Consider the following 144,179-nt stretch of genomic DNA (forward strand, 5'->3'; position numbering starts at 1 on the left):
TTTTTCTGGAATAGCTTCATTTTAACCTCAGATATTTTTCCTCACGGGTTGAATTCCATAGTCTGAAAACAAATTTTCTTATTATATTTCATATGAAAAAAGAGAGCATGAAGAGTTATTTCAACACAATGAGGCACTACACCTCAGGCACCTATATAAGTTAAGGATGATGTTGCTAATTAAGTATTTAGGAAGCAAAGCCCAAGTATGAAGCACCATAAGGAGCTGTTTTACAATGCTGAAACCATTATGCAATATGGTCAGTCTAGCATTGCTCGTAGTTCTTTGCAAGAGAAGGGGGTTGTTTTCTAAATATAGACACAAATGGGCCATACTCAAACAATATTTCATTACAGAGAGGTAGCATATGCTATCATAATACGGTGGGAGTTGCATGACACAAAGGGAAGCTGAGCAATACCACCTCCTTGAGTTACAGCACCTTATTGCCATTATAAAACATCTTTATAGTAAGGGAAAATGTAATATTTTTGTAGAGGTAGGAGATGAAGTACTGGGGGCAGTGGAGATTGTTCACTGAGAATGTACAAATTTACAGCAGAGCAATACATTTTTATATGATTCCTGTAATGCTCACACTTCATCAGAAGGCTGTCTGAGTGCACACAGCTTGATATACAAAACAGTGAAGTGGCAACATTTTAAACCTCAAAAAAATAAAATCAAGCAATTATTTTAAATAAGGGAATACTCATTGCACAAGAAACACTCAGATCCTATTTCTTTGCAAAGAATTCATAATAATTCCATTTTTACAAGTATTTACTCAGGTAGGTTAATTTTGCTGTGTTTTGTCAAGTTTCATTTAAAACTATATAAGTGGCTAAAAGGGTATATAGGGGCAGACCTCTCTTTGACTTTAAAGGGAGAGTGGGATTAGGCCCAAGTAGTTATTCTTTTGTTCTGTTGAGCAGGAGCTAAGAATTCATGCCTTAGCAGGAAGCTAAGAAATCATGCCTAGCAATGTTCTTTTGAAATAACGTATGCTTTCATTTTTAAGCTCTTTGGTTATTATCTGACTCAAGACAACTGTACTCTTGCTCCCAACTCTACTAAAGCCCATGATAAAAATCTGTTTTATAATGTGAACCTGACTACAGCACATGAATTCATTGGTATTCAGTATCAGCCTCGGGGTACGGTAGTGAAGCATGCTGACTTTTCACTTTTAACTAGCACACCTGAAAGAATGCTGGTTGGAACATTTTCAACCTTGCCAATGGGTGGTGGTATATTTTGGTCAGTGATACCCTTTTTTCTATTTATAGAGCACTGCAGAACTCAAAATGATGTTTCTGCTGGACAATGGGGGGGGGTTATTCTTTTCATTTAGTCCTGAAACAAGTTTAAATGATAAAACATATGGTAGATGTCTAAACTGCTAGCATAGCAAGGCAATTCCTTGCCTCAAGGAAGATAGCTTTACATAAGACAGAATTTTTTCATCTTATCTATGCACCCTTGCTCCTCTTCATACTTCTCCTTCAGCAGCTCTCAAGATTGCTGTTAAGAAACAATTTCTCATTATTGCTGACTAACACAAACTTTCAGCACTCCTATTAGTTTCTCTCTAGACATCTTGCAAGCAAACTGCAGTCCCTCGTCCTCCCTATATGTCTGCAAGGTATCCTGAAGTGTTTGCTTATGGCCTGATTTTCAAATGTGCTCAGAATTGATGAATCCAGGTGAAATCAACAGAAACTTCTGATCAGCATCTCTGAAATTTGAGCCCTTTCAGCACAGGGGGATCTGTTCAGTGGCAGAAGAAGTTTGGTTTTTCTTCAGATCAAAGCCCAAGAGTAAAAGAACAATGAATCCCTGTCTTGGACTAGTAGTTACCCTGATTAGAGAAGGATGTATGGATATTGGAGCAGGGATAAGAAGAAAAGGAAGTGTGACACCATTCAGATCAAATACCTAAATGTTAGTACTGTATCTATAACAGCTGGTTATATAAAAACCATTGATTGCTATGCACCTTCTTTCCAACAAAAACACTCTTAAGGTTAGTTTAATAATTGTGGGAAAGAGTCTTCCATTCTTGTTAAAAGGTACAACTCTACTGACAATCTGTGGATGGTTATAAAAGTCAAGGATTAGACCCTGATATGGATAGTTCTACTGGTTTCCATGAAATACCAATTTAGAAAGATTTTTGTTAAATGCTATAAAACCTCACTAGATATGCAATTCTTATCAATTCAGTACAAAGCTTTGTAACAGAGATTTTAAAAACAAATTTCAAACCTGTAATGCATCTTTGTTTAGACACAGTATCACGTTTTCAACAACTCCAGGATATAACTTCTTAACTTCCTTGTTCCAATTGCTGCAAGAGCCCTTTTATTTAATAATTTTTGTAATAAACAACTGCCATAATTTTTGTTTTAGATATAAGTAGAGTCCTTTTAAGCCACCCAGTATGGAAATGTTCTCAGTACCAATTCACAGAAGTGGATCTCAAAAACTACAAGATCATACAAACACATATCCTTCTTCCATCAAGATTTTGAAATGAAGAGTTTGGTTGAGAAACCATCTTTATTGACTAAGGCACAAACACCTGCAGACTGATGCAGATCATTCAAAGCAACATGTGAAGATTATGTAGGTCATCACTGGTTTTGTAGCTGCATGTAGGAGGTATTGGCCCTGATACAAATGATAAGCATATGTCTAGCACTTGTATGTAAAATGTTGGTCAGCCAGCCAGTAGTGTCAGAAAAAGAAGAAAAGTATGTAGCAGCACAGTTTAAAAAGCCTGAGAAAACTTGCAAAAAAACCAGGTGTTACATATTTAGGTTAGCATACTATATATTTAGGTTTCTATGATCTCTGTAAGCATGGGTGAGCTGTAGGTGTGTGTAGGCTGCTGTATGCGTAAATCATGGGTACAACTCAAACCTCCTCACAGGCTTGGTGTCACCTACCATTTTGTATTTTGAGATGCATAATCTTGGCAAGCAAGTTATATATTTTCTGCACAAATCTTCTTACCACATACAAACAGTGGGATAAATGCAGGTTGTACCGCAGATATGAGATAATGTTTATGGTGTGCCACCATGTTAATACATATAGCAAGCAACACGGGACAAAAGAAAATTTCCTTTAGGGTTTTTTTTTATTTCAATGCAACATTCAAGATAGTGTGGTATGCCAGCTCACTGTTACCACTAAACAAACTCATATAACACCTTGTATCACTTCTTCCTTTTGCAAAGAGACAGCTAGAATGTGCTGAAACATTTATTCTAAAAACTATAATAAATTATCTATTAAAAGTAAGCATTTTGTCCCCACAAATTGGGCCAGATCCTCACCTTGTATAAATCAACGTCTATTAAGTTGTTTGGGAGGCAAGGATTATTCAAGGTGTTATCTTTTATTGGACTAATTACGTAGTTGGTCTAGAGTTAGACAAGCTTTTGAGTGCAAGACATTCTTCCTCAGATGACCTGAGGAAGAATGTCTTGTATTCAAAAGCTTGTCTAACTCCATCCCAACTACATAGATCAGGGGTGGCCAACCTTCAGCTCCGGAGCCACATGCGGCTCTTCAGAAGTTAATATGCGTCTCCTTGACCCAAATGGAAGCTGGTCATCGTGTGCTTGTGCAGATTCAAGGAGACGCATATTAACTTATGAGGAGCTACATGTGGCTCCAGAGCTACAGGTTGGCCACCCTGACATAGGTGGTCCAATAAAAGATACCACATTAAGAAATTCTTGCCACTCGTGTAAGTTGTAGATCATCACAGCTATAGCACATCACTCTTAGACTGCTATTAAAGTTATGCTCATTTATACCAGCTAAAGATCTGGCCTATTCTTTTACTTCACCAAAGTGTCTGCATGAAATAACTTAAAATTTGCCTCATTGTGGGAGTTCAGCCTCCCAATTACTTCACTGGGAACCCCATATATATATATATATATATATATATATGCAAACTCCCATATATATGGGGTACCCCACTGAGATCATTGGGAGGCTGAACTCCCACAGTGAGGTACATTTTAAGTTATTTCATATATATGAGCTGTAGGTGTGTGTAGGCTGCTGTATGCGTAAATCATGGGTACAACTCCAAACTGCCTCACAGGCTTGGTGTCACCTACCATTTTACATTTTGAGATGCATAGTTTTGGCAAGCAAGTTATACATTTTCTGCACAAATCTTCTTACCACATACAAACAGTGGGATAAATGCAGGTTGTACCGCAGATATGAGATAATGTTTATGGTGTGCCACCATGTTAATACATATAGTAAGCAAGTGTGTGTGTGTGTGTGTGTGTGTGTGTGTGTGTGAAGACAAAAACACAGTAGAAGTAGATGAGCATAAAAGGTAATTCTAGAATAAGTAAGTCAAATTTTGATTTTGCTTTCTTAACAATTATGAATAAAAATAATGAGCTACAACCAGAAGTATTTACTCAGTTGTCATTCATTTTTACTTTAAAAAAAATAGATTTATTGATGGATATTGCTTTCAATTTGTATTGACAGTAAAGTAATTGGAAAGCAAGCTATATGAGGAAAAATTGAGAGAACTAGCTGTGTCTGTCTTCGGGGAAAGTATGTTAAGGGAGGGACAGAGGCCTGCAGGTCACCATTTGGAAATACTTTTCCTAAAACATTAAAAAAATACATGGTGAAATTAAAAAAAAAATAACATAGAACTTAAAGGGGTTTCCCTGGGCCATTGAGGTTAGTTACCTATGTTTGCAGGCAATCATTAACTGATGAAATCCCCAAAATTGCCACTTTAAACTTTTACCCACCCAAAGAGAGAAGGAATGGGGGGAAGGGGGGCAATGCATCTGTGGCCAACCAAGGTCATTTTAATAGAAAATATAAAAATAAACAACAAACCTTAAGAGTTCAGGGTCAGTGGGAATAGACAAAATGGTAATGACTGCAGTGGGGACAGAATTCTTTATTTGCAACGTTCACCACAGCAACAAAGTTGTCAACTGAAAATGCCATATACAATAATGGATCTTTATAAAGCAGGTCATGCATAAATACAGATATCAATCAGTGTGACACTCAAGGGCTAGATCTTAAATGCAACAAAACTATCATTATTAATGCTTTTTAAAATAATTATGTGATTTCAGAGTCAATTTTCTTGTTTCTAGACATATAACATTAAAAATGTTGGGTGGCTGTAAAAACAGAAGAGCTTAAACAAATCAGCAAATATGCTTTAGCACTCTGTTCAACAAAACCAAGCTAAAAGACTTAGAACAGAGAGCATTACAACAACTAAGCCTTGTTGTGAAGAGATGCATTAATCTTGCAAGGTCATCCTGGGGTAAATAAAGGTGTAAACAGTTAAATACAACACTTCTATGCCATAAGACTTACGGCTTTCCATGGAGAGAATACAATACAGGTTGATTCCACACTTCAAATTAATCCCTTTAAAATGTTAAACAGGGTTGCTCGAATGTAATTGAAAGCACAAACCATGGGTTTCAAATGACTGCCTAAATTCTCTCAAGATGTTTCTAAAATGAACCATCAGTTTAGGCTTCTTAGCGTTTCATTATTTTTAATATTGTTAATATAATATTAAAGATTAACATTTTTGGCCAAAATTTTCAAGCTTGAGCACAATCAAAGGAATGATAGGTCCAAATTCAAGCCTCTTTATTCCAGTATCTCAATATAGATTAGGGTAGCTAATTTGGGTATTAAAGTCTGAAATGTTTCTACTACAATTATGTTACAAGAAAAGCACAGTGTTTGAAAATTGATTCAGAAACTCTTAATTCATTTAGCATTATACTTACACTCAAATTTTGCTTGAGTTACTTGGATATTTGCATTGTTATTCAGGTAACAATGACTGAAGTCAATAAGAGATGTGTGAATATTTTTGAGTAGAGTTTGATGCTTATGTGGAACAGTAGTTGTCTGAGGACTAGAAGACTCAGGGAAAAAGTGAGGAATGTGCTAGCTGTCATAACCCAAGGGTATGATTTTGTGTGTGCTTCAGCACTGCAGAATTATTTCCCGCCACGAGGAGCTTTCTTTGCACGGTTCAATTCTCAGTTGCAAAGAGAAAACCCCGGTGCAACGGAGTTCCCGCCACCTGCATGTAAATTTGTTCCCCACTATTGGCTGTTTCTAAATTATTCCCACGTGGCGGCTAGCGATTGGCTTGCTAACCGTATAAGAGGCTTGAGCGGTTTCCGCCCAAGTTGGAGAACTCCAAGGAGAAGCCCGCAAGGGAGGACTCCACAACCATCTGGAGGAGGAGAAGGAGGACTTCACATCTTGTGAAGAACTCTAAGCGCTGCGGAGCCTAACAAACCCAGCGTGTGCCTAAAGAAGGATATAGGGGCCTGATCAACCTCTAACCTCTCCCCGTTGCTGCCTAATCCCTCGACGTACCCTTCCCTGCACACTTTCGTTCCACGGAACCTAGCAAACTTCGCGTGTGTGTGTATCCAGAGCTCTTTCCGAGTTATTTTAAGAGACTCTATTTTAAGAGTTTTCTACGGGTCTTGTTCAAGCGAGTTTTGTAACTGCAACTTAAGCGAAGTTTTCTCCTGCCTGCACCGCGACCATCTACGGTGTAAGTAAAATAATCTTTAGTCAACTGCTATGCGTCCGTGCCTAATTCTAGTCCACCGGCCTGCATTCCCCAACCCATGTGTCAGGGCTGCTGGCCACAGCCCGCCGCACGCCCCCAAAAGCCTCAGACCGCTCCCGGCCCGCACACTAGCCTTTCAAACTAAGACCATAAGTTCATATCCAGTCATCCTTGTGATGCAAAATATTATTTTTTGTTGATTTTTTTTGGCTCAGTCTAACTCCAATTATATATATAAAACCAACATACCCCTTCACAAATAGATTCTAAAAGGTGACTTTGTTGGCATTCACAACTGTAGAGCTAACAAAGGACTGAGCATGAAAAGTGAACTTTCTCCAAAAAATGAAGCCTCCAAAGTTGAGGTTAAAGGTGCAATGGAGTGTACGAAAGCTTCACATCTGGTATTTCTGTTGTTTCAGTTCTGTGGCTAAATTAAGATTTTTCAGGACTGTTATTTAGCATTTCTCACAAGCATTGAGTTCAAGCAACTTTTTAAAATAAACATCCATCTCAAACTCCCATCTATGCTGTTCAAATTATAGCTAAACAGCTGAAGATGGCAACCTTTCTTACAACCATTCTTCTGAGTGTGTTCATCCCATAAGAAATATCTTTGGGAAAAATATTATAATATTGAAAATTAAAGAGGGACCTTTAAGGATTTGGCATAGAGGAAAACACCAGAGTTCTAGGGGAAAACTTTTGGTCATTTGACTAGGTCAGGTGTCCTGAAGTAAGTATGTACCCTTCACCCCCCATCAAGCGCTCAGAATGCTCTGACCAATGTTCATTTCTGTCTTCTTAAAAGATAATATATTTTCTGACATTAGCCATTCTGGGCTCAATGGAATAGACTACAAAAACTGTAAAAGAATATTAATATTAGATGTAGAAAAAATATTGCCTGCTTTTAGAAAAATAAGCAATGTTGCCAAGAAGCTGAAGGATGCCAACAATAATAATACATTGCACTTCTGTAGTACTTACAATCCAAAGCACTTTTCAGGCATTAATAAATTAGGCATTACAACACCCAGGAGAGATAAGGAAATAGCATCATGTCCATTTTACAGGGGAGGACTGGACCCTTATAAAAAGATGGAGTATTAGTCCAAAACACTATGACTAAACAATGTGATATTGCAGTGCTAGGCTCTGCTACTATACAATACAGCGGTATTTCTGCTGTTGTTATGGAAAGACCAGATAACTTAGATAACCCACCTAAAGCAACAGCTGAAGTCTTTGGTAAGACCAAAAACAGATTCAAGACTTCCACCTCCCAGTCTTTTTAGCCATTCAAGTTTCCTTTCTATCTTACAAACATTTTGGCCAAATGCTTCTCACACATGCACATTCCTAACTTTATTTGCCATCAATGAGGGTCCTGCACGTGGTTCTTACAGCAGAAGTTAGTCCTGTATTTTCAAATAAAACCTTCAATTCACACATTGGAAAAAAAAAAGTCTTCTCTTTTTAGTTTCTCAGAAAAAAATGCTGTGGTTCTCTTTTGACATATAATTAGGCGTGCCAAGTTTTGTGTGTATATAGAGGGAAAAGCTCATCTTCCGTGTCTGGTATATGCAATTCTATTTGAGGGCAAGCTGTAACTGACGACCTAGAAACATATTTTTGTTTGCTTTCAGCTGCAGGTGTTTAAATTAGAGATAAAGAATTTTTAGGTGCTTGCTTACTTGCTTGTTGCAGAGAAGCAAGTGGTAAGTGATCAGTGACACCAGGCAAAATGAACATTTTAAAATTCTTTACATCTAGATTTTCTGATAGAGTAAAAGGGACAGTTTCAAAAACACTAATTAGTAACACACGTTAGTATTCTTATTGTTGAAAGTCCTATTGCTACTGTGTTTGTTTGTTTTGGGTTTTTTGCATAAGTTTCATTTAATGAGAATAAATGCTAAACACGCAGCTCTTCCATTTCTAAATCAGAAATGTACAGAGGGACCAACTGAAATAGATAAGATGATCCTTTTAACTAGAGGCTAATTTGGTAGGAAACTTCATAATGAAACAGTTAAATACAAGATGAGAGGGTCAACTGCTTGCAAGATTAAGCATTAACTGATTTTTTTTTTCTGGCCTACACAACAGAAATTTAAAACAATGCTTTAGAGCTGGTGCCTGGAAAACCTGGGACCAAATGCATTTCACATGTAACGCCCCCTGACTTGAATGGAGCTATATCATGAAAAAAACTTGGCCCCAAGAGTTTTTAGTATGACCTGAACAACATAATGCAAACAGAGTGCCACTTAGTGGCAAGGAAAAAAACGTCAGTATATGTCAGAAAGACATTCAAGCACACAGATGATTTTCTAGTTTTGCATTTGAAATTCTGACACTACTACTTCTGAAGCTTCCAGTTACATTAAGCTCATTACTGCCACAACGTTATATGCACCTTTCCATAAAAAATACCAAGAATGTCTCCAAAAAGGGAATAAAAGAGAGCCCTTCTCTGTAATTAATGTAGCATTAAGAACACTCCCTTCACATTTATCTTCAAATTATAGCCATTTTCTAAAAAGGTTAGAATGCCTCAATATACTGTAAAAGGCATAAACATCTTTCAGCTCTTTATACTTTATATATTTTAGCTATGTATGTATCCCCCTTTTGTAAATTCTCCCCCAAAAAGACTATAGCATTGTTTTATTAAAGCACCCATAAACTTGCAATTGTAAGGATAGCCACTCACTTAGCAACCTTTTTAAGAACCCGTGTAGAACTACTAGCCTATTTTAACGAGACAAAAACTTGACAAATGAGACAAAAGCTTCTGTTCACAGATGTGATCCTCAGCACAATGAGATCCAGTAGAAAAAAAGGTTATATATATTGGCTATGCACCTGCAGTTCAGTACATTTTCTATTAAATGCCAATGGCAAAATTTCCACCCTTTTCAAGGAGAGGGCGATCAGGGCCCCGGTCCTCAGCCTTCAGAAAATGACAAGAAGTTGCACGTGCATTTTTATGCCTACTAAATGCTTGTTTATAAACACTTTTTTGTTTCACCATGGCTCATTATCTCTGCTTAGGTTCAACAATCCTTTGACAATCATTTAGCTGCCATTCATCCTTTAATCCCTTCTCTTATAACATCAGTTCAACTTTTTAAGGAGACTTTGGTAGAAATTTCACAGTTTTGCTGGTTTTGAAAATTTTACTTAAAGTGCAGGAAACCTAAGAAAAGCAGCAATGGTGGCCATCACCTTTAAAATAGAAAATCCATGTTTTCCTGCAGCAAATGGAAAACCCGTATCTCTGGTAATAACACCCAGCAAAATCTTTATTAAACATTGCAAATGAAACATATCAAAATCATCCTTTCTTGAGATGATGCCTTTCCCCATATCACATTTCTTTGAATTCTTTTAGTCCTCACTAACACCAGATTCTCTCTCTCACTTTCCTTCATACACTGCACATTAGGCATATGTCACTTTTTAACTATTAAAAGTAACTGACTGAAGAGTCAGTCTCTCCATTAGGAGACCTTTATTTTTGCCAGCATTAATCAGTGAAATTGCTCAGATCTGCCTGCCATGTCCATTTTGCCTTCTTGCCTTCTTGGTTCAAATGTTGCACTTTGAAAATATCCCCCTTTCCCCAGCCCTCCCTGTCCATGCCACTTTCAGTCTAGACCAGTGGTGCTCAACTTATAGCTCATGGGCTGGATGTGGCCTCAGAGTGACTGATTCTGGCCCATAATAGGGTGGATCAGGAGCAAGCAGCTTGGCCCAGCATGTTCCCTTCTCTGCCCTGCACTGTACTGCTGATTCGCCACTTCAGCCCTCCCTGTTTTCTCCCTCTCCCCTGTATCAAGCTTCTTACTCTCCCTCCCTCCTTTTCTCCCTCCACCTAGGCATGTACCACTTATCATTCTTCTGCTCTCCTCCCTCCCACCCTCCCCTGATAGAAGGGAGTAGTGGCCTGATGTGCAACCAGGCTGTAAGTACCCAGTCCATCTGTCTAAAAGGTTGAGCACCACTGCTTTAGACTGCCCCAGTCTCCTTACCCCTTATCTTCAGATCCCCTGCTGAAGTATGCAGCAGCTCACAGGGGAGAAAGAGCTGGGTGAGTAGAGGGTCATGGAGGAGTAGGATTGTATGGGGAGAACATAGGAAAAAACCAAGGTTTAAACTAAGAAACTGGGAAATGAGTAATGAAGGGACAAGGAAGTATAATCTGATGATGCACATGGTTGTCAGCCTTTTATAGGTAGTCTGCGCTCATATTTTTCACCAGAAAAATTAATTGTGAGTACATATCCAAATACTTGGTCCACTTGGTCCCTTGTTGCAACTTTGTTGTTATGCTTGTTGTTCCTATGTTTATTTTTCAGATGAGTTAACTGAAAACAAGACAGAGAAAAGTTAAGTAATTTTTCTTGGGACAGCAGGTTTGTGGTCTACCAAATGGCCTATGAGCCTTACAGACGAGAGCACAGGGTAATCATTCTCTTCATAATTATTTCCTGTGAGAACTTGGGCAGGTAACTTAAGCTCATTTGTTTTAGTGAGTGCTAAGTCAGGAAGAAATTTATAGTAGGTAGACCTCACAGGATGAAACCACCAGATAGTGCGAATCATTATAGTTCCATCACTTTCATTCCCTACAGTTATAACTTACATGAATTTGACCCAATGTAATTACTATCACTTTGTCTGGCAAGATCCAAATATACAGGTCGAATGGTAATTCTAACTGAATTAGTATCATAATCATTTTAATATAAATTATGTTTAGGGTTAATGTCAGTCTTTTTGTGCCTACTTTAATACTGAAATTTCAGGCAAACAAAAATGACGATTTTCTCGCATTTGCTTCCGGTGAAAGTTAATCATTTTTATATTCATTGTAAAACAAAAGCATTTAATGGAAAGAAGCGCCTCCCCTTCTCATTTTGTGGTGAAAAGCTGTAACAAATCTGAAGTAAAAGCCTCCAAGGATTTTGCAAATAAATGTTTTATTTTACTTTGCTGATTCTCTTGGTGAAGATACCATATTCAGCTCTACTGGAGATTCTTGTTTTTCAATAAATGACCAGAGCTGTGCAAAACTTTTGTAGCAGAACCTCAAACTCCACCAAACTAAGTCTAGTTTTAATAATTCCTGGAAAGAAAAAAAAATATTTCCATACTCAGACATCATATCCAAATTCCCATAGCTGACCTCCTTACCCACCTACCCCACTTCCGTTGGCTCTGCTTCTTACCTGTTTTAATATTTTTCAGGAGTCTAGTATTCCCTTTCAGGCACATCTACACATGCTTTTATGCACGCTTAAACTTAATGCGGATTTGCCTAAAGTTAGTCCCAAGTCAGTCAACATATACAGCATTAATGAGCCTTAGCTTATCTACACATGCATTAAAGCTCTTTAGCTATTTGTTCCTAAATATGATACCTGCTTTTGCAGGTATCAAATTTAGGCAAGAATAGCCTAAAATGCCATTTTTAAGGGCACATGTAGACCCATGCCCTTAATGCACCTTAAAAATGGCTAATGCACCTTAAATCACCATGTGCAGACATACCCTTCCTGTATCAGTGCCTTTATAAGATTCCAGATTTCATGAAATCCTAAGTCAAGAATCTTGAATCTTCCTTCTATTAACAAAGTATCTGAAATCACAACTCAGCATATTTTTTGTCCTTGAATAGTAGCTAGAAATGTCAGGAGTTTGGAAGAAAATGTGTCATAAGATGTGAAGCTTTGTTATTTTCTGAACATGATTACTGAGGAGGTCTTATAGTCCAGTAGTTCTCAACCTTTTCTGTACCAGGACCTATTTGTAAACATCAATGGCCAGTCCTGACCCAGTAAATAGTTTAAGTAGAAAACAGCCCCCCCCCCCGCCCTGCTGGCGGCTCCCACTCCCAACCCACAGCCCCCCACCCCTCCCCCAGTCCTGCTGATATTTCTCACTCTCATTCGCACTCCCACTTCCAACCCACAGCCCCCCACCTCACCCCCAGCCTGCTGTCCCCTGCCCCCAGACCCAAGCCCCCACTGTGTGGGGCAGTGGATGGGTGTGTAGGGCAGAGGAGTGTTTGGAGCATGGGGGGGCTGTGCCCCCCCAGATTTGTGCACCTACAGCAGGCATGGGGCTGCAGCCTAGATGAACTGGCATAGGCAGGTTCCATCTCCATGGCCCAGTAGGCAGGATTTGGTGTAGAAGAAAAGAGCAGGATAGCAAGACTGCCACCAGAACCCCTGTGCCAGCCATGCCACTACCAGCATGAGGAGTAACAGACAGGGGAGGAGAGGCAGATGCACTGCCCTCACCTTCTCCCACCACCAGCTGCTTGTGTGCTGTGCCGCGCCACTACGGCCCAGCCACTGCTCCTCTCAGCCCACATCTCTACCTCAGAGAGGAAATGGGGTGGTGGGAAATGTCACCTATGCCCCCCCTGCCAAGTCATCTATGCCTCCCTCCCCCACTCTTTGTCCCATAGACTTACCTGTGGGGAGCTGTGGGAGCTGCTCTCCATGCTACCTAGCTTCCACATGCACATGGCATCCTCTGCCTTATTGCCATCCTCCTTCCCCCCCCAGGCCCAAACAGCCCTTTGCCAGTGGGAACTCTGCCAGCCTGCAAGGGGAAACCTGCCCTTTCCCATGCATCTCTCCTTTAAAGGAAAATCAATTTTTAAATTTTGTTGATCCATTTTCTAAAGTAGGTTTGTGGGAAAAAATCATCAAAGAGCACATTTGTGAAGGCCCAGCAGGGGAAACGATGCTGAATGGAAACCAGCATGGGTTCATCGCAGGTAGATTCTGCCTGACAAACCTTATAGCCTTTTATGACCAGGTCACACACTGCCTTGACACAGGAGCTGAGGCTGATGTCATCTACCAGGACTTTAAGAAGCCCTTTGACACAGTTTTGCATCCTATTCTCATAGGGAAGCTAGCAGGCTGCATGGTGGATGCTTACACAGTCAGGTGGGTGGCCAACTGGCTTAGGGACCGCAACCAGAGAGTGGTGGTGGATGGGTCGTTTTCAGCCCAGAAGGAGGTGGGTAGTGGGGTCCTGCAGGGTTTGGTCCTTGGACTGGTGTTATTTAATATCTTCATCAGCGATTTGGATGAGGGTGTGGAGAGTACCCTCTCCAAGTTTTCAGATGATACCAAGTTATGGGGCAAAGTTAACACACCGGAGGGCAGGGAGCAGATACAGGCCAACCTGGACAGGTTGGATCAATGGGCAAAATGAAATAGGATGCAGTTCAACAAAGATAAATGCAAGGTACTCCACCTTGGGAGGAGGAATCCCCAACACACCTATAGGCTGGGGGATGACCTCCTCAGCAGCTCAGTGGCTGAGGGATCTTGGAGTCACAGTTGACGATGCCATCAACAAAGCCAATTGCACCTTATCATGCATTAGCAGATGCATGACCAACAGATCAAGGGACATGATGCTCCCCCTCTATGCAGCATTGGTCAGGCCGCAGTCGGAGTACTGTGTCCAGCTTTGGGCGCTGCACTTCAAGAGGGACACAGAGGATCTGGAAAGGGTTTAGAGGAGGGCCACTCGCATGATTAGTGGCCTACGTGAAAGACCCTATGAGGGGAGGTTGAGGGATCTGGATCTCTTCAGCCTTCACAAGAGATGGCTGAGGGGAGACCTTGTAGCTGCCTATAAGTTTATCAAGGGAGGACAACAGGGAATTGGAGATGCGCTATTTACCAGAGCACCCCTAGGAGTAACTAGGAATAATGGGTGCAAACTAGTGGAGAGTTGATTCAGGTTAGACATTAGGAAGACATTTTTTACAGTAAGGGTGGCCACAATCTGGAATGGGCTTCCAAGAATAGTGGTGGGCTTCCACCTAACTTGGGTGTCTTCAAGAGGAGGCTACATAGTCACCTGGCTGGGGTCATCTGACCTCGGTCCTCTTTCTTGCCAGGGGCAGGGGGTCGGACACGATGATCCTTTGTGGTCCCTTCCAGCTCTACAATCTATGAATCTATGAGCCCTTTCATGCATTCTTGTGACCCACTTCTGGGTTGTGACCCAGGGGTTGAGAAATGCTGTTATAGTCTATGTCTTATAAAGTGCCATGTAAACTTTAAGCTTTAGGACTTAACATGGGAGCCTTGCATTTAAACCTGAACTTCATCATTTAACTGATTTAAAACTAATGAAAATTCAGTGCAACTTTTTTATTTCAATTGAAATATAGCTACTATATTTACAGACATCTAAGATGGCCCTGACTTTAAGACAACCACCTATTAATTAGATCCTATATATGGAAAAATTATAAATTGGTTATAATTTTTCAGGTATAGAATCTAATGATCAGAGATTTGTCTTGAATTCGTCCCCCTCCAACTGCTACAGCAGGGATTTCCTATTTAGTGGCTGGGGGATCAGGTAGCCCCCTTGCATTCTACATCCTCCAGCTTCTTCCTTGCATATCCCCTTCCCCTATTAACTGTCAGACCCTGCTTGGACTCTGTTCCCTGAGCATGTGGAAGTGAGGGGCAAATTTGAAACACAAGGGACCAAAAACACTGACTTTGAAATAAATGTACCTATAGTAATGTGTGTATAGGAAAATAACTGGGGGTACCTATAAACTTAAGTTCATCCAGAACTGCTACATTTTACCTTGTTTGCAAACTGGTGCAAGTTGCAGCACAAGTGTTTCATAAACACACTTTCGAGCAGTACTTTTGTACATAAACATAGCACAAACTATGCATGATATTAGTCCGAAACCAAAAGGTTCATGATTTATTATATAGTTCATTGGGCTGGGCCCCAGCAGAGTAAACATCATTTCAAGCATGCTGACCCCACAGCATAGCACTTCTTGGTATGTCTGTGTATTCCAGATACCCTGCCACAAAGGATCCATGTGCTAATTATCCCCACAAATCATGACTAGAAGTGGGTGTTCTTATCAGGAGTCCTGGGACCTCTCCAAAAAATTACATGCAGATGAGGGATGGGGCTGCCTAGTCCAGCACCACCCCATGGAGAGTGGGGTCAAACCAATCACATACGACACGCAGAGAGATCGGGTGATGGAGTCTCTCATCTACACAGACATTTGAATATGTTTGTCAGGCAGTTAAGACTGGTGAAGAAACAGGAATAACTGGAAATGGGAAAGAAAGGTGCTGCTCCACTGTGGGAGTAAGAAGGAATTTGAAATGTATTCAATGTAGCATCTTGTAGTATCTTATGTTAATTTGCTTGAATTAACATAGATTAAAAGTACAGAGGGTTGTACTGTTTAACTAAAACTAAACTAGTGGAAGTAAAATAAGTTAGAACAGTCTAACTTTTGTCAGTAGATAAGTCATGAGAGGCATGCTGGCTGTAATGGAAAAGGAAGGATTTTCTTCTCTTGATGTTTTGCATGTATGTATATTATTATGGCCTTCTTCCTCGCATCCTTGATTTCCAGAGGTTCTTTGGATTGCAGAGAGCAGTGGCTCTATCTGGATGCTGCTCAAAGAAGAGTACAGGAGGCATCTAAAGATGGTAGGAGTAAATAGGTAATCTAAGGACTCAGTTGAGGGTACCTACATAGAGTAAATGGCATTAGGATGCTGCCTCGGAGAATGGAATTCACACCTCTGTGAACACAAAGGCTGTACCCCTTTCAATCCTATCTGCAGATCAAATTGTAGGGTTTCATTTAAAGCACAATTGTGAACAGAGTTTCAGAAGTTTAAACATCTCTAAGCACTATGTATTATTTTATAAACCTTTCTAAAGAGTCTTTAGGCAACTGTTGTAGAACATGATCTGCAATTTACTTTTTAAGACTCTCCCTATACCTGAAGAAGGGTGTTTGTGCCCAAAAGCTTGCAAATAACAATTTTCCCAACTATTCAGTTGGTCTAAGAAAAGATATTACATCTATCCAAAGAACCTTGTCTGCCTTTGTCAAAAAAAGTACCAACCAGCTCTGAAAAGACTATAGGACTCACTGGGCACATTTATATGTTTATTAGTGTACAATGGTTACTGTAATCAGAACTGTTTGGGAGATGATACCTTTTATTAGACCAACTACTTAGCTCCAAAAAACATTTTTATTTGCAAGCTTTCAGGCACATGTGCCCTTCTTCAGGCATAGGAGAGTGAAAAGAATGTAAAATTTCTCCCAGGTGGAAATGAAAATTCATATTTCACTGGAGAGCTGAAAGGTGGTATAATATCTCCTGGTTGGGAAAGTTTGTTTTATGCAAAAGGCTACTGCACATATAATTTAGTACTTGTATAATCAAGTACTCTATAAATGCACAGTAACCAGAGCTACTGCGTAGTAGTACCAACAAATGCCTTTTAGTGACGCTCTTGCACAGTAGTCTAACAATACTGTGCAGTAGCATATTAGCACTGTCCGTGCTATGACACGCTACTGCACAGTGTTATTAGGCTACTGCACAGTTAGCATCAGATGTAGACGTGCTCACTGAATCTCTACAAGCTATTTGGTATGTAATCCTACAATACATATACAGCCAAATGCAATATACAAAAAAATGCCAGCTATAACTACAGGAATGGAGACTCCAACTCAGAGAAGGGTGTAAGAGTCTTCATTAGTAATTGCTTCAGTATGAATCATTAGTTCAAAATTATGCCAAAAAGGATTGATGCAATGCTGAAATGTATCAAAGGGAATACTATCAACCTGAAGTAGAAAAGTGATCTTCTGTACACAGTGTTGATGTAACTGGGAACACAGCTAGACCAGTACTGAGTGCTTTTGAAAATCCTGACCAACATTATTTTGCCAAAATTGAAAATGTTGAGATGATACATATATGATATCAATTTAAGAAGGAAATTCTGCTATACCATAAATAGACGTGTCCTTCTCATGTATAATTTCTAATTTTAAGGGACTCTTCTTTGTATGGAAACATTAGTAAAATAAACAGAAAGCATATCATATTTAGATCTTGTATCAGTAAACAGAACATGCAGTTTAAGCAATGTAATTATATAGTGGTTAAGAAGGTGTCATGGTACCAGGCCAGGTCAGCCAAAATGTCTTTAAATACAAACCGAAGCAAAGCACAGAGAAGATCAAGGCTTAGCTTTCAAGTTACAATTATAAATACAAAACAAGTTCTTCTTAATTTTGTAGATACCAGGTTTGCATACAGCATTAGCCATTTTCCAGTACATTTCCATTAGTAATGTCTTTGCTGATTAGTTTTTTTCTAAATTAGCATGTTTATCCATTAGCATATCAATATTGCTGCCAACCATCCTCTTAATTTTTAGTTTTTTTGCTGCAACAAAAAATTGCCAATAAAAGAAAGCTTTTCTTGAAGCCTTAATTAACTCCAGTACAATTCTTTTTTAGTTTTTTTTCCTTTTTTAATAATAGTGTGTAATATTTACTTAGATTATAGATTTGTCTCACTCAAAAACACCACTCCACTCACTTGACTAATCAAAAATTTCTCATTTTTGGGTTGGCATCAACACAGTCTAGAATTTCACATAGTTTAGAGATGATTTGGAAAAAGTTTTACAGAAAAAGGGATAAACTATCATTGCATCACAACCCATATTGTTTTTAAAAATGATTTCTTTGGATGATCTCAAGAAGGGGTAAAATAGTGAGGGGAAGGTTGTTACATCCAAATACAATGTACTTTATTCTGATCTGCCCTACATTACTTTTACTCCAAGGTAGATCCACTGATATCCCTTGGATTTCCTCCTAATTTACCCCTTAATATGTGAGAGAAGACCTAGGCCTAATGCTTCTAAATGTTTCTGTTCCTGCATATATCCTTCTTTCTCTACCGCACATAATTCTCTTCACTGCTTTGATGTGTTCAATTACATTAATTTAAAGTCAGTCACAGCAGAATAGCTAACACTATGTTTAACAGAAGTATACAGGGAGTAAGCTAGAATATACAGCAATGCCAATTTCTACTGTCTACACTGTTATTCAGGACAGATACTCTTGTCTGACATAATTAAATCTTGATGGTAATTATTTCTGCTGATTCCTGGTAGACTGCTGTTAAAGATATGCTTATCCACTTTCAAACACACTATCTTATTAAACTAAATGCATGCTAGTAATTACAAAGCTGCACATTTTAAATTTGGGGTTTTCTAAAAGTTTTTTAAAAATAAGGAGAAGATAAAGCTTCCCTAAAATGATCCCTTGTGGATCCAAGAAAGGAGAGTATAGACAGTGTCTGAATTTGCAACACCTGCAGAGAATAAGGAGAAAAAGAGTTGTGGGGGAAGCACGGTCAGGGAGAAGGGTGTTTTAAATTCAAAAAGTTGAGCTGGTGTCAAATAGAAGTTGATCCTCTCATGCTTTACCTTGCAGGAGATGAAACAGGTGCCATATAAACAGGCTGATTCTTATTATTCAGTGCTGGCTTATTAAAGTAACTAGTTCCCCTGAGACAATCTTGTTAATTTATTTCACATGAAATAGGTATTTTCCCAGTTTTCTTTCTTTCTTTGGTGGGAAACTTCAGATAATGGTTATAGTAAAATTAGTAATATTTAATTTCCACCACCTAAAGGGCACATAAGGCTACCAAATCATGATTGCAAGTAAACACGCAATGTAATTTGAAATAAACATTGAATTCAAATATTCTTTCATTTATTTCAAGATTGTTTTTTCAAAGATGAATAAAACAATAAAATCCTGTACACTCTGTTTAAAAATTCTGAAGAATATGACTAAAGCTATTCTTTAAACTTTTCCAGTCCTCATATCTAAGAACATAAAATATTTTCACAATACAAGTACATTTACCATGAGCAAATGTTTAAACAAAAGAACTAGGGATCTTAATGAAACACCCTCAGGAAAATGTTTAAACTTTGCCCTTAAGTTTACTTTGTTCACTAATAGGCTTCTATTTCTAGTAGTGAGTAGGAAGGGTAGGTTCAATGTGTTAATAAGAAAAAAGTAATAATATTTAATTAATTCTGGCTGAACACACATGGTTTAATATACTTGGCAATATCATTCCATCACATGATATGATAATTTAATGGAACTTTTTTATTTAAATTGCTGGCAAGTTTATGAAATTATAAAGCAAATAGGCCATGCACTTGGGTGTAATTGACTGTATAAATGTGTTTTATACTATACTGTTGGCAAATTAGCCAATCCCTGTCATGGAATCAATTATTATCTAGCTGTATTCCAGAAAACACAATAGCAGATATATAGCATTTATAGGAGGGGAAAAACCCAATACAACTCTTAATCTTACATTGTGCATCTTAAAGTCAGGCAATAAACATTCATACCCTTGTAATCATCTTAATGCCATAACCAAATGAGGGTACATTTAAAGATTCTTTGTTGCTGAAAGAATTCCTTAACTGGAGATGGTGATTTTGTTTTCATTCATCTTTTCCTCTTCGGATCAGTGAAGTAAATAATAAATATTTCAGTGACTCAAAGGTTAGATAAGGCTGCAATACAAGGCAGAAATTTCCAAGCCACTTAAGGTGTTTAGACACCCTATTTGTATTGACAGTCTATTGTATTCTAGAATACAAATGGGGCACATTAGACATCTCTTTGCTTTGTGAAACGCTTGGGGACGTCAGCGAAGGCTTCTGAATGTACAAAATGTATAAAATAGCATTGTATGGAAGCTGTCTGTTGTAAAGTTAATCTTTTACACATCTCTGTATATATAGCTATATATTACCCTATGCACTGAACCAAAAACCCATGAATCTCTTGGTACTGGAAAAATACAAAGGAATAATGCCCTTGCGTTCAAAACTTAAATCAGTCCCTCTATCTCTGCTGGACAGTAATTCACAGACATGGTGGATCCATGAATGTAGGAGTGCAGGATTTTGCTCTCTCACCTCTATAACATCAATTTCTGCCTCTCCCTCTCCTTGTAATGGCAAAAGTAAATGGCTTTATAAGGCTTTAGATCAGTAGGTCACCACACAAACTGAATATACGTGAGAAGTTCTACAAAGTGGAGCTACTGCTACTCTACCCCATGAAATATTAAGAATGAAACTCAGTGCAAACTTTGTAGAAAATTATATAGGTTTATTGATTAGTAGTTAGATTTACCCCATTTGCACATTTTCAAAAACAATAAGTAGGCTTTTTACCCTGTGATTTATACTGAAGTCAACAGTAGTCAGAAGGCTGGGGGGAAGGGGGAGTCATCTACACTGCAATCTGGAGATGTGATTGTAGCTTTTGTAACATACCTGAGCTAGCTTTAAATTAGCTAGCTTACCATGGGCAATCAGCATAGGCTGTATAAGCCTGCCTGGGGCCTTGGGGTAGTAACTAGCAGTTGAAGGCCAGGCTGACATGCTTCTCTGCTACTGGTACCTGGGGTAGCAAGCTTGAAGCAAGTTAAATATTTCTACACAGGCTATAATCACACCTTTGGACTCCAGTATAAATATAGTTTAGCATCTTTAGTAGCACATTGAACATGAGCTGTTTGGAGCTATGGAATTCACTAGGATATTTGAATAGCACTTGTGTTAGAAAATACCACCATCTTGCTGAGGAGTAATAAATAATTTACTGTAGGTCCAGGGCCCCGATGTCTTTATTTTCCTTCTCAACTTCATTATTTACCTACTTGTCATTCTTCTCTATGAATTATGGGTGGAATTCTGTTTCCCTTCATGCATCTGATTGGCAGCTTCTAAGCTGCAAAAGTTCCAAAAATGCAACTTACACACAGGTAGCATTTCTATTACCCCTGCAGTGTAGATGTGTTAGTGACAGCATGTATGCGCACACAGACTAAACAGATTCAGAAGGCATACAAGCCACTGCTTATGTGGCTAATATACAAAAGTAATTCTGGACACATATGTATGTGCACTCATTCTGAATGCTTACCTGCATCTGAGTCTGGAAAACACAGGTAGCCAGATACCCATAACTAGCAGGTTAGACTCAGGTCTCTGACTTCTTGAGCAAGTGCCCTAACCACTCTGCTACTGGAGCTAAAATATGGGAGAGCTTCCTCCAGCCCTGTCATTTTCCCCAAGACTTACACATTGCTGTACACGCTCAATCTATGTACATAGGCTTACACAGCTGAACCATAAAGCGAGGGCCAAAAGTGACCAGGTAGATAGCTAGAAAGCTGCCATTTAGAAATACAAAGGGGAACAAAACTCCATGCCATGTTACTTCATACCTAATTAGAAACAAATCCTAAGGCTAGAGGACGTCAGTCCTGTGCTTCTATTTCTCTCCCAGTCCCACAGAGGAAACACAAGACAGCATGAACAGCACATGCCCCCAGCAGCTGGGGCGGCACGGCTGCACTGGTGGCAGTGGGAGCATAGTAGCAGCGGCAGGAGCTAGGTGGTGGTAAGCTGCAAGCTCCCGCAGATGCTGCTAGCACTGTTGGCAGCGGGGGGTGTCGGCAACCACCCGCAGGTGCTGCCGGCAGCACCAGCAGCCAGCAGCAATCGTGAACCACCTCCCTTTTTGCAGGGGGGTGCACTGCCACACTCAGGGGGTGCACGTGCACCTGTGTGCACCCACTGTGCATCGCCCCTGCAAGAGAGAGATGTGCATAAGTTCCATAACTTAAGAAAATTGATGGGATCCAACCCTGACTGAATCTCTTGGGCAGCATCCCATTGGAAAATTGAGAGTTAAAAGTTTTTCTGTAGTTGTGAACTAAAACCAGATCTGTCCCCAAAGCCTGAATAGGCCCTAGTTTAAGGACTCAATGTCAGAACTTCCCCAGGTTTGTATAACATTTGCACTTACTTTTCATACTCAACCATGAGCACAGTTCTGAACTGTGGACTCTGACCTAAATCCAGATCTGGAATCTGGATCCACAGTTTTCATCTGGGCCCTTCTCTCCTGAGAACATTTTAAGGTTGCAAAGCCTGAGGTGAAAATCTATAATGAGCATTTGAAACAGCTGCAGCTGAAAAACAAAGGTCTTGTTTTACAACAAAAACCGTTAGCAATAAAACACAAAACAAGCAAAGCAGAAAGTTCTCATAACAGAGAAAGAGAAGATTTTTGTTTAAATAGATTTTTTTGAAGCTATACTCTCAGTTTTGTTCAACTGAATATTATCTCTCCTCCCTAGGTATTATCACATTTCCCTGATTTTCCTCATTGCCATTTTTAATTCATATTTTATTTACATTTAGATTTCTTACCTGTAGATGAGGCAATTCAACATCCTCGTTACTACTTTAATATCCTGATGAGAATCATTCTTCAGGTGACTGCACTTCCTGTGAGTGACCTATCATATACTGATTCTAGCTAAATGTATTTTTGTTCTCTCCCCATCAGCTTTTTTAGCTCTGCAAATATAAAAACAAAAATGTCAAACTTTTGGCCCAGAGCCTGTTGTACATCTGAGTTGTACCCAATGTACGTTCCATGTCCCTGAATATTCAGGGGCCAGTTCAGACTGTTCTTACATCAGGCTGTCCATAGCCACAACAGACCATTTGAAAGCCAGGCTCTTTTCCATGCTTCTGCTCCCTCTCAGGGTCATGTTTGTGACTGCCGGGCCCCACATCCACTGGCATTTCTACTCTTAACAGATGTGAAGCTTACCAAAAAAATTCCCTGGCTTCTGCTTTTGCAACCAGTCCCAAAGAAACCCCTCAAATGGATATTGCTTAGCCTTGGTCAGACTTTATTATGCAGGACTCTGTCTTTTGGGCAGTAACCTCTGTTGTTTCCAGCTCCCACTATATAAAAGCTTATTGAATTGCTCTTTCCATTTAACTTGAAAGAATGATGCTTGGAAAAGCCATCAAATATAGCCAGGTTTACGACAGGAAATGGATCCCAGATACACTTGATAGCAGCCATTTCCACCACCTTTTGTAACAAAGACACGGGGGCTTCCAGGCCTCACAAGCTTAGGGTCTAAAGGTGCTTGTCCACATGACACCTTTCCTGTTTCCACTTTACACTTTTTCTGTGTCTACATGACAAAAATCATCATTAAGCTAGCTAAATTGCGTCAGCAGATCCATGATATCAGTTTCATAGATTCATAGACTGTAGGGTCGGAAGGAACCCAAAGGATCATCGTGTCCAACCCCCTGCCCCAGGCAGGAAAAGGACTGAGGTCAGACGACGCCAGTCAGGTGCCTATCTAGCCTCCTCTTGAAGACCTCCAGGTTAGGTGATAGTACTACCTCTCTTGGCAGCCCGTTCCAGATTCTGGCCACCCTTACTGTGAAAAATTTCTTCCTAATGTCTAACCTGAATCTACTCTCCACTAGTTTGTACCCATTATTCCTAGTTACTCCTAGGGGTGCCCTGGTAAATAGTGCATCTCCAACTCTCTGTCATCCTCCCTTGATAAATTTATAGGCTGCTACAAGGTCCCCCCTCAGATGTCTCTTGTGAAGGGTGAAGAGATCCAGATCTCTCGACCTCCCCTTGTAGGGTTTTGTATGGAGGCCACTAATCATATGAGTGGCGCTCCCCTGGACCCTCTCCAGATTCTCTGAATCCCTCTTGAAGTGGCGTGCCCAGAACTGGACAAAGTACTCCAAGTGTGGCCTGACTAGTGCCACGTAGAGGGGAAGCATCACCTCCCTCAATCTGTTGGTCATGCACCTGCTAATGCATGATAAAGTGCAATTGGCTTTGTTGATGGCTTCATTACACTGTCAGCTCATGTTCACCTTGGAGTCAACTATGACTCCAAGATCCCTCCAAGTTTATTTTATCGTTTTAGGTTGGGGTTAGTTTGTATTTTTTTTTTTTTTTGGGGGGGGGGGTTCATGGTAATTTAAAACACTTCCAACGTGTTTTATTTTTAGCTCCTGAATTTCTCCCATGAGAGCTTTTTTTATTGTTTTAAATTTTGAATGTGTATCTGACTTACACCCAAAAACAGGATTTTCCCTATTTGCAACTATTACACCACCAGCTGCCACTTGGGTTCACTCATAAATCCATGGAAATCCATGGAAATCCATAGAATTTCTCTTCCAATGGTTCAACTGGATGCCAGGTGCTAATCTTGCATATGTTTACTGATTATTATTTTACTGGGTATTTCAGATTAATGAAAAATGTAATTAAAAAAATAAAACCTTTTCCACCTTTTTGCATACACTTCGCTTCTGGCTGTCCTTTTACCCACTGCTGCTTATCAGAATGCCTCTGCCATTCCATCCGGCCCCCCAACTTTTCATCCTGCTCCTGCCCAGAGTTGCGGGAATCCACCCACTCCCCTCCCCCCACCACTTTGCTGAGATGGCTGGCAGTGCCGCCCCCCGCTGCCACTTATCAGAGCCGGCTGGCCTCAGCCTCATTCCACCCAGCCCCCCAACTTTTCATCCTGCTCCTGCCCAGAGTTATGGAGACCCTCACCTCCATTTTCCTGAGATGGGCAGCAGTGCCACTACCCCCCCCCCGCACTGTGCTCCCACCTATCAGAGCCAGCTAGCCACCATTAGCCACTGCCATTCAACACTACTCCCCACATTTTTATCCTGCTCCTCTTCCACTTCTCTTCGCATTTTCTTCAGTTCCAGCAACCAGACAGAAGGGCACATTATATCCAAAATATTTTAATAATGTTATTTAACTTAAATTTTAACAAACTAATACTTTAATTTAATCACATACTTTAACTTTTACAAATGAATAAATAACAAAGGAAGGAAAGACAGAAAGAAGAAACAAACAAACAGCATTTTCTTCATCCTTCTTCATCATGCTCCTCTGCCATGTTTCACTCCTGCCAAATAAATAATTAAATTTGAAATTTGTACAATGTGTAGTGTCTCTGGTTGCTAAAAATGAGAATCCAACTACTTGGACTTTCTTCTCATGTGACATAACTGTATTTTAACATGTCTTTCCATTACATACATACCTAAGTAATGAATCTATCCCCATTGATACCAATCCTCCTCTGCCTGTGTTGCTGCATCTCTGCTGTCAGGTTTTTGAACAGCTGTCAGGGGATATGACATTGAGCATTTAGCCCATTCAAAAAATTCAACTCAAAATCACTGTCTTTTTGCAAACTACCCCACCATCTGCCAATTTACCACTGTCCTGGACTTTCCTTTGTCCCTGAAGCACAGGTGTCCGTAGCATTCCCACTGGTCCTGTCCTGAGAAGGTAGTTATGCTGCAGCATGTACACAGTAGTGTGTACCACAATTTGGAGGGGGTGGGGGGCTTATCCATATTACCCGTGGAGTGGATAGGGAAGAACCCCAAGTGGGTGTCCATGCCAGATGAGAACATTGGCATATTGGGCAGTGCAAAGGCATCTTGCAACTGTCTTCCTGCTGTGCCCCATATGTAATTTATGCTACACTATGTAGGGTATTTTCCCTAATGCCTTCGTAAAGGGCTAATGGCTGGTGATCTACTTGATAAGTGCCCTCAACCACAAGACACTACCCTTGAACATGCTGGCCCCCAGCTGGCTGTCACCAGCTTTGGGATTAATACTATGGGGTGCCTCCCTGTATCGCCCCACCCAGCATCACAAAAGATTTTCACCCAGCTTCTTGTATAGAAAATAAAAATACAGGACACTTTCTAAAATCCTTTTGTGATACTTTATTTCTAGCAGAGATTTCTAAAAAATTCCTAGAGTAAATAGAAGAGAGAGCTAGATTGTCAACCTAACCCAGTTCACACAGCCCCCACCCAACCCCTGGTAGATTGAAGTGCAATCAGCTTTGAGAATACTGGGGTGGCAGTACATGAGGGAGAAGCACACCAATCTAGGGGGTCAAAGAGCATCCCATCACCCTTCTTCTATACACTCTTGCTTTAGTTATCAGAACCTGCTTGCCCGCAAGATGCCCCCATCTTGCACCCTCCCTTGGTCACATTGGCATCCTCCTCCTCCTCCTCCTCATCTTCATCACCCCTGAAGCACCTTGGAGCTCCCCCTCTTGTGGCTAGAGGAGTCATGGCTCTCCTTTGGAAGACATTGGAGAGTTTTTTTGGGTGGGCTACTCTCAATGCTGCTCCCAGTACCTCGGCAATCATGAAACTCTGTTAGAAATCCTGTCTGAACCTTTTATCCACCCGCAAAATCAGATCAACCTTCTTATTTAATTCCTTAAAACATTGTACCATATCATTACTAGTGCTTTTCATAACCTCCAAATTGGCTTGCTAACTCCGCTTTACCACATTGACCACATCTTTAAATTAGGATGTCATGTCTGCACTGGACATAGCTATGTTTTCACACACTTCTGTCAGTAGATGAAGAATATTTTCCTTGGCTTCTCGTTGATTTTTTTTTTTGATAATTATGTTGATGAGCATTAGCAGCTGCCCTTGAAGATAAAGATGAAGGAGCGCCTGTCCAGAGATAAAAAGAATGATCTCATCAGGTCTTTGACTACTATTAAATATTTCTTTCTAAAGAACAGTGAGTCCTCCTTAAACTATTTTAACAGGACAGCCACTGCAAGAATTACCAGTGACAGCCCACTATCTATCACCCAACCATCTTATTAAGGCTGTATCCCAAAAATATTTGGCTCAGCTCCCCATCCCACAGCCCACTTCCCAGGGTCCACGTTGAAGATAGAGCTGCCCCCCACCCCCACCGCACACCCACCCCGCACCACAAATCGGGTCCCTCCACAGCTGGCTTTGGCAGCCCCTGTTGCAGCCACCCACTGGGGGTGAGCCTGGAGCTCTCCCAGTCTGAGTTCACCAGCCATGTGTGTAAGAATTAGTATTGTAAAATGCAGTCACTCCACCCTGAAATGGGGATACCCCTCCTGTACATGAGCGGGGGAGTGGGGCACGGGGAGGTGGAGAAAGGCAGCTCAGGGGCAAGAAAGAGTGGGGAGGAGAATTTCATGCTATTGGATACCCAGCAACTTCATTCATGGCAATTAAACTCCATTTACATGAAACTTTAAGTAAACAATGCAAGCCACCCTCCCTCAGGGCACAGCCATGTGTCTCACTTGCCTATGCTTAAATGTCCCAGTTGGTTATGGAACAGGTTGGGGTGTCCTCTTTCAAGTGTCTCAAAAGCAGCCTTATCCTGTACTGGAACACAATACTGTACCCAACTTCAGCAGCAACAGCAGGAACCAGTTCTGTGCTACCCAGGGGCAAGCGTCCTGCAGGGCTGAGTCCTTGTGCCTCTGGTGTGTTGCCATCTCTCATGCACCTCAAAAGTCTACAGTGTACGCACCCCACTCTCACTGCTCCATGAATTTATAGGCACTCAGGGGGCAGCCCCCCTCCCCACTAGCCTCATTCTAGTGTAAAAAAAAAAATGCAGACAGTCTGGCACTGGCCTGGTAAATGCATGAAAACCCCCATGGGCTGGAAAAAAATGTGAAAAGCCCAGCCCAAAAAAGCAGCAAAACAGAACTCTTCTCTATGCAAAAAATAGGGGCGGGGGGAATTACTTGGGGCAGTTTTGCAAAGTGGATGGGTGGGAGATGCAATGTTTGTGTACACTTGGGGAGCCCTGTGGAGCTTTGCTTGGCAAGATTTCACACCAAAGCAACCTGAGCACCCCATGCAACTTGCACTCAGGAAAAGCATGCAACTTGCAACTTGCACCCAGGAAAAGTGAGGGGCACCAGGCTAGGACAGGGGGTGATGCTTGGGTGTGATGCCTGGGTAGCCCAAAGGGCACCTAGCACCAGGTGGAAACAGTGTGCAGCCCTAAGGGTACCTTCCCAGACCCAGCCTTGGTTATGTGCGATGCTTGTGTACACTTTTGGGGAGCCCTGTGGGGCTTTGCATGGAAATATTTTGCACCCCAAACACCCTGAGTGCCCCATGCAACTTGCACCCAAGAAAAATGAGTGGCAGAAATGCTGTGGCAGGGTGTTTCTTGTCCTAAAGAGCCGCCTGGCAGTAAGGTAGTACTGAAAGGGTAAGAAGGTAAAATTGTTCTGACGTGCCCCCTAGTGCACTTTACTAGTTATAGCATAATAAGCCCTTACGCGGTAAATCATGTCCATATTACTTATTTAGCCATCAAACTAAGAAAGGAAAATTAAACCAGAAACATTTTTAGTGGGTAAATGCCGATTACAAGGACAAGCACGCTAAAAGGGCACAGAGATTCTTATTAAACGGCTTAGAACAAGAGTCAGCAACCTACAGCCCACAGGCTAGCTGCAACAGAGGGTAGGGCGACCATCACAGAGGGCAGTCCAGTTATCCTCTGTCCTCTATTGATATAAAACTGCACGCCTTTATAGCCTCTATTTTTTTCTTAAAGAGAAAAATAGAGGGCATAAAGGTGCTGGGTTTCATATCAATAAAGGACAGAGAACAGAGTAGCAGAAAACCAGAATGTCCTCTATGATGGCCACCCTAACAGAGGGGGAGCTGTCCCTGCATGACACTGCAGTCAACTGCCTGAACTCTGGCAGAGGAGGATTTGCCCATGATGAGTCACAGTCAGGTGGCATGGGGGCTTTCACCCTCCTGCACTTCAGCTAAGCCACAGGAAGTAGTGGTGGCAGAGCCTGGGTCCTAATTGCTTGCTTGCTTCTGACTGTAGCTAGGTCATTCCAGCCCACCCACTGGAAAATGGTGCTGACCCTTGCCTTAGCAGCTAACGGCTGGTTGGGAGAAAATAATCTTCTGCCTTGATTAAGAGAAACAAACACACAACACAAGTCCTACAAGCATTGTGCCACCCTAAGAGTGACACATTTACCCATGTATGAATGGAGCTGAATCTGTCCCATTTTTGAGTGCCTCCCTTTCAGGGAAGAGCCTGCTTGTTTCTCATGCTGTAGATTACCCATTTGTGCACAGCTGCCATGGCACAACTTGGGCCAGATACATGCTTTGAGTTTCACCTCTCCATTTACACAACTGCAGGCACAGTGAGATAATTCCTGCCTTGCAAAGCTAACTGGATAAAGAAAGGACAGCAGAAAAGAAGTATTATGATCTCAATTTACAGAAAGAACTAGGACACCAGAGAGACTAAATGCAAGTCCTTGGCAGAGCCAGGAAATGAATCCAGATTTCCGGAGTCCAAGTCAAGTTCCATAGCCACAAAACCATCTTTCTCCTCCAACTTGTAAGCTTGGACTTACTGCAAAACCCATTACACAGTTAATTATATGAGACTGTAAAGAACTAGACAATAAAACTATAGATACAAAACATTTTTGTGATTTGTCGTCTCCTTTTCTTATTCATAGTGAAGCAATCACGTATACCAATGCAAGTCTCATAATGGATATTAGGGCATTCTTGTAAGGGGCATTCACAATATTCACATGTACATTAAAATATAGTGACAAGATTTTGAAATGACATGGGCTCAAAGGACAAGCAAGTCAGGGCTATGCACATTTTTCAGATTGTGCAGGATTAACCTTCTGACAAATTTAAGCATCCCAAACTGAATCCCAAAGTAAAGATTTTCCATATCCCAAAGATGTGGGCTGTAGGCAGTACACAGAAATATTTCCTCTGATAAATTACCATGCATAAGGCGCTGTGTGGTGATGACTTATGCGTGCACACTTACCTTTTGGCTCATGAAAGCTAACCCACAGCAGCTTAGTCCTCAGTGAAAGAGGTACAAGAGTAAACTGCCCTGAAACATTTCATATATCATGGGGCAGAAAAGTGCACATAGGCAGCTGCTGTGGCGCAACTGATGCATTGTAAATCACTTGCCCTCCTGTACCTCATGGTAACATGTTCTGCCCTACGTGTAAAAGCAGAGACAATCAGAAATATATACAAATGAGATCTGTTTTTCTCAGATATAGAGACCCTTGAAATGACCTTCCTTCAAAAATGGGAAGAGGAAAAATACAAAATGCAATGGAGACACAGTGTGCATATGAATGTTCAGGTTCAAATAGTTCATATGGTGTTTGTGTTTCTATGATGAAGCAATCATCTATGAAATTCTTCCTTACTTTATCTTGTCTTTGAAAGAGTAGGAGAGTTATAAATAAAATGTTGTTCAAGGAGGTGTATAAATAAATTGGCATAATTAGGTGTCATAATTAGGTGCCCATTGCTGTTCCAGACACATTTACATAATTGTCAGTGCTAAAATGAAAATAATTGTTTGCCAGGATTGCTTCTGTTAAGGCTGATAGTTCCTTACTTAGTATAGTTTACCCTAAGTGTTTGTTTAGAAAATAGTCTAAACTGAGCATAGATTGACTGTAACATGGGCCTAAATTTTCAAAAGTAAATGAAGGAGCAAAAATCACCCAGTTTGAGCTTGAGTTTACATTTTACACAAATGTATTTTGTCCTATACCTTTTGCCTCCACATAGCTGCCTAGCATTGCGCCCTTTCGAAGTGTTATAAGAAAGGGCGTGTTTGCTGTATTAGGCATTGAAATAACTATTCCGTACACAGGAACAGGCTGTCACTTTTTGCTTACAAGAAATGGGCAGGGTTTTTTTAAATAAAAAAAAAAGACTCAGACTGATTCTCTTCTCACTTACCCTAATCTTAATGTGGAATTAGTCCTTATTTATAGAAACAAAGGAGTTCATTAAACTAATAGAAGTGAGTGGAAAATCAGACCCACCAGTTCCAAGGGCACTGTGCACTGAGTAAGGTTCACCATAACAAGAATAAAGGTATTGAAACCCAGGCCTCTGTGAGGAATTCAAAATTTGGCCCTCTGGGGGACATTATAGCAAATATCATAAAAGTTCACTTTTTCATTTTATAGAATAATGGGACAGCGAAATACAATAAACAGGTGTCATATTCTAAAGACATTTTTGAACACTATTTTTTGAAGCAAAGTGATTTCATGATGTTACAAATATGAAGCAATATGCATGGACTCTTACAAGAATTGATGGTATAAAACATTTGTAGTGGATTTTAGCTGATTAAAAAAATCTTAGACAATTTCATTCAGGGACGATCACATTATATAGTAGCTAAACAGTGTGGCAATACATTATCTTTATTACACCTTTCCTCCAACTACTTTCTTTCATTCATGAACATTTTTTGTATCTTGTTTCAAATTAAGATATTAAGCTCTTCTAAGCAGAGACAATGTCATATTGTGAACTTGTACTGTACCTAGAATGAAGAGATCCCAATCCTGACCCATTGATCTCTACAAATACCCAAAGCTACTACCAAAACATACTGATACAGTAACAATTTGGTTTACTTTCAGGTAACTTATAGGAGCAGGATAGGAGTAATTAAATGAACTGTGTTATACTTAAATTTAGCATAAAAGAGTTGTTTTGTTTCTGAGAAAACACGGTGACAAAATCCTCCTGTAATTATCCTGTCTCATTGGGAGTGGACAACATTCACATACTCACATACACATAAATCATTGATAAGGTTTGGGAAATCCCTTGTCACATATGAGTAAAATGTCCAATAGCCTAATCTAATCTTCTTAAAGGGCCCTTTTCGTCCTAGGACTGAGAGAAAAATTCTAAAGCATAAAGTCAAAATTTAATTTGAGTTTAAGTGTTTAGTCAAAAATTCATTGACTTTTCTAATTTTTGTCAGCTTTTTACAACCAGCTCTGCTTATGAATATTTAGGTGTTATTAGGGTGGGGAAAGACATCAAGCCCCTGATCCTGCAAAACTCTTAAGATCCTGCTTCTCTAAGTAGGCCCATTAAATTCAATAGTATTACATTTCTTGATTGGGAGATTTGTAGAATCCCAGATACCTTGACCAATCTAACACTGTACAGGTGCTCTAGATTAATTAGGGTCTCACTGTGCATGTCTACACATGTACTTTAATGCACAATAGCCTATTTTACTGTGCACTAAAGTATCAAGTAAAAAAAAAGTGCTATTATGCTACTGCACATTAAGCGTCACCTAAAAAGCATATGTTTGCGCTACTGTGCATTAGGGCAGCCTACTGTACATTAATGTAGTACCTCACATTGCAGGATATTTATAGACATGCTCCAGGACATGGAGGGGGCACTTTAATTACTAAGCCGCACTAATTAAAAGTGCCTGGGTGTCATGTGTATCAGTATCCCCATGCTGAAAAATGGCAGTGGGGCACTTTGAACTAAAGCTCTTAGAACAAGCTTTAGTTTAAAGTGCCCCACCACCAGTTTTCATCATGGGGATGTTGATACACAATTAATCGAGTCTGCTGTGACACACTGGATTTACAGCATGTCAGAGCAGCCTTGCTGCATGTCTACAGGAGCTCGGAGGTACTAAATTTAATGTGCATTAGGAAAAGCACATTAATGCACATGTACACATGCCCACTGATAAGGATTTGATTTAAGGGGAAAATAGTCTCTTAATTAACAGGCCTGAGAAATGTTTTCCAGATAAAGTAGTTAGTGATAACTTTCCTGAAAGAAATCTTAGGAGTTTTGTATCCCTGTAAGCAGGAAATAAGACACACCAACATAGACAACTACATAGAAAACAATAGAAAATGCATAACTTTAAAACAATTCCCTGTGCTTAGAGTTTAAGCATATAATTCAAGGGGGACTAATTTTCTGAGTATGCACAGCTACCACTTCTTCTTCCTCAGCCTCTTGTCTCTACACCATATTTGACCATTTTGTTACACATGCTTGTGCTCATTTGTTGTACTTTGCAAGGTCTTTCAGTGTACATGTGCCTTTAAGCAGTGGGTATTGCAGCAGGTGTTGCATTGTCTGAAGCTCTGTGCCACATTCAGAGGTGGTTAAACCAGTGGTATAGCCCTATTTCTTTATTAGTTCCTTGGAGTATCTGACTCCAGTACGTAGGCAGTTGAGACATCAGCCTCTCAGCCCCGGATGGTAAGGACTCAGATGCTAGACTGTCCATTTTTCTTCTGTCAGGCATTTCTTCAGCCTTTTGTTCCACATCTGTAGTCATGTCTCCTTGAGTGTGACATTGAAAGACATTCTCACCTGAGTGCTGGTGAGAAAGCTCCTGTGTGACTTCAGTTGTTTGCATGCTGTGGGATGGTCATATATACTAGGTGTCCCACATCTTCAGTTTGTCTTGATCATTCTATCTTGACCACCACTGCTACCACTGACATCAAGGGAAGAAGGAACCTCCATGGTACCTCTGCTAGGGCTACAAATATAGGTTGAGACATTCAGTTCCTAAAATTAAGTTACTGTGCTTCCATTGCTTTCCCTACACAAAGTGGTTCTGATCATCAACACTGACCATCACATTAGGACTAATGATTTGCCTCATGTTGTGAGTTGCCACTATTGTTGCAATATGGCAGCATTCTGTGGACTGTTCCTTCTCGTCTGATAAAGAAGGCTGGCTTAGTCTGATTATTGAGAGTGTCAGAACACGTAAAAAGCATTGATTTTACATGCTACTGTAACAATGTCCAATTTCATTTTCTGTGGATACATCCATATGTGCAATTACTTAGAAGCAACAATCTCAGGCACTTACTGAGCTGGAGTTTATTGCTCCCAGGCACCACATTTGAACATGTGGCCAGGACCACAGCACATTGAGCTAAATCAGAGCAGCCCCAGCTGGCAGGGTATCTGGGGAGTCAGCCTGCCAGCCCATTGCTGCTCCAACCCAGCTAACTGTGCTGCAGAGGGGTTGGCTGGGGCATGAGGGTGCTCCGTGTGGGTCTAGCCAGCAGGCAGCCCCCACACTGAAGCACCCTCATGCGCCAGCCATCCAGGTCAGCATTGTTGGGACCCCAAGACACTTCTGGGCCTAGCTCTGTAACACTGGTGCTTGAAACAACACATTATATATATATATATATATATATATATTGCTTCAGGCTTGATCTTAGCTGCAACCAACTGCAACCTAGCAAAGAGATCTGATATATTGGTCACCCTGACCATAACCTGTCCTTGGTGAAGGAAAAGAAGAAGTCTGAAAATACCCTGTTTGGATAACCAAAGTCAAAACAAGAAGTGGGCCAACCAAAACATGGAATTTGGCTTGGGAGAAATGAAAACTATCAATAGTAAAACAAACTCCCATCTAAGAGTACAATAAGGTACCAGCATCTGAAAAATTCCAGGCACAAATAATCATATATGGCAAGTGGAAATAGGCTTATTAACATGCATTGTAGGGAATTGTTTATGCTAATTTACTAATGATAATGAAGTAAGGATGAGATATACAAGAAAAGAATTGGAACCTCTCCCCAGAATGCTCCTGAGGAAAGCCTGAAGAGATCCTGTCATTGATCCAAAATCCTGTCTCAACATCAGATGTGGAAGCCAGGAGCCCTGGACAAGACTTCATGGCCTGAGCAACCAGTGAAGTTGTGTTCATATTACAGGGTGGTGAACATCTGCTTTGACTAGCTAGAGACCTACATTTTTTACTAATACTGCTTCAATTCTAATTAGAGTTGTATCTGTTATAGCTCAATAAACTTGCTTTTAGTTTAGGACAACCGTGTCTTAGTCTACATGTGCATCTACATGTGCACTGCTGTGCATGAAAAATTCTATAGCAGGGTAGTACTTGTATTTACATGTACTACTCTGCTGTGGAGTTAATTAGTTTCCTGAGGACTCACAGAGCCACATGCATAGAAACCAAGACATTTACTGCAGAGCTAATTAGGCAACTCTGCAGTAAACGTCTCATGTAGACTCATCCAGTGAACATCAATTTTCCTAGAATGTCCACTACTTTCACCCTCTCTACCCCATGGGCAGATCTAGGAGTTTGATGGGGCAGATGGTGTGCTTCTCATCCCATAACACAATTTATATTTTTCTCTAATTGAAAAGGAACTAGAACCTGTACTAATACGCTAGTCCCCATGATTCCCATAGACACTACATCATGCTGGAATGCCCCTCACTACCCTTTATGCATTGCCCATGCTACCTCAAATGCCCCCTGGCTCCACTCTGTCCCATTTTCCCACATGTCCCAAATCCATCAGACCCCACCATCCCCATCACACCCCATTGAGTCCCATCCTACCCCCATGAATCTACTACACTTGACAGTTTCATTCGCATCACACCCTAACCCCCCTGGCCACTCACCATCCCCTTCACACCCCACTGAGACTACCCCTGGACCTCTGAGCATTCAAACTCCCAGAGCTCATTTCATCCACTGTCATGCCTCTTGCTCCTAATACCCTCACATCCTATTTCACCCCTACAGACTTCAAACCCCATCTTGTCACTCATACCTTCCCATTGCAATAATGCCCCAACTCCTCCTCACTCCAAATCCCTTTACACCACTGGCTCCCCTCTCTTGTCTCTATGTACATCTAGTTGTTTCTGGGTTTATACCTGGGCAGAATAAGCCCTTTCATGCCCATGAGCCTCCACCCCCCCCATATCAAGCTGCTCATAGCCTCCAGATGCCCCTTGCCTGAAAACCCCTCCAAAACAGTTTCCCCTGTCTCTCACAGCCCCCAACCATGAGGCAGGTGGGGGGAAGGGCTATAACTACCTCACAGGTACACACTGGTCCCCCTATCCCCACAGTATGATTATAGCTGGCTCCGCTGCCCTCCATCTTCAACAAGAAAACAAGAAGTTGCTGTCAGAAGAAGAGCCACTTCAGCTGCTGGCAGTACCTCTACCCAGGGCTTATCCACCCATGCCAGGCTTTATGTCACCCTGGTTGTGTCACTGGTTCAGCCTCTGACAGCCTCCATCACCTGCTGCAATGAACAATATAGGACAGAGTCACTGCAATAACTTACCTCTACACCTCATCTTTGCAACTTCCTCCTGCTTCTGATTGGCACACCACTACAGTGCAATCACAGAGAGGATGGAGGATGGTCATAGAGGACAAGACTAGAAGCAAGTCTCAAGCTGCAGCAGGGAAAATTTAGGTTGGAGATTAGGAGGAACTTTCTGATTATGAAGGTGACCAAGTACTGGAACTGGCTATCTAGAAAAGTTGTGGAGTTTCCATTCATTCAATTTTTCATGAGCAGGTTAAATAGCTTTTTGGCTGGGATGATCCTGCCTTGAACAGGGTGCTAGACTAAATTACCTTCTGAGGTTCCTTCCAGCCCTCCTTTCCTGTGATCCTATGCACAGCTCACTCTGCATTTATCCCTGTCCCTAATTTGTTGTAGGTTTGAATCCCCTAGGGACAAAGCCAATAAGTACAGGTTCCTTGGGAGAAGATCACCTTTAATGGATGTGCTTGGGGTGAAACATTACCAGGAATAGATAGCAGGATAATTGCAGAACATGAAAACATGATTAGAGGAAGATCAAGGATTTTCACACCTCAGAGTGAAGAGATTAGCAGAAATCAAGCAGATAATGAGCCAGGAAGTCAGCTCCACTTGAATAGAAATGTGACTCTCCCTGCTGTGTAGTTTGTTTCAACTATCAAGGGAAGTGTTTTGCCAACCCAACCTCCCCTATCTGCTCCTGCTTCACTCCCCAAAAAGTACCTTCTTATTATTTTTTGTTGTATAAAAGGATCAGCATAATACATCTTTATGAAATCATGTTAAACACTGCTTTCCCTGCTTCTCTTTGGAGTTGCCTAACTACGCTAGTTATATTTCTGGAAATATCATGCCCATGGGCATTTTAAAAGTGTTTAGAAGTAGTAGTAGTGTTACTGTAGAGCTTATTTCAGTAATACCTAGAAGCACACAAGTGAAACCCACACTACCATCACACTACCCACATCACCATTCCAAAAGAAGGGTGAACCTCCACACTTCTGTTTCTTCTTCCTCTTGCTTATATATACTTGGATCCATAAAATCTAATACTGATATATCCCATTATAACTGTTGCACAGCTAAGTTATTAGCAGAACCAGGATGCCTAAGGAACAGGAAAGCCATGCAATGCTATAGGCAGTCTAATTATCACTGATGAGCAACAGTGGCAGTTAGCCGACTGTCATGCATGTTATCCCACTTAAAGTAGTTTATTACGACTGTGGCGTTAGTTAACCAAAGACTGTGGCACTGGTGTCATTGGGAAGGCTTTGGCTTCCATGACCACAGTCCACTCTTTGGTGAGAGAGGCAGTGATCTTCTGGAAAGGGACGGCCTCCACCTCTCCCTGCTGGGGAGGAGGCTCTTCTTAGCCAGACTGGCTGACCTGCTCCACCAGGCTTTAAACTAAGCCAGCTGGGGAATGGAGGGACTACTGCCACTTCTGGCCCACTGAGCAAACCTTGCAAAGCCAGCAGGCCAAGGCATTTAAAGGAACCCACCCCTGCCCCAGCCCTGGAACAAATTGTAGGCAAGGCAAGGGCCCCCAAGGGGACACTTGCACCTATACACAAATGCCAGGAGCTTGGGGAATAAACAGGAGAAACTTGTCCTCCTGCTAAATGCAAATAACTATGATGTCATAGGGATAACAGAGACCTGGTGGGACTCCACTCATGACTGGGCCACAGGTATAGACGGCTATACCCTGTACAGCAGGGATCAAGTGGACAAAAGGGGCGGGGGTGTAGCTCTCTATGTCAAGGAAAGCTACATGTCCCTGCAAGTCGACAATGGCACCCACGGTGGATGACTTGAGACCCTCTGGGTTAAAATACATGGGGAACACGGCACAGGGGAAACTATGGTGGGAGTCTACTACAGACCCCCTACCCAGGGTCAAGACCTTGACCAGGAGTTTGCCAGGGAATTGGCTAAGGCCGCATGCTCCTGGTGTATGGTTGACATGGGAGACTTTAACTACCCAGACATCTCATGGGAGGAGCGCTCAGCCAAATCTGAGCAGTCGCAAAGCTTTCTCTCGTGCATGGATGACCTCTATCTGACGCAGGAAGTCTATGGGCTGACGAGAGGTAAAGCGCTACTCGAACACATACTGGCAACCAGGGATGACCTAATCAGTGACCTAACAATTGAAGGGAAGCTGGATGACAGTGACCATGAGCTGATCACCTTCACCATCTGACATAAAGCTGGCAAGTCAGTCAGTAATACAGAAGTCCTCAACTTCAGGAAAGCTGACTTTGACAAGCTCAGGAGGCTTGTCGGTAAGGCCTACAGGGCCACAGCCCAAAGGGGAGGGAAGTTCAGGACAAGTGGTTGCTCCTCAAGGGACCAATCCTGGATGGACAAGCAAAGTCTATCCTGTCTCAGAAGAAAGGCAGTAAAAGGGCTCAGAAGCCCCCTTGGCTCTTCAGGGAACTGGCGGACCTCTTGCATTTTAAAAGGAAGACTTACAAAGGATGGAGGACTGGAACCACCACCAAGGAGGAATACTCTGCTCTGGTCTGGACCTGTAGAGAGCAAACCAGGAAAGCCAAGGCATGGATGGAACTCCAGCTAGCTACAAATATCAAGGACAACAAAAAGTGCTTTTTTAGATATGTGGGGAGCCGGAGGAAAAGCAAGGGCAACATTGGACCCCTGCTAAATCAGGTGGGACAACTGACAACCGATGCCTATGAAAAAGCAAGCTTGCTAAATGGGTACTTTGCATCAGTTTTTCACCAGTCCCATGGGACGCCCCTGCCCACTGTGGGCCAGGGAGGCCCGGGTGAGGGAGATTCCTCGCCCTCCATTGAAGCTGACCTCATGAAGTAACACCTTGATAGGCTGGATACTTTCAAGTCAGCCAGCCCTGACAGTTTACACCCAAGGGTACTCAAGAAGCTGTCAAGCATAATAGCTCAGCCCCTGGCACAGATCTTTGAGAACTCTTGGTAAAGTGCATGAAGATTGGAAGAAGGTCAATATCGTACCTATCTTCAAAAAAGGAAGGAAAGTAGATCCAGCAAACTACAGGCCCATCAGCCTGACCTCTATCCTGGGGAAGGTCTTGGAAAAGATTATCAAAGAGGCCATCTTTAACAGACTAGCTGACAGCAATAGCCTGAGGGATACCCAGCACGGGTTTGTTGCAGGTAGGTCTTGCTTGACCAATCTCATTTCCTTTTACAACTAGGTGACCTATCACCTGGACAAGGGGGAAGAGATTGATGTTGTATATCTTGACTTTAAAAAAGCCTTCGATCTAGTATCCCATGATCACCTCTTGGCAAAACTGGCTAACTGTGGCCTTGACCTCACCATGATCCGCTGGCTGGGAAATTGGCTCCGCGGTCAGAACCAAAGAGTGGTGGTTGATGGAAGCCAATCGTCTTGGTGCACGGTCACCAGTGGGGTCCCTCAAGGCTCTGTCCTAAGGCCTATACTGTTTAACATCTTCATCAATGATGTGGACATTGGTGTCAGAAGCGGACTGGCCAAGTTTGCCGATGACACCAAACTCTGAGGTAAAGCATTCACACCTGAGGACAGGAGGGTGATCCAGACAGATCTTGACAGGCTCTTGAAATGGACGGATGAGAACCTGATGGTGTTTAACACCAAAAAATGCAAGGATCTCCACCTTGGGAGGAAAAACCTGCAGCATGCTTATAGGCTCGGCAGTGCTACGCTAGTTAGCACTACAGATGAAAGGGTCTTGGGGATCATGATTGACCACAGGATGAACATGAGCCTCCCATGTGATGCTGCGGCTAACAAAGTGAGCAAAACGCTGGCTTACATCCATAGATGCTTCTCAAGCAAATCCCAGGACATAATTTTCCCATTGTACTCGGCCTTGGTGAGGCTGCAGCTGGAGTACTGCACGCAGTTTGGGGCTCAACAATTCAAAAAGGGGGTGGAGAAGCTTGAGAGAGTGCAGAGGAGAGCCACACACATGATCCAGCCTGTCAAGGTGTTTGTTCATGAGGTCAGCTTCGATGGAGGGCGAGGAATCTCCCTCACCCGGGCCTCCTTGACCCACAGTGGGCAGGGGCGTCCCATGGGACTGGTGAAAAACTGATCAGAAGTCAACAGACCTTATGATGAGAGGCTGAGAGCCATGGGACTCTTCAGCCTGGAAAAGTGCAGGCTCAGGGGTGATCTGGTGGCCACCTATAAATTTACCAGGGGTGCTCATCAGGATCTGGGGAAACGTCTGTTCACCAGAGCGCCCCAAGGGATGACAAGATCGAACGGTCACAAACTCTGCCATGACCAATTCAGGCTGAATATGAGGAAGAAATGCTTTACTGTCTGAGCCCCCAAGGTTTGGAATAGACTGCCACCAGAGGCGGTTCAAGCACGCACTTTGAACACCTTCAAGACACATTTGAATGCTTAGCTTGCTAGGATCCTATGATCCCTGCTGACTTCCTGCCCTGGGGCAGGGGGCTGGACTCGATGATCCTCCAGGGTCCCTTCCAGCCTGAACGTCTATGAAATCTATTACATTAAATTAATGTCTATGCAGCAACTTCAGTTTAAGAAGCAAATACTCAGAAGTACATTGTGGTTAACACAACAGAGACAAACATGGTGGGGGACCTCCAGATTGGTAGCCATCTGGGGGACAGTGATCACCTAATAATAGAATTTACCATAAGACGTCGAGTGAGTAAGGTAACTAGTAGGGTGAAAGTGCTAGACTTTAGGAAAGCTGATCTCAATGAACTCAGGTGATTAGTCAAGGACGCACTGCAGAGTAGGAGTTTTGAAGGGATGGGAGCCCAAGAAGGGTGGCTGTGCCTTAAGGAAATGATCCTTCGGGCACAAAGCAAGATGATCCCTGAGTGAGGCAAAAGAGGGAAAGGGGCCAGGAGGCTTCCCTGGCTGACCACAGAAATCCAGGGCAGCTTAAGGGCCAAAAGGGGAGCGCACAAAAAGTGGAAACAGGAAGAGATCACCAAAGACGAATATACCTCCTCTGCTCGTGCTTGTAGGGAGGCAGTTAGATGGGCCAAAACTACCATGGAGCTGAGGATGGCAACCCAAGTAAAAGACAACAAGAAATTGTTTTTTAGATATATAGGGAGTAAAAGGAAGACCCAGGGAGGAATAGGACCCCTGCTAAATGGGCAGAAACAATTGGTGATGGACAGGGGGCACAAGGCTGAACTCCTCAACGAGTTATTTGCCTCAGTGTTCCTAAGCGAGGGACACGACAAGTCTCTCACTGGGGTTGTAGAGAGGCAGCAGCAAGGCGCCAGACTTCCATACGTAGATCCTGAGATGGTGCAGAGTCACTTGGAAGAACTGGATGCCTTTAAGTCGGCAGGCCCGGATGAGCTCCAGCCGAGGGTGCTGAAGGCATTGGCCGACGTTGCAGAGCCACTGGCGGGAATATTCGAACGCTCGTGGCGCACGGGCCAAGTCCCGGAGGACTGGAAAAGGGCTAACGTGGTCCCCATTTTCAAAAAGGGGAGGAAGGAGGACCCGAGCAACCATAGGCCAGTCAGTCTCACCTCCATCCTTGGTAAAGTCTTTGAAAAAATTATCAAGGCTCACATTTGTGAGAGCCCAGCAGGACAAATTATGCTGAGGGGAAACCAGCATGGGTTCGTGGCAGGCAGATTGTGCCTGACCAATCTAGTCTCTTTTTATGACCAGGTTACGAAACGCCTGGACACAGGAGGAGGGGTGGATGTCGTATACTTAGACTTCAGGAAGGCCTTCGATACGGTATCCCACCCCATACTGGTGAACAAGTTAAGAGGCTGTGACTTGGATAACTACACTGTCCGGTGGGTGGCGAATTGGCTAGAGGGTTGCACCCAGAGAGTCGTGGTAGATGGGTCGGTTTCGACCTGGAAGGGTGTGGGCAGTGGGGTCCCGCAGGGCTCGGTCCTTGGACTGATACTCTTCAATGTCTTCATCAGTGACTTGGACGAGGGAGTCAAATGTTCTCTGTCCAAGTTTGCAGATGACACAAAGCTATGGGGAGATGTGGACACGCCAGAGGGCAGGGAACAGCTGCAGGCAGACCTGGATAGGTTGGACAAGTGGGCAGAAAACAACAGGATGCAGTTCAACAAGGAGAAATGCAAAGTGCTGCACCTAGGGAGGAAAAATGTCCAGCACACCTACAGCCTAGGAAATGACCTGCTGGGTGGCAAAGAGGTGGAAAGGGATCTTGGAGTCCTAGTGGACTCCAAGATGAACATGAGTCAGCAGTGTGACGAAGCCATCAAAAAAGCTAATGGCACTTTATCGTGCATCAGCAGATGCATGACGAATAGGTCCAAGGAGGTGATACTTCCCCTCTATCGGGCGCTGGTCAGACCGCAGTTGGAGTACTGCGTGCAATTCTGGGTGCCGCACTTCAAGAGGGATGCGGATAACCTGGAGAGGGTCCAGAGAAGGGCCATTCGTATGGTTAAGGGCCTGAAGACCAAGCCCTACGAGGAGAGACTAGAGAAACTGGACCTTTTCAGCCTCCGCAAGAGAAGGTTGAGAGGCGACCTTGTGGCTGCCTATAAGTTCATCACGGGGGCACAGAAGGGAATTGGTGAGTATTTATTCACCAAGGCGCCCCCAGGGGTTACAAGAAACAATGGCCACAAGCTAGCAGAGAGCAGATTTAGACTGGACATTAGGAAGAACTTCTTCACAGTTAGAGTGCCCAAGGTCTGGAACGGGCTCCCAAGGGAGGTGGTGCTCTCCCCTACCCTGGGGGTCTTCAAGAGGAGGTTAGATGAGTATCTAGCTGGGGTCATCTAGACCCAGCATTCTTTCCTGCTTATGCAGGGTGTCAGACTCGATGATCTATTGAGGTCCCTTCCGACCCTAACATCTATGAATCTATCAAACTCTGGAACTTATTTAGATATACCCTAAATTGTGCCAATTCCACAACAGTTTATTTGCCTACAACAGGGGTGATCAACTGCCAACCTGCAGGCCAAATCCAGGCCACGGAGCCATGATATCCAGCACATGGTGATCTCCACATGATGGAAAAAATTGGCAGCAGGGGAGCAAGGAAGCTCCACATGCCAGCGACCAGCCCTGCCCAAGCCATTACCGTGCAGTGGGATAAAGGCCAGGCCCAACCCCACATGTCTGGATTGGGTCAGGCTGCTCTCCACTCCCTCCACGCACCTGGACAGGGGTCACTCCATCCACCCCCGGCATCTAAATCAGGGCTGGGCTGCTCCCCACCCCTGCATCAGGACTAGGGTCACTCCTACTCACCCTCTCCCCCACTACCTTACACATCAAGATAGGGACCAGGCTGCTCCCCCCCACCTCCCATCAAGGTTGGGCTGTGCACTCCTCTGTGGAAGGATGGGGCTCCTCTGCCACCCCACATGCTGGCTGGATCAAGCCCACTGGCCAGACCTGACTTTGTCCATCTTGTCCACAAGGGAAAAAGGTTTGGCACCATTGGATTATACGGTTGATTTGAAGCTGTACATTGGCTCATAGACTTCTTCGGTGGCAGTAAACTCTACTATTAAGTACTGTCACTCTGCAGAGAAGACTGCTAAAAACTTCCAGGAGCCATAGTGTTCCACAACCCATTTATGATTCTGAAAGTATGGGAAAGAACTTTCAACTTTATTGAATCTTGACAGGTGACCAATTCAGAGCACAGAATGACAGAAAGTGAACCATGTTATCTAAACTATATGAGAAGTAGATTTATAGCAGATGATGTCAGTATGATAGTAGCACTACTACTAATACCATCAGACATTTTTTTCCTCTTATTTTCCTCTTGTATTTTAGGGCAGTAGTTCTCAGCCTAATTAGAATCAAGACATAAGACACTCCATACAAAGTGACAGTGCTTTGTTTTCACTAGTTTTTTTTACTTTAGAAAAAAACAGAACAATTATTCTCTTGCAAAGAACTCAGAAAGATCAGTTCAGAATGTTTTTAATGTTATGGATTCCTATATGAAGTTTATTGGTTTATCTTGTGAATCATATTTGCACACCTAACAGTACATGCTATCCTATAGCACCCTTGAAAGCATCTCAAGGCACCCTAGGGTGCCACAGTACCCTGAGTATAACTTCTTTAGAGGATGCACAAAAAAGATGCTAAGAGTGAGACTCATAAAACCCTAAAAAGTAAGTAATCTTGATGTGGAGTCAGTGACAGTTACTACTGTAAGTTTTTGCAATCCATCTGATGGGAAGGATTGAAGCTACCATAAAGTAAACCATTCAATTCAGCTGTCCTACGTGACTGAATATCCTGAAGGCTGCCAACAAGTCCAAAAGTAATAGTATGGCTTTCTACCAAAGAGGCAAAACCAAAAATCACATTAAAATCACAAACCTGCTTGTTAAATATTATAACGAGCAGACAATAAATTGCTCCTGGCAGAAGTGTAGTAGGGCAGCTCTGTGCCTGGGGTAGCCACAATACATGGGGTAGTGTTGGCTGCCAGGGTGCCAATGGCATCAGCATGGTCAGCTGCCACTATAGCACTGGCTATGTTGTGCCCCGTCACTTCTGCCACAAAGGAAGTGCCTGTGTCCATTGTCCCATGGAAAGTTTAAAACAAAGTGCACAACTGGGATGATTACATTTCTATTCAGGTGGAGCTGAGGGAGTTAACTGATTTCATGGCTCATTATTTTCTACTAGATTTCTGCTAATCTCTTCACTCTGAAGGTGCTAACAACCCTTGATCTTCAAAGGGTACTGTGATATCTGAAAGAATGTCTATGTCTATACCAACCATAGAGTTGGTCCAGTAAAAGATTACCCACAAGAATTTTTGCCTTTCACATTTCTCCTGGATCATCACAGCAACATCACCTCAATGCTACTTTTTGAACTAGAAACATTTATTAAAGAGAATAACACCACCAAATAGAAACAAAAAAACCTTCCACCAAGTTTGTTTACCAAGAACCACCCTGTCTAGAAAGCTAAAGCTAGATGTGTACATCTAGGGGCTGTGCAATATTTAGAGCATAAACTCTTTGAGGTAGGGACAATCTCGCATTCTAGTTTTGTTTAGCATGTAGCACAAAGGGAACCTGTTCTTGTTTGATCCCTAGGCACTTCTGTCATAAGCATAATAATAAATAATAATACAGCAAAAGTACAGTGCACTTGGAAAAGACGTTTTATTACCTTGCCCAGAACAGTATAACTGTTACAAGTATGAACAAGCTTTACTTTGCACAAAGAAATGGCATAATCAATATTCAGTATTAGTTAAGTAGCACAACTTTACTAAAAGTTAGTGGATTTGTATCCACTGCCATGGTATTAGCATTGTACTTGGCCTATTGTGTTTATGTACATGTAACATTAAATTAATTTAGTAGATGTAATAGTTGTCAGAAATGGCTGAACATAACATCGAAAAGATATTTGTATAACTGGTAAGTGTACCAACCAAAATTCTCTTAAATACTTACCTTCTCCTTTAGAAGAAAATAGCATTTTGGAAAAATACTTCCATTTAGAAATACAGTAGCAATCTCCAAGTTATAACAATTTTATTTAATCATGTTTAAGAAAGAGGTAACTAGGAAAAAAAAGTAGTTTGCAATACTAAGTAGTCTATCTTGGTCAATTTTTCCCTTGTGAGTAATAAATTGTCCCTATCTGCCAACTCAGCCAACTGATATGCTTGATTGAGTCAGGAGAATTGATAGCCTCTTTGTAAAAATCTATTACAGAGTGAATCAGCACGTCTATAATCTTAGGGTTCTAAACAAACTCTTTTTACCCCCTCAGAATGACCTCATTGCTAAATGAATGTGGTATCTTTTACGTCTGATAACCAGAAGTTACATTTATATTTGTCTGGTGGTTTTCCACAAATTATAGAGTAATAGCTTTTTTTTAAAAAAGACCAACTTGTGATGATTTTTAAATTAGCATCAATCTCCTTTATGAAAGTACTAAATACTAGTAATTCATAACAAGCCTGTCCAGAACAGAAATATATCATCAGCACAACCCATATAGTAAGCAATGTGTTGTTTAAAAGAATCAACAGTATAATAAATTAAAGCCATATACATTTCCAAAAAGAAAAAGTAGAGTCTAGGTAGGGTCTTCTGATTGGACTCTTCTCTTTCCTTATCTCCCCAATTCTGTTTTATTCACTGGAAAACTTGTTTCTCAGAAGTAGTCTTTGGGTGCTTGAAATTCTTAAAAAGGTGACCCAAATCACTGAAAGAACAATAATGAAAAGAAATATAATTATTAGTGTCCAATATTGACAATATCCCTTAATTAGGAAAGCATAAAGTCCTACGCTCTCTTGAAAGGGTAACCTCTGATGACAGGAAGTTATTGGCATTTTCAGCTGCGTTGGCTTTATCACATCCACTCTACTTAGTAAGTGTGACGGACACTCCATGTCAGGGAATTTGATGTCATTCAGGCCGACAGGGTTTCGGAGATGATATATCTTTCTTGCTTCACTTGGGAACAAAGCGTACAAAGATATTGCATGGTCACACCATTCAAAGTTAAATGCAAAATGAAAAAAAAAATTAATGTGCCTGACTGCAGTATTTGCTCTTAGCATGTAGTTGCAAGCTTTGAAAGTCCCGTTTAAGTATCTCTTTTTTAAGATAAATACCTATTAAGTAATGTATATGCACAAGCTGAAGTGTTAAATGGTTTGTTGAAACCTATTAGAGTACACAAGATGATAAACATAAATTATAGCTAATATACTGCACCAGTGATTTTTAAACATAAAAATTACTGACACTGTAAAAACACACTTGAGTCATCGTAGCAGCATAATAGCACTAATCCATGTTTATCCAACCGTGCACTTTTCAAAAACAACACAAACCTCTAATAAATGCTTTGGCTTCACCTTGACAACTTATATGGGTTATTGCCTCGTTCATGCCTGGATAACCATGTGTTATGACTTAAATGTTCTTTAATATCAATTTATGCCTTGAAGAAAAAAGATTGAATAACATAGTGTACATATGGTTCAATTTATTACAGCAAAACAATCATTTTAGTTTGAAGATATTTTCTCATGGTGCATATCATAGAAATCTTATTCAATAGAGCTCTCAATAAACCAGATTTTTTATGTCACAATAAATGAAACTAAGGCAGCTAATTGTTGCTAAGATTCTAAATAGATGAGTCTATTTGGCTTTCTTGTCAATCAAGAAATAAATTCCTTAACACTTGTATTTCTGGTTTCTAATGTCTCTAATTGGATTTTACACTATCTGATTAACGATGTAGTTTATAGACTACTGAAAAAAATTTGATACTTAAAAAATGGAAGAGGAAATTGTAGGCTGTCAGCATTTATGGAAGAGACCAAGACAACATTGAGTAATTTAGTGTTTTCACAAAACGGCGGCGAAAAATATAAAACCTGGTCAATGATGCCTCATTTGTGGTACTCTCACTGTGTATCTGTGAAACAAAAATAGACCCAGGAGTGTTGTTCAGAAGAATATTAAAATATGTAATAGTCTATACAGAAAATGGATTGCACTTTTAGGAAATTAAACAACAACAAAAAATTTAAATTTAAATTTAAAAGCAAAAGCAATCTGTGGACTTAAAATTCAAGTCCAACAGACAGACAAGGTGATAAATAAGACTTCCATAAAAACATGTACAAGCAAGTAGCAGGAGGAATGCAGCAAAATAGCTTGGTAACGTCTTGAACATTCATTTTTTACTGCTAGATTGGCAGTCTCATTTTCATGAACTTTGCACTTTTGCAAAAGGTGATTATGAAAACCTTTCAGACAAAAAGTTCGGTCATACATGACAAGAATGCAGTACTCAACAAAATACTGGCTTTAAGTATGTCTGTTATGATGTAACCTCTATTATATGGGTGAACCAGACTGGATACAAAACCACTATTATAGTGGAAAAAGCAGCAGCAGTGAACACTATAGTTAAGGCTATGATAGAAACCATTTTGCACAGTCCTGTTTTCATACCATCAGAATTTTGTGAAACAGTCTTCTTATGGGTAGAAATTGTTCTTGCCTGTTGCCTGCATACAGGTGAACTTGGAAAGTTTGAGTAAAAACAGTTCAGCCACCTTTCCCATTTTAGCAAAAAAAACTTTCATGATGATATTTGAACAGGTTGATTACCAAAATGGATGAGATTAGGAAGCTGCAATTTAGCATGGGAAAAATGCTCAGTGAGAAGCAATGCATCAGTTTGTTCTGGAAAGAACTGATTTTGATTTCTTTAAGTTATGAGCATTTGAAAATCATACAGGAAAGAAGTTAATGGATCTAATCCAGCTCTTCATGCAGTTGATAAAAGAACTCCCGCTTACTGTAGTAGGAGTTGGATCAGACCCAATATGCCACATGCATACCTACTACTATAAATATTAGGATATTATTGTTCTATGTGAAAAAGTATGTTTTTAAGTAATTAGTAATAATGATGCTTAATGGTATGCTTAAAGACTTTGTCACATATTAGGTCCATATGGGGCGGAGTTAGAATGGCATGCTCAATAATTTTGGCCTCTCCCAATTTCTGAGTGCCTAATAAAGCAAAAAACTGCCCATTATTGACCAACTCACATTTAATAAATACTCTGCTATCCTTAAAATTAGAAATTAAGTCTTCTTGGGCTCTTAGCTTAAATCAGCTGTGGTTCCCCTTATCTCATGTAACTTTGGTTAGGGTCTTCCCCTGCAAAAAGAATGCATTTCTAATTACTTTGATTCTCACTCATCTGCACTTCAGGGTCACTGGATGACTACACTCATGCCAACCTATGGCATGTTCAGCATGCTGCCATTCCAAGAAATGTTACTTCTATAAGGTGATACACGCAAAAGCATGAATTCATTATGAGTATCAAAGTGTGGATGATGGGAAAAAAAAGGAAAAAGAGGATATAAGGCAGAATAATAAAATCATGGAAAAGTAGAGATTAAAGGAACCTCAAAGGATTCTTTAGTCCAATCCCCTTCTCCGGGTCAGAATCAAGTATCTAAATATTACCAGGAAAATGGAAAGCAAGACAGCACAGTTCCCACCAGGTTCTCACTACACAGATCTATAACTGAAAATACCTGCTACATTATTTCTTCTGGTTTCAATTTAGAAAAAGATATTTTAAATAAGCTGCAGGCTGAATTTTCATTAATAATGATGCAGTCACCTTTATATTTCTATTTGTGGTGGTGTAGTTTTTCATTCACATTAGCCACACATGAATTTCAGAAGGACTCAGATTCATGAGTATCTGAGGAGGAGGTCAGTTTCCCTCATGATCTCCTATATAAAAAAAGAAACTGCAGGTTTTCTCTAACCTCCTTTTAAATCTCCCAATGAGTTTCCACTGAGTACTTTTTTAGAACCATTCCACAAATCTTATTTATTCACAGAAACATTTTAAAAATAGCAAAACAGAGTACTGATCTGAGGGGAAATAGATAATTTACTGTAAATTAAACCATTTATACATACATACATACATATAAACACACACACACACTCACACACATATATATATATACAAACATACATACATACATACATATAAACTTTCTATTGTAAGTCTTGTTTTATTTTTATTTATATATATATATATATATATATATATATGGTGGCCACAGTTCTTAGCCAAGTGGAACAATTCTAGCAAAGGGAATTCTTGAGTGCTTTAATTTAAATGAATTAGCTCACTGAATAATATTTCTACTAAACATTTACTATTTCAGTTCCTAGATCTTACTATTCTTTACTTAATATTACAGGAGTTGCAGCTGATGACTCTGTAGCGAGTCCCTTTCCCTGTATGCCAGTACTGAACCAACGCTTCAGTGTAGTATTGGAAAAGCTAACTACCAGAAATCTAGTTTTTGGAAGAAACATGAAGTTGCAGTCTTGCTATATTCATCTGTGCAAGATCTTCTTACCTTTTTCATAACATTCATTAATGTATTAATTTCTATGATTTTTATTTATTTTAGAGTATGTTAATCAACAGTCTTATCACACATGCATACATATACACGTGAATACATTAAAGAAGAATAAATATTCACGAAATGCCAATAATATACTCCCCCAGCAATAGATAAAATTACTTATAAACATCTGATTTCAGCGCTCAAAAAAGCCTGAGAAAGTAATTAATCATTGCTCCTTAGAGTTAGAAGATCTTATTTCCAAAGACCAACAGGGAGGCATGAGTCCCAAAAGTAAAAAGCCCCATAGCAGCTAGCATTCATCAGAATTTTTTTGGCAAAACTGAATTAAATTTATGAGAAAATATCAAATGGCATTTGAAATTCTTCATGAGAATGTACCAGTTTCAACAAAAATTTCATTGGAAAAGGTGTTTCAGGTCCCAAACTGGAAATTCTGGTCAACTCCAGAAAAGAGAGACAAAAGAGACACACCCCACAGTAGCCAACAGACATTCACATGGAAGAACTTGACTCAGAAGTCCCTGTTGGCTTATCCTCTACATCCCAACAGAGAGCCCAAACCACTAACCAATTAGATATATAGTACTATGTCTACCTTGCTGAGGCTTGCTGTTCTTCATAAAAACAAGTGCTCACTAGAACCAGAACTTGAATCACGATCTCTTTCTGGCAGAAGAGTGCCCTACCAATCAAGATAATAGCTATTCTAGGAATAGTTCTCTCTTGCTCTGTTTCTGCCTCCCCTCCCCCACCATCCCACCCCCCGGAAAAGTTTTTAAAATCTTTGTTTCATCCTGATGTTGAAATGGAAAAGTTTAAATCTTTCAAAAAGGTTTGGTAGACCTACATATTGAATAGGTGGGTTGCTAGAATTAATCTCAGTTGCACATTCAAAAAAAGCTCGCACATAGTACAAGCAGTACTATGAATTCAAACAAGCAGTTTGAATACTGTTGCCCAGACCAGTATTATGCTATTGTAAATGAAGATAATACAATAGTTAGCTTAGTCCTGTGTTGGACTGCTACATAGCATTGCTGAGCTCAATTAAACAACTGTTGCTTTCACTCCAGGGTATTTCGGTGGTGAGTGAGGTGTTCACAGTATATGCCTTAACTTACCTTCTGAGCTGCTGAGAGACTTAAATAGCATTTTAAAGCACTCAAAAGGGGATTGTGGTTGAGCTAATGCCTACGGCTCAACATCTCATTGCTTATGCCACTAGAGAGCTCTTTAACTTCCTTGGGCACTTTCCTGCCATGACTTGATGATAGATCTGGGCAGAATTCTGCACAGGGAAAGGGGTGTGCTCGGTCAATGGGGTTGGCCCCTCCTGGAACTATGTAATCCAATATGCCATATGGCAAGGCCCTTATGGGGTCAGAACAGGGGGCACCTCCACCCCTACACCCTCACCATACACCTCCATAACTAACTCCAGTTCCAGAAGTTAAGTCTTCACAGCTGGGGACTATGAACAGTACCTCCCCAAGTTCATAGTTCCATAGTTGGTAGGGTCAGAAGGGACCTGAGCAAATCATCAAGTCCAACCCCCTGCCATGGCAAGAAAAAGTACTGGGGTCAAACGACCCCAGCAAGGTGTTCATCTAACCTCCTCTTAAAGACCCCCAGCAAAACTGCCACCTCATTCCCCCTACATTAAAGGTGAGTCACCTGGGGTGAACTGGGGCCAACGATTTTCTCCTCTTGAATCTCAGGCTGCCTTGGATGCACCCTGGCCATACTGGACAGGGCCTCTTTCTCCAGGGGTGCCTGTTTCCCAGTGGGACCTTCCAGGCTGTGGCACTGAGGCTGTGCCACTCACTACCCTGTGTGAAGCGCTCTTGTCACCTGCCCTAGTGCTGCTGGGACTCTTCACCCTCTGATCAATGAGGGGAGGTGAGTGGGGGATTCTCCTCCCCCATTCCTTTCACTGTGCCACGGGGACCCTTTCACATATGGTGCTGAAGCTGCACTGCTTGCTGTGTTGCACTGGACATACCCACTGCTTGTCCTGGTGCCACCAAGGCAGCACACACTTCAGCAGGTAAGGGGATGGAAGTGAGCAGGGACCCCCCCCCCACCTTCCCTGCTCTGCTACAGGGATACAAAAATGCAATCCATTAATATAAGCTGCTTGCAGATGTTAAAAAAAAAAAAAAAAAAAAGCTGGAAGCAGCAGCACATTACTTTGACCTAGCTCTGCACTGTCTGTATAGATTGGGAGCTCCAGCAGGGCTTCTTGGAGCTTTTATCTAAAGCCGAGTCAATCAGCTATTAGATAAAAGCACAAAAAAGCCTTACTAAAGCACCCATTCTATACAGATGTTGGGCAAGCTGGGCCAACTAATGCACCATCTCTTCTAGTCACGTGCTAGGCTCAGCGCAGGAGCGCGAGTAGTTTAAAACACCTTTTTGGGTTTTTTTTAGCATCTGCAAGCAGCCATAATTATCTTTCCTTGGAATGTTAGCTCTTATAATTCTGTAGGGGTTCTATATAGGTGACACGTGGGGACCCAAATTGTTTTGCCAACAGTGGGAAGGTCTACATATGCATTAACAGACTTTAGTTAATGCACATTAAATCTAGTACCACTGGGCATTTATACACATGCACTTTTGTGCAGGGACACACTGGAGATCTGGCACATCAGAACAAACTTAATTAATCAAATCTGCTCTGCACATGAGCTAACGCGCACTGTGCTGTGGTGCAGGCAGTTGTATAATCAGTGAAATGAGTGTCAGCACATAGAAAATGGTGGTGGTGCACTTTTGAACTAGAGCACCTCTGATGTATTTTAGTTCAAAAGCGCACCACCGCCATCTTCTCAGCACTGATGTGTATTTCGCCCCTTATACGACTGCATGCGCTGCAGTGCCAGGCACTTTTCAAAGCACACAGTGCTGAGGTGCATGCATGTGTACAAATGCCCTCTATGCATTTTTGCACTTGCTCAGGGATGCGGCACCGGGTGCTTTAATTAGCAAGCCATGCTAATTACAAGTGCCCATGTGTCATATGTATCAGCATCACTGTACTGAAAAAATAGTGGTGGGGCATTTTGAACTAAAGCTCATTGAACATGTTTTATTTCAAAGCACCCCACTGCCATTTTTTCAGTATGGAAATGCATGGGAGCACTGATGCACATGACACAGAAAGGTGCCATCAATTCTCGTTCTCACGTCTGTGCCAATATGCTGGATTTCCAGTGCATCAGAGTAGGTGCACAAGGTTCCTTGGGTGAATTTGATATCTTTTATTAGACCAACCCAAATAGTTGAAGAATAGTTATTAAGCAAGCTTTCGGGTTCAAAAACCCTCCGTCAGGCTAAGGAAGTTTCAGCAGTTGGTGTGTGCTCTTCCTGGATGGAATGAAAAGTAAAGAAGCCAGAATAGGTGTCACGCACATCTGTAGGAGCCCTCCATTGTGAGATACTAGGAAAATGCACATAAGCTTGTGTTAATGTGCATTAAGTAAAGAACATGACTTTTAAGTGACACAATGCAGAATAACCTATTTTAACTAAATAGCACGCTTTTAGTGACACTTTAATGTGAATTAAAATAAGCTAATGTGCATTGAAGCGCACATGTATACATGCCTTGTGGTCATGTATTTAAAGTTGGCAGAAAGGAAGTCCATTGTGCAGATAAAGTCCCTCATCCAGGGTGCTAAACACACTTCTGAAAGATGCAGTGTGGGCCTGCAGAGTGCAGATACCCAAATGAATTAGGAAGTAACTGACAGACGTAAAAGGAGTTGGAAATAAATTTATGATGGGCAAACTTCAAATGGCAGTGTGTTAGTCACCAGGTTGTGTACTTTCACAGGTGTTATTGAGAATATAAAAAACCACTCTAGTCTGCAAAACTGTCTGGGAAGTCCTTCCAGCCAAAACTTTCTGACTATATTTCCAGTGTTTTGATTTCTACTTAAAAAATGTCTCGGAAGCTCCTTCTACATGTTACATCTATTGTGCAATACCTTATTAATTGCACAATAAATTTAGACTGGCTGCATGCGCAAATTAGCTATCACACCTTAAAAAGGCTCAACCAGCTATAAAGTTATGGCTTGAAAATATGTAATAACTTTATAGATTGTTTCTATCCAGCTTTAATTGTTATATATAGGCAGTCCTCAAATGGGGATACTACAGCTTCTGCAATCTCCCAGCCACTGGGAAACACAATATGCAGTACAGCCAGGACTAACAGCTTCTTTGGATGTGGGACTCTCAGTCCCGGCTGCGCGTGGTCCCTGTGGCTGGGAGCCCCAACAGCAAATGGGGCTCCCAGTAGGGCTGTGCAAAATGGCACTGTTCCATTTCAACTTGAGTTTCAAGGTTTTGAGGGAACAGCGTTTCGTTTTGAATTTCATTTCAAAACTACTGTTCCATTTTGCTTTGTTGAAACAGTGATGCTGTTTTGATGCTGTTTCGACGTTTCACCCATATGCTATAATAGGGAAGCTCGAAACAGCCTCTCTCATCTGGCAGGCGGATGGGGGCCCGCAACCCCAGGAGGGCTATAGGGGCTGTGCCAGTCCTCCCAGGGCTGCGGGCCCCCATCTGCCTACCAGATGAGGGAGGGAAGTGGGTGCTGCTGCCTGGGACAGGGAGCTGGGGAACAGAACTGAGCCTGATCTCTCAGTTCCCTCCCCAGTGCTACAATCAAATCAGGCTGGGGAAAGAAACTCCACTGAGCTGGGCTGAGCTCCCATCTCCAGCATTAGATTGAGCTCAGCCTGATCATAGCACTGGGGATGGGAGCTCAGCTCAGCTGGGCTGAGTTCCTTGCCCCAGCCTGATCTGGTGCTGGTGATGGGAACTCAGTCCAGCTGGGTTGAGTTCCTTTCCCCAGCCTGATCATAGTGCTGGGGATAGCAACTCAGCCCACCTGGGCTGAGTTCCTTTCCCCTAGACAGTGATCGTCTTCCTGCAGCCTGGCAGTGAGAGGTGGGGAGAGCCAGGGCTGCACTGCCGGCTGAGCCACATGGAACCACTGGGAGTGCAGCCCTGGTTCTCCCCCGTCTCCCGCCACCTGGCTGCTTCAAAACACTAAATGTTTCAAAACTTTCTAAATGTTTCGACTAGCCTCATTTTGTTTTGAGGCTGTTTTGAAGCCCTTTGTTTCAATTCAATTTCAGTGTTTCAAGCTTGAAATGAGTCAAAACAGTGTCAAATTGAAACAACCGGCAAAATTTTGCACAGCCCTAGCTCCCAGACATGGGACCCTGCTCCTTGCTGATGTAGGGGGAGCCCAGTATCAGGCTCCCCTTACATTGGCAATAAGGTGTGATTGAATCTAATGCACCATCTCCCAACCATGCCTCTTGCCATGCACGTGTGGCATGGCAGGAGGTGCGATTATGTGGATTGAACATTAGATCTAATTGAGCCTTTACCTGCATATGCAGAAGGTGCTGAAGAGAGATGGTACTTGTGAAAAGTTCTTCTCTCTCAGGTACTTATTTGGCTCCAACTACCATTGTATCTGGGCATTTGACAGACTTTAATATTTTAATCTTCACAATTGAAAGCATATAGAGAAACTAAGCAACTTTTCCAAAAGTCACAAGAAGTGGAGGTAGTGAAGGAAGAAATTGACTCAGCTCTTGAGTGCAAGGCAGCACTCTAAACAATTGACTATCCTTCCCTCTGCCTCCTATTCCTTCTGTACTTGGCACTAGAAAGGGCAAGGTAAGGAAATAGAAGCTTAACCAGAAGGCCTGATAGGAAGAGAAGAAAAGGGGAAACAAGAAGCTTGAAAAGAACAGGAGTTATATAAAGAAACTGTCAGGTGCAATGCAAGTTAGTATATGGGGTGGAAAGGAAACCAGTAGCTATAATATTCAGATGCATTTCATTGGGGTTTGGCAATGAAGTGGAGTACAATGGACAGCTTGTTTGGGGAGAGGCAGAGGTAGCTGTGAGTTTGTGCACCTACCATAAAATGACCCTTACAATCCCTAATATTGGGCTGTAAAAGCACCACATTTCCCTGATATTGGGCTTCTAAGGGCACTGATACAATACTGATACTGAAACTTCTGCAATAGCTGTTGCTTCATACTTCTGCCATAAGTGCATGCATCTTGCTGAAAGACATTACTTATGGAAAGTTTGCCAGTTACTTTTCTGCCTTCATTGTAGCTCATGATGTACATTCTATCAGTTCACAATTTGCTGAGATTACAAAGTTTTCTGTCCTTGCAGAAGAGCATTTCCTAGCTAGTCATTCTGAACTTTACAATACCCAGAAATGTGGGTGCTTTTACAGTATAGAGAAGATTTTAAAAAATACCTAGGAAGTCATACTGAAAAACAGCTTTTTTATTAAAAAAAAAAAATCCCACTACAGTACAATGTTATAGTTATAATTTCTGCTTTGTCACAATCCCCTCCAAAACATTATACTCCTAGATGCAGTTACTCTGATCCTTTTTTTTGGTATGAAAAGCAATTCTGCAAAACATGTTTGAAATTTTATTTTGAAAAAAGGGTTATCATATTATTGCCAGAAAGATTAAACTTTTTTTGTAAAATAGATTATTTTAGCAGATTTGGCAATCATGTGTATCATTAACAATTGTATATTTATCTACAAAAATGGCTATATTTATTAGTAATTTTCTGAACAATCATTTCTCCTGCTGGTCCCTGCCTTTCTCCGGTCCTTCCTTCCCACTCCCCGAACAACTGTACTATTGATCATGTGTTTTACAAACACAAATATATTATATATACATTTTTGTTCAAGGTAATGATGTTATTTATTGCAAATAAAAACTAGATGAGAAAAATATTCTGGGCTGAGAAGCAGTTATCAATTACAAATCAGCAATCCTTTTAGAATTTAGGAAGTACTGAAAAAATGATGGCAAATACCAAACTTCATAAAGTATCAATACATATGGAAATGTTATCATATATATACATGAAGCATGTATATATATGAATATACATATATACATACATACACACAGTTTTATGTATACAGACACACATGCACGCATATATATATATGAAGTGTGAAGTGTGTTACTTCATATTAGAAGAAATGTCTATATCTATTGATATGTTATGAAGTTCGGTACTTGCCATCAATTTTTCAGCACTTCCTAAATTCTAATAGGATTGCTAATTTGTAATTGATAATTACTTTTCAGCCCAGAATATTTTACTCCTGGTTTTTATTTGTAATACGTAATATACCTTGAACAAAAGTGGATGAAACAGAAGTAGCAACAACATTTGCAAATGTAACCTTATTTCAGAGGTTCAGTAAAACACTGCTTTGCCTTCAAAGTTTTCAAACAAAAACTCCCTCCAACTCTTGGCTCCATGGCTCAACCAAAATCTCACAACAGCTGGCCCACACAGGTGTCAATCAAAAGGAGCCAAAACTTAGGGGGCACAGGAGGTGCATTACTTTCTGCTGCCCTACAGCTTCTTTTCATGGCAAAACAAAAACAACTTTTAGAATTTAATGACCATCCCTGCTATGCAGAAGACATTAAATCAGTTCCTTGTTCCCTTGTTCTGGTAATGCAAAGGGGTCTATAGCTGGATTATGCCCCAAAGAATTCCTTCTGGGGGCTAGAAATTAATTTTAGCTATCCCTACACCTACTACCACTTCCAGGTGGTGGGAGGTATGGTGACCTGATGGAAGGACCCCCAAAGCTGTCTACTGGGTACAGCTTTTGCTCTCTTGACTGACTGAATTGTTCTGGAATCCAAACGTGGGTCCAAACCTTTAAAATATTGGCCGTAAGCAGTCTGTCCAATAGAACTGCAGTAGCTTTTCAAACTTCTCATGGAGGTATTGGGAAAGTTCTTATTTCCAGAGATTAACCATTTAGGTGGCATGTACAAGAGTGACCTACCATATCGCACTTGATTATTTTTATTATTTTTTGTGTAGAAGCCATACACACAAAAAGATATTGAACAGCAAAGCGGCCCAGGCAGAGAATAAGGAGCCTGAATGCACAGGAACATTATAATTCCACACCTCCTTGTGGTAAGTGTGGGTTACTGCAACATTGTAAAGCTATAATGCTTCTCTTTAATATTCTCCATGCTTTGAAGCTTCCCATCCTAAGAACATGTTCTTATTACCCCTAAATACTGAGAATTTTTCAATGTAAAAACCAACATGTTTTCACAGTTTCGGCCATAGAAAAATGTGAAGCAGCAAGCAGGAACAAAATCAACTAAAAGGGACAGTAAACACTTATCTGGTACAAAAAAAAAAAAAAAATTGTTTTACCTCCTAGCTAGTGCTGAACATTTAATATACTGGGAAGAGTAATGTGTCAGTTGCACTAGATAAATATAGTATAATATTACAGGCTGCAAATCCCCTAAGACCAAACTTCCTTGATGGATTTTACTTCCCATTTATGATTAGACTAGAAATACAGAAGGACTGTCTCATAGTAACTTCACATTTCCTCTAAATTCTGTAGAATCTGTGATTCTGTGTTACAATGTCTAACACAGAATCACAACATCCTTACTCAAAAATACAATGTTTAACAACAGGAAGTGACTCATTAACCCATAGAGAAGAGGTGGCAGAGGATGGGGAATTTAAAATACATGCAGCATCACAAATAGGTTGCGTCTCTTTCCCTGCTAAAGAGGAAAGTTATGGGAAGGGGACAAATTGAGCAGTGTGCATTAGAACGCCTGCAAGTTCAAAGTAGAACTGTGGACTAAACTCATCAGAAAGCTCTGAACACTAGGCACAAAGATTAACTGTCCATTTTAATATCTGTTAGCATTTGTTTCTGCTAGAAATAATTTTGTTTCACATTCAGAAAAAAGAGAGGCTATATTAAAAACATTTACTTTGTCATCTAATGGAGTGAATTTTAATAGTTAAGCACTAAGCTACTGAAAAAAGAGTGACAATACAAAGACAGATACACTTTAATTACATTTCAGGGGTATAAAAGAAAATATTCTACCATACTATATAAAAAGCAAAGGCTTCACATTCCTTGTATAGCTGCAAATGTAGACTATAACTGCAAATGTAGAGTGATAGATGGAAGATTTCACACTTCTTGCTTGCTTTTTTTCCTGAATTATTTACAATATATCCTACTGAGTTGGTGAACTGGGGAAAATATTTGTAAGACAATAGTGACCTCAGAGTCCAAAAGACACAGATTTACAAAGCAGAATAAAACCAAGATATCACAAACAGGAAAACCAATAAAAAAGGTCCCCAAACCAACTGAAGAAGTGATTGTTTCTCATATTTTCTAGTGATGGTAGAAAGGTATATTTTATGGCTCTTCAAGAACTAGCCCTGGTTATAGGAGAACAAGGCACTTCCTGCATAGTCAAATCTATTCACTCCTTATGTTTGTTTTGTTCAAAAGAACCCAGAAGATGTTTCCTACATTCTACACACACACACACGCACACAAAGATATACCTGCCCTGAAGTGTATAAAATCTAAGGCTAAGTACAGGGGTTCAAAAAGCCAGAAGCAAATTTGCATTAACTTTTGTGGCTTTTTCTAAACACCCTAGATTAGTTCAGGAGCAAACAGAACTCATTTTCACCCTTGCAAGTGCAGGCTACAAAGGCAACCTGCATTGGCCAAGGCCAGCAGGCTGGGGGCGGTCTCACATACCTCCCACCAGGGTGCCAGAAAATCTGAGCCCAAATAAGCAGCCAAGCAGTTGGCCACCCCTGACTGGCTGTGTGGCCCAGCCCCGCTGCCCCACCCCCCCACCAGCTATTAGCAGCTGCTGAGCTACTGGGAGGGGGAGGAACAGAGCCCCCTGCCATGTGGGCACGCATAGCTGTTCTGGCTCAGTTCTGGTGGGGTCAGAGCCAGGGTTGTGCAGCTGTCTGCAGCACTAGGAACTGGGGGTGGAGAATGAATGAAGAACACAGCTCCCAGTTGCGAGCCCTGCTCTCTCCCTCCCCCCCCCCCAACTTGCTGGCTCAGAGCTGGGGGGCAGAGGGGGGCATGTCTGCATGGTAGAGGTTCTGCTCCCCTCCCTTGTTTTCCAGCACCACAGACAGTGTGTGGCTCCCAGCTGGGTACACATGGCTGCAGTGAGATGGCACCACTCTGAATGTTCATCAGCACTTAGCTGGCCACAGCAGTTGCCACCAGTAAACTGCATAGCACTGCTGCTATTCCGGGCAGTGAGTCTACTCAGCGATTACAGCACAGGGGTATGCAAGTTCCCTGGACTCTCACCACAGTGAGTGGCTCTGAGCTGTGGCTCCTGGCTGTCTGTCAGGAGGATTGGGCAAGGTGGAGGGGTAAAGGAATGGAGCCCCCTGCCACATGGGCCAGCCCAAAGCCAGTACAGCTCGGGGGTGTTGTGCGGAAGTGGGCTCTGTTCCGCCACTCCCCTACCCCCAGTTCCTGGCTCAGCAGACAGCTGCAGCCAGAGCTATGGCTCAGAGCCACTCACTGTAGTGAGAGCCCAGGGAACTTACACAGCCCTGTGCTGGAATTGCTGAGTGGACTCATTGCCTAGAATGGCAGCAATGCCCTGCAGTTCACCTGAAGCACCTGCTGCTGCCAGCCAGAGGTACTGATTAACATGCAGTGTAGTGATTAACATACAGTGTGGTGCCTTCTCACTGCAGCCATGGGCACTTGGCTCAGATCTACATGCTGTCTGCAGTACCAGGGACTGGGGGGAGGGGAGGAATGGCACCCCCAGCCCTGAGCCAGCAAGCTGGGTGGGGTGGGGAGGGTGCAGTGTGAGGCTTCGCTCCCTACTTCCCTGTCCCCAGTTCCCAATGCTGCAGACAGTGTGTGGCTCCAATCCACAGCTTCTAACTGCAGCTCTTAGGAAGGTGGAGGAACAGAGCCCCCTGCCACACAGGCCTGCTGCCCCCTACCACTGTGCTGGTTCAGGGCCAGAGCCATGCAAAAGGGGAGCTCCATTCCGCCCCCCATCCATGCATCCGTGGCTGCACAGGCAGGTGACAGAGACTTTTCTGGTTTCTTCCTGTGACAGCTTAGGGCTAGCCCAGTGCCACCTGGAGCAGACAAACAACAGCCGAGGCTAGAAAACCGCTGTACAAGGATGAGCAAAATAAGGTGATTTGCTACAAAATCTGGGGCAGGAGTTCAATATACCACTCTAAATTAAACCAGTTAAGTCTAATACTATATCTATCCGGGTCTGGGTTCTACAATTTTGAGACTAGTCTACATGTGCTGAACTTCTGTTCTGTTACAGGCTTAGACTGGTTTCCAATCACTTATATCAGTTTATGTGCAGCATCTGTACCCGACCTAAAAAACTAGGGTAACAGTATCATTCAATACAGAAAAGTGTGTTTCATTTTAATAAATAATAATTATAGCTGGTTGAAAGTTACAAAAGTAGTAAAGAAATAGTCCATTTAAAAAGTCTTTTCTTATAAAATACTGCTTTTGAAGATGATAAACAAACTGTTTTCTGACTTCTTACAGTTCTCTAAGAAGTTCTTGAAATAATTATCAACACTCGTCTACCAAAAATTATGTAAGTTGCAATGAAAAACCCAATATAAAAGCAACATAAATGTTGAGGGCAATGTAATTTTCATGAAAACATTCATTTTCAACAAAAGGCCATTTTGTTGGAAAGACAATTTATATGAAAAATGGCAGCTAGCTGAAATAATATTATTAAGGGAAATTTGTAACTTGTCACATAGCCATTGCTAATTGATCCAATTTATATATGATGCCTATTCCCAAAAATTTCCCACTAGTCTTGGGGAACTAAACAACTTTGCTTTAATATCTTCTATATGTTATATAATAGCAATAACAAATCTAAGAAAATATAGTTAAAGGAGAAATGCCAAGTTATTCTTCTCTCTATATATATCTATATCTATGTATAGATATACACACATACACACACACACACACACTTTAAAACAACATGGTAAATTTTTTAAAGTATGCATGGAGGTGAGTGTTACACACACTTTTTAAAAGCAAAAATGGTAATAAATTCTATATTGAGGTTACATAATATTTTATATTGTTAAAATGCCTTATTTTAAAAATGAGAGAGTTTTTATATATTACATACACACTTTAAATACATAAGGATGGTAAATCTGGTATATTTTGCACTATTGCGTGTGTGTGTGTGTGTGTGTGTGTGCGCGAGTGCGTGCGCGTGCTTAGACTAGATGAGTAAATAGTATAGTATAATAATCCAGAATATATCAAAGATAGTCAGTCTTCATCTAAGATTAAGTTGAGAGTGGCCAGAAAGTAAATGTACACAGCCCCAGCTCTCTTGTTTCTTTCACTGCCAGTAGCAAACTGAGCTTCAGGCTAACATTTCAATACCTGTTCAGCAGTTCTGATTTATAAATAACCCCCAAACGTCCACCAGTTCTTCAAATGGAGAACATTTATCTGAAGGACATCAGTACAGCACATTCTAGCCATATTCCCCCTTTGACAACCCTAAAGCAGACCCCCAAAAATCAGTTACCTGGCTGACTAAGTGCACAGAGGAAAGTTTGAATATTCTTACTATTAGCTAATATCTCACTATTCTTTACTTTTTGTATTCCCATTGCACCTAGGAACTGGAATCATGCTTTCCCTATGTAGCAAATGGTAAAGTATTTTACTATAAACTTCATTAAAATGTACTGCATTTGATTAAACTTAACACATACACGAGTATATAGATCATTTATAGACTAACTGAATGAGTTAATATATTAAGGATGTCTTTACATGTGCTCTGGAGTGGGGGGAAAGGGGCGTTTTAATTCAAATGACTCTCAGGAGTTGCTCTAATGATAATGCCTGCAGCACCTTACGTATTCAGTGTCCTGGCTTCAAAATGGCAGCAGGGGCGCTTTAATTAAAGCTCATTCAATGCCGAGGCTGTTGGAGCATTCCAATTAGAATGCTCCAGCAGACTCATTTAATCAATTCTGCTCTGACATGTTGTAATTAGAACGCATTGGAACAGGCGTACATGTGCATCGGGCACATGTACAGGTGCCCTAAGGTACCAACCTCCCCTGCCTTCTGCCTAAATTCAGACTAGCACTCCTAACTAGCTCTTTCCAAAAGAAAATGATTAGCTAGGCTTGGGCATATTAACCTTTTTTGGCTACCTGATAGGAAAGCTAGTTCAGAGAAGCTGGAAACTGTCTTGAATATAAAAGTCACAGGTGTTGATACAGTCCATGTAATATAGGTAGCTATTAAATTGAAAAGAAGCTTGCTTGATAAGCAAACTAATATAATTTTATAGGCTGAGTTTACCCAGGAACAGTTGCAGTTAAGATGCATACTGCTTGTTTTCTGCTGTCCTAATTATTTTATCTCTTCCTCAGTATGGTTCCCTCTAGTGATTCTTGTAAGGAAATAGGCTACCTGATCCTTTAATCCAGCTAACATTTCACAAAAGAAGATCCAAATTAGTTTTGCATACACCAGATGCTTTATATGCAATTGGGCATCAGACAATGGTGGCTGAAATATGAAACAAGTAAATTCAATGATCTCCTTTGGAAGAATTTCCTACCTGGGGAAGCTGCCATAAAATAAGATGTTCATGTATTGCTGCCACCCTGTAGCCCTCTCTCCTCCCCTTATGCAAACCAGTGAACCTGTAAGGTTGTGGCCAGATATCCCTAGTGTCAGACTCAGTAACTCTGCAATGAGTATTTTAGAGAAGATGGGTGAAAATAGGTCTAGCAGACAAGACTGTGAGAAAGATACCTTGTTGTGCCTGCAAACTTGAGCATGGTGTTACAGGAAAGATGCTAACACATGTAGCATTAAAACACAGAGAGTGTGTGGTCTATCCTTGTTAGAGGATAACCAAAAGAGTTGGTTCCAATTCCTGCCCATGCCACCTACTTGCCATTATACAACTAATATAGTTTTTCTGTGTTTCAGTTTACCCAACTGTAAAATTACATTACTATACTTGCTTACTATTTAAACAGGCTTATTGTTTATAAAAATAATCATGCGCATTTGTATAAGGCAGCATCTCTGATAGTCCGAGATATTAGCTAATATTAATAATAGATATTAAAATTAATAACTAATTTGTATCACTAACATGATGATCATACTCTGTGTTAGCAATAATAATGAAAATAATGATTTTTTAAAAATCCCAAAAGCCGAAAGGTATAGTCACTTAAGAAGATCCATGCTGTATATCCTTCGCACTGTGATCTAGTGAGGTCATACAAGCATACACAGCTTGGTCTGGATCAGCAATTAGGTTGTTTATTGGAAATCTACCAAAGAGATCCTTCAGGAAGTTAATAAACAACTGAGTGAATGACTTCCTTTTAAGTGGATAGTGACCTAGAGACCCCATATGCGGTTAACAAGCATTCTGCTAGAGGTGCCATCTCAGGTAAAGAGATCACACTGAAATTCTCTGCACTTATAAGCAATAACAAATGCCAATACATTTTCTGTAAGACTTTTTGGCTGTATCACTAATGCCTGCCCATTTACCCCCTGAGATTTTTTGCTACATGTGGTATTATTGGCTTCCTGTTTTAAACCATGGTGTAGTGTTCCTGTGGGCCACTAAACTGCAGCCAGATGAAAGCATTTCTAATATGGATAAAAATATTCCTATTTAATCTTGATCTATCACACAGAGGTTTTGAGAGGCTTAATTTTTAATATTTGTAAAGAATTTCAAGATCCACTGATGAAATACACTATAAACACAATATCATCACTGTAGTCTTATTTTAACATTCAGAGAATAACATTACCTAGTTGTATTAGAGTAAGGCCTAGAGGCCTCCAATCCAAAATCACAGACTCACTATGTTAGGTACAAAGTAAAAACATATTATAAGACAGTTCCCAAATATTAAGTACTAACAGACTAAGTGAGGGAGACAAAGGATGTAAGGGGAAATAGGGATACAAAGTAAATTGTCCTAGGTCAGCAGGAGAACTAGGAACTGAACGCAGGGCTCCCAAGTCTGAGCCAACTGACTGACCAATAGACCAGACTCTTGGGGTGCATCCAGACGAGCACGCATGTGCCTCTTGCCCCACCTCAAACCCCTTTGAGACGGGGCAAGAGGCACATGTGGGAACGAAAAAATGTACTCCGCACTGCAAACTTGCATGCGGAGAGAAAATTAGGCCCCTGGATATCCAGGGGTCTAAAAAACACAAAGTTTAAAAAAGCAGGGCAGGGCACGGCCCCAGACTGTGCTCTGAGGCAACCAGAGACTGGGTCCTCCATGGAAACGCTCTGGCTGCCAGAGCGTCTCTATGGTTGGCCCCTTGCCCTGGTGCTGAAAAAATGCAGCCGGCCAGGCCGCGTGTTTCAGCACCAGGGCTCTGGTGCCAGTGAGTAAGGGGTTGGAGGGCTGAAGGAGGGGGGAAAGGACCATGGGGAGGACCCTAATAGCCCCCCCACTCCCCCAGCCCCCCCAACCCCTGCCCTGGCTGGGCCCTCACCTGCCAGCCCCCCCAAAGCCCCCAACCCCTGCTGTGGCCGGCCCCTCCCCCACCAGCTCCCCGAGCCCTCCAACCCCTGCCGCAGCCAGCTCCTCCCCCCACCAAGCCCCCCCAACTCCTACCACAGCTGGCCCCTCCCCCCGCCAGCCCCTCTGAACCTCCTGACCCCTGCCGTGGCTGGCCCCTTCCCCCACCAGCCCCGCCAAGGCCCCCAACCCCTGCCCTGGATGGGTCCTCCCACCCAGCCCCCCGACCCCTGCGTCAGCTGGTCCCTCCCCCACCAGCTCCTCCAAGCCCCCCAACCCCCATCCTGGCCAGCCCCATCCCCCCAAGCTCCCCCATCCCTGCCCCCCCACCCCATAGTTTAAAAAAACAAAAAACAAAAACCCCAGCACTTACCAACTGCCGTCTGGCTGCCTGGGGCCCCACCCACACAGTGCGGGGCAGGCTGACCACCCCAGCGGCCCCAGACCGGGCCCTTCTGCCCCCTGCTGTCCTGTGTTGCCTGGGAGGGCTCTGCCAGGAGGCCCTGGAGCCCTGCCACCCATCCCTTCTAAGGTAAGCAGAGGCTTTTTTCCATTTTTTTTCTATTCTTTTTCTGGGTGTTTATTTTAAGTGATGGTGCCTGGGGTTGTGGGGGTAGCCTTGGGGCGCAAGTTGGGGGATGAGGCTGGGTGGGGCATGCATCGGGGGTCTGGGGGAGTGGGGGTGGGCTGGGTGGGGCAGCCATTTGGGGGCCTGGGGGAGCAGGGGGTGGGGCTGGGTGGGCCAGCCATTGGGGGGCTTCAGCAGCTGGTAGGGGATGAGGCCAAGTGGGGCAGCAATTGGGGGGCTGGGGCAGGGCATATGGGCCTTGCAGGGTGAGTGGTAGCCCCTGTGGGGGCCATTTGGCCTCTGTTGAGGGGCCATACCCCTTGAGTGGGGGCTGAACCTTTTGTGTGGGGGCCAAACCCCCTTTTGGGGGGCTGATCCCCATGTGTGGGGGCCATACCCCTTGTGTAGGGACTGAACCCCCTGTTGGGAGGCCGTACCCCTTCTGTAGGGGCTGAACCCCCAGCTGGGGGGCTGAACCCCTTGTTGGGGGGGCCATCGCCCTGTGGGAGGGCAGCAAAATATGTATTCATGAAACATGTATTGACAGTTCACTTTATTATTATAAGAGACTTGCTTTAACACTGTAAGATATATCAATAAAACATTGTCCAACTGATTGCTGTCTCTGTCTCACTCTCTCTCTCTTTATAGTGGTCTTTTGTTTTACTTGTGGAGGAACATGGATTTGTGGGTATTTCACAGAGTGACTTTGGGATTTTTTTTAATCAGGGATTTTTCAGTTTTCCAATAGGAAACACCAGAATTCCTGCTAGGGAGGCCCGTGGCAGGACCCTGCCTGCTCAGAGCTGGCACCTTGGACCCATCTGGCTGTGCTGACCTCCTAGCCAAATGGGGCCAGGAGGACATGCTTTGACAGTTCAAAGCAGGCTACCACACCTGGAGCATCTTCCGGGCGATAGCTGCCCAGATGGCCGGGCAGGGGGCACACATGACAGTAGTGCCGCACAGAAGCCAACCCTGCAACCGTAGTCCACTGGCAGCTGGCCCAGAGGGGCAGATGCCTCTACTTGCTGTGCAGTCCCCATCCGGATCTGGCAGGTACACAGCAGGTCACAGCCAGGCAGCAGCCCTCACTGTCAGACTGCTGCAGGAGATAGAGTGTGCAGGGAACTCTCAGGGCTGCTTCAGCAGTCCAGCTGGCACAAGAGGCAGTGTCCCCAGGTACCAATTGACTCAGCCCCAGAAGCTCCTGAGAGCTAGTAGCCCTGAGCTACTTGCCAGGGTGGCTTTTTATACTGCTGAGGCCAGGACAGGGCCACTTTTTATACTGCTGGGTACAGCACAGGTGCTGGCCCCAGGCTCTAGCTCCCTCTGGCTGCAGATCCAGGAGGAGCCAGGCAGGGTTGTTTTGCCCCAAGTGGCACAATTTGCTCCATAACAAAGTGCATGTCCAAGCACGTGCACTGAAGCAAAAAGCCCCAGCTCAAATTTGCACCACTTCTATTTCAGCTGCTGCAAGCGTACGTGCTTGCATATGTGGACGTGCCCTTTAGGTTTCAGGTACCCTAGGCTAAATAATATATATGACAAGGCTCCATATTTCTTAAAACAAACTGTTTTTTATGAAGATGGTAGAGGCTGCAAATAAAGCCAACTTTCCAGTCATATGCACATAGACTGGTTTCCTGGTGCTTCCTCCAAATCTTTTCTACTGAAACATGTGCACATCTCCTAGTTCCATGAGGACTGATTCACCCTAGAAAGCCAAGTTCTTTCAGAAAAGAAAAGGCCTAAGGAGGTGGGGGAACCCCAAAACATCTATCTACATGTCAGTTGGGTGTCTCCTGGAATAAAAAGCAGAATTTAGTCCCAAGATAGGATTTAAATTTTTTTCCCCCAACCATTAAAAAAAGAAATTGTCCCATTTTTTATTCTGTGATCTTCCTGCCTTACCAAAAAAAAAAAAATCAATCACTGGATACACAAATTGATATTTTAACTTGTTGAGACTTTCCGTCAAAATGTTTTCAATTGAAAATGCTGTTTATATAAACATTGGATATTTTTCATGGGCAAAGGTTGATTTTATTCTTTTCTCCCCAATTTCCCATTATAAAATTCAAAACGAAGTGTTTCATTTCAGGGAAGATTAACTTGAGTTGAAACATCTTTCAATTTGTCAAGTTCAGTCAAAATGTCTGACTTTCAGTCAGTTTGAGAATAATCTGTTTCTGCTTGAGATACATACTCTCATTCTTCTCTATGGGTTGAGCTCCAGTTGGGCTCCTATGATGCACTGTGCTCCCCTTTTTAGATCCTCTCAAGAAATTCAATACAGAAATCCCTTGACTGAGATATATATAGAAAATCCTGTGTGGAAGAGGACTCCAGCCGATATGGGAATGGTTCTTGAGACCTTGAAAAATATTGCCTCTGAGGCAGCACAATTCAGGGGAATGGACCTCAGTGTTGAAGCAGGCCATAGATAAACATTTAGATATTTTCACATATTATTAAATAAAAATATGTAGCACTTATATCTTTTATTTTCAAATGTAGTGATCTTATAAACACTTCTCCCTCCCTCCCCCACTTACTGCCACATGTAAGCTAGATGAGCATTATTATCCATATTTCAAAAAGTTTCTTCATATGCAATGCTGGTTCAGTTCTAGGATAAAGAACGAAAGAAAAGATGAGTAGGTGAACAGGAAACAAGAAGTCACACATTAAGTTCTTTGTATTACTGACCTCACCTGATTTCAGTCACTTGGTGAGGTTTTTTCTTTTCTGTGATGTTTCTAGCAGTCTTGGATACTATAAGCCTACTTCTAATCTCGCTTGCATTATTACAAAATAAGAAAAAAAAAAATCATATATGTGAATGGAATTTCACCAAGCTAAGTAAATTCAGATTGACGCCTCCCTATCTTTCATCTTTTTTCCCTCCTATCTTGCCATCTTTTAAAAAATGCCTGTAACATGTAATTTGCTAAAGACTTCATAAGAGAGTAGGTAGGTGGGATATAATTGCCTGTTTTATAGCAATTTCTCAGTGTTTCCAATACTATCTCAATAAATTAGGGAAGACAGAAGTACTAAAACTGTCCATTTCTACTGTAGTTTTCTTACTGAAGTGGCTGACGTTCAAAAGAATGGTTCTCTGCTTTACAGTAATGGTGGTACTTTCAGTTGTTTTAGTCAGTGTGGATCCCGCTGTAGGTGTGCATTTGCCTCACGTGTAAAAGAGCTGATTTATTTGAACAGCAATATCCACTGTAAGTGTTGAAGATTAAGCAATCGCAATTCAGCTTTCATATGCCACAGGATAAGAATATGAACTTGGATAACCACTGTGAAGGGGCTCCCAGGCAATAAAACCTTCCCCATTTTCCTTGATGGTAAATTACTCACACAGAGAATGAAGACATTTGGCAATGACCCTACACTTGAACAAAAGTCCTGGTCCTTAGCATTGGTGGCTAGCAAGTTTATTGCTGTATTCCCACAATGTCACAATATCAGCTGTATGATGAATTTCTATAGGAACCTTTTGGAAACAGTTACCCACTATTTGCTGAGAGCAACTTCCATACCGTTGCTGAAACTTGGTACATGAAGAATCAGTGCATTTCATTCACATTGGCAGCTCCAGCACAGAAGGGAAGATAGCATGAATGACTGGTGCCTTCCGAGACTGGGGGGCACCATTTGTAAGCAGCAACAGCAGCAAGAAGGGACCAACCGTAGATGCCGATAGCCCTGTTGGTGGCGGGGAGAGGGGGGAAGGAGTGGGCAGCGAGCAGGGGCTGCCAGCAGCTGCTGGTGTCATGTCAGTGGTGGCAAGCAGCAAGTGGGAATCACCCGCAGATGCCAGTGGTTGGGTCGGGGTGGAGGGGTGGGGGTGGCAAGTGGTGGGCGGCAACTGCCTGCAGAAGCCAGCGATGGCCAATCTCAGGGAGGGGCACTCACCCCCTTACGTGTCACCTATGGAAGATAAGCATGTACTTCCTTTCTTGTTATGTAGTACATCACAGAGGTGGTATCCATCAGGATCTGAACTTTTGGAATTATGAAGAATAGAAAGGAAATCCCTGCAGGTTAACAGAATGGATCTGGGCTTCAGAACATTGATATGGTGCCCCACTGTAGACCAAGCACCTTGCACGCATGTGTATGTAGTCCAAATGGGATCCCCCAAGCTGTATCCAATACATCTATGAGTAAAGTCTTTGTCAGAGAAACAGCAAAGAATGGTTGCCCGAAATGTACATTTCTAAATTACTTCTATCAATTTAGTTCTGTAATGACATAACGTAGGACCCCAACCCTCTTGTTCATTTAATGTTTTCCTGGGAGAAGACGGACCTGGCCCAGCAACAGACCAACCCGGCCCAGTCTAACAAGCAGCATTATGTATGTTCATTCTGACATTTAGCATGGCAGTCCAAGGCACATCTATTTTATTTTAGTCAGATACAATTCTATTCCAAATAACAGCAACTACATTGACAAAAATGCATCTTTGCAAAGATTCTCAATAACATTCTTATTGGCCAGGACCAAGATTCCTATGCACTATATTATCTGCAGTGAAGTGAGATATCATGTCTATATTTCACTCTTTGTACTGGAAGAAAAGGAAGAAGGTATTATTTTAGACTTACTATCCCTACCTCCTATTGGGATCTTCCCAGTACAGGATGATGCATATGATGAAGACTGGAATGCTGGAAAAAAACATTGCCATGTGGAATTTTAGGCACTACCTTTTTTCATTACCCTCAGGGTTTAGTGTTGAAAATCCTATTTCTCTTTCAGCATCAGGAAATATCTGGAGTAGAAGACTTTTCCTCCATACTCCTGTATTACCTCTTCTATGGCCCATTGACAAATACATTTCTGATAGTACCAGGCTTTCCTCAAAAGGATCTCTGATGAAGGAGGACAAGGCTGAGTTGTGACTAGGTAGAATTGAAGAGAGCAGCCCATTTGTAGGTTCTGATGTATACCTTGCCCAACAAATCTCATTACTAAAGTAGATTGCAGGTAAGCTCCACTGTAGCTTCCAACACTCGCATCAAATCCACTTCTGGAAAGATAATCAGACTATCTGAAGAAGTAAAATATCTAGGATTCTTCTTTTGCTGATTCTCAGAAACAAGAAGACATTCTCTGCTTCTGTTTGGGTGAACATTTGTAAGGCTTTCTGTTGAGGTAATGCATACATTCCCAGACAACATAGCCTAGGCCTCGAGTCACTGAAGGAATAGAACACTTCATCTGTTCTGCAGTTGAAGAGAAGGACAGATCTGGACTTCTCAGTGTCTACAACCATGAGACCAGTCTCAATGCGATAGCTATTTCCGTCAACCTAAGGCTAAATCAGATACTATGTGTTCCTGTGACTACTTCTTTCTGATAATCACTTTCATTTTATCCCTGCAATTATTGGAAATGATTATCCAATCTGAAGCAATTATTTGAATTGGGAAACAGCATTACATAGGCAATTTCAATACAAGACACACAAAGTAAATCTGGCCTTACTTTCTAAACTTCCAGAAAAGGAATTCCAATATAGTTTTTTAAATGCTTCATAATGAGATCAATGAGGGTCTTCATGGTTCTCAGATTCAACAGCCCTGATTTTTGGCTGTGTAGTAGAGGGCTTAAAGACTTGCATCCCTGAAAATTTCACCAATAGCTAGAGACCTTAGGGCTTCCAGACTTCATGCTGCAAGGAATGGAGATAGGTAGGCTAGCAGGCAGTCTGGATGAATTCCTTTGGAAACTGCCTGGTTTCTATCAGAAGATTTGACATAACTGGCCTAGTTTCTGTATGAGCATTTTCTGACAGGAAAACAGTCCATCGGGAAATAATCCAAATTGTTCCAGTACTTGTAGTTGGTGATCAGTGCCTTATGGTTAACTGCTGAAAAAAAACTGTTGAATACATGCTTTATGCTTAAACAGTTCTAAATTTTAGTCTCCTTATTCTTAGCTGTTCCTTTAGTGGCACTACTCAGCATCTGATGAAGTGAGCTTTTCATCCCACAAAAGCCTGTACTACACACACCCACCCACACACATTTCAGTTAGTCTGTAAGGTATAAATCTACACTGCCTCCTACTACAAAGACAGTCAATGGCCCTGGGTTAGGAGATGTGTAAAAGTGCTTGAAGACTTTCTGGAGCACCTGATACCTGTTGTTTCCACATTCTTAGATGTACAAGGAAGGGCACTGACAACACTGTCAGGAATACTGATTTTTTCTTTTTGTTATACAATCCCAAAATGTGTTAAGTGCTTGAAGGAACACTGGCCAATGATGGTTGATTTGGCCTTGCTCTGGCTGAAGTTGTTATCTCTGGGTCCAAATTGATTTTCATGGATTGCTCAGATAGCTGTGTTCTGGACAGATCACTCTAAAACTTGTGCAGACTGCCTGTCTGGGATGTGGCTCTCTTGGGTATTAGACCCTCTTTAACAGAGATCCGTTTGCCCTATTAAACCATAAGGGTGACTGGCACAAAGTGTTTCCTTGGCTATAAAAGGAGGTGAACAGAGAGGTTTACATTCATTTGATCAATTTTTGAACAAAAGTATTGAAGATAGTGCTTCTTGATTGAAAAGGTTAAGAAACATTTAGTTATGCTGACAGTAAGTAGTAGTTTTTATAATCACTGGATTTATCTTGCTGCCAGAATTGGCACAGGGAGTGAAGGAGGGCCACAGCAGCTGTTTTTTATGACCTGGCACAGGAGAACAATGCAGGAAGCACCCACTGCTCTGAAGGACTAAGCTGCTAAAAATAATCATAATAAATAAATAAGTAAATCTAAAACAGGATAATTTAGCAGTGGAAACCATATTGACATATATTTGAAGTTAAGAAATTTATCCAAGTGTATATTTGCACTGGAAAGTTGTTCCTGTAGCTCCACTACCTGAGAACTTTCTTGTAAAGTCACAGTATCCAGCTTCCAGTTTCCCATACAGATTCTCTATAAATTAACACATCTGCCTTTTTAAAGAGGTGCTGTGGCCTCCACTTGTTCATTTGTGCAGAGAAAAAACATCACACTGAGATCTCAAGTGTTGTAGCAATTAGTGAAATGGGAAAGATGGTGCTCTAGGATGTTCAGGGACATTGTACTTCACAGTCTTCAATTTCACAATTAGGATAACTTCAAATGTCTTTATAACCTTAAGAATGTCAACATGTTTCCATTATCAACTGTACAAATATTATTTTGAACCTACTTCACACAGCAGAATCCATTAATGTATTTATTTGGATTCTAGTAAAGTGGTCCTTCAACACTCTGTTAAGGATTTAAGACCCTTATAGAAGTCTTTTACTGATGAGTATTTAAAAATACTGGAAGAATTATTCAGCATTAAGTAAAAAAAAGCAACATACATTTTCATTGGTTCAGGAGTATATTTTTCATATTTTTTTTCACTAGACAGAGATAGACATATGAACCCTTATAAAGGGTACCAAAAAGACTGATATTTACCAACTTTAAACCATTCATCACAGGTGTATTTTTGTGATGGTTTAAAGAGGAGTTTAAGAGCTTAAAAAGAGAAAAAAGCGAGAAAGGGGTGTATTTTATCTGTCTTTGAACATCATGGGCAGACATGATAGATGACAGCTCTTGTACTTTTTGTGTTTGCCTGATAGAAGGGTTAGCTTGAAAAAAGTGACCTATTATGTAGGGATTTGAAAAATGGATCTCATGGGAGTCATGCCCTTTTGCATTATTCTGAAAGTGACCAGTGACAAGTACCCCTGTCTTTCTCTCCACAGCTTTTAGATGATTTCAAAGTTGATATAAGTGGCCTCAGGCAGGAACATATTTAACTATGCTTGTAAAAAAGGCTTGAAGTACAGTTCTACTCTGTGTAAAAATGGTATATTCTTACCTGCTCCCTTTCTGCATTCAGACTCAGACTGACTGATTTTTTCAGTGGTTTTTAAAAATCATTTTTACTCATATTAACATTGCAGAGTTAAAACAAGTAGAAGAAAAAAACAATCCTGTTCATTATTCAGCAGAACTGTCTGCAGAATTCTAGCCAGTCACAGCTAGGCACTTCCCCTGCCTTTGTGAACATAACTGAAAGGTGGAAAGTTAGCTCATCTTATATCAACAACCTAATTTGGGAATCAGAACCTCTCATAATGACGTGGCATTCAAGGAGGAAAGAATCTGGCTTGGGATCCAATTCAGAACCACACTAAAGCACATTTAATTTTACGTAGATGCTTAAGGACCATCACTAAACCAGGAAGTTTTTCCTGACTATTGTAAGGTAGGAGTATGTATAACCCGCACTTAAAGGATGGGCAAAAAATTTAACCTTTTCACTTGCAAATCAGGATATTAGGTATGAGCATTATTAACAGACAATAAACATGTAATCACACAATGACATATTGGTTGCTTTTTAGAAGGGTGCCACCTTTTATGCACTCGTATCACATTAACGCTTCCATGTCCTGCATATAAAATTTCAGAACCGGAAAGCATTTACTATTCACCATTGCTCTCCAATGAAAAGTACAAAAGAGCTAAAATGATGTAAATAATTTACCCACAATAACTCATTTAATACATTCTGTATTTACTTTGTTCATAAAACTTCAGCTGATTAATTCATTTGAAATTATTCTCATATATCTTATTTTATTGCGGTCTGTGAAAAAAATTAGTTTTGGTACATTTAGGACCAGATTCAATTCTACCTATTAGATGTGTAAGTGTACTGAGGCACCCAAGTACAATTCTAATCCACCATCCTTGAGTCCTTAAAAATAGTTAATGCAAAAGCTGAGTGGGTCCTCTTCTTCACTGCTTTTTTTGTAACTCAGTCTTAATAGTTAAATGGTGGGTAACTCAGTCTTAATAGTTAAATGGTGGGTTACAAAAGCAGATGCATTAATGCCTATTTGAAACTTGAACAAGATGGAATAGAATTGCATTTAGGTGCCTAAGTCTGCTTAGAAACCTAAGAAATGGAACTGAATCTGGCCCTCAGCTTAAAAATTGTTTGAGTCAGGGACAACCTCTTATTATTTGTATGGAGCCAGTAGCATAAGTAAAGAAGTGTGAGTGGAGCACCAGCCTCAGGCAGCAACTGGGGGTGGGGGAGCCACAAAGGGTTCTGACAGATGTGGGGAAAAAAAACAAAAAAGCAAAAAAAAACCCCAAAACCAGTGCTTTATTGGAAGAGGCAGTGTGTTACTTTGACCCAGCTCCACAGCATTTGTATAGATCAAGTGCTTCAGCAGGGCCTTTTGGCACTTTTATTTAAGGTTGATTCAATCAGCTATTAGAAAAAAAGTGCCAAAAAGCCCTGCTGAAATGTCTGATTTATACAGACATTGGGCAAGCCGGGTCCAACTAACACAATGCCTCTCCTAGGCATGTGCTGCACATACTCTGTGTGGGGGCACACCTAGCTTAACATGCTGTTTTGGGGGTTTTTTTCCCCCTATGTCTGTAAGCAGCCAAAAATAGCAGCTGCTGCCACTGTTGCTACCCAGGGAACAAAAAAACTACTCAACTAGGCCTCTGAGGGGATCCTTCCTTTTCATATTCACCTACTTCTTTAATTTCTGAAGACAGTCCCTTGATGAGGAGACCCTAGCACTTTCAGTACTAGCACTTAGTCAAGGCACCAGCCTTTACTGCTGGCGTGAAATAAAATATTTTAAAGGAAATAATATTTCTATTGCCCCACGAGAGTGCTATCTTCCAATTAAAGCAGGTGAAAAACCTGTAGGGGTCATCTAATATACAGAAATAAGCCATTGAAAGCCATCAACTCCCTATTCTAAAATGACTTCAAGTAATTTGTTCCTAGGGAAGAAGACTTTGTTTTCAAAGAATCATTTCTATGCCTTGACAGAGTCAAGTTTGCTACTGCTGACCTAATAAAATACAAATTAAAAAGTCAGATGATCTTTTACTGTTACCATGCCACATGTTTTCTTATACAGACCACAATTTGATAAAGGACTACAAAATTTTAAGCACATGAGCAATCACAGTGATGCTGAACTATCTTGCTAAAATGAAACCAATACTGATTTGTATTACAGAGCAGAAAGTAAGTTAAGCAGAGTACAGCAGGGCTTTTAATAGTGTACAGATATAATAGAAAAACAAAAAGGCTGGAGATGAAGAAGGAGAAAGGATTTCACAAAAACAAAAACAAACAGCAACAACCTTTTTTTAGCCATTTTAGGCCTCTTAAAATTCTCAACATCTGATGAGAATGAATGACAATAAAGTGAATGCATCTGTAATCCAACACTTTGCGAATGGATGGACTACATGGTAGGGTAGTGCTGGAAAGCATAGCAGGAAAAACAGACTTACCTTTTCCTAAACAAATCTATTCATCTTGCATATGTGCCAAAATCCCTCTGGAATTTTAAGGATGTCATGCACAGCTGATCCTAAAACTAAGCAGAATTACCATATCTTTGTCAGAATTTAGTTTAATGTGCACACTTGTATAAGTTTGTGGGTGGTTATTTTAAATGATAAATGAGAGAGGGACCCATATTGACACTTAGATACACCAAAGAAACTCCCTGGGGAAAGGCCCAACATAGGTCATTACACCCAGTGTCCCTCCATCTGGCTAAGCAGAAGCAAGGACATTTTTTAGTCTGCCATCTAATTAATAAGAGCACAATTCCAGAGTTCATTTGCAGCTCAGTACTAATGAGTATATATTGACAGAAAGATTTTCTATTTCTAGACATATTAATGAACGTAATTGTATTCCATCCTCAGTGACTGACATTTTGGATTGATATCATAGAAGAGGGTGGGGATGAAGTTTTCCTCCCAGAAGATATTTAGTATTGCATACCAGGAAAAGAAGTTTCCACAACACAAATCTCACGATTTGGTTAACACTGGGTTGTCACTTTCTCTTTCAAATCTCTTGATGTATGTAGAACTTAAACCCATTTTGTATTTTTAAGTTACCTGGACCATCAGTCCAAAAACTTAAAATCTTAAAATCCATTAAAGTTTCACAGAAAAAAGGTAATCTAGAGAACAAAATTAATTCCTTAAACCCATAGCAATGATTTTTTTCTATATGTACAAGAATCTTGATTTATAGGCTACATTTACTCATGGTGTAATTCTTCTGACTTAAATATTTTGAAGTATGCCAGGAAAGAATGTAAATCATACTGTTTATATTGCAGTTGCATGTATATATGAAATAATCCACATTAATTGGTAGGAATTATATGCACATTATGAGGAAATAAAGAAGAAATGTAGACTTTCAGATACCTCCAAATGAAAGATTCGTGCTGACTCATGTATTTTGATACCCTTGCCCTTACTCATCACTGTGTTGTGTCCAGACATATCAGAAATGGAATGTGGTATATGGGAGGCAGCATTCCAGCATCTGTGATTGGTTCTGGTTTAGAAGTTTTCACTAGAGCTTGTACTCTGGAAAATTATGTTAAATTATGAGAACTGGTATGTTCCCTACATGAATATTGCCAGAATAGACAAAGGTCAAGAAAAGCATCCATAAATTCAATATTTGCCCATTTGAGGGCAACACTTCCTTGTATGTAAAAAAATCACAGACAACATTAAAACTCTAAGGCCCTGGATAGGATGGGACCTTTATCTGTGATAAAGCATGTAAGTAAGTATCCAGCGCAGGATGTCAAGGGCTTACAGCAAGACTAAAGCCCTTGACTTCAGAAGGGCCAACTTCAATAAGCTTCGGAGATTAGTGGGGGAGGCACTGAGAGCCCAGAAGGTAGAGGAGATGCAAGTCCACAAGGGATGGTCATACCTTAAGGGGACAATCCTCCAGGCCAAAGGGTAACAGTCCCTGAGAGAAGCAAGGGCAGTAAGAGTACTCAGAAACCCCTTTGGCTCAGCAAGGGCACTCAGGAATGCCTAAGGACTAAAAGGGTGGCGTACAACCAGTGGAAGGGAGGAGCTATCACCAAGGAGGAGTACTCCTCCTCTGCCCAGGAGTGTAGGAGGGCTATTAGGAAGGCCAAGGCAGAGATGGAACTCAGGCTAGCGTCCAGGATTATGGACAACAAAAAGTCCTTTTTCAAGTACATTGGGAGCAAGAAGAGGGCACCAGGCAATGTAGGACCCCTGCAAGACTCAAATGGTAACCTTGTGGCTACGCCAGAAAAGAAAGGTGATATTTTTAACAGTTTCTTTGCCTCTGTTTTCTTGAACAGGGACCGGAACATCCCTCCTACCAGAGGCAGGGACAACATCAGGGATAGGTCTCTAAGGCCTTGGGCCAGCGCAGATGTAGTTAGGGATCTTCTGGAAGGGCTAGACATTTTTAAATATACAGGTCCAGATGCCCTCCACCCAAGGGTGTTGAGGGAGCTGGCAGGGGTCATCGCGGAGCCCTTGGCCCAGCTGTATGAGTATTTGTGGTCATCTGGCCAGGTGCTGAAGGATTGAAAACTAGTTAATGTGGTCTCAATTTTTAAGAAAGGGGGGAAGGAGGACCCAAGTAACTATAGGCCCGTAAGCCTCACCTCGGTGCTTCGGAAGATCTTGGAGAGAATCATCCAGGAGCACATCTCTGGGGGGCCAGCAGGGAAGATCATGCTCAAGGGCCATAGCATAGGTTCATCAAAGGCAGGTCCTGCCTGACCAACCTGATTGCCTTTTATGACCAAGTAACTAAATCCTTGGATGATGGTGTCACCATGGACGTAGTCTTTCTAGACTTTAAGAAGGCCTTTGACACCGTCTCTCACCCCATCCTCATCAATAAATTAGGCAACTGTTGCATTGATGCCTACACAGATGGATGGGTAAAAAATTGGCTGATGGGGTGCACCCAGAGAGTAGTGGTGGATGGGTTGTACTCAACCTGGCGGGATGTGAGCAGTGGGGTCCCCCAGGGCTCAGTCCTCGGGACCACACTGTTTAACATCTTCATCAGCAACTTGGACAAGGGGGTTGAAAACATGTTGTCCAAGTTTGCTGATGACACTAATATGTGGGGTGAGGTGGATATACTAGAAGAGAGAGAGAGGCTGCAACTAGATTTAGACAGACTACAAAAGCGGGCAGATGAGAATAGGATGGGATTCAACGTAGACAAATGCAGGGTGCTGCACCTTGGGAGAAGGAATCCACAGCATACATACAGGCTGGGGAGTTCTCTTCTTGAAAATACAGAGGTGGAAAGGGATCTTGGAGTTATTATTGACACCAAGATGAACATGAGCTGCCAATTGCAGACTGCAGCCAGCAAGGCCAGCCATACCTTGTCATGCATCCAAAGATTCATAGATTCATAGATGTTAGGGTCAGAAGGGATCTCAATAGATCATCGAGTCCGACCCCCTGCATAAGCAGGAAAGAGTGCTAGGTCTAGATGACCCCAGCTAGATGCCTATCTAACCTCCTCTTGAAGACCCCCAGGGTAGGGGAGAGCACCACTTCCCTTGGGAGCTCGTTCCAGACCTTGGCCACTCGAACTGTGAAGAAGTTCTTCCTAATGTCCAATCTAAATCTGCTCTCTGCTAGCTTGTGGCCATTGTTTCTTGTAACCCCTGGGGGCGCCTTGGTGAATAAATACCCACCAATTCCCTTCTGTGCCCCCATGATGAACTTATAGGCAGCCACAAGGTCGCCTCTCAACCTTCTCTTGCGGAGGCTGAAAAGGTCCAGTTTCTCTAGTCTCTCCTCGTAGGGCTTGGTCTGCAGGCCCTTGACCATACGAGTTGCCCTTCTCTGGACCCTCTCCAGGTTATCCGCATCCTTCTTGAAGTGTGGTGCCCAGAATTGCACGCAGTACTCCAACTGCGGTCTGACCAACGCCCTATAGAGGGGAAGTATCACCTCCCTGGACCTATTGGTCATGCATCTGCTGATGCACGATAAAGTGCCACTGGCTTTTCTGATGGCTTCGTCACACTGCCGGCTCATGTTCATCTTGGAGTCCACTAGGACTCCAAGATCCCTTTCCACCTCTGTGCCACCCAGCAGGTCATTCCCTAGGCTGTAGGTGTGCTGGACATTTTTCCTCCCTAGGTGCAGCACTTTGCATTTCTCCTTGTTGAACTGCATTCTGTTGTTTTCTGCCCACTTGTCCAACCTATCCAGGTCTGCCTGCAGCTGTTCCCTGCCCTCTGGCGTGTCCACTTCTCCCCATAGCTTTGTGTCATCTGCAAACTTGGACAGAGTACACTTCACTCCCTCGTCCAAGTCACTGATGAAGACATTAAAGAGTATCGGTCCAAGGACTGAGCCCTGCGGGACCCCACTGCCCACACCCTTCCAGTTCGATACCGACCCATCCACCACGACTCTCTGGGTGCGACCCTCTAGCCAATTCACCACCCACCGGACTGTGTAGTCATCCACATCACAGCCTCTTAACTTGTTCACCAGTATGGGGTGGGATACCATATCGAAGGCCTTCCTGAAGTCTAAGTATACGACATCCACCCCTCCTCCTGTGTCCAGGCGTTTCGTAACCTGGTCATAGAAACAGACTAGATTGGTCAGGCACGATCTGCCCGCCACAAACCCGTGCTGGTTTCCCCTCAGCATAATTTGCCCTGCCAGGCTCTCACAAATATGAGCCTTGATAATTTTTTCAAAGACTTTACCAAGGATGGAGGTGAGACTGACTGGCCTATGGTTGCCCGGGTCCTCCTTCCTCCCCTTTTTGAAAATGGGGACCACGTTAGCCCTTTTCCAGTCCTCCAGAACTTGGCCCGTGCGCCACGAGCATTCAAATATTCCTGCCAGTGGCTCTGCAATGATGTCGGCCAGTGCCTTCAGCACCCTCGGATGGAGCTCATCCAGGGCTGCCGACTTAAAGGCATCCAGTTCTTCCAAGTGTCTCTGCACCACCTCAGAATCTACGTATGGAAGTCTGGCGCCTTGCTGCTGCCTCTCTACAACCCCAGTGAGAGACTTGTCGTGCCCCTCACTTAGGAACACTGAGGCAAAGAACTCATTGAGGAGTTCAGCCTTGTCCCCCCTGTCTGTCACCAATTGTTTCTGCCCATTTAGCAGGGGTCCTATTCTTCCCTGGGCCTTCCTTTTACTCCCAATATATCTAAAAAACAGTTTCTTGTTGTCTTTTACTTGGGTTGCCATCCTCAGCTCCATGGTAGCTTTGGCCCGCCTAACTGCCTCCCTACAAGCACGAGCAGAAGAAGTATATTCATCTTTAGTGATCTCACCCTGTTTTCACTTTTTGTGTGCTCCCCTTTTGGCCCTTTGGCTGCCCTGGATTTCTCTGGTCAGCCATGGAAGCCTCCTTGAGATGCATCTCAAGCCGGTCCAGAGAGTTGATACTCCCCCTCTATGCAACTTTGGTCAGGCCGCAGTTGGAGTACTGTGTCCAGTACTGGGCGCTGCACTTCAAAAGGGATGTGGCCAGCCTGGAGAGGGTTCAGAGGAGGGCCACCTGTTTGGTGAGAGGGCAGCAGGACAGGCCCTATGAAGAGAGACTGAGGGACCTGAACGTATTCAGTCTCAGCAAGAGGAGGCTGAGGGGGGACCTGGTGGCTGCCTACAAACTCATCAGGGGAGATCATCAGCAAATAAGAAGAGCCCTATTATCCCCAGCACCACCTGGGGTGATGAGGAACAATGGTAATAAGCTGAGGGAGAACAGGTTTAGGTTAGAGATCAGAAGGCAATATTTTACAGTTAGGGTGGCCAGAATCTGGAACCAACTTCCCAGGGAAGTGGTCCTCGCCCCTACCTTGGGCAAATTCAAAAAGAGGTTAGATGATCACCTGTCTGGGGTCTTGTGAACCCAGCATTCATTCCTGCCTGTGGCAGGGGGTCAGGCTAGATGATTTGATCAGGTCCCTCCTGACCCTAGCTACTATGAAACTATAAGTATATATCACTTCATGAATAGGAAAGTTGAACAGAGTGGCACATAAAGTAGCCAAATATTTTAAAACATAATCATGAAGGAATATTAGCTAGGAAACAGAATGTGTAAGTTATCAGCAACAACATTTCTACTCCTGACAATTTACAAATTTACATGTTAGTATACAGTGCTGGTCATTAAATTCTTTAAAATTGCCACTTGCAAATACTGTAATTAAGTATTGAACTATTACCACAGTATTCTCCCTCCTCTACGTGGAGGGAATACTGTGTGTAATGTTAATTACATATGAATGGCAATTGAAAAATTTCACAGGGGCGCAGCCCCTGCAATCTGAGATGCATAACCCAACCCACAGAAAATTAACTTTGTCAATGAAAAAAAATACACAATTTTAAAGATTTTTTTCCTATCCTGATAAAAAAATTATGCAGATATTTGTTATTTATTTGTATTATAGTAGCATCTAGATGCCTCAACCAAGTTCAGAATATGTTATGCTATTCACAGTAATCACATGTAGCAGAAAACATACCACCCTAGGAATTTGTAGTTTAAATACAAAGAGTGAGAAGAAAAGAACTTGTCATCACAGCTGGGGATCTTCAGTAAAGCCCAACTAGCTGAATTGTCCAAGGTTTTATGGGAAGTTCATAACCAAGCTATAAGTGAAGCTAAACATAAGATAAGTACCTCTAGGGCTAAGTACAGACAGTCAAAACGCCTGAGGCTGAATCGATTTAATCTTTGCAGATTAGTCCAAACTGCATAGATTGAACTGAGAACATTCAGTTTTTATTGCAGAAATGTAGCCACAAACCTGAAGTAGCCCAGGCCAGAAGCCAGGAGGCACTAGAGCACACCTCCCTGCTCGGCTGGAGCAGACAGCTTGGGCCAAGGCTAGCCTACCCACTCTGCACGGACAGGTTTGCAGTGAGGTACTAAACATCCTGGGATGCTAAGGGACTGAGTTAGCTTGAATCAGGAGGGAGATCTGGGACAGAAGTTCAATAAACTGATTTAACTTAAATCAGTTAAGTCTGAGACTGTATCCATCCAGGTGCAACTTAAACTGGTATCAGCCATTTTGAAAGTGGTTTAAGTGCACTGAACTTCTGTTGTGTTTCAGATTTGAACTGGTTTCTGATCACTTGTACTGCATTATGTGTAATTTCTGTCCTTAGAAACCCTACAGATGAAGAGAGAGTTTTCTGCTCATTTGTTTCCATGCATTTTGTCCTGTTCATTTTTTTTTTAAACAGAAGTTTTGTTTTGTGTTGCTTTTTTAAAAGGAACAAGATGCAAAAGTTGGTAATTATGAGATGTGAGGGGATGAATACACAGACAAAGACTGCAGGAGTTTTTTCTTGTGAGACCATTTTTCTGCTTTTTAGGTGAGTTTTAGATGAGGCTTTGTACTTTTAGATTATTCAGAGAGGTCATGTGACCTGTTCTTACATCAACAATGTGTTTGTGTGTTTACATTCATCTTTCAGTTCATAAAAAATAAACAGCACTAGCCATCTACAGATCTCTCAATACTTTGTAAAAGTGTGTAAGCACAAGACTGGAAGGCACTTCCTGGATCATCGAACCTCATGGCCAACCTCAGCCATGGGGTTGGCACCAGTCAGGAGAAGCCACTGCTGCTAGGAAAGGTGGTAGCTGACCCTCTTGTCTCCTTTTTGCTGCAGAAATTCAGTTTTTAAAAATCACTGCTCAACACACGTTTCAGCATCAGCTGCTGGGTTAAGCTTGTCCTGTTTTTCTCTGCCAGCCACTACCCCCACTCTGTGTGCTGCCACTGCCCAGTAACTGTGTAAAAGCAGGAGCGACTAGGGTGTTACCAATGCCCTGCCTCTGCAATTGCAGGGAAGCAGATGGATAATATATTCTCAAAAGATGCTAGAAAAAGAAACATATCGCATGCTGACTGACCTACAGAAAAATTCCTTTCTGATCCCAAATTTGGCAATTTGTGTAACCCCGAGCCAAAGAATAAGACCCTTTAGCCAGGAACCTCTGGGTTTTCTAGTACCACTGCACTCCAGTAAAAACAAACAAACAACACCACCACCACAAACCTCCCACCCAGAAAAATAGCTTTAGCTAGGGCCTGTGATCCCAATGCTTTGAAATAAGATATTCCCACAAAAAGCCACACATACATGCCCCCAAACCCAGTAACATTCATGAAAGGAAAAAAAAAAATCCTTCTTAGTCACAGATGGTAACTAACAAAGCCCTGAGACATGAGAATATTAAATGCCTTCCACACATGTTTGCAGGAACGCTTGCACACATGTTCACCGGTGCTGTGAGCTGTGTTGGGAATGCAATCTAAGCAAGTTAGGTGGGAGGAGGAGGATAGGTAGGATTTCAGGGCAGGGGGCTGGTGGGTCAGCAGGAAGGGGGAGGTTTGTCTGTGCAGGGGTAAGGGGAGGGTCAGAGGGGTAAAAATAGTCTGGTTGCAGTGAGGGGGATAGGAAAGCACAGCCCCAGTGCTGGGGTGAGCAGCTGCGCTTTCCCAAACCCAGGGCTGCATTCCAACTGTGGATGGTTAGCCTGATCCACACAAAGCACTTCCTCAGGTGAACTAATATCAGAATGGTTATTTTTTTGCACAATCTAAACTCTCCAAGTGCATGTACAGTTCAGCACTTAGATCGACAACACCTAATCCCAGTTAAGTCAATCTAAGTGTAAAATCTGCATGTACCCCATATTTATCTGCAGCTAATTTATAGCTATTTGACCTTGTGCTGTTGAGGTTTTCTTATGCTAAAAGGAAAAAAAAAAACATCTCTTCACTTTCCCTAATATTAACCCCATGTATGTACTGGGAAAGAGTAATTGCATCTCCTCTCAACCTCCATTTTGCTAAACTAAACAAGCCAAGCTCCTTTAATTGTCTTTTATAAGAAAAAGGTTTCCATTCCATTAGCCATCTTTGAATTTATGCCAGTTTAAGTACGTTTTATTTGAACACAGGTGATCAGAACTTCACAGAATAAATATGCTAAATGGAATCATACCAATGCCTGTATAAAAGTATTTGTATCACCTTGCCTGCAAGTCCTCACCTAATACACAATAAGATTGCCTTGGCCTTTATCATAGCTGCGATTATCTAGACTCTAGAGCAATGGTGCTCAATATCTTTCCCCGGCCAGCAAGATGGGCAGTACCCCATGCATCCATAGTCTGCATCCCACTTGTGATCCCAATCCAGCACTGGGGCTTAGTGCACCATCCAGCCATATGAAGGAGGGTGGGTGGCAGCCCTACCAGAACCTGGCCCCTCAGGCTTGGTCCTATGAAGGAAAGGGGGCATGGCTTGGCCCCACAGGGAAAAGGGGGAGTGGCTTAACCCCACAGAAGGGGAAAGGGAGTATGAAAAAGGGGATGGCTCCCAACCTGACTCTATAGGGGTGATGGGAACATGGCCCAGTCCCAATCCAGGTATAGGAAAGTGGGTATGGCCTGGCTGCAACCAGCAGCATGGGGCTTGGGAATTTGATGAGGGGGAGAGGGTGACTATCTCAATGGCCACTGCTCCTGCCTGCCAAATTTCCCACACTATGGAGAGACTTGAGGGCGAGATGCGATGGCTCTGTGGGCCACATTTGGCCCATGGGCCAGAGGTTGGGCAACCCCGATCTAGATCTTCCTATACAATATGTTTTCCTTCCATATTGGCAATACCTGCTAATGCTGATATTCCCTATATTGAAATTTATATTAAAAATAAATAGAGAACTGTCTATAGGGCTAAGGACTAAAGCTAAAATTTTAAGTTTTGTTTTTTTTAAATAGCGTATCCTGTGATGGCATCCCTTATATCTTAAACACTAAATGATAAAAATCTTGGCACAATTATAAAGATAAAAATCTTTTCTTAGTCTACAAAAGTATTGTAGAAATATTAATTGATCTGAAATATTTCAATTAATATGAAAATATTCCCAGTAAATTTATGAATGTAAAATTAATCCATAAAGAAACACAGCATTTTTTTTTCAATAAACATTTCATCTCACTTTATAAAATAGTAGAATATTTACAAGATTATACTGGAAGAAACAGCACTGGTGAAAGCTGCGGTTTGTAATTGCAAAGTTAATTATCTTTCCCTAAACCATCAGTTGTCACTTAGATAGACCAGATTCTAGCAGACTCTCGAGGGACTGACTTTATTTCATTCCTAATGGCTTGGGACCCACCATTTTGCTGTCTCTGAACATTTGGTCACTGAATGCACCATTTATGGAGTATTGTTTAATTAAGGACAAATTAAGAGAACTGTGCACAGAATTTAATTTCATATACTGTGTAAATTCTTTTAAAGAGGGTACTAACTATAGGCATTATAACTTTTCATTATCCATTGCTTCTACAAGGTATTGACAATTTATTGTTCACAACAGTTAGAGTTTTGTTTACTCTTTGGGGAATCCTGCTGGCATTGCAGTTTTTGAGCCTTATGATTCCCTTTACCCCTGATGTGCCACACATCAGTATTGCCCTAGGACAAATCTTTAAAAAACAAGTACTGTAATTTTATCAATAGAACAAACAGCACATATTTATAAAGCTACAGGATGAGGGGCATTACATCTTATTTCATGGGCAAAGGATTTTCTCTGGGATGCATATAAATAAAGCTGTGCAGAAGGCAGCACTCCTTCATTAAGCCACCTTGTGGAGAAACTTGCAGTTGGTGGGCAAGAACCTCGATACCTGGATCCTTTCATCCACCCCTCGCAAGAGCTATTTTGGCCATTAGGCATAAATTGCTTGCATGAAGCAGTTTCCCCAGCCATTTCAGGGATGGGAATGTTCTTGTTTTCCCTTCCAATTAAATGCCAAAGCTAAAGTAGATAGACTGGGTAATACAGTATGTCTAGGATTTCAAATATGCAAGTATCAGAAAATTCAAAAATTATAGTTCCCACAGCAACTGGAATTATATTTTGTGTTGTTTATTACATCTACATGAAAGGATAGGTGCAATTTGATAATTACAATTAAAAGTTTACAGCATTTTAAACTGATTTTGTATAGTTGTATCTATATATACACACACACAAGGATACAAAATCAGTTGTGGTTACACAACAGTATCCAGAAGTGTACAGCATTCTATCTTTGTCTCAGCTGCTACTTTTATGTATGCTTTGAAATTGTGAGAATAATAAAAAAAAAAAAAATTATATTTATTTACTTACTATTCTCACAATTTCAAAGCATACATAAAAGTAGCAGCTGAGACAAAGATAGAATGCTGTACACTTCTGGATACATTTGTATAACCACAATTTTGTACATTTCTGAACAGAGGTATCCAAGGGCTAAACAGAACACAGCTTATACTTAAGCAATATACTTCCCCAAATCCTAACAAAACACCTTGGAGTTCAAATTTCCAAAATGGCTTTCTTCCAGAGAGTGTTACTGCTCTGCTTCACAAACATACACTTCCACACCTGTGGCTACTTAACCTTCTTGCCCAAATGCATGACCAGATCCAAAATGGTTTTCTTTGGTTTTGTTTTTTTTACTTCACATCCACACTCTTTTTGTTATCACTTTTGTATGAATATTTGAATAATGAAATGAGGAACATTTGCCAAAATAGTGACTTCTAATTCTAATCAATAACTAGGGTGGGGTGAGCACAGCATCAGCCCCAGGTGCCAACTTAAAGGGAGTTCCAGGACAGTGGCCCACAACAGTGGCAGCCACAGCTCAAATGCAGAGTGCCCAGCACAGAAGAAATGGTTCATCAGACCTCTGCACCCCCTGCCCCAGCAGCACCTCTGAAACAGTTTGTTACGTCTTGGATTCCAACATTGCCTTTTCACAGAAATCATGTTTCAATTTTGTATTTGTACTAGAAATGCAATTCTAAGAGCTCTGCTTACGCAGCTAAGGGGCAGACATTCCGCATTACCTGTACAGCCATGCTAACAAGCTCAGCTTTCACATTTTGAATCTCACAACTGCTTTCGAACAAGCTAGAGACCAAGAATAATTTATATGAACAATTCCAAATTATTAACCTAGCTTTAATTAAGTGTGTGCCGTGCCTGGACTGTCACCGAGTCACAGCTCTCAAATAAGTAGGCTTCTATTTGTTATGCAAAAGGACCAACAAACAAATAAGCTGTGAAGTACCAGTGAAACTATCTACCTATGATACAAATAGCTTGTTTGTCCCCAGAAAAGAGCAACTAAATTTGAATGTATTCACTGTCTACATAAATTAACTCAAATGGCAACTAATTACTGATCTGTATAGGAAAACTGCACAGGTAAAACCCCAAGATGTTAAATTACACTGATGCAGTCAAATACTGTATTTACTTGACTCTAAGATGAGGATATTTTCTCCATTTAACACAGGAAACTAAGCCCTTCATCTTGGATTCACGTAGAAGTGTGTGTGTGGGGGGGGGGGGGCAGGGAGAGGCAACCCCAAATCTGGCGCCAACCCAGGGTCAGAGTCAAAACTGCAGCAAATACCTTCCCCCTCAGCCTCTGTGCCTGCCACTGCTGCTTGTACACCCTCACCTCCACTTACCCTTTGTAGCTCCACCTCCAGCCGCACTCTGGCCTGGTGCATGGAGCAAACGGTCACTCTCACCCCAGCCCAGCCCAGCAGCTCTAGCCCTAGCCAGTTCTAGAGCCACAGTCAGAGCTGCCACCACTGTAACCTAGGGTGACCACCTTTTCCAAATTGGAAGGCAAACGCATGCTTGCCTCCCTCCCTGCTCCACTCCCCGCCCTCCCCCCACCACAGGGCACAGCCAAAGCAGAGCCCGTGGGGAATGCAGGCAAACGTGGGGTGAATGCTACAGGCTCAGGGCTCCCCACCCTGCTGTCCTGAACCTGGAAGCCTCGTGCCAGCTGCGCTACCATGGCTTGGCACCTCCTACCCACCTAGCAGCAGCAAGGGGCACAACTCTGCACCATTGCTGCCAGGCGAAGCACCTCCTGCCTGCCAAGGTGGCGTGGGTGGCACGAGGCTTCCAAGGGCAGCACAGTAGAGTGGGGAGCCCCAAGCCTGCATCCTCCCCCACCCCATGCAGAAACCTGGGGAGCACATGTCCCACCATGCTCCCCTCCTCAGAAATGTGCACAATGGCAGGGAGCTGTCCCCCCTCCTCCCTCCCTGCCCCATAGCCAAGCAACCCATGGCTCCCTCCTGCACTCCAGCCATACCCTGCAGCCACACATTCTTGCCCAGCTGGGCAGCACTCCCAGCCCCAGCCACGATTCTTGACCCACTCTCTCCTTCACCACAGGGGCCTCAATCTGCCCACACTCTCACCTCAGTTTATCTGCAGGCAGCAGGGGGATCTGCTCTTCACCGCTGCCTGGGACTGTATTCCTGGCCATGTGCATGTGTGCACAACCACACATGCACATGGCACCCTCGGTGTCCCATTCCCTGCAGCCCCTTGTAGGCTAGAGCTCTGCCAGCCTGCAAGAGGAAACCACCCACCATTTCCCATGCTTTTCCATGGTGAATGGAAAACCTGAATCCCTGTATGATGCTGTGAATCTGGGACAAATGCCGTCCTGGAGTCGTGCAGCCCAGGACTGGTTGATGTTCACATTTTGGGACTGTCCCACCCAATTAGGGATGGGTGGTCACCCTACTGGAACCACTGCTGTGTGGCCAAGCCAGGAGCAGAGCAACCATGTGCTCCATGCTCTACGTCAGAGCAGGGCTACAAGAGCCACAACCACAGCCTGAAGGGTAAGCAGAAATGGGGTGGGGGGGGCGGGGCATGAAAGGGGTGGCTGCAAGGGAGCAGGTGCCAGGGAGGAAGGGAGCAGGGGAAAGCTACTCAACTTCCCCACTGCCTGTACCCCCAAACCCTCTGCCCCACCGCTGCCTGCCTCCTGTCTCTGCTTTCCCTGCTACAGCAGTAGTTGGGGGGGGGGGGGGGGGGAACAAAATCAAGACAAACCTCCAATACTAAGATTCTATACATGGAAAATTATAACAAGCTATAACAGCACCAAACAAACCTTGCTTCTCACAAATTCCGTGGATCATCATGGCTACACTTACTTGTGGCACCCAAGGCCTGGTTTACAAAAGTAAACTCTACTGGTTTAGTTAAAAGATGGTTTTAAGCTAAATTAAGCTGATGTAGCTTTGTGCAATGACACTTGTATGTATAAACCAGATTTAAACTGAAAGTGTTCAGAAACAGTTGCACCGATTGAAACACCACATCTTTTGTGTAACTAGTGTAATCTTGTTCATAAGCCAGGTCATAGCAACAAAATTAAGCTAAACTGAAATAGCCATTTTTAAACTGAAAAAGGGTGCCCAAGGAGATGTTTGCACCTTAATTTAATCAATGTCATTAAATCAGTGCAGGTCTGTGTGCAGATGAAGCCTTAATTACAAACCACTACACACTGGTTTAAACCTGGCATAAGTGTGTCCACACTTGTGCATATTGGTTTAACTAAATTGTTTTAAAACTAATTTACGATGAGCAGGTACAGTCTGTGTGTCTAGACTAGTGCAGAGCAAGATGAACCTACTTGAACTATGCAAATAGTTTATTTTCAGCTTTGCTGTTCTCTTGGTGGGGAACACATACATCCCCCCAAACCACACCTTATTTCTTTCATGAGAATAAGTGTAGGAAGTTTCAGAAGCAATTATAAAATAAAATTAGAGCAAAGAATGAAAAGACCATCTTAACAACAACTATAGTATCACTGCTGTGACATTATAATGCTATAAGAATTATACAGCATCCAAAACCTGTCAAATGAGATTTAGGAATATAGTCCAGAAGTTATCCCCCATTGGGTAACTGTCCATAATCCTGATACAAACCCTGTAAACTGTTCATGTGAGGTAGTCCATATGCTAAGGGTAGCACATCATTTCAGAGCTGTCAGTTTTAATTTCTGTTTTATTAATTTTCCCATAAGCCTACAGACATACATTTCAAAGGGCATATATCAAGAAGATTGTATGCACACACAGAAACAATAGAGCTATGGGTTACTCTGACACATTCTCACATGAAAAGCCCATGGTTTGAAAGGAATAAATGGGAAGGTTTTTTTAAAGGAAGTTTTGCACAAGCAAAGGAAAGAGTCAGGCATCTTGTAGAACTGGAGGTAAGAAAACAGAAGGTGTAAAATTGCAAAGAGACAAAGGACTCAAATGCAAGAGGAAAAACATGTCTCTCTCATGGGTGGGAGCAGTGGAGAAGTGTTCACCAGGATATAGATTGATATGAAGGAAGCACACCATGCCAAGGTTCTCAGATACACAGCTAAGCTAGGATGTTCTCCTCACAGAGCAGGGCTGTAGCAACCAGAGTTAATGTAGCTTTATGGCTGCAGAGACCACAGAGCAGCTCCTGCTGCTTAAAGGAGGACTGGATCCTTCATACCACTATAGGAATCCCCTATAATTTGGGGAATAAAGATTAAAGGTGGGAGAGAGAAAGAACGGACTCAAACCTTTACTGAAAGCACTGAACAATCAAACGGTCAGTAAGTGCAGGTCACTGCTGCCTGTAGTTTTTCAGTACAAAAGATTATCAGAGTCACTAAAGAGGATAAATATCAACAGTGTCCTGTTTTACAGTCTTAGGGCACCTATACAGATGATGGACCTCTGCTACAATACGTGCTAATTAGCACACATTGGAGCAGACTCAATTGAGTCTGCTGCAAGTTTGCTGGATCATGCTAGCTAGCATGCTCCAGCAGCCTCCACATCAAGTATATTCAGTGTCCCCACATTTCAAAATGGTGGTGGGGGCTCTTTAACTAAAGCTTGCTCAATGACCTTTAGTTAAAGCACCCCCACCACCATGTTGAAGCACAGGACGCTGAATACACATAATACTACAGGGGCTTTAATTAGCGTGACTCTCAGAGCTGCTCTAATTAAAGCACCCCCCACCCCCCTTACCCAGAAATGTTCCATGAATATAATATGCGCACACACAGTTGCAAATAAATGCATTATCAAATACACTTACGGACGGTAAAGGACACCCTTCTGTGAAAGTTAGTATTGACAGGAAGCAGAGGAAGCAGAGTGACAGCTCTGACGGGGGCTCTATGGGGACATATAGGCTAGATACAGACATTACACTTAGTATGCAGTAAATGTACATAAAGCGCTTTAAAGCCGTAACAGAACAGAGGTTCACATCACTTAAAGCACTTTATAAATGGTGGATCCCACTCCAAGTTAACCCTCAATGAGTGTGGTAAGAGACTAAAGTGCTTTAGGTTAGAACACTTTTTTTGAATGGCTGTACTTATCCATAACACTTCAATGTAGGTCACATTCTGCCATCATCCCAGGGGGCCCCTCACTGGATGGCCAGCTAGCCACAGACAGCGATTGTCTTCTCTGGGTGAGCACCAGCTCAGCCACACTCTGGGCTGTCACAGAGAAGAGACAGAAAAGGCTCTGCCTCCTCCCTGCAGAACAGGCGTGGGCAGAAAAAAGAGAGCCTACTGCCATGTGGATCCCACCACAGATTTCCAGACTTGCATTGGCCCCAGTTCCTGGCACAGCAAAAAGCCAGGCTGGGCAGTTCCATGCTGCAGCTTCTGGCTGCTGTTGTCAGGATGCTGGGTGGGGCAGGAGGGGGAAGGGAGGTCTCCTGCTGCAAGGGCCCTCCCACGGCTTGCTGACTGGGGTCTTGAGGGTGGGGAGGCAGGCCAGGTCCACACAGCAGGGGGAATCCCTTCCCTCCTCACCCCAGACTCTTGACAGCTGCAACCAAGAGCTGGAGCACGGGGCTGTCCAGTCCAGTTTTTCACTACACGGGGAACTGGGGCCAGGTGAAAGGGGCCCAACTGCTACAAGCCACCCCTTCCATAGCTAGCTGGATGGGATCTTGTGGAAGGTGTGGGCTGGGTCTGTGCGGCAGCAGGGTTCCCTTTCTCACCCCCCCAGTCCCATTCCCCAGAATAGCCTAATGCTGCAGCTCTAGGCTGCAGCTGTCAAGAGGCTGGGGGGGGAGGTGCCAGGAAGCTGTGGGAGGGTTTCTTTGCACTGGGGGGGTTCCATTTCCTCCCTTCTGCCCCCCCTTAGCTGTGTACGGGCCGGGAGCGGTCCGAGGCTTTCAGGGGTGCGCGGCGGGCTGTGGCCGGGAGCCCGTAATGGTAGGGTGGGTATTTTTGCACAACGGACTAGAATTAGGCACGGACTCATAGCGGTTAATTAAAGATTGTTTTACTTACACTGTAGGTGGTCGCGGTGCAGGCAGGAAAAACTTTCTTGAGTTGCAGTTTCAGACAAACACAAGTGGAGTTTGCTAGGCTCCACTGAAGACACACGCACGGAGTTTGCTAGACTCCGCAAAAACAAACACGACAGAGCTCTGGATACCCTTGACGAGCACGCAAAGCTGTAGATACGTCTTAAGAATTTAACGAACGAGACGGGAAGAGGTTGGTGGTTGATCAGGCCGCCGAACTCCTCTGAGACGCACACAAAGTTTCTATTACTCTGCCGCGTGCTCAGAGTCCCCACGAGATGGTTGTGGAGTTCTCTACAACTTGGGAGGAAACTGCTCAAACCTCTTATACGACTAGCAAGCCAATCGCTAGCTGCCACGTGGAAATAATTTAGAAACAGCCAATAGTGGGAAACAAATTTACATACGGGTGGCGGGAACTCCTTTGCACCGGGGTTTTCTCTCTGCAGCTGAGAATTGCACCATGCAAAGAAAGCTCCATGTGGTGGGAAATAATTCTGCAGTGCCGAAAAGCACACACAATCATTGGGTCATGACAAGCTGCTGCTGACAGTCTCTAGCTGGTGGGGTGCCAGGGCTGGGGAGAGGGGCAGCCTCCTGGGAGGCACACAGAAGCACACCCCACCACCACCTACTGGCTTTGGCCAGTGCAAACAGGAACTGAGCCCCCTCCACACCAAACACTGAATGTCTGTTCCCTCTCATGCACAGGCACCCCCTGGCTCTGACTCTGCTCTCCCCAGGCACAGGGCCCCTGGCCCTTGTCCAGCTCCTGTCCAAGCTAGGTTTCTGTCTTTCCTTCTCTCTCACTAGTCTTGGATCTCCTCCTTAGGTCTAATCCCTGAATCAAGGCCCCTAACAGGGCTCTAAATGCTGACATGCCCCAGGCACTCAGCTGTGGGTTAAACCCTCACGCACCCCTCAGGTGCCCTGCTGTGTCTCCACTCACTTTCCTTTCAGCCACTCCCAAAACCACTGGCTGAAACTGTAACCCAGGAGCAGACCTTCTGGCAAATGCAACTAAACCCCTCTGGGTCCAAACATGAACAGTGGCTACCTGCATGTATAACAAGTCTTCCCCTTAGCCCAGATAAGAGACCCCTTCGGGGCATCTGCACTCTGTTTGCCTTCCTCAAGACACCCCCAGAGCTAGCTAGCAGAGCACCTGCATTCTCCTTGCTCTGGAGCTCTTGCCTCAGCAGCCTCCAGGGCTTGCCTGACTCAGGGCCTGTGTTTATATAGCTCCCTGGCCCTGTCCCCTGCTGCTCACATGTTTCATTGAGCTGCTGTAGGCATTTCTTGAATCAGCTTGTTGGCTCAGCCTCAACCTCAGCCTCAGGGGATATTTGTACACATATACAAATATGTGTATTTGGGAGTAACTCTGTATTGGGTTATATCCCCGCCCCTATAAAAATAGTTGAATAGCCATGTTTTAAGCAAACCCACAGGATTATGAGCCGTAAGTAGAGGAATGCTTAATCTACACATTTTAAATGAGCCTTTCATATGGATTAGGTGTTAAGCTATTAGGCCCTTTGGATAAAAGTAGAACTTTAGACACCAGTGGAATTTTAAACATAGGAAAGTTAGGCGCTTACAATTTTAGATACTTCCCAAATTATTATATATGTGTATTATTTAAAAAGCGCCCAGCAGTGCATACTTGTGTACAAATGGCAAAATGTGCATCAGCACTGAGAAAGTGGTGGTGGCACACTTTTTGAACTAAAATACTTTCATAATATTTTAGTTCACAAGCGCACTGCTGCCATTTTCTGCACAGATGCACATTTTGCCATTTATATGAATGCATGCAATGCAGCATCAGGCACATCAGCTCATGTGCTCCACAGACCCAATTGAGTCTGCTCCAACGTGCTGGATTTCTGGTGCGTCAGAGCAGACAAAGGTATGTGTATAAATGCCCTTGAGGGTGATTTACTGCTGCTGGTCTCTGCAGCAGTGCTCCTATGCAAGGCTGTATACCATGGTGCTACTGCAACACAGCTAGTTCAGGGGTAAATGCTTACATTGGGTCACTCCCCCAGTGCCTGTTCCATGGCAGCTCATAATAAATTACTTTTCCCACCTCAGGCTCTCCCTGCTGCTCCTTCACCCTTAAAGTAACAGGAACCTTTGGCTCTCTGTTACAGAGGATATATGAGTAGCACCCACATTAACATGCCAGTAAGCTCAGAGTTTTCATGCAGTTCCAGAGCTCAGGAGCTGAGAACAACCACTGCTGCTCAGCACTTTTTCCTGCTACTGAAATCAGTGGTGAGGGTATGAGAGGAGTGTCACAGCAGGAATCAGTAATGCTCAGCTCCTTGGATCTGGAAACTGTGGCTTCAGCCAGAGCCTGTACTGACATGCTAGTGAGGTCAGAGCTTTCGTAAAGCTCCAGAGCCTCCTAACAATGCTTTTCTATATAGCCCCTTGCCCTAAGGTTTGGCCCACTTGTAAAAAAAGGTTGAGAAAGCACTGGTTTAGGGCTTTTGCTTGGGGTGGTAGGGTAAGTCTGTATTAGGTTATATCCTCGCCCCTATAAAACTAGTTGAATAGCCATGTTTTAAGCAACCCCACGGGATTATGATCCATAAGTAGAGGAATGCTTAGTCTATACATCTTAAATGAGCCTTTCATGTGGATTAGGTGTTGAGCTATTAGGCCCTTTGGATAAAAGTAGAACTTTAGACACCAGTGGAATTTTAAACACAGGAAAGTTAGGCACTTACAATTTTAGATACTTCCCAAATTATGTAGCACCTGAGCAGAAATTTTGAGGATTTCAACCTTGGGCTGGAAGTTTAGTAGGATTTAGAAGCGAAATTTGTTTTGTGGCTATAATATACTCTGCTTCATATACCCCAAATACTCTGCTTCATTTTTCCAATACCAAAGTTAAAAAAATCATGCAAAGTTCCTTGAAACTGAGTTGTTGAATTGAAACTTTAACAAGATAAAAAAGTGAAAAGACTCAATATTATTTCAACTGCATTCAGTATCCAAAAAAACATAAAAATGCAACATTATGAAAAGAAAAGCAAAAAAAAAAAAAAGATGCAAAAATTGAACACAAAAATACATTTTCCTGTTTTGACTTTTGCTATAAAAAAATTAGAATGCCATGGGAGGCAGCACTTTCCTGTCAAAATTTTAGTTATCAAAGAAATCTCATGTTTGGAAAGAATTTTGCTCCCTAAAAATTCTTAATCAGCCTTAGAATCAGGTTTAGATAGCAGTCTGGAGTCTGCCCTAGAGAGTCTGGTTTAGATAGCAGTCTGGAATCCAGGAATGATCTTTGTACATTTTATTTGCCCTGCCATAGTTATGCCATTGGGTCTCATTTTGGAGATAAAGATCCAGCTGCAAAGACATGTTTACAGAATCAGGGCCCATGAATTCATCAAATTTAGAAGATCCAGCTCTATCATATTCTATACAAGACTTTTAATTTAAAATATTTTGGCAATATAAAAACTAAACATCTGTTTATGTGTAATCCTTTCCAATAACATTATCCTGCCCTTACCTCCACAGAGCATTTCTGATGTGAATCACTGAAACAGCTTAATGGTAGAATCAATCCCACTTTTAGATATCAGTCAATTCAACAGAGATAATTAAATTATATCTAAAATAAGACTGGTTCGAAAGTTTGCTAGCACCAGGCATTCAATTAACACAGATGTTTACATTTAAATTAATGCTGTATGAATGGTACAATATGTATAGCACACTGTAAAATAAATATGTTGTGACAGGGGCCTTCCCAGGGGCTAGGTCATGAATTAGCCCACCTACCTGCCTAGAGCAGTCCTCCCAGACTAGCCTGCCATGACTTGAATGTTATTATGATATATCAAATGGGAGACTGCCCGTTCACTACCCCGATGCCAGGGGGCACTATCCACAGCTCTGTACCTCCCCTAAATCATTGCCCATGCCTCACAGATGGCATCTAGAATATTATAATTGCTTCCTGGCTTCAGGCCAGGCCAGACTCAGTCCATTGTTGGGCCTCTTCCATGCTCATACTCACTTTGCCCCCTTCTCACAGAGGCATCTTGCACTCCACCCCTCACTGGACCACATACAGCCTGCCCTGCTCCCCTAAGTGACCTTTTGGCCATCAGGCTTGACTACTAACTCTCTGGCACAGCACATGCAACACCTTCAGTTCGCTTGTGCTCCCCTAGTCTATGTGGCATCACCTTACACCAAACACTGGGCTGATTCTGTCCCTACCCTTCACCAGGCAACTTGCTCCTGTTCCAACTCATGGGGTTGGCCCATGTACTGTCCTTCAAACCACCCTTGCAGCTGTACTCAGTACACCGATGGTGCAGCCCTTCAGGCCATCCTCAGTAGCCCTACTCCGCACCCCACAAGCTCGGTCCTTCAGGTACCTCTCATTGCACCCTACTCTGAGCAGGCCCCCATATCAACGCTGCCTCCCTCTGAAGCCTCCGGAGTCTCACGCCCTTGCAGGGCTCAGGTGCCTCTCCAGGTGTGCCTGGCCCATCTCACTCTCTCCCCTACTCATAATACCTGCTGGTGTGTGAGGCTGTGGTTAAGATGCCCCTACCCACCATTCACTGGGGAGGTAACTATCCTAGCATTTCTTGGGGACTCCCTCACCACAAGGAGTCCCACCACACCACCCTTCCCCAGGCAGGGTGCAGTTTCAGGTCATGCCCAGGCCCAGGCCCAGGCCCAGGAGCATCCAAGCCTCCCCACAGCTCCTGCCCTTACCTCTAAGATGTTCCAGGAGCAGTAGCTCAGCCAGCAAATGATAATGCCTTGGCTGCTGGCAGCAAACTGCTGCTTCTGCCTGGCTTGCCTAAGTTTGAAAATGGCCACCTTAATCAAGCACCTGCCAGCTGCCCGCCTCTAGCCCTTAAAGTGGCAGGCACCCAAACGTGCACTGCCACATATGTATAGATAATTGTGTTACAATGAACATGGGTCTTGATACTTTACTAAAAATAATTAAAATTAAATCTCTCCATTTTCTTCAAGAGCAGCTCAAAGTCCATTGTCCTTTATTGAGGGTTACCTGACTTTCATTATTTCTCTGATAATTTTTCTACAAATATTAAATATCCATTGATCTGGGGTGAGAGAGGGAGGAAGAGGGAGATAGCTTACTATCTCTGTCTTCCCAGATGAGTAACATAATTATGTTGCTCATCTAGGAAGACAGAGATAGTAACATAATCATGTTACTCATCTGGGAAGATAGAGACCTATATACATATATACACACACATTTCCTTTAGATCAGGGATTTGAATCCAGGTCTCCTTTTAATATATGTATATGCATATGTAATATATTTAAAATTCAAACATATATTATATTTTAAAATATTGTAGAGGATATACCTAAGGGAAACCAGTCTAATGAATGGAAGTGATATAAACCCACCTTAGAATGCCCTGTTACATGGTGGCGCAGCAACTTCCTGGCATGCAAGGTGAGGGTTCCAGAACCCTCAGGCTGAAAAGAGATTTAAGCCTCAATTTCCTCAGTTAAATGTTCTCACCAGGACGCTACCATCTAACCCCCTTATTTTGTGAGAACAGCTGGCCCCAGATACCTACCTTCAAGATAGGATCCATGGCTGAGAAACCCAAATAGATGATGGTGCCTCCCTACTGTTCAAAGAACTCTCTCTCTCTCTAACAGTATGAAAACATATAAGCCTTGCCCATGCTTTGGCACTTCCCACCAATTAGCTCAGCAGTCTGTCTTCTCAATGAGCAGGAATTGAAAGAGTCCCATTTATAGGTGCCAAAATGTTCTGTAAACATCATACAGGGATCTTACTCTGCTGTGTAGATTCTGCCACGTGTCAGAATATCCAAACGTTCAACATCACAGTGCGCTTTGGAGCTTCTAGTCTTAAGTCATGTTTTTCCAGTTTGTGTTTGTCAGAAGTAGAGATTACATAGAAACTTCATCCATGTTCCAACAACTACAACCAAAAAGTACTGCAGATGGGTTCAAGGCAAAACACAAACATTTTTACTATTTCCATTTGCAAAAGAAATAGATGCAACTGATTTGGAAGTCCTGGCAGCTCTCAAACATTCCCAGTGTAGCCCGTTGCATCATGATGGTATCATGAGGACCTAGCATCATATGGACCCAACTATTCAGACTGTTACAGTTCAATAATTATTTCATTAGGCTGCCACATTTTTCATATGAAGCAGCACTAAAAAAAGGGACCTGGAGATTTTTACCAGCACATACATTCAGATAAACTTGAATAGAACTTAATGGGATAAAAGCCTCATAGACATGAGAATGTTTTTTAGTGATAGTTATACTATCAGACCTATGCTACAGTACCATTGCAGTTATCCTGGTGATTTATACATGTGTAGTTATACCAGCACTAACACCGCTCTCCCCTGCCTCCACCACATGCAATCTTTTATCACATATAAGAAAAGGATTTTCTTGAGGTTAGCTCAAGCTTATTCCTATAGGCTGAATTGAAAAAGGCACGCTTACACTGGAATAAGCAATTATACACGGGCCTTAGACTGATAAGTTTTTATAAACTACATTTTAGATTCCACTAAAACAACTCCTATGCTTTAGGTTGTAACAAGTCTTGTAATGGAAAGCTTCAGCCAATCCAAATAGAAGGGTTGCTCCAAGCTACCCCTACAATTAGCCCACTCATCATGGTAGATTATTTCCATGAGATGCTGCCCCATGCAGGTTCATTTCCATAATGTTTATTTTTTACTTCCCATGTTTGGAGTGTTCATTATATATTTCTTCTCATATTTGATTGTTGGAATGATCAATTTTAGGTAGTTCTAGGGAACTCAACAAATTACTTGTATGCACAGGCATTTGCAAGACCGGAGTCAAATATGATCTCCCTCCAAAATAAATAGAGACTACTATTAATGCACTGTATATGCAACAACAATATTTTCCATAACAAACTATAAATATCCTCAATGCTTCATAGATATTTGTAAAGCATTTAACATTAACATTAGCATGCACTAAAGTTTGCCAGACATATTAATATATATGTCTCTATTCATAAGTGCAAATTCTTTTTAATTAAAAAAGGAAACTGCTGGGTTGATCTAAGCCCATCTTTCTGCTTTAAAATCTCTCTCTGCAGCATTTGCAATCCAACTCTGTGTATCTGAACAGAAAGAAAAATACCACAAAGCATACTTGCCTAAAAACAGAGCAGTCTAGTTTCACTGCCAAACCATTCTACTCGGTTTAAAGTAAACAAACAATGTGAATGGTAAAAATAAAGTGCATCTAAAAATAAAAGCCACAAACTGTTCCTAGTGCTATTGGTAACTGAGATAAGGAGTTAAAAAGAGAAGAAAAAGGACGGATTTTTCAATTGATAGTGTCCCTTTAATGGAAGAAATGCAAACTGTAAAACATTCTTTAAAAGAACTGGAGGTTGATTTTTTTTTTAAATACAACAAAAACAACATTTTACCTGACTGCGTTCTCACCCACAAACCATGGGAATGCTTCCCTACAGCTTGGCAGGTGTAACTTGGAAATAATTGCAGCAGAGGGAGGGGGCCATCACAGACATGTAATTCTCTCAGAGAAACCTTAGGCCTTTTTTTCCTCCCTGTATAAGCCTGTATGATAATTAGCCTGATTCCACCTGTCTACATTAGTAATTCTTACAGTTTGCTCCCTGTGGTTAATTGTTGCTGTTCTATGTTAGTATAGGTTCTGTACCAGTCACCAGGAAGAAAGAGAGAGTCTGCAACACTGGAAACTAAAGCTGGATTCACTAGATTTTCAGCATTTTGCTTTAAGGCGTCCACTATCTAAGAGACAAACCTGCATGCTTTCATCTTCAGTTCATTGAGTTGATCCCACTGGGAAATGTTATACAATTCAAAAACTACTCCTTCCCAGGAAAAAAAAATATACTAGGTAATTGTAATCTAGAAGGAAGACATCTGGAAGTTTTATTTTCACGTTCTAAACCTCTTGTCTTAACAATATCGGATCATAGGAAAGTAGGGCTGAAAGGGACCTTTCACAGTCATCTAGTCCAGCCACCTGCTCAAAGAATGTTCATCCTTGACTAGACCATCCCAGCCAAGTGTCTGTCTTATAAACTTCCAAAGATGGAAATTCTGCAATTTCTCTAAGTAGCCTGTTCCAATGCTTGACCACCCTCAGTATCAGGAAGGTCTTCCTAATCTCTAACTTAAATTTCACCTCCTGCATCTTGAGGCCATTGCTCCTAGTCCTGCCACATACAGTCACAGAGAAAAGCCCATCTCAGTCATCTTTGTGACTGTCTTTCAAGACTGAAGTCTGTTATCAGAACTCCCCCTCAGTCTTCTTTCTCCAGACTAAATTACTGTACTTCTTTCAGCCTTTCCTCCTAAGGCTTACTTCCCAGACCCCTAAACATTTTCTGTGCTCCGCACTGGATTCTTTCCAATCTGTCCACATTCTTTTTGAAGTGTGGGTCCCAAAACTGGGCACAATAATACTCCAGAGGAGGCCTCACCAGTGCTGAATAGAGCAAAAGAATCAGTTCACTTGATTTGCAAGTGGCACTCCTGTTAATTCAACCCGGTATACCTGTTGGCTTTTTTAGCAATAAGAGTACACTGTTCGCTTATATTCAGTTTATGTCCTACAGAAACACCCAGGTCCCTTTATTCAATACTGCAGCCTACTCGGCCATTCCCCAGTTTCTACATGTGCATGCAATTATTCTGTCCCAAGTGCAGGACTTGGCACTTGTTCTTGCTGAATCTCACGTGATAATCTCGTGGACACATACCTAGTCAATCTATGCACTGAGGGGAGGTCTTCCTGCCCCCACAAGTCTCTCACCTCAAGACTGCAGAATTGGCAACCTATGCGAATGATGAAAATTAGCCTCTAGTTTTAATATCTGCTTAGTCAAAGATGATGACTGAAGCTGAATCTCAGAAGTAGATACAATAAGTCCATCACCACTTGCAAACTAAGTATTTAATTCAACAAAGGCATTTAAGCAGGTACTTAACCATGGAACTATTTATGTACACAAAGTGAGGTATGATCAGCTAAGAATATTAGTTGAATTAGTGTGTGGGCACATATGGGCATTAATCAAACAATAAAGGTCAAATGTTCACCCGAGTCTACGAACCTATCTCACTGGCATTGTTAAGGCACACCCAGTTCTGTAGCCAGGGGCATACAAGGTAGTGGCATGCCATGCACTCTTTTATAACTACTCATTTACTAGCAGCAGCATGTGATCAGTCTATGCAGTATATAAATAGTTTAATCCAAGACACAATAATGAGCTTCTAAGTATTATCAAGGCTATTAAATCTGAAGTAGGTCATTGATGACCAATTTCCAAGGGCTAAACAGTGCAGCTCCATTTTAGTTTTATGTAAAAATCAATGAAAATACATGAATCATTGGAGACTGTGCTAGAGCCTACCAAAGTCAGTGTGTAATTAGCAACCAATTGATCCAAATACTCAGTACCACCACTAACCAGCAAAATACATGGGCATGGGGAGGGAAAGGAAGTCAACATTTTTGTACTTCACAGTTTATTTCAGTTGCTCTATCAGTGTTTGAAACAATACCAGGGATTTGCAGTTTGGAACTCCAATTGAAGTTTCCATCAGCACTTTCATCTGTACTGTTGCCTGACAGACTCAACTGGACTGTAGGTAAGGAGGAGCCTGTAGAAAGAAAAGGACATACAAGAAAATGCAAATCAAGAAATGGTTAGGACAAATAGCATCTCAGTAGGGACCAAAACTGGCAGAGGCCAGACAGGGGGCTTGTGAGGGTGGATGGAAAGGGTCAGCATCAACACAGCATCCAGGAGGTACAATTAAGTTAACAGGTAGAGGGTGTATACATTTAATATACGATTGTTTACAGTAGGGGTGTCAAATTCATTCAGCACCACAGGCCAAATGAGGGTTGCTGGGCCAGTCTGTGGGGCAGATTGGGACCGCAAACCAGAGACAGCACACGAGGCCAGTCTGGCAGGGTTCCACATGCAGTGTGCGCTCTGTGCTGGCCCCATGTCTTGTATAGTGTGTGCATCTGGTCCAGGACTGTGTGCACCAGGCACTGGCCCCACTCCATAGCTGGGCCCAGTGCCATGGGATGGCTCAGGGCTTGTGCGCTGGTTCCAGAGTTAGTCTGGATTGGTCCCCAGGCTATCCATGCATTCTGGAACTAAGATGCAGAGCCAATCCAACCAGGAGCTGCATGCAGTGCACATGCTGTGCTGACTCTCTGTGATGTATGTAGAGTGAACCAAGTAACCCCTAGAGAAGTGACCCCTACAAAAGTGAGCTGGCCATGCACTCTGCATTTGGCAGAGGGGGCTGGCATGGTTGTACATGCAACGAGGTGCCCCACTACATCAGCCCTCCATGCTGGTTTTGGCACAGTCTCATCCTGACTGGCTCTAGAGCCAGTGAGGTGCAGGCATTGCATTGCATGGGGTCAATCCATGCCCTGGATTGACCCCCTGTACTGCATGCAATGCCCACAGTGCTGGGTCCAGCCTGTATGCCAGACCAGCTCTTCACACCACATTTGGTGTGAAGAGTCAGTCTAAGGCCATGGGCCAGATAATAGGACTCCATGGCTGAATCTGGCCGTATGTTTGACACCCCTGGTTTACTGGAACATTCAGCTTTGGCTTGCAGCTGGTGGTCCAATGTATGTAAAAGACCAAAGGGCCAGTTCCCAACAGCAAGCCAATCCCAGGATTTCATTGGCGGACCTCATGAATATGGGAGAATGGGAACCCTAAGGACTTCACAGAATAAGCTTTTGCTTTCAGGGACTCTCTGTCTTCCCCACTGTGGATAGGAGGATCCTTGAGCTGAATGCTTTGTGCACACTGAAGAACATAGACCCCAAACTAAGTGTTATATAGTAAAAGCCTTGTATCCCCCAAACTGCACCAAATGTAAAAATGTCCAGTACATTAGCTTATTTAAGCTACAATCTGCAAATCAAAATCCATCCTTGAATCTGTCTTCAGTCACCTGATGATTCCTGCAATTTTTATCAGCCCTGATAAATACTATGTCAAGTACTCAGCCCAGCACTGTCTTTTTTACCCAAGGGCCTCTTTGCAGTACAGCTTTCAAAGCATTTTGCAAAAATTACATGGCTTGAAAGAAATAGAGTATTTTATGCACACTTAACTAACTACAACTGTGTAAACGAAACCTGTTTCAATATCACAAGGAAGAAAAGGGGGGTGTCCACTAGGGATTCATATTCGATTTGGATTTGGCCCATATTGGGGACAGCAATTCAATTCATTGATTTGGATCACTGTCCCTGATTTGATTTGGCTGAATCTGAAGATTCGATGCCAATTCGGAGGATCAGCAATTCAGCCACAGACACAGCTTTAAATGTTTTTTCTGCATACCTCAAGGTACCAGGCACAGCTCGTGAACACTGTGATGCTGGGGCTGATGAAGCATCCCACAGGAGCACAGGCGGGCCCCCACAAGCTCGATGGCAAACCTAGAAGCAGACCAGAAGTACTTCTGGTCCACTTCCGGGTCTGCCAGGGAGTAGGCAGCCCCCCCCCCCCCCCCAAACACACACACCCTCCCCAGCTTGGCAATTGGTAACAGGGAGACCCTGGATGCCCCTTCAGACCCAGGAGGCACCAGTTGCCAAGCCAGGGTGGGTGCTGCCCCCGCCCCCAGGCACTCCCCGGTGGACCCAGAAGTGAACCAGAAGTACTTCTGGTCCACTTCTGAGCCCACCATTGAGCATGCTGGGGAGCCCACACTGCTGTGGGACGCTCCATCCACTCCAGCATCTCAGCATTCATGAGCTGCCTGGTGCCCTGAGGTATGTAGAAAAAACATTTAAAGTTGTGTCTATGTCCAAATCACCAAATTGATTCAGAAAGATCAAAGGGTCTCCTGATTTGGTTCAGAGATTTGGCCACCAAATCGGGCCAAACCTCCGCCGAATCAAATCAGGGACTGAAGCTTTGCACATCCCTAGTGTCCACACTCAGAGACAGTTGCATAAGGGTGCTACTGAATGTTAATGTTAATCATCAAGTCACAGTAAGACAACAGTAAAGTCATGTGGAGGGGCTATTTTCCAGTTAGGAATTTTACATAGAAGAAATAAACTGGAGTTTGCATTTTAACTGTTGTTTATGGATTCTGCTGCCTGGTCAGAATAGGAAAGAATATAGTCAATTATCAGATGTTATCTTATCCTGAGAACTGGCAGAAATTTACAAGAAAACTATTTTTGATAGATAAATTTATCATGGATATATTTTCTTTAGCTTAAAATTTTCTAGTTTTAGGAACATTTATGGCAAATGAAAAACTACAATTTCTTTTGAATGTTTTTATTTAAAATACTTCCCATATTCTCCATAGGCTCTACTTATCTATCCCATGACTTAATGAATTATGAAGTAGATTGCTGAACAGTTTAACTAAGAGGATTATGTATTTGAAATTATTAAACACTTGTATACAATTCAATTGAAAAATATCCTGCCATAAGAAGGTCTAACATGTCACTTCAGTGACTTTTACTGGTGGGAAAGGATGCAGGCATAGTGCAATGTCATTGCAAAAAATGCCTTTATTGTCTCCCTTGCAAATCTTGGAATAAGAAGTAAACTGGGAAAGGTTGGGCAAAACGAGGCGCACAATGCTATAGAGATTTAATCTGCACAGTTGTCTATGGCCCAGCCTCATCTGTGATAAATTTCAGGAATCTTTGGAAGCCAAGCACCCCTCAAGATAGAGTATGCAAAGGCAAAATAAAACCAATTTTTTTTATCATCATCTTCCACATCTTTCATTAGCTTTAAGAAAATAATACCCCCATTACAGAATGATAGCAGAGTTTGAGAAGCATTTTGGAAAAGATGCTCTAAAATTACAGAAATTAATAGGGAACCATAAGTAATTCATATGACCTATCCCAGAGAAGACACTTAAACCAGTTATGAGAATTGTGTTCAATGAAAAATCATTAATTATTGGAACCAATGTGCCTATTGATCCTAATATTATTATTACCTACTCTGTCCTCTTCTCTTACTACTTAGAATAAATACTGCTTAAACAGTGGGGAGTAAAGGAAAAACAAATGCTCCTTCTGTTATTGCTCCTACCAATATCCCCTCATAGGTATGGGAGAGGGTATGAGAGAGAGAGAAAAAGAGAGAGAAGACACCAACACAAGAACAGTTAGGACATTAAGGGGATAATTAGTATATAGTCACTCAAATGTTCCAGCAGCCTCATCACAACAGTGATGAAAAAACAGCCTGCTTCTGCAGTAAGGGATTGTCTCAAAATCATCAAATTTGTCAGGTTGCATAATGCAAAAAAGTAATTGATATTTCGTATGTATTTTTTAATGCCCACTTAGGTGTTCAATATTCTTCTCTGCACAGTCAGTCCCCATATTCTACTTCAGATAGCAGTAGAACAAAATGATCTTTGATAGCTTAAATTCTTAGCAAGGAATAAAAACACAACACACACAGATTGTCAATTGATTTCTCTTCACTACCTCTATACAATGAGGCCTAACTTTTTTGACCTGCTTACAGCTTTAATCTGTTTTCAAATAATGCTGGAAAGCAAGGGAGATGCTGTTTTAGAAAGCAGCTTATTGGTCTAATTAGGTATGTTGCACCAGCCAAACACTGGAGGAACATTTCTCTTAAACACATCATTTCACTTCAGTTACATCAATTATGAACACTATCATGGAACAGCAAATATGTTTAACCCTGAAAGTCTGCTCAGAGTAGGTCTGCTTTGAATTATTTGAGAGAGGCAGCATGTAAAGAGAAATGTTTCCGACAGAAAAATTACAGGGGTCACTATTCAAAGGTTATTTTTGTCAGGTACAAAAGCAGGGCGTAAAGGAAAGGGGAGCATAATGTATAGTCTTCTGTAAAAACAGAGAGAATACCAAGCTGTACAAAGTTTGTGCAAACAACACTTCTCCACTTTTACCCCTCTTCCTAGACAGGTGCAGTGAGAGTTTCCCCTCCCCTACTTTCATCATTGTTATTTCCTGAGTTAAGTATTAGGGAAAGAACAACCCTCTAAGATACCAGTGCAGCAAATGTTGGTGCATATATGAACAATAAAACTGAATCTTATTTGGGGTCAAATTTTGCCTCACACATATGTAACTGAGGGCAGAATTGTAGACTCAGTATTAACAAGGGTACTTTGGCATTACCCTTCATTAGTGGCATTTCCTTTGACATACTCCTCTCCAAAAGTGACATTTTTTTTTATTTTGGAAGCCAGGTGCCAAAAATCAATTGGGAGAAAATAAGTTTGCCAAGAAAATCTCATCTACTATAAAGGCTTTTGAAATTCTTGGTACTCCTCAAAGTACAATCCTTGTATTATATTGCCAGCATTAAAATGGCACCAATTTCATTCATGGAGAGACCGATTCTCCAAGAGCTCTTCAGGGTACAAGAAAAACAGCATAAGGAGGGCCTATTACAATTCCCTGATACTTAGAGCTGGCTTAATTCCAGAGGCAATATAGAGTAGTTCTTATACCACCTAATAGAGGCTATTTCGGTAAAGCTCTGGACTGTCATGAGCCTCTCCACCTCCTGGCATGATACATACTTACATCAGTAGAAAGGTCACATGAAAAAAGAGAATTCTTTATGTGACATCTGTGGCCTGATGATGGCTCTTTCTGCCCTCTAAATGGCAGAATGGGGCATCAGCAGAGTACATAATCCAGTCCCTACTGGATGTTCCTGATGAGCCCAGGCAATACATCTCTAAAATGTTTCATATGCTTACCTACATACATGTAGTCATACGGGCTCAGTACAGACAATCAAAAAACCTAAGCCTGAATCAATTCAATCTTTGCAAGTTAATCTAACCTGCATAGATAGAACTGGCAAACAAGTGAACAGATGTTCACTTTTGATTCCAGAAATGCAGGCACATGTCTGCAGTGGCTCAGGCTCAAAGCCAGAGGGCACTAGACTGAGCCCTCCCATCCCTTCCACTGTGGCCAGACTGGGGGAAGTAGAGATGAGGGAGGGGGCATGGGCAGGCAGGCCTGAATATGATTCGGGAGGGATTTAAATGCCCACCCTGGCCTGCAGGGATCCCAGCTGGGGTGTGCCTGGAAGGGGAAAGGGAAGCATCTTTTGACAGGCTTTTGCAGTGGGGAGGGGAAAGGAGCATGCCCCCAGCCCCCAGCATGGCCCCCTAAGGTGAAAGGGGCAGGGGTTTACCCCCACCTCTCTCCCACTGGGACCCCATCTGGGGTCTGCCTGCCTGGGGTGCAGCAGCCCCTGTCAAAGTCCCTCCCCCTTCACCGCGTCAGGGGTGGGGGTATAGCCAGGTGCCCTCTTGGCATGGCCCCCTAAGGCAAAGGGGGCACAGAAGAGATTTATTCCCTGCTCCCTCCCCTCTCCCCAGCTGGAGAACCCCAGTCACAGTATGCCTGGCCAGGTGCGAGCAGCAGAGGTAGTGGCTGGGGCTGGCAGACCCAAGCTGTGGTCCCATGGTGGGAGAGGGGACAGAGTGGGGAATAAACCCCCTCCCTGCCCCCTTCACCTCAGGGAACCATGCCAGATGAGTGTCTAGCCATGCCCCTACCTCTGCCACTGGAGCAGAAAAGGGGGTGCGGCCCTGACAGGAGCTGCTCTGTTCTGGCCAGGTAGACCCTGGCTGGGATCCCAGGGGGACAGGAAAGGGAGGGGCCAGTGTCTGGCCATGCCCCTGCCCCTGCCACTGGAGTGGGAAGGTGGGAGGGACTCTGAAAGGGGCTGCTTCACCCCAGCCAGGCAGACCCAGGGGGAGATGGGGGAGAGGGAAGGGAGGGGGAAATAACGCCACCCTGCCCCCTTTGCCTCAGGGGGCCATGCCAGGTGGGCATCTGGCCATGCCCCAACTCCTGAAGTGGGGAGGGGCCCTAACAGGGGCTGCTGTGCCCCAGCCAGACACACCCCAGCTGCAGTCCCAGTGGGAGAGGGGAGAGAGGGGGAATAAGTCCCTCCCTGCCCCCTTTATCTCAGGGGGCCATGCCAGGCCAGGGTTTGGCCATACTAGTCTTTGCAGGTTAGTCTAACCTGGCTAGGCTAAATCAGTTTTATAACAGGACAGACATCTCAGAAATGCAGGCGTATGCCTGCAGTGGCTCAGGCTAGAAGCCTGGGGGTGCTAAAGCAGCCCCTCCCCCCCCCATCCTTCCACAGCATGGAGCTGAGGGAGGTGTGGCCAGACTCCTGCAGGAGCTCTGATTAGCCCAGCAGGGAATTGATAACAGTGTTAATCACCCCGTTAAGAAAACAACAGAGGGACATTACCAGCTGCTGGTTGATTCAGCATGGACTATAGCCAGCATGTGGTCTGGTAGCTAACACACAGCATTGACAATGTGTAGGGGGTGCATGTGCACCCACATGCACCCCATGAGCATGGCGGTGCACCCACTGTAAAAGGCACTGCCAACACTGTCGGCAGCACCTGCAGGCGGTTGCCACTCACCACCACTCCCTCGCGGCCGACACCGCCAGCGGTCTCTGTGGGCAGTCCGCTATCGCCACTGGCTGCTGCTAATGTGGGTGGTCACCAACTGCTGGTCAGTGCTCACCACCACCACCACCCCTGCTGCCGACAGAGTCAGAGCTGCCTGCAGGAGCTCCCCGTTTGCTGAAGCTCTAGCCAAGGATCAAAGGGGAAGGGCCAGCCCTGCTGTGGAACAGAGATCCCCACCCAGCCCAGAAAGCATGCTGGGATGCTGAGGTGTCTGGTTTATCTTAAACCAGCAAGGGAGTTGGGACAGACATTGCATAAACCAGTTTAAGTCAAATCAGTTAAATCTGATACTACATTCAACTAGGTTTATCTCAAACCAGTTTCAGCCACTCTCAAACTGGTTTATGTGCACTGAATATCTTGTTCTGCTACAGGTTTAAACCAGTTACTGATCACTTCAACTGGTTTGTGTGTAATGTCTGTCCCTAGCCAAAGAGACTGTCTTCCAAGGAGCTATATCAAGATGAAGCCAGAATTTTTAAATACTGGTGCCTAAAGACAGTCCTAGTGGCACAGAAATCTTTATTGAGGCACCTAAATAAGTGACCTGATTTTACAAGCTGCTGATCATATGAAGCTCCTATTGGAATGCCAACCTAAAGCCATGATTTAAAAAAAAAAGAAATTCCAAAATTAGGTTAAAAGAAATACCTAGTCAGTCACTGAAAAAAAGTCAAAATCATTAAGCAGTCACCAGCTCCATACTTTAAATATATATATATATCTATATTGATATACTTATCAATATCAGACTACTGATTGGAGGGTTAATTCAAATTCCACTGTAACTACCTGGAGCACTAACTTCAGGCCCTACATGTCAATATGTGGATTTTAGGAATCTAACTTCAGCAGTTCCTTTTTTAAAAAGATATGTTGGCTTAAATACAGATTAAGGTATCCAATTTTAAGTATTTGATTTAGAATCCTAGCCCATCATAAAAGCGCTTACATTTGCAAGTGAACAAACTTTGTTCATTGATCATTCCATAACCTAAAGGGCTCTTGTATGTAGTCATTGTGCCTCCCAAAAGCATTTCACAAGCCTGCTCAGCTTTTATTTATTGTGCAGTTCTCTTCCAAGAAGAGGGTTCTACCCTACAAAATTTAGATTTGGATTTCACATCAATCTAAAGTGAAAATGTTCAAATTCTGAGGCTTGGTACAGCAATCTTCAGGCAAATGAAATTCAACATTGGATACAGGACTGTTTAAAACATATAATGAATCTCATAGAGGAAAGAAAATGCTCAGCTCTTATCTTATATGCATAGGTAATGTGAAAGTTCAAGACAGTTTTACAAACTAAGTGTAAAAGAAATCCCCTTCTAAAGCATCTATTATACAGAGACACGCCCCCCCCCCCCCCCCCCATTCTGACACTGGGAGATACTTCCTCTCTCCTGTTCCTGCAAGTGGTGGCCGATATGATCATAAGAAAGTAGGGCTGGAAGGGACCTCTCAAGGTTAACTAGCCCAGCCTCCTACTCAACACTGGATTGTTCCTGACTAACCATCTCAGTGAAATGTCTGTCTAACTTGTTCTTGAAAATCTCTGGGGCTAAAGATTCCACAATTTCTTTAGGTAGTCTGTTTCAGTGCTTTACCACCCTCATAGTCAGAAAGTTCTTCCTAATCTCCAGCAAAGGAAATTTAGATTGAAGTCTAAGGCTATTACTTCTAGTCCTTTCCCTAACAGCCATAGGACAAAGGCTATCTCTATCCTCAAGTACTATGGTGATGGGCACTGTATCAGTAGAGATGATTTATATACACAGAGCAACAAAAGAAGACTGCTGGAATAGGAATGGAGATCATTTAAAAAATTGTAATGATGGGTTTCACAAAGCCAGGTGAATTTGAATATATCCAGACTGCAGTCACTGGTGTGATAGAGATATATATCCAGGCCAGCTTTAAATTTAGCCAGCCCAGGTACAGACCACAGCCACATGGACTTTAGCAATCAAATACATACCCAGGGTCCTGAATGAACTTCCACAGTCCATTCTGCAGCACATTCAGCATCACCAATATTCAAGCTAGCTAAGTTAATACTACCTGAACATGTTTGCTACGAAGACTTCTTCCAATTGCTTTGCAGACATCAAGTGAGTTACAAGGGGTCTTGTTTCTGTATGCAGCCATCATCATACTTGAGAGGGATTAAAACAGGCTATTTCAGTGTGCCAAGCTCTGTATTGTCTATACAGTAATTGAAATATTGCTCGTTACCCTCTCTGTTTGTATCTTCTGCTGCTTTTTTATATGCGAATGGCTAACTATTGAGTTCTGTATTATAAATTTCTTCATAAGTCATGGTTAGCCTTTGTCACTTAATAAGATTCACCTGTCAGCTTTGGAAAGTCAATAAGACAAAATTCAGTAAAGCTTTCAAGTATGTGCATAAATTCATCCTTGTTCCCTTATGTGTGCGCAGAAGTCCCATTGAACTTAGATGTTTGAATGCATTGGTATCTGTAAAATCTGTGTACTGAATTTAACCTGTGTCAGTAATAGTCCACCTGTCTCACAGGGACTAAGGCTTTTTTCCTTCTGAGAAATTAGATAGATAGATAGATAGATAGATAGATAGATAGATAGATAGATAGATAGATAGATAGATAGATAGATAGAAAATCTGTTAAGCATTCAGAGATAAAAATATATAAAATATGCCTGAACCAAAACACACTAATTCTCTGTTGCAATATTAGCAAAAAAACCAAAAAGAACAACTTCAAGTGCAATTGAAAAAATAAAACAAAACAAAGTTTCCTTCAGAGACTTTTAAACATTAAGATCAAAGACATTGCCTGGTACAGTTATTAAATTACAGGAAGCCCAGACTGTTTTTCAAGTGCAATATTCACAATGGAATTTCAGATACTTTTTTGCCCTGATTTGATGCTCTAAGAATCTCTGTATTTCAAGTATTTAACTTCCAATAAATTATCCAAGAGTTACACAGGCACAGATAATCAGAGAAAAAAATGCAGAAAGAAATATTACAGTACCTGCTTTCAACATAAAACAAGTAAAACTCTAAACACATTCTTTGCATTTGAAATATTTTTAAACAATCTGAGATTGAGAGGGAAAAATATTAAAAAATGATAATTAAACCTTTAACATATCTCATTAAATATTTTAATACAAAATGATGTGATGAGGTCATTTTCCTTAACATAACACGAAAAGAACTGAATGTATTGATTGTGAGTTGTATAAGTGGTACACCTCTTGCCATGGAAAAAATGCTAGATCTATGGCATAACCCCCTTATTTCTCTAAAATCAACAGAGGTCTCATAATAGGTGTGGAGAAAGTCATCTAGGATTAAAACATTCACTCTTGACAGCACTTCTTTATTTTTCAGCCCTGGGGTTGGTAAAGATAAGAAGGATAATGCTGTCCTTGTTTCATGGAGGTAGTAGCAAATGCTTCCTTGACTGTGATAAGGTTAATATAGCTCAGTGTTTTGCAAGCTTTTTAGACACAAGGCACCCCTCTAAAAATGTCAGTTCTCAGTTTTCACTCACTTATGATTATGGAAAAATAAGAGAACAATTCCTCTTTTGCAAAGAACTCAAAGACCACAACAGGTCAGAATATTTTAGTCCCTATGCATTCCTATTTGGAATCTCTAAGACCATCTTGTGAATCATGTGTATGTGTTCACACATCTAACAATGTTAATATTGCATGACACACTTAAAAGGATCTCATGGCAGCCCAGGGAATCATGGCACCTTGGCTGAGAATCAATGATATAGATGAACCAAACAGCACTGGTAAGAATTGTTTTATTTAAATTTCTAAAGTAGGCTAGAGAGGTTATAAAAATACTGATCCCATTCAATCTCACCTTTGGGTTACTCTCACTAATAGTAATGCCCTACAAGGAGTTGAGAATAGTCAGAAGAGCACAGCTGGATCTTAAGGCTTCAGCCCAAATCAAGACCCATGAGCCAGCAGTGAATTCTTCATTCAGCTTAAGTGACACCTTTGTAAAAAACCTAAAGCTGCTATTGCTCTGTCTAGGTTGAGGCTTCCAATACTGTTAATACTTGTTGGGCTGAACTAGTAGCAGCAGCAATGGGGACTTTTTCTGAAGCAGATAAGGCCTATTGATCATTGAAAGTGCCATGGCTGTCTCATTATCAATCTTGGGATTGAACTACACCAAGTGTGTAAAACTCACCTTGCACCCAAGGCGAGATCTGAACAACTGAGTTCCTCTTAGCCAGATCCAGCCTGGAACATGTGGCAGCAGCAGCTCTGGGCACATTGCAGTGACAGCAACAGCTCCAGCTCTGGTACAAAGCATATGGCACAGCTCTGACTCCCACTGCATACCCCCTGCCAGAGTCAAAGCAGCCACCACTGCCACATGCCCCATACTACAGCCGCAGTTCTAGATCTGACACAGAGCAGAGGCTTCAGCATGACATGGCAGCAGGGCTGGCACCTGAAGAGCTAGGGCCATGGTAGTGATGATGGACAAAGCCCTGATCAACCTCCAAGCTCTATAATCAGCCCTCACTTGCCCACCTGCCTGCCACCTGTTGGCTTGGAAACAGTATTTAAATGTCTATTTTTTGGGAACTGACTTATAGGTATAGATATATGCATCATACGGTTTTGAGATAGGCAGCAGGGGTTAACTGCTTTCTAAAGAGTTTGGTCTCACACACACAGTTCCATATAGCCCTGGAAGCATACAGGCTGTCTAGCACAACAAAGCTGATGGATGGACACAGCCTGAAAATTGAGGGGGGCATCCCATAACACATGATCAGTTTTCAAGGCAGACATAACACAACAAGGACACAAAGCCTGGGAACCAAGGAAGTATGTACCATACTGTCCCACAACATGAGATAAGTGACACCAGCTACAAGGCCCCGGGGGGGGGGGGGGGGGCAGGGAAGGGCTGAGTCCCAGTTTTGGGGGAACAGACCAAATTAGGAAAAGGCACACAGAAGGTTACGTGGATGTGTGACCACAGAGAGAGAACCAACCAGAGATAGCTACAGATGAAGAGTCATCAGGAGTCATCAAGGGGGAAGGAGAATACAAAAGCAGAGACTTGAGATTAACAAAGGGTCCCTCCCTTTGTCTTGTCCCTCTCTGTTCCTCTTTCTCTTCCTTGAGAGGGGTCCCCTTCCCCATCCCTGTCCCACCAGGAAAGGTCCATAAGGCTGACATAGACAGAGGGTATATGACCAGCCCGTCTCATGCACCCCACTGGCGGGGCTGTGGGCCTCAGCATCCCACCTGCAGACCGCTGACACCTAAGAGAGAGAGACTCAAAGTGGAGCCTGCATCTTCACCAGATGGACTTTAACTCTGATGACAGCCCTAGGATTCGTAGTTATAGAATTGCTTGATTGTTTGTATTCCTGCTTTTTTGTTATCACTCTGTATCAATAAACTTGCCTTTTATCAACTGGCAGGTGTTGTGGTCAGTCTGAGGGTTGTGTTTGCCTGGAACAAAGATATAGGGGCTGGGTCCAAATCCAGTGTCAGCATCACCGATTGCCACATCTGTGGCAGGCCATGATTAAGTGCCAACACCACCAATTGCCGAGATTCTGTGGCAGGCCATTCCCCCTGGCCATGCTCCTTGACTTCTGTGGCCCTCCAGTAGCCCAGCAGACCAGAGAATTTTACTAGTATATTATTTTGCCTCCATCTTCTCAACTTTTTTGTATTTTGCTGCATTTTAGCAGCCTTATTTAAGACTTAATTCTCTCACAAACAAAGATCTGCACAGCTGTTATTTTGAAACAAATGCACCATGAGCCTGATCCAAAGCCTCCTGAACTCAGCGTTTGTTCAGCTGACTTCAGTGGGCTTTAGCTAGAGCCATTTTAAAGCTTTAAAAAAAAAAACAAAAAAAACCAGATTACAGTTCAAGCTTCAAAAGTTAAAAACCCCCTTGTGCAATCCATTACAAATCAGAACTATTATAGGATTGATAAAAAACAGAGACTTAACTTTGTGCCAAGCAATAATATGAAATGTACCCATATAATACTGCTGCCAACTACTTTTAATATCCCAATAACATATTGTTACTCTACAACAATACACAATAATTTTAAATCCCCATTCATAAGGACTCCAATTATAATCTAATTCAGTTCAGATTAACTATGCTTTAATGGCAATTCCCTTATACAAAAAAATAGCCTAAGATAATGTGTTGCAAATATAGTTTCAATGCTAATAAGAAGCAGTTTAGCAGCCTAGAGAAGTTCATTTTGACTACATTTTCGTTGCAGTGATAAACAGTATATAAAGCACTTCAATTACAGATTGAATATAAAAAATAAAGTTATAAGATAAAATTAGCTTGGTGAAATTGTAATTTCACTTTAGGTGTCTTGACACTTTTAATAAGCAAAAAATGTTCTTTTTCTTTCAAAATTCACAGTTTCGTGAAAGAGTGAAATGAAGGAAAACTGCAGATTAAAATCAATGCTGTTGATGTCACAATATTTTTAATTTAACCACATTATATCTCACTGCTGTGAAGCACAAATATTCCTTTTATCCTTTAAAACTACTATGACAGTAAGGAAGACTTCAAATACATACTATTTCAGCAAAAATTCATGTTCAAAATATGCAGCAACCTTTTGTCATAGCTTTTGTAGTAGCTCTACTCTGTTGTGTTATTACCAGGAGTTCATTTTATAAAAATCAGAGCTTCTGTATCTTCTAAATGAAACATGTTAAAGATATATGTGAACTTACTCCACATTTTAAGAAGAGATAGGAAGGGAAACAGATAAGACAGTTAGCTATGACACATCAACCTACAGCATTACCTTTAGTCCAGAACATAGGTACCAGTACCTAAAGATATCAGTCGTATCAGCAAAATGCTGCTCTCCAATCTGATCTGCATATTTCTTATCCATAGTAGGTATCTGTATTCTTCATGCAATATCTTCCAGGAACTGACGGTTCAGCGGACATAAAACAGCATACCTCTAATGCGGCTTACCCCAACTGAAGACCTGGCTCATGAGATGCTGATGATATATCTATGGCACAAGTGCAATTTCTACAGGAGACCTGCAATCACAGCTGGCAATGACAATTTTGCTTTAGGACTCCAATCCCATTCCAAGTGAAGCCTAGTGAAGTCTTTTTATTCACAGTAACATGAGCTGGGTTGAGACTTAATACTTTTTGGACATTCAAGTAACTCCTATGTTTTATCAAAGTAACCTAATGCACAACAGTAAAATCTTCTGAATACCACATGTCCATTGTAACAAAAATACTTTTTGCATAAAATTTTGGACTTTGTCTTAATTTCATTCCTTAAGATGAAAAACAATGCTTGCAATCCTCCACCCACCCCAGGATGCGGGAGACCCAGGTTCAAGTCTCAATTCTATTGTCCTGATTCACAAAAAGGTCCTGAGCTAGGTGTTTCACATCCCAGACAACTGTCCTAACTTCTAAGCTACAGAGACAGATTCCCTCCTCTATTCTCAATAAATATTTATTTAGAAAGAAGTAGAACAGCTGCAGTACGAAAGACTGTGAAGGTGCAGCTTGGAGGAAGCCTAAGTGCAAACCCTGCTATGAATCAGGCAAACAAAGCAGGGACTTCAACATTACCACTCATGGGGCATATCTACATGAGGCTCGGAGCACTCCCAGCCAGGTCATGAGGCGCTACAGGGATTTGGGAGCGGGGCTTAAGGGTCTGGGGGCACAGGTGGTGTTCTCATCGATCCTCCCAGTCTCAGGCTATGGGCTGAGAAGGGACAGGAGGATCTATGTGGTCAACCAAAGACTGCGGCGCTGGTGTCGTCAGGAAGGCTTTGGCTTTCATGACCACAGCCCGCTCTTTGGCGAGAGAGGCAGCGAGCTGCTGGGAAGAGATGGTCTCCACCTCTCTCCCCTAGGGAGGAGGCTCTTCTCAGCCAGACTGGCTGACCTGCTCCACCGGACTTTAAACTAAGCCCGCTGGGGGACAGGGGGACGACCGCCACTGCTGGCCCGCTGAACAATCCTTGCAAAGCCAGCGGATCATGGCCCTCAAGGGAGCCCGCCCCAGCCCCAGCCCTGGTAAAATCTGTGGGCAAGGAAGGAGCCCCCCAGGGGGCGCTTGCCTGCCTGTACACAAATGCCAGGAGCTTGGGGAATAAGCAGGAGGAGCTCATCCTCCTGCTCAGTGCAAACAATTACGATGTCATAGGGATCACGGAGACCTGGTGGGACTCCACCCATGACTGGACCACGGGGATAGATGGCTATACCCTGTACAGGAGGGATCGTGTAGAGAAAAGGGGCGGGGGTGTAGCTCTCTATGTTAAGGAAAGCTACACGTCCCTGCAAGCCGATATTGGCGACCAGGGTGGACGGCTGGAGACCCTCTGGGTTAAAATCCGTGGGGAACACGGCACAGGGGACACAATGGTGGGAGTCTATTACAGACCTCCCACCCAAAGTCCTGAGCTAGACCAGGAGTTTGCCCAGGAACTGGCTGAGGCAGCTTGCTCCAGGACCATGGTTGTCATGGGTGACTTCAATTACCCAGACATCTCGTGGGAGGATCGCTCAGCAAAATCTGAGCGGTTGCAGAGCTTCCTCTCGTGCGTGGATGACCTCTACCTGACTCAAGAAGTCTATGGGCCAACGAGAGGCAAAGCGCTGCTCGACCTGGTGCTGGCTACTGGGGAGGACCTAGTCGGCGACCTAGTGATCGATGGGAAGCTGGGTGACAGCGACCACGAGCTGATCACCTTCACCATCCGCCGAAAAGCTGGCAAGTCAGTCAGCAACACACAAGTCCTTGATTTCAGGAAAGCCGACTTTGACAAGCTCAGGAGGCTTGTCAGTGAGGCCCTAAGGGACTGTGACCGCAGGGAGAGGGGAGTTCAAGAAGAGTGGTTGCTCCTCAAGGGAGCGATCCTCAAGGCACAAACTAAGTCTATTCCATCTCGGAGGAAAGGCAGCAAGAGGGCACAGCAGCCCCCCTGGCTCTCCAGGGACCTAGCAGACCTCCTGAGGCTAAAAAGAAAGGCCTACAAAGGATGGAGGATGGGAGTCACCTCCAAGGAGGATTATTCTGCACTGGTCCGGTCCTGTAGGGAGCAGACCAGGAAAGCCAAGGCTGCAACTGAACTCCAGCTAGCTTTGAGCATCAAGGACAATAAAAAGTCCTTTTTCAGATATGTGGGGAGCCGGAGGAAAAGCAGGGGCAACGTTGGACCCCTGCTGAACCAGATGGGGCAACTGACAACTGACGCCCAGGAAAAAGCCAACCTATTAAATAGGTACTTTGCGTCAGTCTTTCATCAGCCCCATGGGACACCTGTGCCTGCTACAGGGCCGGGAAGTCCGGGTGAGGGTGATCCCCTGCCCTCCATTGATGCTGACTTCATGAAGGAACATCTTGAGAAGCTGGATACCTTCAAGTCAGCCGGCCCTGACAATCTTCACCCCAGGGTACTCAAGGAGCTGGCGAGCATCATAGCCCAGCCTCTAGCGCGGATCTTTGAAAACTCTTGGCGCTCTGGTGTAGTGCCCGAAGACTGGAAGAAGGCCAATGTGGTGCCTATCTTCAAGAAAGGGAGGAAAGTGGATCCGGCTAACTATAGGCCCATCAGCCTGACTTCTATCCCGGGGAAGATCTTAGAAAAGTTTATTAAGGAGGCCATCCTTAATGGATTGGCCGACGCCAACATCTTAAGGGATAGCCAGCACGGGTTTGTTGCGGGTAGGTCTTGCTTGACCAATCTCATTTCCTTCTACGACCAGGTGACCTATCACCTGGACAAGGGAGATGAAATTGATGTCATATATCTTGACTTCAAAAAAGCCTTCGATCTGGTGTCCCATGATCGTCTCTTGGAGAAACTGGCCAATTGCCGCCTTGGGTCCCCCACGATCCACTGGATGGAAAATTGGCTCCGGGGTCGGACCCAGAGGGTAGTAATTGATGGAAGTCACTCATTGTGGTGTCCTGTGACCAGTGGGGTCCCCCAGGGCTCTGTCCTTGGACCCATACTATTCAACATCTTCATTAACGATGTAGACACTGGAGTCAGAAGCGGACTGGCCAAGTTCGCCGATGACACCAAACTTTGGGGCAAAGCATCCACGCCAGAAGACAGGCGGGTGATCCAGGCTGACCTGGACAGGCTCAGCAAGTGGGCGGATGAAAATCTGATGGTGTTCAATGCCGATAAATGCAAGGTTCTCCACCTTGGGAAGAAAAACCCGCAGCATCCTTATAGGCTCGGCAGTGCTATGTTGGTTAGCACTATGGAAGAAAGAGACTTGGGGGTCATCATTGACCACAAGATGAACATGAGCCTGCAATGCGATGCTGCGGCTAGTAAAGCGACCAAAACGCTGGCTTGCATCCATAGATGCTTCTCAAGCAAATCCCGGGACGTCATTCTCCCCCTGTACTCGGCCTTAGTGAGGCCGCAGCTGGAGTACTGCGTCCAGTTTTGGGCTCCACAATTCAAAAAGGATGTGGAGAAGCTTGAGAGAGTCTAGAGAAGAGCCACGCGCATGATCAGGGGTCAGGGAAGCAGACCCTACGATGACAGGCTGAGAGCCCTGGGGCTCTTTAGCCTGGAAAAGCGCAGGCTCAGGGGTGATCTGATGGCCACCTACAAGTTTATCAGGGGTGATCACCAGTATCTGGGGGAACGTTTGTTCACCAGAGCGCCCCAAGGGATGACGAGGACGAATGGTCACAAACTACTACAAGATCGTTTCAGGCTGGACATAAGGAAGAATTTCTTTACTGTCCGAGCCCCCAAGGTCTGGAACAGCCTGCCGCCAGAGGTTGTTCAAGCGCCTTCATTGAACACCTTCAAGATGAAACTGGATGCTTATCTTGCTGGGATCCTATGACCCCAGCTGACGTCCTGCCCTTTGGGCAGGAGGCTGGACTTGATGATCTTCCGAGGTCCCTTCCAGCCCTAATGCCTATGAAATCTATGAGACATTTATTGTGGAGCAGCCTAATTAGCTCTATAGTAAAGTCTCAGCATCTACACATGCAGTCCTATTAGACCACAGGAAACTAACTCTGCCATAGGTTAGTACTTGTAAACACAAGTACTATCCTACGGCATAATTCTTTACTGCACAGGAAAGCACATGCAGATGCTGAGCTGGGTGGCTGGGTCATGAGGGTGCTCCAGTGCGGTGGCTGCCTGCCGGCTAGCCCAGCACTGCCGGCTGATCCACCCTCCGGGTCCCCTGCCAGCCAGGGCTGCTCTGACCTGGCTCAACATACTGTGGTCTTGGGCACACATGTAAACACAGCACCCAGGAGCAATAAACTCTGGCATGATATACACTGGAGTTTATTGCATCACATTAATTTCACATGTAGACATGAGATAACTGAACTAGCTCAGGGACCAAGAGCACTATAACCACATTAGAACAGTACTCTGCCCAGGGCTAATTAACCATGACACTCAGCATGGCACTGACAAAACTATGCTACTTCTCAGACCCAAGTTAGCATCCTTGCAAGGTACAGCCATTCAAAAAATTCCAGTTCATTCAGAGCGAATATTTCTCCCCAGCATTGCATTGCACTATGTATACTTTCCGTAATATCATAGGTAAGTGCCAAGTCACTGGTGAGTTAACCTGAGGGAAGGGGATCTCCATGACACCAAGAAGTCCATTTTGAGCCCACAAAAGTTTTGTCATCACTGATATGATCCTATCATAGTTTAATTCTTGACAGATCTGGTAAACTGTTTTCATTGGAAGGTTTTGGGCTAGCTCCATTGACAAGCTCAGGCAAGCATGAATGCATCTTTAACAATATAGAATGTATGATTTCTTTCCTGTGTCAGAAGAACTGGATGCATTACAAAAGTAACAGATGGCACTGTGAAAGGAACATGTACCTCATCTCTTGACCGAGACTATTTATTAATATGGCAGTAATGCCTAAGAGCCCATTGGACTAGGCACTGTTCACACAAAGAACAAGATGATGTCCCCTGCAACAAAGAGATTCTGAGAACAATATCAAATAAGTATAAACAACAGGGTGGGACAAATACATTGAGAAACACAAGGAAAGATTATTGTTAAATTGTTGCTTCCTGCTGTGAAAATAATCTACAAGGGCGGGTCTGCAATGCCCCAGTACCATGTCAGGGAAGTGCAGTAACATGTGCAGTGAGGAACATCACACCCATGGCACATACTTGTCTTCTGAAACAGAGGTAATACAGCTGCCCTAGTGCAGCAGTGGGAACAATGAATCAGTGATCAGAAAGGGGAGAAGAATATCACAAAAGCTAAAGGAGTACAGGACATCAAGGATTAAAATTTGGTTTTAGTCATCTGACCTTTCTCCAGCACTAAGATGACAGAGTTCTTTGTGAAAACCTCTTTTTAAAAAAAGAGTCCATATGCCTCGACATAAAACCATATTCAGGCACAAATGGACACATTTTTTCTTGAAAGTGTTAATGTTTTGGAAATTGGACCCCAAAATTACAAAACACAAAAAGCATGGATCTTATACTTTGTTATAAATAATTCAAATGTTTATACCAGAAATAAAAAAAATTCAAAAATCTGGCTGTCCAATCCTGCCTTCACACTTCTAAAACAATATTTTAAATTCTATATCTATCACAATTACATGAAGGACGGAAGGAAGGAAACTGTTGAATTATAAAGTAATTTAATCTTTTTTCAGTAATGTTTGAATTTTTAGTGAAATCTAAGGAAAACTGTATTTCCCTATGAGTTCTAACATTATAGTAATGTTATTCTTCTTTTGCCAATGGAATACAAGCAATTCATTGTTTTAAACAAGTAATATGTGCTAATGAATCAGATTTTAAAACAGGAGGATAAAAGGAGGGGGTTTTCCCCTGTTGTAAACTCTTGCTTGTGTCCATTTGGATGATCTGGTTTTAGACATCCTTTTATGCTTGGAATAATATATCCCAGACACAATGCTCACTGATTACAAGGGACACAACAAAGTGTCTTTTAGTTTGGCATGTGTTCCCTTGCTCACTAATAGACCACTGGGGCATACTGCTGTCCAGCAGATGGAGACACAGTATTCTTCTCGGAAGAAGGAATAAAACGGCAGGTAAAATTTACCCCTGGTATTTTACAAGTTGTGTTTTTGTCTCCAATGTATGAGACCGGTTACTCCAGCCCAGTCCAACCCATTTTCCTTCCTTATTTGCATACTTCCTGAATCACACATGCCCTTCTTTCTGTGTTTTGCAACTTACCTCATGATAGTTTTGTGTGTTTTCTTTGCTTATATTTATAGTAAATTTTGAAACTTAACCCTTTTTTTGTTTATGAATTATACAAAAAAGCTATAGTGTCTTCAAATGTATTAATCAAAGTAGCAAGTAGCAAGGAATGAAACAATTGAAGCAATTTTAGGTTTGCCTGTTTGGATTGGATGCATCAGTGATATGCTTTTGCTTGTTTTCAAATTGAATAGATGTAGCTCAGTTTGGCTTGAAATAAAAAAGTTCACATAGAGTAGTTTAAAATGTCCTTTCCCTGAATAATCCTTAATGGTAACTTTAAAGATGCTGGTTTCAACCTGTCCATAAACTCATCATTTGAATGTCCACTGATACCAAACAAAAGCAAAAGTTTTAAATAAAGTTTTTTGTACTATGCAGATAACCAACTCATTTTTAAAAAGAAAACTAGAAGGAAAAAAAAATCACTTGTACAATCAAAAGGATTCCCAACATAGGTCATCAATAAGATACAAATCCTGAATTGTCAAGTCCCCAGCATAGACCTTTACCAGTAGAACCAGATGAGTAAATTTGCCCTTTTGGGGACCAATGGCATTTTCCCACAGGATTATGCAGCTATTTACCAGGCAGAAGTATAAAAATTGGAGATTAGGAACTTCAAATTTTTTCACTGGCTCTGGAAGTGGGTATGTCATTAGAGAGCTAATAACCAAAAAATAGTTGGTTCACTTATTCTGAAAGGCAGTTTATATGAATAAGTTGTGTGTCTGGCACGTGAGAGATATGAACTCTAGTTCTATACATGTATTTGGGGTTCTACCATAATTTGGATTGTGCAAACTCTTAAATCAAATTATTTGTAAAATCACAGGGATCATACATGGATGTCTTTTAGGGTAGGGTGTGAGGTCTTCATAAAACGAGACCTCCGAAATGGAAAGAAATAATGCAATTTTTTCTTTTCATATTTCAAAATTATTTTATATTACCATGAGCAAAAAGAAGGCTCATGGTAACATAGGACCCCTACAGGACAGACTAGAGCAATTGGTAACAGATAAGAGACACAACGCTGAGCTCTTCAATGAGTTTTTTGCTTCTGTATTCCTGAACACAGATCAAGATAAATCTCCCAGTTGGACAATAGGCAGGCACAGGAGGGACACCAACCGACCAACAGTTAGCACCAACCTAGTGAAGGGATACTTGGAGGTGCTGAATGTGTTTAAATCAGCTGGCCCAAATTATGTCATCCAAGGGTGCTGAGGGAATTGGCCAGTGTCATAGCAGAACCAGTGACACAACTTTTTGAGCACTCATAACACTAGGGACAGGTCCTGGAGGACTGGAAAAGGGCCAATGTGGGCCTTATTTTCAAGAAGGGGAGAAAGGAAAATCCAGCTAAGTGTAGACCAGTTAGTCTCACATCTATCCTTGGGAAAACCTTTGAAAAAATTAAGGATTACATTTGTGGGAATCCAGCAGAAAAAAATAATGCTGAAGGTCAACCAGCACAGGTTCATAGCAGGTAGATCCTGCCTGACTAGTCTTGTTTCCTTTTACAACCAGGTCATGAAATGCTTAGATACAGGAGTTGAGGTTGATGTCATTTACTTGGATTTTAAAAAGGCCTTCAATACGGTGTCTCATCCCATTCTCATAAATAAACTAAGCAGTTGTGACGTAGATGATTACATGGTCAGGTGGGTGGTGAATTGGCTGAAGGGACGCACCCAGAGAGTGGTGGTGGATGGGTCGGTATCGACCTGGAAAGACGTGGGCAGTGGGGTCCCCCAAGGTTCAATCCTTGGACCAGTGCTGTTCCATATCATGATTAGTGACCAGGACGAGGGTGTGGAGAGCACTCTGTCCAAATTCATGGATGACACCAAATTATGGAGCAAAGTAAACACACTAGTGGGCAGGGAATGGATTCAGGCAGATTTGTATAGGTTGGAAAAGTGGGCAGAACAGAATAGGATGCAATTTAACAAAGGTAAGTGCAAAGTACTGCACCTAGGGAGAAAGAATCACACATACAGACTGGGAGACAACTTTCTTAGCAGCACAGCATCAGAAAGGAATCTCAGAGTCACAATCAACTCCAAGATGAACAAGAGTCATCAGTGTGATGAAGTGATCAATAAAGCTAACTGCACTCCATCATGCATTAGCAGGTGCATCACGAACAGGTCTAGGGAGGTGATACTTCCCCTTTATGCAGCATTGGTAAGGCTGCAGCTGGAGTACTGTGTTCAGTTTTGGACACTGCACTTCAAGAGGGATGTTGAAAACACTGAGAGGGTCTGGAGAAGGGCTACTCAGATGGTTAGAGGCCTGGAGGTAAGGTCCTATGAGGAGAGAATAAGGGACCTACATCTCTTCAGCCTCTGCAAGAGAAGGCTGAGAGGGAATCTAGTGACTGTCTACAAATTTGTCATGGGCGGGGAGACAGCAAGGAATAGGAGATGCTCTGTTTACCAGGGCACCCGTTGGAGTTACTAGAAATAATGGCCACAAACTGATAAAGAGCAGATTTAGGTTAGACATCAGGAAGAACTTCTTTACAGTAAGGACTACCAGAATGTGGAATGGGCTTCCAAGGGAGGTGGTGCTCACCCCAACCTTGGAGGTCTTTAAGAGGAGACTGGACAAGCACCTGGCTGGGGTCACCTGCCCCCAGTGCTCTTTCCTGCCAGGTCAGGGGGTCAGACTCGATGATCCACTAAGGTTTAGGGTCCTTCCAACCCTAAACATCTATGTAATCTATGAAATAAATGAAACTGCTGAGCAACAACTATAAAGTGAAAGTTGTCTGTACAGTTGCCATTCTGGCTAGAGCGTAGTAGCTGAGTAGAAGGCTCCAATAGCCATCAAAGTGACAGCTTGAGACCTAGAGGACCAATAAGGAAGTTGGTGGCTACTAACTGAACCGGAGTTGCTCATATGCAACAGGGTCTGTCTCAGTGTAAGAAAAGGACTCATCTTTAGTGTTTACAATCTTGATTTCATTCCAGATTTCTCCAGCAACTAAAACCAAAATGATTTTAAACGTAAGGCCTTCAGGTTTAGCCTTAAGATAACAATATCAATAGCAAGCAGTAGAGCTAAGGCTAGCTGTCATGTCACCTAGCTCAACACTTTTTCCCCATGCTAAACAATATTTTGTGGTTACAAAAAAAATCGTCCTTTTTTTCTCCCATGGAACTCTGATTTATTTTATGAAGTAGCAGAACAGGGAACCCTTCAGAACTTCACTTGCAGGAAGAGGGTGGGATGGAGCCCTAGCATATTCCCCCTGCTGATATGGGTATCTGACAGAGCAGACCTAACAGCCATTTAATCCCTCCTTAGATTTTAAAACATAAGCACAGATAGCGGAATGAAATCAAGAGCAACACAGCCATACTAGCAGTCATGCTGTTAAATTAGATATTATGGCAGAAAGCTGAACCCTCCTTTAAGATGGTCCATGAGAATCAAAATTAAGAGCAGAGTTCCCTACGGACCCTCTAAACCTACAACCATGAAAGCCCAATTGTCTCCTTTCCTAAAGAAGTACTTAAGGAAAACCTTTTGGGACATTTTAGATCCTTTGTCACATATGATATAGAAATTTTTTAAGCACCTTGAGTAGTCTCCTGAAATATAAATATATCTAATTTAAGCTCAGTGCACCTAAGGCACTATTATATAGGAATTTTCTAGGTTTGTGGTGAGGGGAGGAGCGTTCTGTTTTTTCCCCAACTTCCTTTTTTGGTGTTTTGTTTGAAAAATTCCTCAGATCTTGGATGGAATTTCAATCAAAATAAGTGTGACACCCTAATAGTCAAGGCCCTCACGTTGACATAGGAAACTGATGCAGGGCTTCCAACCAGGCCTCCTGCCTCCCTGGCAAGTGCCCCAATCACCAGATTATGAAGGCAGTCTCTTTCTAGCCCAGTGGATATTTGATTATTTACACAAATTGAAACAGCTTCAGTATCAGAGATGGAAGTTACTCACTTAACTGACAGAATATGGAATTGAAGCCAACTCTTTTAGAATCCAGGGAAATAACACCCGTATCATTGCATAACCTTGAAAGCTTTGCAAAATGGCATTTTGGAATTTGTACCTAGCTTTTCTTTTACCCTACATCATTTAGTGCTTGCATTACTCATTTGATACTCAGGTCTATTCAGTGCAGCAGCTCCCTAAAGGGAAAGTAGGAGAAAAATATGCTATTTATTAGGGCTGCGCGAAGCTTCAGTCCCTGATTCAACTCAGTGGAGATTCAGCCCAATTCAGTGGCCAAATCTCCAAATCCAAATAGAATCAGAGGACCTTTTAATCTCTCTGAATCAAATCAGAATGCTCCGAATTAATTCGGAGAAATTCAGAAAGATTTGGCAATTCGGACATAGATACAGCTTTAAATGTTTTTTCTATATACCTCTAGGTAGCAGGCAACTCATGAGTGCTGCAATGCTGGGGTACAGAAGTGTGGGGGACTCCTCAGTGTGCTCAGCAGCAGACCCAGAAGTGGACCAGAAGCATTTTCGGTCCACTTCCAGGTCCGCCGGGGAGCATGCTGGGGATCCCACCCCCCCATGCCCCTCCCCATAGCTCAGCAAGTGGTGCCTCCTGGGTCTGGGGAGGGTAACCAGGGTCCCCCCATAGCTGATCACCAAGCCAAAGGAGGTTGGGGGGGGGGGGCCTGCGCACTCCCCAGCAGACCCAGAAGTGGACCGGAAGTACTTCTGGTCCATTTCCTGGTTCACCACTCAGCACGTGGAGGGCCCACCTTTACTCATGTGGGACGCTCCATCTGCCCCACCATCTCAGCATTCACAAGTTATGTAGAAAAGATATGTAGGTATCTCAAGGTATGCAGAAAAAACATTTAAAGCAGTGTCACTGATTCTCCAAATCAGCATCGAATCTTCAGATTCAGCTGAATCGAATCAAGGACGGTGTTCCAAATCAACTAATTGAATCACCGTCCCTGAGTCAGGCCAATTCCAAATCCGAATTGAATAGGGCCCACTTTGCACACCCCTACTATTTATCTATGTACCCTCCAGAGTGTCTGCAATTCCACCCAACTCAGTGTCATCTGAACATATGCTAAGTGTGCACTCCATCTTCCTCATAAATTACATTATTAAACAATGCTGGACCTAGGACCAGCCCTTGTCCTGAGGAACTCCACTTAATACCTCCTCCCAACTAGATATCAAGCCATTGATGACTAATTACTGAGCAGAACCCTCCTTCCAGTTTCTTTTACTAAGCAGGCAGGCAAAACCCAAAACAGAGGTATTTTCTAGGTTTGTAGGAGTTTTCTTTCTTCCACCTTTTTCCCCTAATTTTTTAGTGTTTCATTTGAAAAGTTTCTCAGTTCAGCATAGGTAGCATGACCAAGTGTGTTGAAAGTACTTTGTGTGTTCAAAGTACAGAACCTAATGAGTTTATTTGCAACTGTGAAAGCTCTCTGAAAATCAGACCCCACTTTCTAAAATAGGACACAAAAATGAGCAATGAATTAAGACACATCTATATCACCACAGTATCATATCAGAATTGACTAGAGTGAAGCATGCCACATCCATTCCAGCAACCCTATTGCCCAAAATGGAAATAATGTTGCCACAGAGAGAGAGAAATTATTGGCATGCATCCAGCACAGCATTGGGATAGCCATATTACTTTTATTTCAGGAGGTAACATATGCAGAGAAAAGACTTAACATTTTCTACTACATAGGTACCACATCCATAAAACTAATTGTGCATCTATTTCTTCATTAATATCCAGCTAACTTGTTTCAAATTTAGTTATGCTAATGATTCCTTAATGAAAACTGTTTATATGCCAAGTTTTAAGGATCCAGTTTTAGATGTTGCACAGAGTTCTGCATATCAATAAAGTATAGCTATGACCTAGCTTTGGAAGCCAGCTATATTCTATCCACTCAAAGCATCAGAGATTCAGGCAGTAAATTTCTGTTGTGATCATTATTTTCAACAGAACGATACTGTCTGACCAGGCAGCTTCACCAGAATTTCTGAAAAAAATTTGGTGTCACTGATGAAGAAGTGAAAGATAGATTCACTTTCTTTCTACCCTGTTTGGATAGCTGTCTCATTGAGGTACTACACTACCAATGGTGAAGTATGAATGAGAACTATCCTAGCCTCTGGTGCCTTATATCTCATGACAGGATAATCAAAAAGGAAAAATATTTGGTACTGCATCTGAAGTTGAATAATGTGATGGACCATATCCAAAGATGATTTAGATGACATCCAATCTATTCCAGCAAGCTAAAGACAGTTACCACAGGTGTATGTCCTTGGGCTTTTTCCCCCCATATCCTTACGGCATTTTCTTCTTAATAATGAAAACAAATGGTAATGACAAGGCATGGAATTACTGGTATTTAAGAAGTACTGTCAGTAAAATGGTATTTGCTAAATACAAGATTCAGGTGGGAAAAAAAGATCAGCTTTTGAGAATCACCCTGTTCTGTGCAAAATTATTACAAATATCACAAATAAAAATAATAGTTTATAGATTATTCACTAAGTATCAGATATTGATATTCAGGACTAGAGCTTCAAAACTGATTGCCTAAGCTATTAGCAGGTTGAGCATATATATTGCTTTTTGAGTAAGTCTTCACAATTAAATACATTTGACAGAATAATACAGAATAGTTGTAAAGCTTTTAAAATATGCAATACTAAAGCACATATGAGGATAAGAGTATGTGAAATCATTACATTTTTTATCCCCAATATTCATACCCCTCTCTTAGAAAGGGATATGCAAATTATCAGCAGGTTAAACTAGAATTGTTGATGTCAACAAAGGATGGAAATTGCTACAAAAGTGTATTTTCCAAAAGGCATATCACACAAATGATGTATAAATTTCATATCTGATATAAGGTAAAATCTATTTTTTTTTAATTCTCTTTTGTCAGTTTGGAGGAAATTTCACTGAACCTTTGATACTATTGTGTTGTTCAAAAACTATTTCTAATAAAGCACGTAAAAAGTACAAATACCTTTGGCTAGTGAATATATTAGTTCATTAGGTAACCAGATATATAACATTCCTAATAATATTGAAAACATTTTCACCTAATGTCATGTAAATCCTTCTTAGCTCATTGACCATGACCTGACAGACATTATTAAGGGGCAAGACCTTAGGTACTAAGATTTTTTTTCTGAAATTTTAATGGGGAGAAAAATAGGAAACCATTGTCAGACACTCATCATTAGGGGCCTACCAACATTGATAAGATAGGTAGGTGATTTCACAGGCTTATTGTGGCACCTGTTTTCATGGTTTTTCATGGCAAGGCCCCTCCCATGCTACTGATTTGTCAAGAGGGCAGCCTTTTAGGTGACCCCATTTCTCACTACTGACTGGCAGAGAGGGTCAGGGCTACACAACGGACAGTCTTCTTGACTTGGAGGGGGCAGCAAGATCTTTGCTCCCTTTCTGTGTGCCAGCAGCCATGAGAACTGCTCATTCCCACTGGTGAGTCAGCATTTTATTTTCAAAAAGCTCTCTCCCCCCCCCTCCACCAGTGATTCGGGCAAAAATTGAAGGGTACGCCGCTTTTTATGGAAACCACCTCAAATTGCGGTTTCTGCAAAAATGCAGAATCCCAATTTGAGTAAGTCCCTATTCATCATTTGATTCTAGCATAAATGGACCCAAAATGCAAAATAGGAATTTAGATTTTGATCTTTACAAACTCAAGGGTGTTCTGACTACTATAGCATTAAGATTTGAAGAGCAAACTCAGATTTGAAGCTGGAATTGGATTGTGATTTTGATCATCCACATCCTTTGGAACAGAGGAGGAGAAGTAGGTGCCATTAAACTGTTCCATTAGCAGCCATAAGTTCTCCTCTGCCATGGAAATCTCAGGTAGCTGGTTAACAATGCTGATACTGCACTGTGCTGCAAGAGTGGTACAAAGCAGATGTGAAGGGGTAGTAAATCTGGTTTTAAATTTGCTGTTTTTTGTCTTCAACAAATGCCACCAAATCAACTGTTTTTCCCAGACGAGAGTTGTGATCTGAGGGTCTGAGCTATGTCAATATTGTTCCCTCAGTAAAACAATAGTGATTATCCTTCTTAAAGCTGATTTAGCAAATCTATTTATAAATATTAAAAATGGTTTCTGAATTACATAAGCAAACATATGAACTCAAAAAAGTAAGGGCCAGAAAACTTCTATTGTCCTTTACATTGCAAAGACTGTGTTTACAAGGGATAACAAAACTGAGCTTTGCTACACCAATTTCAGCCTGGAGCAAAATTATATTTACAGCCTGATTTTAACACCCTAAAATGGGCTAACAGAAGAGCTGTCATTGTCTTCACTATGTTGTTAGTAGTAACATTATGAGCAGCGATGTTTTAAGAAAACAGTATAAGTTGACCTTTATGACTGTCAGCGTGGAGGATTTTCTTGTTCTATGGTTGTATTTTATTTACAATAAAATATGCTTATGGAACACACAGTCAAAAACTTGTTGTCAATTATTTAGCATTCCCATAAACCATTAGATGGTCAAAAATATCTTTAATTGATTCCATCTCTACCTACACTACTTATTATTTATTACTATAACAAACTTCTCCATGGGAACAGCTAATTGTACCTCCCTAGTGGCCACTTCAAGTGGAATAAGCATTGCACAGTGCTGCCTAAGATACTGCTGAAAGGTCTTCAGCATTTGGGATTTGATTAAAACTGTATTACATGTACACATCAGCAACCATTGCCAAAACAAAACACTAATTTAAAAAATCCTTCTGCTATACTGCTTAACACAATTGAAAAAAACTTTGCATGAATGGAAAGGAGGGGGTGGGTGATTGGGTATCTTTTTTCCCCATTTTGTAATAGAAATAATATAGTATTCTCTTGTACAATGAGAAGGGAAAGTGTGAACCCTACCAGCTGCACCGTGGGAGAGACCTTTTACTCTGACATACATGTAGCACAGCAAGCTATTGCAGACTACACTGCACATTTTTGTTTCTTGTCATTTAAAAAAAAAACAAACTATAATTGTTAATTTGTTCTATAGCAGAAAAGACAGATGTTATGGAAATAGTAAGCCACACACTGCTTAGATTGTTCTATGAAGAGAGATTCCATAGGCAATGTTTCACAAAGGAAGATTTTGATACTACAGCATACATTTTGAGACCTACAGGTAAGTTGTAAATACTAAATAAAAACTAAATACATGGCACCTATAGTATATTACACCTTTTGCCCAAATATTTCAAAGATGGATAGTACTAGAGCGATGCTGTAGCCGAGGCAGTCCAGGAAAAGTGGGAGATGCAAAGATTTGGGGGAGAGGGGGGAGTGATATCTTTTACTGGATCAAGTGTGTGGTTGGATTGAAATATAGACAAGCTTTCAGGAACAAACTACCCTTCCTCAGGTACAAAAAACAAAGACGACTCAGCTTGAGCTAAATAGCAAGTAGAACAAAAGCCTACATAAAGTTCCATATGGAAATAAAAATAAGGAAAAGATTCTCTTGTTTGTTAGCCACCAGACAATGTCACTTGCATCCTGTTTTTATTTATATGTGGAGTTTTATACAGGCCTCTTTTCTATCTGCTATTTAGCTCAAAATGTATCTGGTTTTTCCTTCTTGGACCTAAAGAACCAAAATCTTCTTGGACCTGCTACCCAAAATCTTGTCTGCACCTCCCAACTACACAGTTGATCAGATAAAACATATCACTCACAAGAATCCTTGCCTCTCACAAAGATGGTGTGTGACAGGGGGTCATCTCGAGGCCAGTCACAATGTCAGCCTGTCCCCAGTCTAGGTTAGTCTGCCTACCTAACTCACCTGCCATGCCTTCGTTGTACAATAAATAGACGTTTCTAGGCAGGAGGCTGCCCATTTACTGCCCTGATGCCAAGGGTACAATATATGGCTCCGAACCTCCCCATGTTCTGTGCCTTGTAGATGCCATCTAATTCCACTATTACTCCTCCAGCCCTTTAACTGGGCTGCACTCAGCCTCTGGCCCAACTTGGCCTCAGGTGTCCCCAGAAGTACCTGGGCCTCAACCCTCATTAGGGCCTCAACTCCAGCTACTCCAGCCAGCCCATGTGCAGTCCTTCAGGCCCCATAAGGCCCTTTTCTACATGGCCATCAGCCACTACTCCGTCCCCTCACTGGGGCCACTATTCTGCCCCCTCGCTGGGGCTGTGGGGCCTTATGCCTCTTAGGCCTCAGGTGTCTATCGATGTGCCTGGATCTCACTCTCAGCCTATAGACCACTCAGGCCTCAGGTGTCTGTTGACATACCTGGGCCCTTCCCCAGGCGCTATTCAATGGGCCTGGGCCCCACCTCAGGCCCCACTCAGTGGGTCTGGACCTGTGTGCTTTTCTGTCGGGTTGTGCTCCCCTAGGCTCTCTCCTCCATGGGGTACCTGCAAAGCAGCAGGGGCTAAGGCTTTCTGGTGCCCTATACTCACCGTTCACTGGGGAGGCACAGGTGTGGCATTTTCTGGAGACTGCCCCACCACAAGCAGCCCACCACACCATCCAACTGAAGCAGAGTGTAGTTTTAGGTCATTCCCCAGCACCAGGAACCTCTTCCATCCCCACAGTTTGTACCCTTGACCTCCAGGTGTTGTGGGAGCAGTAGCTCCAGCTGAGTTATGTTCTCCTTCCAACTCCTTGCAGCAACTACCGGCTCTACTGCTCAGGGCCTGCTCTTATTCTCTAGCAGCTAGGCCCTCTTCAAATCAGAAGGCCTTCTGCTGGCCATGTGACTCTCCTGATTGGCAGTGCAGTCACCTGCAGGCTGCTCTGCTGTCTGCTCAGGCCCTTAAAGTGGCAGATACCACAGGTGCCCTGCCACAGATGGATAATATAATTTCTATGCAGAGATCAAATGCAAAACACTGAGTATTATAAATTAAAGCAAGCAATTAAACTTAAGCAAATTGCATTAGGTAGGACCCACACAAGTCCCTTAGCCACACTTAGGAATCCCTGAATTGGGATTGGGAACCTAAGTGAAGTCACCAATATGCCTAATGAAAAGGAACATGCCTTTACTACATGACTTTTAATTCATACAAACACATACATGGCCAGATTTGGATGATCTTACTCAATTCTTCACTTATAATTTCTTTAATTTAAGTAAAACTGGGTACCTTCCAGTTATCTGCATTAACTGCTAACAAACACAATTCAGAAGCATACAACCCTGTAGGAACAAGATCTACAAACCTTCTTGTGCATTTAGCACATATGCTTGGAGTTAACTGTCTGTAGATCATATGAACAGTGAAGGCCACTGCACTCTGTCTTCCAAACTGGCAACCTGAGTTAGTTACTAAGAGTCACCAAGGGTCAAATGATCTATAGGGTACAAAGAGACAATGACAGCAAGTATAAATAAGTCTATGATAAAATATCAGAAAAACCACAATAAAAATTACTCCTATATAGCTAGCAGATAATAAGTACCATAAGTTAGGCCAAATGCTGATCACTAACACATCAAAATATTAATGGCTATTTCATCTGAGCTTTTAAAAAAAAAATTCCCTTTTAAAATGTCCTCAAAATTTGTTAATATGTTGTCCTGTAGCAGAAAGCCCCCTTTGTTCATTTCCCTTCTGGACATTGACATAACAGAAGCCCCTTCTTGCCTGTACCTCCACCCCCCACCCCCATGTTGTGCATTTCTTTTCCTTCTAAGTATTGGCAAAGACCTAGCACACTCATTGCATGGGTGTGGCAAGGATCAGAGCAAGCCAGAAAGCTAAAGTGACTTTATGTAGAAGAAACCTAGAAACTACATCTACATATCAATTAAGCTCAGTGTCACTAAAAAACAAAAAAGAACTAAAATATTCACTGAAAAGACTGCAAATATATCCTGTGATGACATAACTCACTTACTGTCCCCAGTAGCCTTTGATCATCACTACCTCACATTGCATTTTTTTATATTTCTCATAGTGCATTTTCATATTTCATCTGTCTCATCTTTACTATGGCCTTTTGTATTTTATACTTTTAAATTCTTAAGGAATGTACTCCCTGTAGAATGAAGCTACACCCTGGACCATTGTTAAAACTGCATTGAATTTATAATTGTAAAGTGATAAAATCTGTTGAGTGAATGCGAGAGAATGATGATCATCTGTAGACAATAGCCCAGCCAAAGGAACTCCATTTTAAGCTAATCAAGCTAAAGAATGGATTCCTGGAACTGAGCACTCACCCTGTGGACTATTCCTGTAACGCATGACAATACAGCCATTAAGTCAATAAGTCAAGGGTGGATTCCCGAAACTTCAGGTACCAGCAGGCAGAGACCCCTGTAACTAAAAGCTGTCAGGTACTACCACGTGAGACAGTGACCTCTGGTTTGGGTAGCCAAGATACCAACTAGCTTGTGGGTGTTTTTTTGTTCTTGTTGTTTATTATCAAAAAATATTTTCCCAAAACAAATATATTGGACATTTTACATTGAAAATGTTGAAAATGTTATTGAAAACGTACAGCAGAAACAAAAATGGTAGGTAAACTTCTAGCTAAAACCTGGATATAGGTAAGTAGAAGGGATCAAAAATTAAATGTTACAAGCCTGGGACACAGGAAGGATACCAGAGTTTTCTGAAGTAATACAAAGTTGTGGGTGAAGCTGGATTAGAAGAAAAGATAATGAGCTTTGTATACACTGAATCTGAGAAGATAGCAAAACATCCAAAAAGGAGATATTTGAGATAGCAGATGGAAAGCAAGAGACAGAAGATAAAGGTATTTATGAGTCACAGAACAGAGGTGATAGCAAAGCCTAGCTAGAGACAAATCTTGTGTTTTGACTTGTATAACTTTTAATGTAACACTTTGCTTCAAATGCTTGCTTCAGTATCAAATGAGAGGCCACAGATAGATACAGCAGTATAGCTTTACTAAAGTCAAGGAGCTCCCCTTATTTATACTACCTAACTATGTGGACCTTAATATTCATGACACAGTATTGTCCATTGAGATTACAGTAGGTATCTAAAATTCAGCATTGATTGCACTAAATATACCATCTCCTAAGTACAGGAAGGATCATGGGGTGGTAAATGTTGAGATTTTAATAGCAAGCATGGTAGGAGAATTAGAGGTTGCTTCAAACTGAGTTAGTAGAAATACTGCTGGAATAAAACTTAAATGAGAAATAGCCTTTCTGACAGTTCTACTCAAAAAAAAAAAAAGGAGTAGCGTCAATACAAGCACTTTTCAATTTGCAAAATTTAGGAACAGGGGAAAAGGGTCCGTATACTTAAAACATTGCTTGCACAATGTTACTAGTAAATTTAGGAATTATTATTATTATTATTAATGTAGCCTATTTTAGGACCCATTTTTCTTCTTTCTGTGGTGATTTAAAAATCTTAATAAAAATATATTTTTAAGGCTTTGTTGTATCATTTTTTCAATTTGTATTCTGCAAAATCCCTGGATTTGATTTTGATTTAACTTGCATCACTATAAATGTGACATAACTTGTCGTATATCAATGGAGTCAACATCGCTTTAAAACCTAGTGGGAGATCACAATCAATTCCTTCTCTTTTTCATTCTTACCCAATATATCCTGCTAAATAATCCTTTTATCATCACCTAAAAACAGCTTTGGATACTCAGAAGTTGAAAGACATAAAAAAACCTCTTAACAGAATTGTTTAAAATGACAGTGAAAGTATTTTTATCATATTCAATAATCTTTTTTACTCACTGTCTATAATATGCTTTGGAATTTTAAAATTATGTCTACCTTTTATATTCCAGATTCTTTTTCTTTTGAGATGAAGGATAGTTTTTTGCCTAAAAAATAGAACTGAAAAGCAGGTGTTGAATCTCTGGCTGCATTTAAATCAATTAATGTTTGCTTTTGACTTCAGTGGGATCAACTCCATGCAAATTTCCTGTGTGACCTCCGTGAAACTTCTTAACTACCATTTGACTACTTTAGAGTCAGTATTTGCCTTCATCACTAAAGCATACTACAAGGGTCTACCTAAGCCTAGTGACACATCAGTTCAGTGTAGTTAAAGGACACTAGCTTCTTCAACCAAGGGCATACAAGGGGGTGTCGCAGCTAGCATCACATCTAACTACTTTCGACTCCCTAGCCTGAAATAATAAGTATTCATTTATAGCTGGGGTTGGCTCTTAGCATAAGTTTGGGACAAGGGTTGTACTCTGGAGCCACAGCAAGATGCCTTAATCCTTCCATCACCACTCCCTGGAGCTGAGGGTAAAAATATCAGAATTTCTATCTTATGTGAAATTCGACATGTATTCTTATTCTGCCAGTAATAATGGATATGGGATATTTATACATAAAGTATTTCATAAATGAACATATCCACACTCTATGTGGATTTTGCAATTATATTCCCTGTATGGTGGGTAGGTCAAGTTTTGAGCCTACTAGACTATCCCATTTAACTATTAATATCAAACCAGGTCACATGACACATTCCAGACACGCAGGGCAAAAATCTGTCTAGTAACAACGGATGTAAGAATTAAACGGAGAATCTTCCCCTTTCCTTTCTGAAAGAGATAGAAAATGGGGGTTTCCCATTAGATGATTATATCACCAAGGCTAACTCCATACCATAACCCAACATAAGTTTCAAAAAACTTCCCTACATGCTTTTATCTATATATATACATACATACATGCATACACATATACACACACACATATACACATATATATACATACACACATATATGTATACACACACACATACATATACACCTTTATAGGGCCATTCACCTAGCTCACATACAGGGAAAATCTCTGCAGGTAAATCATTTGATTCTCAACAGATAGAATAAGTGGTTCAACTGCAATGGTAGAAATGGGGGATTCCTTAGGGATACCATTGCACTATTAGGACTTGCAATAAATAAAATACGTTGCACATACTCTGAGAACAAATCTCCATTATGATTGGAACAGAACACCTGAAAGATGAGAGAGAAATATCAGTTTTCTCTTTTTTTTCCAATTTTTTCCATAAATAACCCAGGAGGAACCACTCTCAAATGAACAAACAACTGCCCTCCCCCCTTCCCCCACTGATTCTTCTGAAAAACCCTTCAAGTTACATGAAAACGTTGTCATGTGAATTGGGCACATACCCCCTCTGACCCCTTTATTTACCCTACCCTAATTTAGACTGTGGGATATTAGCCCAAAAAAGGAAAACCCTTTCATAATGTGTGTGAATATTTTCCAGTTCCCTAGACATAAGAAAAAGAAAGAAAGAACCATAAAGCCAAACAGAAGTAAAACAGGAATCTGCAATACTCACTGGCTAAAAGCAGGAGAACAAAACTAACCATAGATGCAAAATGGAGGCTTATTATCTGCAGCTGAGCACCTGTTCCAGATTTAAAGAGATAGTTACCCAGATGATATCCTAGAAAAGATTCCTCTAAAAATAAGTGAAGGTGAAGTATTCATTAGTGATGATACAACGAAAGAGGTCGCAGTTTCTGGTTAATTATAGTTAAAGATGCTAACTGCACAAACCATGATGACAGGCAAAGATATGGTAGTAAGAAATCTGATTTTTTTTATTTTTTTTTTTTACCAAAGCCTCCTCTTCTATGTTTAAGAAATATTTACATCTAGTTTTGATTCCCATAGTATTTGGGGGCGCTGCAAAATTTCACAAACTCTAATTCCTCTTGCCATCATTGCCTAACTGCTCTTGATTGTCACAGTCTAGATAGTGCCAACAATGAAAACAATCATGGGACTGACCAAAAAACCCCATGGATTTTGATTAAAAAGAATGATTTTGGATTGCTGTTTGGTTTTTTGAATCCCACCTCAGTGTCTATGTGTGTGACCTTGTGTGCATATCCACCCCCTGCTGCAGTTTCCCCGCAGATAGAGGTGCCAAAGTGATTTGGCCTCTCCTACAAAAGCTCTCCCTGATAGCTCCAACTGACAACAAAATGAAAAGATTTGCAGAGCTTTCCCGGACCCCCAAAATCTGATTAGTTCTGTATCCCTGAGATCCTTTGGTACCAACCCCTCAGCCCAGTAAATAATTACACACCCATTCAACCCCAGCTCACTTTTGCCCCCTCAGCCATTTATTGGTCCTTACTTGTCAGTACACATCTGCTCCTCCTGCAGCTCCAGGGTTTCTTTGCTCCTGCCCTCCCTCCAAACTTGTACTGCAGGAATGAGATGACAAGGAGAAAAGAGGAGGGAAAGGACAGCCTATTTCCCTCTGTTTTTAAGAAAATGATACTGGCTCTTCCATTTTTCCCACCTGAAAACTGACTGCTGAGATGAATGGAAGAACTCTGTTGGCATCCTGCAGCAGTCTTAATTGACTGCTTTCATCAGGGGGCAGAAAGCCAAACTTTCCAATGAATTTTCTCTTGAACAGGCCTAAGAACTATGTGATTGTGACAACTGGCTCCAGCAGGAGCTAAAATCACCTTCTTTATGTGGCAGAAGGGGGTTACCCTGCAATTTCACATATATGCACTTCCCTGAGTGGCACAACAGACTCCAAGCCTGGATGACCTTCAACTGCAGAATCCTTAGTTTGGGGCAGGAGATCATTTGCTATCTATTTATTTGACCCCCATCAGTCTGGTTCCTAAATGCCTCCCGAGTATTGAAAGCTACAAGCATCACCTAGGTAGCAAATAATGTTGGGAGAACAGTTGGGAGCAAGCGTCTGCCTGTGGAGGTTTGAGCCAAAACATTTTGAAAGGCCTGGGGCAGATTTTTTAAAGGTATCTAGATATTTGCTATTGAAATGAGTCAGTGTTAGGCACCTCTGTATCTTTCAAGTCTGGCTCCGCCTTTCCAAAGTCTGAACAAAAGGAGATATTCTGCATAACATGAATCAGGTCCTCCTTGCTTTTGAAACACCTGATAAAAGGAGCTTGTACAGTTTAAGGGTTAAGAAAGTTAAAAAGCCAGTGTCTGCAACAATTTCTTGCCTTCCATCCTGGCACCTTGAAGAAGATAGTTAAAGCCAAATATTTTGTATGAGATGGGTTCTGTATTCTTACTCGCAATTTATTTGCAGGTATCTGCATTTGTACTTAGGCATTCAGTGAAAGGGTCAGCCATGGGTTTGTATGATAAGTGCTTATATGTCACCTGAGAAGACAAAAGAGACTTTGGTGAAGAATTTGATCCTCTGAGAGAGTCTGCTTAATAGGACTTTTAAGAGCTTCTGCTCCCAGTAAGGTGATGTGCAGTTGCAGAGTTCTGCTATGGCTGAGAAGGTGTGAGTTCAAGCTTTTCTCTAGACATATGCCAAAAACCTTCCCCAATCAACCGCACTTTAAACAGCCAGCTACTCATTTGGTTTAGAGAATCAGAAAAGGTCAGATAAGATGCTAGCCACTCTTTTGTATGCCACTGGCTACAGAAACTGATGCTAGCCCAAATAGCTAGTAGGGTCAAAACAGATCTTTGAGTAACTCTTATGTTGTCTGTAACTCCACTAACTTCAGTAGGATTTTTGTTCAGTAAGATATTATTCACTATGAGTACAGATGGTAGAATCAGATCCTAAGGAATTTAAACAACTTATTATACAGGGATTGTGGGTTTTTTATTGTTTAATTGATTCATCTTTCATTGCTTTCCCTTTTAACATTAGGTTTAAATTGAAGTTAAATTTCCAAAGAAATAGTGAGGATAATCTGTGGTATGCCGATAAACAGTACTTACGCAAATCTGAATGACCACAAAGTTGTGAATATGTGTGAGTGATCTACTTCTTATAAAACAAATGACTCTTCTTTCACATGTTTAATAATACTCAGAATTCTCTGTCCTCATCCCCCTCCCTTCTGCATTAACTCTGAAGTACTCTTCTTCTCTCATTTGTTGTTGTTGTGGCAAAGATATTTTTTCTTGACTATTTCCACTCACCCACATTTAATCATTTATGGCCTTTTCCACTGCAAACATGTAGAAAACACGTAAAAAGGAAGCCTGTTATCACACCATCAGCAACTCCGATTACAGCTTGATCAGAACTGACATCACTGTGGTTTCATTAGTGATATTAGATAAGTGCAATCTATTTTCAATCTTTTTTTTTTTTCAATGTCAAAGGAGACAGTCACCCTGCCTCAACTGGCTCTGACAGTGGCAGGATTGCATGAAGGATTCCTTTCTCTTATCATCCCAAGAACATTTTACATGCCAAACAAATCAAAACTATACATCTCTTACTATCTTTTTTCATGCTGCCAAGACAAAGGATAAGAAGCCTTTATAACCTTTGACTTGTCAACTTACTTTTCTCTCTGTACAGCCTAAAGCAATTCTTAAAATGTAAAAAGGTGTATGTGCCAACAAGTACATTTTGCAATCTGAGTACAGAAGCAGAGAAGTGCTTCAAATGATGAGATTTGCCAGTGGAGATAGTATCCTCCTCTCATATTTCTCACAATCCATTCTTGTCTAAATCTGTACCCAAAATGATCTCTGCAGAAAAATGAAGTTGTTTTATGCCATGGACAGTATTATTATTTTCTTTATGTTTAGTTTTGTTATTCTCCCCAGTTCCAGAGAATAAATTAAAGCTTGGGAGACACCAAATTGGGTGTGTAATATAATTTGAATTTTCAGAATCACTGGGGTAAAAAAACCTTAAACATTCTTCAGAAGATGAAATGCCATTTATACTAAATTAAGTTACAGAAAGGTCTTAGATGTTGAGAGTCTAACATTCTTAAGCATTTTCCTGTCTCCTTTCCTTCTGCAAACAACAGGTTTCCCTTTATGTGCTTAAAGCTTCAGTCCGTGCCCCATGGGTCGAATCAAACAGCATTCATTTCAGGACTCCTGAGTAAGGGATAAAGTCTGAGGGGTGAAGGAGTATGTCATCGTTGTCTTTTCCAATCCCTAGGTCTCCTGACAATTGGTTTAGCCTCTTATATAATTTAGAGCAGCCCCAGGGTCACCAGCAGGGGCTCCATCTATCTACTCTACACCAGGGGACCTGATTTGGCAGAGTCATTCCACCAGGTGTGGATTTCACCATGGTTAAGTACAAACAGTCAAAAAGCCCAATGCTGAATCGACTCAATCTTTACAGATTAGTCTAAACTTTATAGATTGAACAGATAAGCAAGTGAACAGACATTCATGTTTTTATTCCAGAAATGCAACTACATGCCTGCAGTGGCCCAGGCCAGAAGCTGGAGAGTCCTAGAGCACACCTCCTTGTTTGTCTGGAGCAGACAGCTTGGGCCAAGCTTGCCCACTCACCCTGCAAGGGTGGGGGGAAGGGGCAGTTTCACGTGAGGTAAAAAAGCATCCTGGGGTGCTGGGGACTATGAGTTAACTTGAATCTGGAGGGGATCTGGAGCAGAAGTTCAATAAACCGATTTAACTTAAATCAGTTAAGTCTGATACTACATCCATCTAGGTTTATCTTAAACCAGTTTTGGCCATTTTGAAAGCAGTGTATGTGCATTGAACTTCTGTTGTGTTATAGATTTAAACTGGTTTCCAATCACTGATGCCAGTTTATGTATCATTTCTGTCCCTAGCCTATATGACAACAAACCTTGGCCGCTCAATCAAGGCAATTTTGGGGCTCTTCTATGCTGCTGAAGCAATGAAAAGAGGTCATAATGGGGACTAGAATCGACCATTACATGACCATCTCAAAAATTCCATGCACTGTTTAGGATAAAGAGAACTACTTTTTCCTGTTTTTTTAGCTTCAGTGTTTAGCTTCCATTTGGTAAGATTCTACATGTTATTCAACATTTCAGCTAGGTTGAATCAGGAACAATTTGCTCAAAGTCAGGTAGGCCTAAATCTGAGAGTTGATGAACAAAAAAAAAATCAATGGGAGTTAAGCACTCCCTCTCCCCCTCAGGCTGCTTTCAGGGAAGGACCTGGATCCAAATTTTCAGAGGTACATAGGTGCCTAAAGTAGTAAAAAAAACAGTTAGATTTTCAAAGGCACCTACACAAGGTAGGTACCTAACTCCCATGGATTTGGATGTCTGACCACTACCAGATATCAGAAGGATTGAAAGGAGCAGAGATATCTACCCACCTGATAAACTTGCTGAATTTAAAAATGAACAAGCAGGGTTTATCATGAACTTAGGAGGGAGCTCATATAAACTATCCCCCCCTCCCCACCCAAAATAAGTTAACTGGCCTATTCTTTGACAAAGACAGGTATGGTGGCTTTAGAAACTGCTAAGGAAAGCCTGAAAACTATTTAGATACCTAATTAATGCATGTAATCAATAAGAGACAAAGACCTAGTTAGAAGATAAGTGTTTAAATACTGTGAGGACTTGGACATATATTCACTGTTTTACCTGCCACATGGTCCCTGAAGAATTAATATTTAAATCTGAGTGCCCACTGAGAAAGAATGTTGTAGGGAATATGCATAGTGATGGGGGAAGGCTTAATAGTCTTCATACTGGTTTCAGGGCTTAAGCCATCAAAACTGGAAAGAAAGGGCACCAAGTAGGACAACTGCATGCAGAAATATTCTTGAGACCTAGAACTAGAAACAGTGATTGAATGTTGCAGACTAAGTTCTTGGAAGCAAATGGATTCCAAAGATTAAGTCCAATTTCAACTTATGAATATCCATCAGCTAGAGGGACTTAGCTAGGCCTTGCAAGATGGATCAATAATAATTGAACTTTTAAGTCTGGGTGAGAATAAACAAGGCAAC

At 42.2% G+C, this 144,179-nt stretch overlaps 1 long non-coding RNA gene across 2 annotated transcripts; it reads right to left on the minus strand.

The window, feature by feature from the left end:
• Window positions 1-45,449: 45,449 nt before the first annotated feature.
• LOC132250666 (uncharacterized) lies at window positions 45,450-98,331 on the minus strand. Of its 2 annotated transcripts, XR_009462271.1 has the most exons (4): window positions 98,245-98,331; window positions 76,696-76,781; window positions 68,895-68,968; window positions 67,817-68,141 (listed from the first exon to the last, which is right to left on the minus strand). It is a non-coding gene; the product is annotated as an uncharacterized LOC132250666 (long non-coding RNA). The 2 variants fall into 2 exon arrangements; XR_009462270.1 differs by lacking the exons at window positions 67,817-68,141; window positions 68,895-68,968 and adding an exon at window positions 45,450-46,515.
• Between the last annotated feature and the right edge of the window lie 45,848 nt (window positions 98,332-144,179).

The sequence above is a fragment of the Alligator mississippiensis genome, chromosome 5 (assembly GCF_030867095.1).
Source record: "Alligator mississippiensis isolate rAllMis1 chromosome 5, rAllMis1, whole genome shotgun sequence".
NCBI classification, from domain to species: Eukaryota; Metazoa; Chordata; order Crocodylia; family Alligatoridae; genus Alligator; species Alligator mississippiensis.